The 137,945-nt window shown below is 56.2% G+C and overlaps 5 protein-coding genes across 10 annotated transcripts in view; 3 read left to right on the forward strand and 2 right to left on the reverse strand.

The window, feature by feature from the left end:
* The first annotated feature begins 7,000 nt into the window (after positions 1-7,000).
* On the forward strand, positions 7,001-18,777 carry IP6K3 (inositol hexakisphosphate kinase 3). Its single transcript, XM_028120575.1, has 5 exons — positions 7,001-7,199; positions 13,550-13,754; positions 14,929-15,104; positions 16,206-16,381; positions 18,307-18,777. Exons 1-5 carry the CDS (start codon positions 7,001-7,003, stop codon positions 18,775-18,777), a joined length of 1,227 nt encoding a protein of 408 aa, XP_027976376.1.
* Positions 18,778-27,377: 8,600 nt separating this feature from the next.
* UQCC2 (ubiquinol-cytochrome c reductase complex assembly factor 2) lies at positions 27,378-42,207 on the forward strand. Of its 3 annotated transcripts, XM_028120577.1 has the most exons (5): positions 27,378-27,562; positions 37,710-37,784; positions 38,637-38,733; positions 41,191-41,330; positions 41,656-42,207. In XM_028120577.1, the coding sequence occupies exons 1-4, from the start codon at positions 27,425-27,427 to the stop codon at positions 41,316-41,318; spliced, it is 438 nt and encodes a 145-aa protein (XP_027976378.1). In that variant the 5' UTR covers positions 27,378-27,424; the 3' UTR covers positions 41,319-41,330; positions 41,656-42,207. The 3 variants fall into 3 exon arrangements, with proteins under 3 accessions (XP_027976378.1, XP_027976377.1, XP_027976379.1); XM_028120576.1 differs by lacking the exon at positions 41,656-42,207 and having other exon boundaries at positions 27,379-27,562; positions 41,191-41,372; XM_028120578.2 differs by lacking the exon at positions 41,656-42,207 and having other exon boundaries at positions 27,380-27,562; positions 38,637-38,706; positions 41,191-41,372.
* A 155-nt stretch (positions 42,208-42,362) lies between these two features.
* ITPR3 (inositol 1,4,5-trisphosphate receptor type 3) lies at positions 42,363-108,294 on the reverse strand. 3 transcript variants are annotated; one of them, XM_028120548.2, is made up of 58 exons: positions 108,003-108,294; positions 93,956-94,026; positions 82,654-82,775; positions 80,716-80,802; positions 79,672-79,830; positions 79,379-79,477; positions 79,078-79,161; positions 76,597-76,743; positions 76,263-76,358; positions 75,641-75,691; positions 75,325-75,458; positions 74,245-74,344; positions 74,008-74,168; positions 73,293-73,434; positions 71,546-71,707; positions 70,803-70,975; positions 70,170-70,289; positions 69,645-69,827; positions 68,568-68,819; positions 68,337-68,481; positions 67,710-67,851; positions 66,940-67,139; positions 65,644-65,773; positions 65,104-65,161; positions 63,824-63,989; positions 62,536-62,700; positions 62,373-62,447; positions 61,808-61,933; positions 60,653-60,775; positions 60,362-60,562; positions 59,200-59,451; positions 58,841-58,966; positions 58,582-58,707; positions 57,269-57,389; positions 56,501-56,691; positions 55,746-55,894; positions 55,476-55,584; positions 55,256-55,346; positions 54,970-55,139; positions 53,513-53,687; positions 53,215-53,399; positions 52,851-53,051; positions 52,591-52,701; positions 52,005-52,100; positions 51,794-51,895; positions 51,616-51,702; positions 50,942-51,052; positions 50,650-50,842; positions 50,282-50,407; positions 49,621-49,793; positions 48,761-48,925; positions 47,878-48,070; positions 47,303-47,407; positions 47,089-47,216; positions 46,071-46,236; positions 45,275-45,435; positions 43,928-44,089; positions 42,363-43,246 (listed from the first exon to the last, which is right to left on the reverse strand). In XM_028120548.2, the coding sequence occupies exons 1-58, from the start codon at positions 108,089-108,091 to the stop codon at positions 43,178-43,180; spliced, it is 8,007 nt and encodes a 2,668-aa protein (XP_027976349.1). In that variant the 5' UTR covers positions 108,092-108,294; the 3' UTR covers positions 42,363-43,177. The 3 variants fall into 3 exon arrangements, with proteins under 3 accessions (XP_027976349.1, XP_027976348.1, XP_087880159.1); XM_028120547.2 differs by having other exon boundaries at positions 75,325-75,467; XM_088024033.1 differs by lacking the exon at positions 80,716-80,802 and having other exon boundaries at positions 75,325-75,467.
* Positions 108,295-127,038: 18,744 nt separating this feature from the next.
* LOC114222264 (gametogenetin-binding protein 1-like) lies at positions 127,039-132,302 on the reverse strand. Its single transcript, XM_088024034.1, has 6 exons — positions 131,836-132,302; positions 131,055-131,173; positions 130,517-130,611; positions 130,179-130,326; positions 129,145-129,284; positions 127,039-127,311 (listed from the first exon to the last, which is right to left on the reverse strand). Exons 1-6 carry the CDS (start codon positions 132,279-132,281, stop codon positions 127,261-127,263), a joined length of 999 nt encoding a protein of 332 aa, XP_087880160.1. The 5' UTR covers positions 132,282-132,302; the 3' UTR covers positions 127,039-127,260.
* A 975-nt stretch (positions 132,303-133,277) lies between these two features.
* The window catches only part of BAK1 (BCL2 antagonist/killer 1), a 6,658-nt gene continuing 1,990 nt past the window's right edge, over positions 133,278-137,945 (forward strand). Inside the window, exons 1-4 of one of the 2 annotated variants that reach the window (XM_028120587.1) lie at positions 133,278-133,518; positions 135,531-135,631; positions 136,609-136,744; positions 137,109-137,252. In XM_028120587.1, coding sequence (XP_027976388.1) covers positions 135,562-135,631; positions 136,609-136,744; positions 137,109-137,252 — 350 coding nt within the window. In that variant the 5' untranslated portion in view covers positions 133,278-133,518; positions 135,531-135,561. Of the gene's footprint in view, positions 133,519-134,523; positions 134,631-135,530; positions 135,632-136,608; positions 136,745-137,108; positions 137,253-137,945 lie in introns of those variants that run through there. The other variant, XM_028120588.2, reaches the window with a different exon arrangement.

A 137,945-nucleotide genomic window follows, 5' to 3' on the forward strand; every position in this document is an offset into this window, starting at 1 on the left:
GGAAGAGTGTCAGAGGTTGAGAAACGTGCACATCTGGGTGGTTAACGGTATCCAAGATCCTGGACACAGCTTCAAGGGCGTGAGGTCCTGAGGGAGTTGGGGGGTGCTGCTGGAGCCATTACTAGCCATGCCCAAGGTACCGGACGACCTGCGGTACTGTCACAAGGTCAAGAGACGGTAGGGGTCAGGGAGGGAGAAGCCTCCAGCTTCTGCCTCCCCCTAGAGCAGCCTTTCCAGAGGCACTGGGATCTGCAGTCATCTTTGCCCCACGCGTCTCCTACCCCGACAGCAAGCTCAGAACATTGCTTCTTCTGCTGAGGACATTTGTCAGTGGCTGAAGGGCTTCTAAACTAATGATCGCTGTATTAAAATCGCATTTGATCCTCAAACTGGAGGAACATTGGGAGATTTTAAATGTTAAAAGGAGAGAGGAAAAAATCTCTAAAAGGATAAAATCAGCCCCGAAATAAAGTTTGTGTGACAGAGGAATATGAAGCATTGCTCTGTGGTTCTGGGTATCAAGCCTTCCCTGGGGAACAGATGCTCAGCAAAGCCACATATTTCAGCCATGGCTGAGAAGTGAGGGTGAAGTCCCGCAGTGTTCGGTATTGAGCCCATTGGGCGGGGGGTGGGGCACACAGACGGAGGGCACACGATCTTGTGGCCCTTGAGTCATTTTTACAATGGATTTTAAAACATGGTTTTTTCCCCCCAGAAAATAATCTTGTGCTTTCCCAGCCTGGATGGCCCCAGATGATGCACAATCCTCTGCCACATGAGAAACTCCAAAATCCTCCTGCCCATTATGACCTAAGCAGTTTTAAATGGTTTTCGGGTCCTCTCCTCTCTAATAGATTAAAAAATGCTCCCTCGGGCATCACAAAGACATTGAATGGTACTTGTACCAAACCTCTGGCTCCAGCAGGCCTGCGAAATGTACGGTAGAGCTTCAGAGGCGAGAGGGCAGGCCATAAACCACGCTGCTTTTGTATCTGCAGCCGACACATCCTATACTGCGGGTTTCCTTTAATACAAGCTCCTTAATTATCTCCTCCCACCCTATCGGATTTACTGGGATGCGATCCTGAAGGCTTCCACACCTCACCCTCTCAGGCAACCCCCTCGTCCCTGGCCTGAGCAGGAGCCAGACAGGCACCCCCGGTCTGTGTGCCCAGGGCCCCCTGTAGACCAGCGAGGGAAGCAGGCCAGGCTTACCGCCACTCACAGCCCTCCCTGGGGTCTCCTGGCCGGTGCTGGCCACTTTCCTATTGCTCCCTGTGCCCCAGCCCTGAGACAGGCCCTCCTCAGCCTCCCCCAGACCCAGGCCCAGCTGGTATCTCTCCCCCCTCAGACTCCATCCAGGACTCGTGACACCACACCCGCCTTAGGAGACAGCAGTACCTCTCCTAACCTTTTCAACTAGGACCCAATTTCAACATAATTTGTTCCCTATGAGTCCCCCCTGCGATACTCATTATACTTTTAGTATCTGCTGATTGAGAAAATGGATGATGATAAAAACTACTAGGAACTCAATAATGCCTTTAAACGAATTTGTATTTTAGTAATCACAGAAGTGTTCATATACGCTTGAGAGGTTATCATGCTCTGAGGGTATTACTGTTCTGGTCTGAAGATGATGCTGTGGTGGTGTGGCTTCAGGAAGGTCTACATGGGCCCGCGGGTGGGAGCCCTTCACCCTTGGCCCTGCGAATCCATGCTGCTGAGTGCCCCTTTGGACCCTGTCCACCAGCAGCATGCTGCCCAGCTGGGTGCGAGCTCCTGGAAGGTTCCCGTTTCTGATGCAGGCCATGGAGGCACACATAGTGGAGAGGGCCTTGGACAGGACCCTGGCCCTGAGGCCTTTAGAGTAGACAGGCTTGCTGTGGCTGAACCCCAGCTAGAGGGTTCACCAGCTCCTAACTATGTGAACGGTCTTCAACATCTCAGACCCTCAGTTTTTCCATCTGAGAGTGATTTGCTTCAGAAACAGAGATGGTGATTATACAGCCAGTGATCCACAGGAGATTCATGGGAGTGGTTCCTGTTACATAGAATATATCTGTGCATGAAGTATTTGAGTGCCTGGTTCCAGGGAGGTCCCTTTCAACTTCTGGGCTCCGTGCTGGGGATCTGGCTGTGAGCTGGCGCATTGGTCAGGATGTATGAGGCCATGCTACATAACAAACCACCCCCAAATCGCAGGGGCCTCCTAGAGCAGAGATGTATTTCTCTGTCGGGCCACATATCCAACATGTACAGTTGCTCAGGGAGTGTGCTTCCAAGATGGGCCTGGGAGAGAGGACGTGGGCAATGGCTTGCCCTTAAAGCTCCCACCGGAAGTGACACAGGTCACTCCCATCCACATTATGTTGGTGGAAGCAAATCATGTGGCTTCACTTACCTTCAAAGGGCAAGGGAAGTGCAATCATACCACATTCCCCCAGGAAAAACCAGACTATTTGCGAACAGCGCCGACAATGACCACAGTCAGCCAGCTTGTTTCCAGATATAAGGAGCTGACAGGCTTTCGTAAGACACAGTTCATGACTAATTTAGTCTAAGTTTGAGCTGGTACAAGTCTGATTTGTGGTCTCACCTGCCATCCCTAAAATGGGAGTGAGAAGCTTGAACAGGGGCGTATCTTCGTAATTTCCAATGAACTGGGGTTCAGCACGTGGGGAGAGATTATATAAACACACACTCTCGGTAAATAAAAAATGCCAACTGCTAGTGATGAGCCACAAGGCCCTCACCCACCTCAGCCTGATGGTGGCCTCGGTCCCTGTGTCTGGCATCACTGGTATTGTCATCTGTCTCCACTCTGGAACCCAAATACAATTGCAGGCCCCGCTGTCCATGACCCTCCTTTCAGACCAGTGGCAGGCTGGCTGTCACTCGGGCCCCATGGGGCTACACGGACAAAGACGGCCCCACGGGGCCTCATTTAACAACCAGCTGCATAGTAGGGCCCATCAGAGATTTCTTGAATCTCCCGGAGTGAGCCCAGAGTTATTTCATTCAGGATACAACCCAGTGACAGGATAGGAGGACATGGGGATTGGGGTCATTTGTCCACGACTCCTGAGGAAGGGGGCTTCCAGCCCATGAGGCTGTCTGGCTGGGGGCATCTCACTCTCTTCCCTCCCTCCCCCTACCTCCTTCTTCTCCCTCCCCACGGAACACTAGGGCAGGGTGCTGGGTGACGGGGCAGCTGTGGGGCCACAGAAGGAAGTGTGGGCTGGAGAGAGGACATTTGTCTCCCTTTGACGCACTAAAGGGAGCCCAGTGTACTTAGCAAGTGTGTCAGAGGGGGCGTAAGGTCCTGTCTCAGGCAGGCGCCTCACCTGCCTTCCCAGCACTGGAGCTGAGTCAGTCCTGAGAATAACCCACGCAGTGACAAGCCTCGGGTGGTGGAGACGCTTGGGAAGAGGACTCCACAAAGGAATGCTGTGCATTCTGTCATCTGAGCATCGTGACAAGGCTATGGCAGTGGGTGGGAAACCAAGACTCAGAAGAACATTACGAGTTCATCCCAGGGGCCTCAGCAAGCTAGTGGGAATGCCTAGAACAGATCTGGGCTCCTGACTCCCTGCCCAGGGCTCTGAGGAAACAGGGCATTGATCAAAGGCCAAGGCCCACGCCAATGACAGATGTACCTGTGTGTGGCAAAAGGAAGGTCTGGGTTGAGAAAGATCTGTCAGCTTGAATTATTTATTTGAGACTTCTGAGGGAGGACTGGGAAGAATGGAGGTCTTCCCTAGCTAATTCCCATAGAGCAGGAGGCTGTAAACAGTGACAGAGAGACAACCTCAAGCTTCCTTGGGCATGGACGGTCAGCTTCAGGGGAAGCCAAGGGGAAGCCACAGAGTGCCTCCCTGAGCAGAAGCAGAGCCCACCTGCTTAGCTCAGGGGCTGATGCCACTGCCCTCCATCCTCCCTCTGCCCCTTCCCGCCAACCTGTGTCAGAACCACAGACCATACAAGCTCCGGAGCAGGATGACCCTCAGAGAGCACCTCTTCTATACCCTAAGGTGACCCTTGAGAGGAAGAGCCTCAGCTTCCCCACCTGTTGAGTCTAGATTTTTTTTTAAACTTTATTTTAAAGTAAGCTCTATGCCTAACATGGGACTCAAGCTCATGACCCCAAGATCAAGAGTCACATGCTCTACTGACTGAGCCAGCCAGGCGCCCCAAATGTAGATTTTTTTAGAAGTATAGGCTGACTACCCAGCAGACACCCCATCACTACCAACCCACCCTAAGTTTGCAGTGTTGTGCCTTGGAGGCCCAGGATCTTCCTGGCTCGGTCTGTGCTGAGAAGGTTCAGCTGGGGCTCCTGAGAATATCTGGGAATGACAGTGCCTCTTGGGTCTTGCTGACATCCCCAGCCAGAAAGTCCCAAGAAGGTCAATACCAAGCCCTGGCTCTAGGATGGCCTGCCCCGACACCTCATGATGCTGTCTGCAGAGGTGCAGACCCCCCCGCACCACCACCACCACCACTGGGACATGCACTCACTTCCCCAGGATGGAGGAGGGCAGGCCAGGGGTAGTCAGGAAGGGAGAGACCAGGCCTGGAGCACAAGAAGACCTGGGTCCTGTCCCAGCACAGCCAGTGACTTGCAGGTGACTTTGGCCAAGTCCCAGCCTCCTTGGGGCTCAATTTCCTGACTTTCAAAGTGGGTACACAGCAGCCCTCAGCCTCCCTGCTGCATGGCCGGTGAGCGCGCAATGGGGTGAAGGTGTCTGCTTCCTCCTTACTGGCAGGGTGCACACAGGCAAGTTACTTAACCTCTCATTTTCCCCATCTGTGAAACAGGCTGATAACACTACCTCGTCAGTAGTTGTGAAGCTTGCACAGGTCGGGTTGATCTATACCCCAACAGCTAGAACACTGCCTGCCTGGCCCTCAGCAAGCTCCCTGGCTTTACTATCACTTACTGTTATTTCCTCCCCATGCCACCACTGCGAGGCGACGCCGATGTCCTTAGAGCCCCTCTTAGAGTGTGGGGAAGAAGAGTGGCAGGCTGCCCCTCGTGGCAGCACAAGGGCTTGCCTGGGACACCCTCTGGATGTGTCCGCACAGCTGGGCTGGCTCGGCAAGGCCACGCCCGGTTGGTTGGTGCTGGGCCACCTTGGTTTTTCTCTTCTCCTTCCTTCTTGCCTTCACCGAACTGGCAAGTAGGACTGGGTTTGCCAAGCAATTGTGCTATCTTGTCACGTATCAACTTATCCCTGTGCCGATTTCGGATCGGCCTCTGCATCTAGATGCTTCCTACCAACTTCTCAGCTCGTGGAACAGGCTCCAAGTGGGGCTCCCTCCGTGCAGTCTGAGAGCAGGCCCGAGGTAAGGCCTAGGCTATTGCATCAGTACGGCCCCTTGCCATTAGGCCTCAGGTTCCCCCCGCCCCTGCTGCCTGGCCCGGCAACCCTAACCTCCCCGTTCATGCTCCAGCCACACAGGCAGCTCTCAGAAGCCTCGTCCTGCACCCGGCAAAGCAAATGCACATACCAGGCAAAACAACTCCCCCTTCCTAAAGGGGCACTCTGTGGCCTGAAAGACAGTAGACAACGTGAGAGACCCCTGGGGGGCTGGGGGGCGCGGGGGGAAAAATGGGTCAGGCTGAGGCTTTCAGTGCCACCTGGTGCCAGAGGTCCAGGTGGGTGGCAGAGGGTCTCTCTGAGCTGGGGTCGTGAACAAATTGACAGGCACTCCCTGCATGGAGCCAGCTGGCCATACGCATGCCATGGTCTGGACCGAGGTCGTTTAGAGCATTAATCATGCCCAGTGCTGCCTAGCTTGCTGACATCCTTGGCCAGGAGTCAGGGAGGAGAGAGTATTAATAACTCGGTGGTGATGGGCACCCCTGTAGGAATGTCCTCTCAGATGGGACAGGACGAATGTGGCCGGAAGAGTCTCCCCTCAGCGTCTCCTCGGGCACTCCCCTGAGACAAAGTCAGGATGTCTTCCGGGGCTGTATTTGCAGCCCAGAGTTCCAGCAAGCCTGCCCTTAGGGAGGAAAAGGGAGCGGCAGGTCGTAAAGAATGAGGCCCCCCTTTCCTCCTGCCTCGCCCCTGGCCTGCACCAGAGCCCGGTCTGGTCCCCACTTCCCTCGTGTGCAAAGCAACGGTGAGAAACACTGCCTTCCTTCCAACCCAGACCTGTTGGGAAGGTAGGACCACCACGGCAATAACGCTAGAAATAATTATGATAAATCACATTTATTGAGTACTTAGCTCTGGGCCCTCGGCTAACCTTTTCACAGGCTGTATCTCAATTTTGTCCTACGTGCATGAGGTAAGTATCCTTACTATTTCATTTTACAGATGGGGAAACTGAGGCCCAGAGAGGTTTGGTAACTTGTCAGAGTCACATGGCAATTATGTCATGGAGCCATGATGCAGACTCATGCGCACAGCTGTGAAGTTTTCCTGTACCCCTGAGCCCCTGCAAGAGGCCGAGCACCCCGACAGCAGGGACTCTGCTCTCCTCTTGGGCCTGCGACCAATGTTCCCAAAGGCAGGCAGGAAACAGGATATGAGGAGTTAAGACACAGTCTCTGCACTTTGGAAGCCTATGGTTGTATTATTTGATTTTTTAAAAAATGTCTTCATATTTAAATTCAAAAGGCACAGGACAGTATTTAGAGAAGTCTACCTCTCATCCTGGCTCCCCGGAGCAACCACCATTACCAGTTTCTTAATCTGACAGATTATTCTAGAAGTGACTGATGCCTGTTTACAGTCTTGTTCAACTACCCGTGGGTCGTGGCTAGGAACTGCGGGTCCTTCTGCTCCTCCCAGCACCCCATCTCCCTCACACCATTTCCACCTTCCTCCTGTGCTTTCCAGGGGCCCCCTCCCAGGCTGACAGACAGAGGGACAGCTGTGCTATGACGGTGATACCGGCCAAGAAAGCAAGAGCTGAGGACTACTGACAGCCCCGCCTCCTGTCTGGGAGCTGCCTCTTCTACCCCAGGCCTTCCTCCTGTGGACACATGGTCGTGCAGGACAGCACGGATGCTGGGGATGCCAGAGTGGGTGTGCGGCTAGAGCCCTTCCTGCACCAGGTCGGGGGGCACCTGAGCGTGATGAAGTACGACGAGCACACCGTGTGCAAGCCCCTCATCTTCCAGGAGCAGAGGTTCTACGAATCCCTGCCTCTGGCCATGAAGCGGTTCACTCCGCAGTATAAGGGTGAGTGTCCAGGCGGCAAGCCGCGGCTCTGTGCCCACCATACCGGGCCGGGCTCGTATGCGCGCCGCCCCCCCACCCCACCCCACCGTCACCTCCCCGGGCACTGTGCTGCAGGTGAGGGTTGACATGGAGACATGCCCCTCTCCCACAGCCCCGTTGGCTTTCGCTGTCCTAGTTTCTTTGAACTCTTCGAGCCTCCAGGCCTGGAGTCTGATGACATTTGGCATCCCTACAAATTAGCTCGAGCCACTAGGCTTCGAGGAACTGAGAATGGAATCAAATGATACCCCGGCCCCACGCTGCTCTGCTAGGGTATCTGCTCTGTACTTCAGGAGTGCCATGGCTGGGTCCTGTGACCAGGGCTGAGACAGACAGGGCAGGCCAAGGCCTCCTTTCCCTCCCTCTGGAGACCCAGGCGAGTGGGAGGGGCCTCAGGCCTGGGTCAGGGTGGGAAGGAGCTGGACCCGACATGGTTAGGAAACCAGAATTCCTCATCCTCTTCTAGTGGCCAAGCCAGGGCCACGGGCTGCCTTCCAGGTAGAGCTGGGGGAGTGGGGCACAGAGCGTGTGTGTTCTGATCTGAGTCCAGGGTGGGTTCTGGGGAGTGAAGGTTGGGTGGGCAGGGCCACCATTTGGGGGCTTGCAGGCAGGGGCACTCTGGGCAGCGGGCCAGCATCCAGGGGGCAGGCTTTTTGTCCACACCTGGCCTTCAGTAAATGTGGCTCACAGGGCTCAGGGCATGACTGCCAGCCGCCAGCCCCTCAATGGGATGAATGCCCAGAGAAAAGACCTCTTTTAAAGGTCTTTGAATGTTGTGACTACAAGCTTCTGCCCTCGAATAAGCATCTGTAGTAAAAGTGACGATAGCATCCAAATCAGTCAGCCAAAAACTCACTTGCATTTCAATGATCAAATAACTGGGAAGGATGGGGCCTAGCTCTATGGGTGTTCCTCAGAGTGGGCTCTGGGATTGACCAAGGCTGGGGTAGGGGTTCACATGCAGATTCCCAGGCTCCCTTCCACACTTGTGAACCAGAACCCCTGGGGTCAGGGCCCAGGAATCTGTATTCAGCATGTCCCAGATTGAGACTCACTGATAGGGGGGCCAAGGCCTTGAGCCCCAAGCACCGCTTCAGTCCCGCCTTGCCAAGACCTTCCGAGAGTCTGAGACGAGACCCATGAGCATCACACACTGCGAGAGAGGGGCGGGTGGCTATTATGCAGCCTGTGCAGGCCTCCCCTGGGGCCTCTGGGGCCGCAGGCCAGGGTTGCCCATCAGTTGTGGGTCACTGCCCAGCTCGTCCGAGCGCCCACTGGAATCAATGTCTGTCCTTTCGCAACTGAACTCAACCTAGCAAAGGGGTGGCAGGGTCTTGCGTGGGGTGGCCTCCCGCCCGCAGCATCTCACGCTTGTTGGACACAGCTCTGGAGCTGAGACAGACTGCCAAGGCAGCCACAGGCAGAGCAGGAAAGTGAAAGAGGCTGTGTGGTCTCCAGGACCCCATTCCAGTGCCTTCCCTGTGTCCTGTCTACACATGCCCATTCCTCTGGGCGGGTGAGAACGACACCCTTCTCGGGCACCCTCAGGCACTGGTCTACTGTCCAGACCCCTACTCTACTCTGCCTTGCAGGCCCGGTCGGGTCCATCCCTGGTACCGCCTGCCTCAGGGCTCTGCTAAAATTTGATAGATTAACTTAAGCCAAGGCACCAAAGCTACATGTACCAATGGCCACAGAGCATGCTCCAGTCTCTGCCTTGGGGCTTCACCCAGGAGACGGTGTTTCCACACAAGTCGGGAGGGGGCTAGGTCAGAGAACCACAGGACACCCCACAGGGGAGACCACACAGCCCTGCTGAGGGTGAGGGTGAGGTAGAGCCCACAGACTCAGGTGACACGCAAACACGAGGATTCCGTGGTGCAGAAATGCGGATTCACTCAACAGCCAGAAGGCGGTCTGCGGAGTGCCAAGGGCCAGGCACCACTTGAGGAAATGCACATCTAGGGAGACAGTAGAGAAAGGCCCAGAACCAGGACCGTCACACTCTCAGATCCCTGGAGCAGGGAGCTGAGGTCAGGTTTCAGACGAGAAACGGTCCCTCCAAGGGCTGCACAGGCTTCTTGCTTCACCGGATAAGAAAAGTGGTCTCAGCTAACCCTCAGCATTCACTCAGTGCCAAACACAACTGTAAATAGTTTCCCTGTATCAACTCAATCCTCGTTAACAACTTTCCGAGGCAGGCACTACTATTATCCCCATTTCACAGGTGAGGAGACCGAGGCCCAGAGTGGTGACATGACTTGCCTGAGGCCACACAGCCAGTGAGAGGCAGAGCCAGGATTAAAGGTCTGAGGTCTGGCTCCCAAGTGTGGGCTCTTGGCCACCCAGGCCCGCTCCACCAGCCACTGCTACCCACAAGATGGGTTCTTCGGATGCCGGTGCTCAGGGCGTCTGTAGCCCAATGAAGGAGGGGATATAACTTGCCCAGAGTCACTCAACAAGTGACCTCAGGTCAGGCTGCCACAGCAGGGTCTCCATTTTTCTCCCCCTGGGAAGGGCCCCAGAGAGAGGGGCTATTTCCATAGTGGCCACTGTGTGCCATGGAGCACACCCTCTCCCTTCTCACCGCCCTGCACTGTGATGGCATCAGGGAGCACCGGACAGGGAACGTCACTCCTAAGGGTAGCCTCCCCATGCCGGGAGCTCGCCCGGACCTTTTGCTGGGCTCCTCGGGCATGGAAACATCTTGGGGCTGCGTCCCTCTGCCTCCCAGTATACCTGTCAGCCTTGGGTGAGCAAGGACATACTCCTAAGTCTGGCTGGTTAACAGATGAGCCAGATTCATATTATAGACGCCAGTGAATAAATGCTCTCATGAGCTTAAAAATAAATACATGACAGAATATTCCCGGAGGCTGGGGAAACTGCTTGGCCAAACCGAAATTGCTGAGATGCTTTGGGCATGGCAGTTGTGGCTGTAAGCACTCTTGTCTGCCCAGCTGGCCTGACTGCAGGTTGAGGTGCCTGGGGAGGGCTGGGGAGCAGGCAGATGAAGCTCTGGCTGTCCCCTGCGCCTCCCCCCACCGCCCCGCTCCCGGCCAGGCAGAGTCGGCAGAGTGCTGGGAGCCCACGTCCCTTCAGGCCTAGCCCCATGGACACACAAAGCAAATTGGTCCCAGGCTGGGACCAACACAATTCTTGACTAAAAACCAATCCAAGCCCCAAGGGGGTCTTGATTCCACTGACAGGCTGCTGCAGTAAAGAGCTGGCAACTGGAAACCGTTTGCAGGGCGGCTATCTGCTATGGATCCCGGGCTTCAGAGCAAGGTCTGGGCTGCGCTGGAGAAGGATGTGGGAGAGAAGACAGATAGGTGGAGACACAGAGCCAGAGGCGTGCAGGAAGACGGAGCGAGAGGGCAGGGACAGGAAGTCTGGCTGGGTAGCTCTGACAATATGAGAAATAGAAATGATTTTTGGATCTTATTGGTTTTGGGTTATTTTGCACCCCTGCTCGCCTCCATTTATTTAGACACTCAAATCTGATGAGATCAGACAAGAGTTGGAGCCCAGAGAAGCGGGGGAAGGTCACATTTCTTGTCCTTCCAGGGAGGCCTCGTGGGGCGGGGGCTCCCTGAGACAGTGGTTTCTGGCGAGCATGTCACCACAGTCCCACAGCGGGAAAGGCCAGATGGTGAGCTGAACTTTACAAAAGACCCGAAAGGGCCTCGCCCTTGGCTGGCACACCGTCCTGGGCTCCCCAGCAGCCAGGAGGCTCCAAGCTCCCCAAGGACAAGCATGGAGGCCAGCGCGCTCTCCTTTCCCCACGGTGGGGGGCTGGGCTCTGGGGCCTGGTGCTGGCTTCCAGGTGGGCCCTCCTCCCCAGAACAAGCACAGCAGCCCTCCTGCCTGAGGAAATAGGAACGGAAAGGTAGACACCACGTCCTTGGGCTTCTTGGCACTCTCGACTCTTTGTACTGATGACCCTCCCAAAACAGGTTTCTCTGTTCGCTCCCACGGAACACAATGGCCAAAGCAAATGTGATAAGGACAGACAGGAGCGTGCCTCATCCCCACACAAGCAAACACTGCATGACCACACCAGAGTCTCCCGATGAAGCCCTCGGCTCCCTGTTACAGCTTGTTCCTTCTTCCATAGCCACGTCTGCTGTGGCCTTTCCCAGAGCTCCCCCACTTACTGTGTGACCTTGGGCACGTCATTCCATCTCCTGAGTCTTGGTGACTACAGGCAAGGGCCTTGCAGGCCTGCCATCACTCCATGGTAACAGACGAAAGGCCTGGAAGCTGGTACACGGCAGTGATTATGACCAACGCAGTTCTTTTCCTGACCTGCCATCAGCCCGCCGTTCTCATGGGCAGAGCCCCTCTGGTGGGCATGCGGGTTCAGGTAAACGACAAAATGCCAGGTTCGGGTACGGTATTAGCAGCAGTATCATTATTCATTCCCGGGATTCAGGGGCCTGAGATGAACTGAGGCAACACAGAATTTTTTTAAGGAGCTGGAAAAAACTGAATGTCACTCTCAGGCTGCGAAATTAGGGCACCAGGAATCTGAGATGACAGGACTAGCCCAGAGAGACCGCTGAGCTAGGCACAGATGGCCCTGAAGAGCGACTTGCTGAATTATAGAGCAGCCCTGAAAATGAGCGTCTGCACTGACCAGCCTGAGCAGGGACACAAGCAGGGAAATCAGCTGCCCTGAGTGCTGGTTCAGCAGAAATTACCACTTGCACTGAGAAAGTGACCAAGCGGCCGGGGGAGGAAATAAATATCTGAGGGGACCTGATCACATGCAGCCCACCTTCTCTCGGTCAGAGTCCCAGAAGGAAATGAGCGGTGTACTGAACGGGGTTTAAGTGAAGAGAGTTTTCAAAGGGACGGCTAGTACATAGAAGTGCTCGCAGGATTAAGGGAACTGGGGGTGATGAGGCACGCAGTGACCAGCACCCCTGAAAGGCTGGGTGACCACCCCTAGGCCTGAAGGGAATGGGGTCACAGACCCAGGGAGAGGGAGGCCACGTAGGGACAGGACCACGGCTGCAGCAGGGAGGGGGACCAGTGGGGTAAATACCTCGATCTTTCTCCTGCCTCACCCCATCTCCTGCCAACATCCTCTGTTGGCCCAACCCCCGGGAAACCAGGGCCGAGGAAGCCATTGGTGCACTCCACAGGGTCAACCTGGCAGGCACAAAGCAGGGTGGAGACAGGTGGAGGGTGGCTTGGTGGGAGAAGGAGCCACTAGAACAGTCATGGCGTCAGCTGCAGGAGGAACAGGGAACCAGGGACTCTAGAGAGCCAGTCCTCGCAAAGCCATCTGTGGGGCTGTCTCCTGCGCCACCAGCAAGAGTACAGCTCCATCTCCACCAGAACTCTATCGAGGCTGGGCACCCACGTAGCTCCGACGCTGAGCCCCATGGGGGGAGACCCACACTGTGCCGCCAGAGTGAGAAATCCAAAAGGGGTGACCACAGAGCCGGTGACACGCGTGCCAGACCTAATTGCCAGACCTGGCCCATGTCCCGGAGGAGAAGCCAATTAGCCCGTTTGTTCACTGGGCTTCCTCACACTCTCCACTCTCACAAGCCGCAAGTGGAGCAGGCTGCCATGCCTTGATCACAAACACTGATGGTCAGGAGTGACTGTAGCTGGAGAAATCCCACAAGTCTCCTGTTTTCTACCACAGAACCATGTTCCGTCAGTAATATTCATGTGCTGTGTGTCTAACTGAAGGAGATGGCAGGCATCCGTGTTAAAGCCAGAGATCGGGGTGCGGGAGAGGTCTAAATGAAGGAAACACAGAGGCCGAGCCCCGGAAGCCTCTCTGAGGCGGGCTTCCTGGAAGAAGCCGGTCAGACAGAGAGAAAGGGAAGGGAGAGGAAGGATGATGGAGGCAGAGGGAGGAATGGGATGGGCCCCCGCTTCCCTCAAGCCACCCTGAGGCAGGGGGCCTTCTTTGTGGAGGACCAGCTCCGATGACCCCAGGTTGGGCCCCACTGGAACAGCTCTGCTGTGACTGGGAAGGTGCCACTGTGCACCAGGGAACCAGAAGGTGAGAACAAAATGTACAGGGCTGGCTTTGTTCAAAGCATGAAAGGGCAGAGAGATGCAATGAAGCAGACCAGCCCAAGGCTATTGTCTGCAGGCTCCGTGGCCCTGGGCTCATTCTGGAACAGTCCCCATTGTTTCTCCTTGAGAGAGGAGTTAGGGAAGGGGGAGTGGGCAGGTTGATCAGTGCCATTAAACTACCATTCGAAAGGATGTCACCCCTTACAACGTGTCCACCAGGTAAATTCCGTCTGGTTTCCCCCCTCCCCCCCCCGTGTGCTCTGCAGGCACCATCACGGTGCACCTCCAAAGAGACAGCCGAGGCCATCTCAGCCTGGTGGCCACCCCGCTGAAGGAGAACCGGGGGCCCTTCAAGGTCTCCACGGAGTCGGCGGCAGTGGCCCTATGGCAGACTCTCCAGCAGACCACCGGCGGCACTGGTGGCGCCCACCCCCTCGCCCAGTGGCAGCTGGCTCACTCGCTCGAGGAGAGGTGAGGGCCACATGGCAGGATGACAGAAACCTAACAGGGACTAGCTCCACTCCCACCTGCGCCAAGGTCCACAGCTCCCCAAAAGGGCCAAGGAAGTGACAAATTCACAGGAAGGCTCCTTCTAGAAACACCAATGCAACCAAAGAAAGGAATGAATTTTCCTTCATGGAGTTTTTTAGAGGGAGGACTCCGATGTATTTATGTCAGAAGCTGCCACAAACGCAGAGTCCTATACAGAGCAGGCATTCGGTGCATATTTGTTTAATTACATACCGGTTTCACTGAGACCGTGCAATGTCTCCAGGTGGGGGTGGGGGGAATGCAGAAACCCAGAAGAGGTGACACAAAGGAAAAGTGGCTAATGGCAGTCCGAAATCACCTTTCCTCAGCGGCCAGAAAGGGACGAAGAGAGAGGTCAATGCAGCCCCCCGTGGGACTTCGGAGACCAGGCAGTTCGGGGCACCCAAGGTCCCAGAGAGGTCTCCAGAACCTCTGATAATGTTAGCTGACCTTTCTCGGATGAAAAGGACCCTCCAGGGACTTATAAAACATTTATGGGAAACAAAAGGGAGTTAATACAATGAAAGTACCTCCCTTCCCCAAGGAGCACAGCAGATCTAATTAAGCCTCTTGGCTCAGCGTCAGGAAGCAGTACGCATTATCTCCATTTCACAGATGGGGAGGCCAAGATGCAGGGGACAGGAGAGAGGGCGGACCGAAGACCCAGGATTCCCAGCCCTGAGGGCCTTTTGACGTCTCAAGGCCATAACGACCCGGCACGCTCGCGGCCTAAACTCCCAGCCTTCTGATTCCAGGCAGGGTCGCTTGTCCCCACACCGCATCGCCTCGATAGTGCAAGCGGAACCCAGATCGCTTACAAGTGAATTTAACCACCCCCACCCCCACCCCCGCCCTCTAAGGAGGCGACATGCTCTAATGAGTTCTTCTGGGGTTCGGAGAGCCGCCCTGCCAGGGCTGCAGTGTGGCCTGATCTGGTGCCCAGGGCCTGAATGGGGCAGGAGGGGCACTCCGAGGCCCTGCAGGCAGTGTGGAGAGCAGCCAGGGACAGTCCGTGTCAGAGCCCAGCCCAGGAGAGCCCCGCCCAAGGGACGGGCACCTTCCTCGGCCCTCCGGCCAGGCTGCCCTGACTGTGGTGCGCCTTCCTCTCCCACAGCCCCACCACGTCGCTCCTGAGGTCTGACTTCCACCTCAACGCCCCGGTCTCCTCACTGGTGGAAGACGCTAAAGGGAACCAGGCCGAGAGGAGGAGCTTCAACCCGTGGGGCCTGCAGTGCCACCAGGCCCACCTGACCCGCCTGTGCACCGAGTACCCGGAGAACCAGCGGCACCGTATCCCCGTCAGAGGGCGGGGGACCAGAGGGGGGTGACAGAGACAGACGGGGGCACAGGGGCGGGAGGGAAAGACACAGACACGGGGCCAGGGGAGGGGTGGGCGGGGAGAGACTGATAGGAGGGAGACGTTGAGGCACAGGCCCTCAAACCTAGGACCTAGAAGAAATCTGATCTCTCCAAAAGAAAAAGCAAAGAATATGGGGGAAGTCAGACTGGGAACTAAGTTGAACACAGTGCCCGTGGCCAGGCCACTGGCTGTGTCGCTGCCACCTGGGCAGAGAGGCTGGGCTGGGGGTCTCTGTGGGCAGAGAGGAATGACGACAGCCATGCTGGGTGGGGGTGGCAGGGGGCTCAGAGGGCTGGGTGGGTTCCCCACACCCCAGCCTCCCTTCTAGCCCTCCAAATTCTCCCCACAGATGTCTTCCTATGGAGCTGATGGGGTGAGGGGGTGTGGTGCTCCCCTCAGGGAAGTGCCCAAGCGGGAGACTTTTAGGGGAGGTGCTCCCCGCCCATCCTCAGGCTGCCATGTTCTCAGTGAGTACATTTAGGCTTGAAATACCCCTTTGTCAGTGCTGGGCTCCTTCCCGCAAACGGGTGACTGGTTTCACAGTATTTACTAAGACACATCTGCAACCCTAATCCCTAAGAAGCTTTTGCAGCATAATTACTCCACTAAAATTAATATTCCTGCAACTCATCTCCAAAGCTAACATCAACCCACTTCTCCCAAAAGGTATTGGCCCATTCAGTGACTCGAGGTTTTAGCCTTATGATTTTCTGCCATAAAATGTAAATTGGGCACAGCCTGCCAGGGATTTCACGCCTGCATTTAAATTCCAACCTCAGAGCAAAAAGGAAAAGGAAAAGAAGCTCACATAGTCATAAAGTCCCCCTAAATAAATGGACTTATTAAAGCAGCCTGCAAAGCTAATACTTTGAATTCTCAAGAGGGGCAATGGGCTTGTCTGTGAGGAGCTGGGAGAGAAGGAACGACGCTCAGAGGAGGGGGTCCCAGGCAGCCGCCAAGGCGCGCTAACTGCCTCCATAGGGGCCTCAGTCTTCGTGTCCACAGAGCCTTCCTGAACTCAGCGTGACCAGGGTTTCTGTTGCTGGAAAATGTCGTGTCACGGTACAAGCACCCCTGTATCCTGGACCTGAAGATGGGGACCCGGCAGCACGGAGATGACGCGTCCGAAGAGAAGAAGGCCCGCCACATGAGGAAGTGTGCGCAGAGCACCTCGGCCTGCCTGGGCGTGCGCATCTGTGGCATGCAGGTAGGTGGCAGAGGGCCCGCCGCAGGGCTGGGCATCCTGGCATGTCCACTGCAGGGCAGGGGTGTCTCCCAAGCAGACACCACTGCCCACAGAGCCAGCCACACAGGAGGCCGGCGGGCACAGCCCTCCCACACGGGAAAGGCAGATCCCACTCTAGGACACACTGGGATTTCTGTAAGAGCCCCTTTCACGACCATGGTGCCAAAAAGCTGCCATTTTTTTTTTTTTTTAACTCGGGTCTCAGGGTCTCCGGCAGCTGAAACTTCCCAGTGGCCACGTGGGGCCTGTCCATGTTGAGAGCAGACCTCTGGTGACAGTGTGTGAGCAGGGGCTGGGGAGAGAACTGAAAAAGAGCTTCTCTGTGCACTCCATGGCTTCTTCAGTCTCTTGAAGGATGCAGCTGAATCCTCTCCTTCTCAGGTGCCATAAGGCACTCTGCTCTTTGAATTCTTATTAGCCATTCCTTCTTCCTACGCCACGTCTTCTGCTTCTTCTTGCTATCTGTTCTGGTTAATGAAGTGGGAAGGTCGTAGCCTGCTCAGCTGAGGCAAAGGAATGGTTAATTTTTTTATTGCCCAGACTCTACCCCATTTTTGCAGCTCTGATGTGGCTCGTGGCAGGGGCTGCAGAATGGGAAGAGATAAAGTTTCCCCACTCGTTCGCTCTTAGCATCTATCTCCTCAAAGCAAAACCAGACACTGGTTTGACGGTACACATTAAAGCTTTCCTTAATTGAAACTGCCACCCCTTGAAGCTGGGAGTGGAGTCTATAAATTTGTTGCACAGATGTCCCCTGGAAGGCTGGGAATGCAGTCCTCAAGAGAATGGAGTGTGATGGTTTGGGGTGTAAATGGAATCTCTCTCCGGACCTCCAATCTTCTGAAAATGATCTGATTTATTTAGACAGTGACGCCTGTCATGTATTTATGACGGCTAATTTAACAGCCCATCTCCAGCCCTCCAAAGCAAGTCTATGATAGCTTTCTGATTTTTTTTTCCCCACACTGGTTTTCTACAAACATGCCACATAATCGGAAGGCAGGAAAGACCTGAGAAACTGTCTTGGCCAGGTATGGGCTGCCCTTCCCAGGTATGCCAGACAGAAGTGAGCCAAGTCATGGCCATGCCAGCCACTGGCCTCAGTACAGCCTCTGCCTCTGCCTGTGCCATCTGAATGAAACGGGAGCGGCTGCCACTGTCCCCCCAGCAGCATTTCCTCCATCTGCTCCCTTCTGGTGGCCAAGACATGACAGGGGAGGGGGAGAGGAGCTGGTGCCAAGGAGAAGCCACCAGCCCCACAGAGCTGCTGCGAACCTCCCCGTTCCATCCAGGCTCCCCTCAGCTGCACTGGCTGCCTGAAAACCCCGTCCCTACCTCATCCAGCCTTTTTATCTTTTTATCTTCAGCCAAACCTGCTTTACCCCAAGAGCCATTTCCTTAGAATCTGCAGAGAAAGGACTTTATAAACTTCACTGGGGAAAATTGAATCTAGTTGGCTTTCCAAGGCCATTGGCTGTGATCTCAGATTCCTACTAAAGCGTTCTAGCTTGTGTTTGCTAATATTTGAATTGAAGAAGGCCAGGAGCCAGAGTTTAAAATCATGATTTGGAGGATGACACTGGGAATTCATAAGAAAGGCGATCCAAAGCTTTTCCTTATGGGCGGAGGGTCACCTTTGTGGGGTGAGGGATATGTAGAGCTTGGATTCCTATTAAGGGCTTGCACAGAAAGCATTTTAAAATGTGAAAGTTCCCCAGGTGCTTGATGAAAGATCATCCTTCCATTCATTTCAGCCATTCTTGCCCTGCATCTCCTGGAAATCTGTTTATATATCATGTTAGCTTATAACACTGCAACCATAGCAGTTGCCAAGTTTCTTCTTGAGTTGGCAATTCTTCACGTCTTCTTTCTCTTTTTATTACCAGGTTTATCAAGTTGATAAGAAGCACTTTCTCTGCAAAGACAAGTACTATGGAAGAAAACTCTCCATCGAGGGCTTCCGACAAGCCCTCCATCAGTTCCTGCATGACGGAACCCGCTTCCGGACAGAGCTCCTGGAGCCCATACAGCGCCAGCTCCAGGCCCTCCTCTCAGTCATTAGGAGCCAGAGTTCGTACCGGTTCTACTCCAGCTCTCTCCTCATCATCTATGATGGGCAGGAGCTGCCAGAAAGGACCCCGGGGGGCCTGCATCCTCAGGAGGAGGCTCCACAGACGGCCCACAGCAGCTCTTCCGGAAGTCTCACCAAAGTTGACATCCGGATGATCGACTTTGCTCATACAACATACAAAGGCTCCTGGAATGAGCACACCACTTATGATGGACCAGATCCAGGCTATATTTTTGGCCTAGAAAACCTCATCCAGATCCTGCAGGATATTCAAGAGGGAGAATGAGGCTTGTTGGGCCTATCCAGATTTTTCTGGACTATAATTCTCAAAAGGGACCTACTGGTAGCCAGGGTACTCCAGACACTGTTAGATGTCTTTGTCATAATTATATCCACATTCAAAAGCCACACATGGCAGGGTATATTAATGGCGGTTACGGAAACCAGCTCTGGAGGTAATTCCCGTACTCTGGCATCTTCTGCTAATGCCGGTCTTTGGAGGCTGGACAGTCGGTGTGAAACGGCACCATCGTGGAGTACACTGGAGGGCTGCGGCACGAGGGAGAAGCCAGCATTACAGTGAGATTCTGGAGAATTTGCATTTAAAAATGCTTTTTTGTTGTCACGCTGAAGTCTTGGCAAGCTGTGAGGCAAAAAACTCTACTTGAAGACGACTAGAAGAGTGAGTTCACAAGTGTATGGTTTTTCTGCTCGCATGGGCTGCCCACCCCAAGAGCAGACAGAGCTCATGAATGACTTTCTCTTATCTTCCTAAGAGGCATTTAGGTGGGGCAAGAAGTGGGACAGATCTGCCCATCTCACCAGCTTCCTACCCAGGGTCTGAATGGGCAAGGGCAGTCCAGACACAGCCCTGGCAAATCGAGCCCGTGGAGGCGAGGGTCTCTTTCTAGACGTCCAAGTACCTATTGGAAGTGATGCCTCTGCCCGGATCTGGCCACAAAGCAGCTCTAACCATGAACTGCAGCTTCCGGTGGGGGTGGACTGCGCAAAAGGATGAGCCACTGTTGTTAAATTACACTATCCACTTTCTATTTATTTATTTTGGGGGTGGGGTGGGGGAGTCGGGAGAGAGAGAAGCCTGAAGGGCCGAGGAAACCAGGTGCAATGTTTACAAGACTGGTGGACAAGTGTAAATATGGAACAAAGAGCAAACAGTTCTAATTAATTCCTTCTTCTGCAGTGTGGAAACCTATTACAATGCCCTTGAGTCGAGCATGAAGATACGTTACCCAATTAGGGAAATGAATTTGTTAATAAAATTGCTGAGGTCACCAGTGATTACTTGGTGCGCCTTATTACCCTTTCTGTTTGTTTATTCTGATCATCACACTGTACGGCAATTCCAAATTATGGGTGACTAGAGTGTACAGCAGGAACAGTTCACCGATTTCCTGCAATCCTTTGGGGATCCCGGGAGAGAAATGGTGGCTAATCAAATATTTGCATGTATCTACAAGGCAGGTACCAGACCTCATAAGTGGTGCTTTTATCTGAACTTTCTATAATGCAAAGTAAAATAATTTTATTCTCATGGCTAATTACCATCAACCTTCCAAAAATCCACACTTACAGAAGGAAAGAGGCCTGGACTAAAAAAAAAAAGAAAAAAAATTTTTTTGTTTAATTTTAGGATACATTATATGGATTTCAAAGCAAGTTAACTTCCCTAATTATGTTTGGCTGAGGTAACGATGTGATTAATTTGCATGTTCTGCATCCATGGTGGGAGAATTGAGTCAAAGTATGTTGGGTGGCAAAAAGGAAGTAAGCTGAAAACTAAATATTTGCTAATGACAAAGTGGAGCCCTAACTACTGCTTTTTCTAGGCCACTTCCTTGCTTAAAAATCTGGTTCTACCAAGTCTGAGGCTCCCCGCCTCAGCTTCCAATTCCTGGCCCTGTTCTTAGCCCTAGGTGCTATGGGACCTGCCTGAGGATTTGGGGAGGAGGGTCAGCTAGAATATAAGTCTTTTAGGGCTGGCCACCCATGTCGCTAACTGTGCTACAATCACTCTCCTGGCCCCTGTCTATGTGACCCATCTTCCCTCAGCCCCTCCCTTATTCAACAATGCTCTTCACAGGCGGCCTTCTTCCTGCTCTGCCAAACCCTTGAGGCCCAGACCAACTCCCCACATGCCCCTGAAGATGTCACCAACAAAAGTGCGCTTTGTTGCAAGGGGCAAAGCTGGCTACTGGTTTCAGACTGTGCTTCCCAGACTCCTGGGCTCAGAGGGGTCACCGCCGTCTGGAAATTTGCACATGGCTTTGCTGACCCAGCTGAATGAGTCCACCCAAGCATTGCAAACCTAGGCAGAGGGAGAAGAACAGAGAGGTATGGGAAGAAAAGAAGATGGCAGCATGTATGTATTTGATCTCCAACGGGAGTTTACTTTAAAACGGCAAAAGAGGTGAGGGGGCCCTGAATATCCGGTACCCAGCAAGTGTACACTGAACTAAGCAGCTCTTCCCTGCCGATCTTTTTGCTAAGCACTGGGGAAGATCCAGCTCTTGGGAGCTTAGATTCTAGTTGAGGAGGCAAGAATCACACACAGGAACTGACAACGAACTGCACAAAGACAGTACCCAGGGACACAGAGGATTCATCTGTGTGGTGCAGAGGATCAATCCTCTAAGTTGAAGAGGTCGGTCCACAGCCAAAAGAGAAACACACATCATGTGACAGCCGACACACATCATAGAAACTGCTGGAGGAGGTGAGACCTCACTTAGGCCCCGAACAGTGACAAGAATGGGGAAGGGGCTGGCCGAGCGGAGGGAAGGAAAAGCCCAGCATGCTCATGAGTCTATGGACAGACCAACCCATCCAGAATGGGGATTTGGTGCTCGGGAGTGGTAAAGTGAAGAGGAGAGAAATGGAGTGAGCCCAGATGGTGGAGACACTTCAAAATCTGGCCAAGGAGCTTATTCATTTGTGATTACATTAATCTGTCCTTCTTTCCCTCCATTCACCCAACCAACGAATATTTTCCGAGTGCCTGGTACAGACGGCACAGTGCTAGGACCTACGCAAGAAACACGAAGTACGAGGATCATGCCATTGTCCTTAAGAACCTTATGACTTAATGAGAAGGTGAAAACCCTCAGGTGAAAATATAAGGGGTGCTTCAACAAGGCCTGGGGGCCATTTGTGCAGCCATCCAGAGTGCTGCCCAGGAGAGGAGAGGCAGCGAGGGCTCAACGCCACGTGGGGTGATCATGGAGGTGGTGTCTGAGCTGTGCCTTGAAAGGGAGGCAAGTCTGAGAGGTGATCAAGAAGGCAGGTACTACGGACAAGCACAGCAATAGGAATCAAGCATTTTGCTCAGGGAACAGCGGGGTGAGGGCTGGCCACAGGGGTTGATGTGAAGAGGCACCAGGAGAGACTAAGATGAAAATGGAGAAAACCCAGCACTTGAGGACTGTCAGCAGCCTCCGAACCTTCCACCTCTCCGACTTCCTCTTGTCTGGAAGCCTGGAAGGGCCTCCCCTCCCACAGGCTGGGGAGCTCTCTTCTGAACTGAGAAACGCACAGGTATTAGTCAGGGTGGGCTAAATGTTATAACAAACAATCGCCAAGCAACAGTAGCTTAACATTCCCATCAGGTTTGGTCAGCAGAGAGAGAGCCTCCACTCCGCACAGTCACCCAGGGACCACCCAACTTGTGACTCCACCACCTTCAAGCGACCACGAGGCCTAAAAGTTAGACAGCACGGAGGAGGCACACCCACATTCCAGAGACAAGAACCAGCCATGGGCCCTGCCCAGATGCCAGCAGACTGAGATGTCGTTTAACTGTGTGCCTGGAAAAGGAAATGGGTTTGATGAGACCCTAGCCAGTCTCTATTATAACCTCCAAAATCCTCATGTCAAATTGATACCTGATTTAAGGAGGGAGAGGAGACATAAAGAGCGAGTGGGGGCGTGGGGGGCAGCAGGGGCCTGCCGGTGCCAGAGCTGTGGGCTCTGATGCAATGCAGACCCTTCCCCCCGGCTGTGTCCTCAGAGAGGGAGTGTGAGCCCAGGGTGCTGGCAGACTGGCTTCCCGTCTCCCCGCCTCAGCTGCCCCATCTGCCCCCCAGGAACTCTCACTTGGTCCTCAAGACAGGTGCTGTAGAGGAGCAACCCACTCCCGAACTCCCCAGCAGGGAGACCAAGGACAGCCGGGGACAGTCACCCAGCCCTGCCTCCTCCCGCTGGTGTTCCTGGTGCAATTGAAGAGGAAACTGAAGAGCGGAATGTTATTACAGCTTTTCCATGACGCAGTGTCATCAGGAAGCCCTGGGCCTCTGGGCAGCACCCTGGCAGGTCCCATCACTCTTCCCAGCTGCACGGAGCCTTGTAGCCCGTTCTGGAAAGGGCAGGAAGCAGTCTCATAAAATAAATGGCAAGGCAGGACCACTCATCAGCAGCTCTTCAAAATGATCTAAACTTCTGACTTTTGATTTAAATCTGCATCCACTGTGGCCGAAAACATAAAACAGAAGACGAGGGAAAGAACTAAAATGAAGGCGTGGGTGCCAAGAACTAGAGGGGAAGGGAGGGAGGGAAAAGCAGCTCTGGGACAAAACCAAGTGGAGCACCGGCCAGGCGGGCTGACTTGCAGCCAGGTTGGGTCCTTTTCATTATGCACCGCTCAGAACTTTCTCCCTTCTGTTACTAGGCTGCCCTGAAATGGGACAGGAGCTTCGAGAGCTAATCCAAGTACCAAATCCGGAAATCTACCCGCTCCTGATTTTGCCCTTCACCTTTCTCCCTCAGACCTCTAGAGAGCAGTGTCTCACAGAGGCAGGTGTTTGATGGGGGGGCGGGGGGGGGGGGATGGGAATGGGTAGGTGAGGAAACCCGGGTCCAGACTCTGATGTGGTCTGTTCTCCTCAGATTCATTGAGTGAGAGATGACTCTCTGTCAGGGCCTGCTGTCAGATAGTGACTAGTGTTTTGCAGGGATCCAGAATGGCAGGGCCACTCCTGAAATGGGGGCCAGGGAAGGCCTCTCTGAGGTGACATCAACTAGAGTGAAGGGAGGGAGGCAGGGCCCAGGGCAGACGACAGATGTCTCCACAGAGTGGAGGGGCTTTGGGTACACTGGGCTGCACTTTAGGACCCCATTAGCCTATCCCAGCACACCTTAAACACCTATGAGTCTTGAAAAGCAGCTCACCTCCAGAGAAAGACAGCAACCTGCTACCAGCCTGCCCCTTCCAGTTCACCTTTACGCAGGGCACGAACTGACTGACTTCTCCCTTGCAAGTCCAGACCCGCTTTTTATGGTAACATATCTGGGTATGGCAGCCAATCATTTCCTCCGGTTGAATAAGTTGAAAGAAGAAAAATCAGGCAATCGTGCCCCAAAATACAGCTAAGTATTTAATTCGTTTTTAATGTTTACATTATTAACACCAGCATTACAAAACAATATTTTTACTTTCAAGCAATTTAAATGTACAATTAGGTATCTCAATTACTGGGATCGTTATAACTTGAAAAACTGAAGCAGCGCTCCCTCCCTCCTCTCCTCCCGCTCTGGTGCCGGTTTCTATAAAGAGCTACCAGGACTCCACGGAGCCCAAATACCCATTCCAAATGGTTCAGGAGGTACAGCCCTGGTGGGGGCTTGCAAGGAGCCAGAGGAGCCTGCATTCAGTGTGGAATGAGTGACAGTCAGCAGGTGGGTATTAAAATGGTCATCAACTCCCTGAGGACTGGCACTGCCAAGTCACATTCCAGGCGGTACCTATCAATGTGTCCAGAATGGCGCTGGATGACTGACAAGCCAACGGGCCCAGACTCTGGCTCTGACCACGCACAGGCATGAGAAGGTGTGGGGCACAGGTAACACAAGACTGGAGAGGATCCTAGACCCCCTTGGGAACTATAATGCATCCCAAAAGACCCACGCATGCAGCTCCTGATAACGCCGAAGGAGCATCCTGATGGGGAGTGGAGCGGGGACAGCGTGGGCTCTGGAGTCAGTCAGCTGGGGTTCAAGTCCAGGTTCCGCCACTTACCAGCTAGTGACCTTGGCAAGTTCTCATCCTCTCTGTACCTGAGTCTCCACCTCTGTAAAATGGGGATAATAGCAGTACTTATCTCTGAAAGCCATTAGGAGCACTGAATGAGTCACTATTGTATAAGGCATTTAGACCAGTGCCTGACACAGAGCAAACAGTCAGTTAGGTGTTACTTTATCATTAGAATTCCCATTTTAAGATGAAGAACTGAAGCTCAGAGAGATTAAATAACCCACCCAAGGTAGGCTGCTCTGAGGACTTCTGGTGGTCCCCCTGCCGGGAAGCCACTCTTGCCCCTTGTGTGACTCAGGTCGCTCTCCTACACAGGCTTCCTCGACACCACCCAGACCCACCCCTGCCCCAATTGCTGCGGACCCAGCACCCTGCCTTGAATCTCTCCCTAGCACTTACTATATCTGAAATTATCTTGTTCACTTACTACACGACTTAATATATATAAAGCACTATTATTAGCATCATCGTATGTCTATTCGGTTGTTGTCCGTCTCCACTCAATTAAATGTAAAACCCACAGGATCAGGGCCCTCGCCTGTCCTGTCCACCACCGGGAAGGAGCTCAGGGCTGCTTCGTGGGTGTGTGACCTCTGAGGTCACACAGAGCCCTGCACTCCAAAGAGCCTCATACTTGGTTTAATGCTCTGCTGTTACTGTCTTGAAATTCCTTTTTTTTTTTCAAAGATTTTATTTGAGAAAGAGAGAGCACTCAAGCAAGCACGAGTCGGGGGGAGGGGCAGAGGGAGAGGGAGAAGCAGACTCCCCACTGATCAGAGAAGCCGACGTGGGGCGCTATCCCAGGACACCGAGATCATGACCTGAGCTGAAGGCAGGTGCTTGACCGAGCAACCGGGCCATCCAGGCGCCCCTGTCTTGAAATTCTTAGTATTTTAACAAGGAACTTTCTATTTGACCTTGCACTGGGCCTCCACAAATTACACAGATAGTCCTAAATGAATGAATGAATAAATGAAAGAGCAAGCCCACGTTACAACCCAGGTCTGTATGACTCCAAGCCTCACTACTGAACCACCAAACCAAACAAGCCTCCAGTGGGGGTAAGAGAGGTGGGCAAGGCAGCCTGAACGAGGGACAACCACAACCCACCTAGAAGACGTTGTGTTGGGGAAGGGAGAGCCTTAGGAGACACTGGTTTGAGTTCTCTGGATGTCTAGTTGTTCTTCTCAACCTCTCACTCCACTTGTGCCTCAAGTGGGGTGAAAACCATTTGCTGCCACCTCATGCTACTAGTCCTCTCACTGAAGACAGAGGGACCTCAGTCCCTGCGTCCTAGGAACACTGTCAGCCAGCCAGGTGCTCGCAAAAGCCACAGCTGTGGTCAGGCCTCAGGCAGAATGACAAGGCCTCTAGGCACCCAGCACAGCCCTAGGCGCCTGGGACTTGACAGAAAACAGATACAATCCTTGACCTTTAGGCCTCATGGCAGCCATCAAAACTATGTGGCTATAAATACAGCTGATGAGGAGGACAGAGCTGGGAGGTACTGTTGGACTGGGAACAAGATGGGGGTGCCCCTGAAAGCCTCATTTTCCACTCCTCCTGAGCTCTCCTAACCTCAGGCAGGCACTCCCTGAACTCACTTACCTCAAGTGGACACCGCACACCCCAGGTCCCCAGAGGTTCTCATTCAATAGGTCTCTTAAGGCCTTCAGAACAGTTCAAAGCTGTTCCTTGTTAAAACCACCCATTGATCTTTCCTCAGATTAAACCCCTCCCCCCTCTTCTCGCTCCCATTCCTGCCCCAGGCCTGGCTCTTGCGGCTCAGGAACATTGCATTCCCACTTATCCAAATCCTAACCATCCTTCAAGGTCCAGCCCAAATGCCATCTCCTTCAGAAGCCATCTCTGATCTTTCTCCCCTTATTCCCCTGAACAGCTAGAAGTAGTATTTCTTTCTCCAAACTCCCCAGCATTCTCTAACATTTCAATTAAAGCCCCCGTCACTTTGAACTTGTGTTCGGGTTGTGTATCCACTACTCAACCGTCTACTCCTTGAAGGCAACAGTCTCCCGGATTTACCTTTACAAAGTAGGCGAGGGAGAAGGAAGAGGCTTGGGGGAAGCTGGGTGTTGTATGCATGGGATGGTCCTGGCTAAATGCAGGACCGTGAAGACAAGAGCCCGGCTCAGCAAAGGCAGGCTGAGAATTTCTTAAGGAAACTGGTGGGGGTATCTTGAAAAGAAAAATTATGACAGTCCACATGATGCTACAGCTGGAGATGTATAAGAAAAGACTTGGTAAAACAAGTTTCCCAGGCTGAATCAACCCAGCTGACTTTGCTCAAGCTGGGAAATCTGTGCCGCCCAGGGACACGTGCCCCGTTTGGGGAGGGGAGCTCTGAAGGGATACAAACAGGGGCTGGGGAGAGAGCAACAAGAGCTAAAGAGCACTACCAAGTGGTAGTGGCAAGGACAGGGGCTGTGAAAGGAGAGAAGGGGAGGCGAACAACCTGCGCGCGCGTGCTATGTGATTAAATTCATACACATCTTCACCGAATAACCACCTGAATTTACATGCAAATGTATTCGTTTATGCAAATTAGCAGAGGTCTCCGAGGAAGTCTGCTAGTCTGGAGCTTGTGCAGTCATTGAAGAGAAGCAAACCTGTCCCTCGAGTACTCCGCGTCTGACTGGCCCCTGGGAGCTGGGTCCGGTCCAGGAGGAGGACACTGAATTAACCTCGCTCCCAGAGACAGGAGAGCAGCGCCCCTACCTGGAGAGCGCCGGGCCGCCCGCGAACTCGCGCACGCTCATTCCTCCCTCCCTCCCCCCCTGCCACCTCCCCGGGAAGCTGGAGAGCCTAAGTGCGCAAGCGCCCTCTGTCGCGCCGACTCCTCCCTCAAGGGCGCGGACAAACGGGGCCCAAAATGGCGGCCAGCCGCTACCGGCGTTTCCTTAAGCTGTGTGAGGAATGGCCAGTGGACGAGACCAAACGGGGCCGGGACTTGGGCGCTTACCTGCGGCAGCGGGTGGCACAGGCCTTTCGGGAGGGAGAGAACACCCAGGTGACCGGATTGTGGGGTCCGCCTGCAGCGGGGTGGCGGTTGGGGCGAGGGGCGGAAAGGACGAGGCACGGGTGGGGCCCACGAGCGGGCGAGCCGTGGGGTCCACGCATGCGCGAGCCTTGCCTCCCTGGCCGCACGTGCGCGCGGACCCTCCTGTACCCCCACCCCTCCCGGAACTGCAGAGAACGACGACCCCAACTTCGCCTTAGTGCTCTCATCTGGCTGCACTTTGGAATTACTGAAGAAACTTTTTGAAAAAATCTAGGTGTCCGGAACCATTCAGCCTTAATTGAATCAGAACCTCTGGGGTTGGGGCCTTGGCCTCGGTATTTTGTAAATTTCACCAGACGATTCTAGGTGCAGCCGGGGTTGAGACGCACAGCAGTCGTAGATGGTGACAGTCTCAGGCTTATAGCTTCCCTGACACGGTGCTGTTACCTCGCAGTGACTGAGCTGAACCTCAAGGACCTCTGCAGGGCCCCAGCTAAGCCTTTGCTACCTGGGCCCCTGTAAGCCCGTGCAGCAGGTTTGGGACCTCAACCCCTGCCCCTGTGTGAGTAGTAGACCTACGTTCTTGCTTTCCTCCAGGTTGGTGCTAGGGCGGCTCTGGGACTCACTCATACACAGCATATATTCACTGAGCATCCACCATGTGCTGGGAACTGTGCTAGGTGCTGGGGAGACAGTAGTGAATTAGACAGCAGAAGTCCTGTCCACCTGAAGTTGAAGTTTACATTCTCGTCTGGGACACAGTAAGCAAGTAGGCGTATGTAAGGTAGTCCAGATCAGTCCTGTGCTGGGTGTAAAATAGTAGCATGATACAAGGGTAATACTAGTTCTGAGAAGGCCTGGCTCAGGAGGTGACACATAGACGAGACATAAGGGAAGAAGATGAGCTGACTGTATACTTGGTGGGAAGGGCATTCCAGGCAGAGGTCCTACACAGGAAACAGATTGGCGTGTTGGGGAACAGAAAGGAAGCCAGAGTGGCTGAAGGGGAGTGAGTGAGATGGAGTTTGCTAAGAGTTGAGGTCAGAGGACGACAAGGGCCAGGTGCAGTAGGGTCTTACAGGCTCTGGTTGGGAGTTGGATTTTATCATAAGGCCAGCAAGAAGCCATTGGGGAATTTGTGAAGACTGACGTGACCTATTTTATTTGTCTTATTTATTTTTATTTTATTTACTTATTTGACAGCGAGGGAGAGACAGTGAGAGAGGGAACACAAGCAGGGAGAGTGGGAGAGGGGAGAAGCAGGCTTTTGCTGAGCAGGGAGCCCAGCGCGGGCCTCGATCCCAGGACCCTGGGATGATGGATAACCTCAGCCAAAGGCAGACGCTTAACGACTGAGCCACCCAGGCGCCCCCAATTTATTTGTTTTAAAAGATCATTCTGATTGCATGTGGTGAATGGATTATAGGGGCGAGGATAGGAACAAGGAGGCTGGAGAAAAGGCTACTCTGGCAGGAAATAATGGTGGTTTGGATGAGGGAGGCAGCACAGGAGACGGAGTGGCTAGATTCGGGTTGCACTGTGAAGGTTGCTTCAACGGGACTTGCTAATATAGTGGATGTGACGTAAAGGGAAAAAAAGAAACCAATGAGAACACCTAGATTTTTTTGGCCTGAGCAACTGGGTGGGAGGAGGTGCCGTTTACTGAGATGGGAAAGACTAGATGAGGAGCAGGTGGGGTGTGGGAAGAACATCTTGAGTTCAGTGTTAGACGTGTTAAATTTGAGATGCCAAGTGGACTTACCTCCAAGTGGAAATGTCAAGTAGGCAGTGAGATATTTGAGCCTGGGGCTCAGGCAAGAGGTCAGAGATAGGAAATTGATACATAAACACACAACCTGAAGAAATGACTTTTGCCAGACTTGGCCATGACCCTGTCAAAGCAGGAACATATTTTTTTTTGCAACCTAGCCCAACAAAGAGCCAAGCCAGCCCACCTAATGGAGCAAGAACATGCCCAGGGGTGTCCTGGAAACCAGATTTCAGATGGGGTGGCAGGCATGGATGAAGTGTCTGGCTCGGGGCTTGGGGGATGCAGGGGCTGGGGTGCCACACGTACGCACCTCTTACAGTGGTCTTCACTGGTCCAGCATACCAAGATCTCGAAGGCAGGAATTGCATCTAGTCCCAACTCTACAAACTCCGTAGACTTTTCTAGGGCTCTGCTCCCTACGTATTTTTAGTGTGAGCCTCCTGAGAATAGAGAGGGTGCCATTTATTTTCTCCCCCCAGTGTCTAGCATAGTTCTTGGCACATAAAGGACAACCAGTAAATGTCTGGATGAAGCGATTAAATGATCGGTTATGACTCATGAGACAAAAATCATTTGAATACAGTTGCAGGTGTGGCAGAAGTAGGTGGCGAGAAGTAGCGAAGAGTGAGAAGGAATATTTCTGTGTCCTGAGTGGTGAGAATTTGAGAGCTTGCAGTGTGGGGGGAACCTTAGGAACTCCAGAAGAGGGACATAGCCTTGTCCTTACTGTCAAGAAACTTAACAGTCGGGTAGACGTGCAGTTTAGTCTACTGAAATTCAGGTGGTGAAAGCAGCCAGCGAGGAGGCTGACAGAGGCTGGAGCCTTGGGGAGGTGAGAGAGTGTGACATTCGCCTACTTGGCTTAGCGTAAGAGGGCCCAGAAAAGGAGGGTATAGCTTTCTCTTTTGGAGTTGTCATCCTTTGTCGTCACCTGGGGAGATAGTTCTAATCAGTCGAAGGCCCGCACAGATTTGAGTCGTGGTTTTAGATGCAAGTCATGGCTCTGATGATGGTTCTGGAGCTGCTGATGAATGCATCCCTGGTAGAGTGAACCAGTATATCATGGTGGCAGCAAGCACATTACTCAGGACCACTGTCATGGTGCCTCATCCTGATGGCACCTGAGAATGCCCCTGGGCTTAGTAAATCTTGGTGATAATTTTTAGAGGGAGCATCCCCTTGCTAGAATTGAGAACAGCACTGTGAGTCACTCCCACTGACACCCTGGATCATTTATAAACCTTGAGAAAGGTGGTTCCGGTAGACTCTTCATTAAGCCGGCAGCAGGCAGCGAGCATTAGACCCAGTTGGGTGATGGGTGGGGAGCTCCCCCTTGGTTACGTCAGTGGCCAGAAAGACCTGACTAGACGGAGAGGCAGTTCGGCTCCACAGCCTCCTTGTTCCTGTAGAGGAGAGAGGCAGGCAGTCTTGGCCTCTTGACCTCCTGGATCTTAACAATAACACTGAACAGTGCTCCGGCACGCTTTTGCATGCATACTCTCGTTTAGTTTAGTCCTTAGCGCAGCTGAGGAAGGTGGCCATCACTTATTCCCATTTTACAGATGAGGAAACAGAAACCTAAAACAACTTACTTGGGGTCCCCTGGGGAGTCAGTGGTAAGACAAGTAAGCAACAGGCCCAGCTGTCCTGGTCCTGATCTGGCGTTGCCTCCTTGGTGCCTCATCTCTCCTCAGCTGCCATTTCTTCCACGTTCTTTCTTGCTAAAGGCCTCTTGTTCCATGAACATCAAGCCACCCCTTTTCCCTCTTGCCCTGCTCAAACGAGTGACAGTTTTGCCAAAGAAGTAAATGTGTGTTTACCCACCTGCTTTTCTTTGCCCCAGCCATGACCCCCTAGTACAGATCGGAAGAAAGATGACCCTCAGGTGGGATACCAGTGCAGAAGGGCCGTACTCACTAGAAAGCAAATCAGGCATTCAGACTTCAAGGCGGAGTACAGAAACCTCTGCCTCCATTGATTCCACTTCAGATTGCCCTTTGGGGAGTCTCATGGTCCACCCAGAACCCACTAAGAGGGAGGTGATGGTGGGAAGCAGGAGCACACTTACCACCTCTTCTACCCTCCATCCTTTTGTGCAGTTTTTTGCAAGTTAATGGTTATGGGTTTTGCCCCCGCTGAATACAGTCTCTTCAAGAAAACACATCTGCAGCACCAAGAGCTTAATAAAAGAATCACATCATGGGGGAAGGTGGCAAAACAACTCTAATTGTTGACTTAAGTACAGGGAAAGGGGCCAGTCCTTCTATTGAGTTCTCTAGGTGCACGAGCAGCTTCCTGAAAGATCCCTGACTGCACACCGGCACCTACTAATCTAGCACAGTCACAGCTCTGAGGAGCAGCCTGGAAACGCGGCCACCCAGGAAGGGGCTCACCCACCAGTGAGTTCTTGCATTATACCCGGGTTTAAATCCTCTCAGCCTCGTTTGAAAAAAAGTTGAACTGCATCTTGGGTTTGCAGTAATGTAAATGATATTTCCAGTTCTCAGGGGAGAATGTAAGGGTTGTATATAATTCTGTTTTCTCGGTCATCTGGCGGAGCTCCGGTCTTTAGGCTTCCTCACTGTGGCAGGGAGCCACACTGCCTGGCCTGTGCTGATTGCGGGGACACCACCTCAGCGGTGCCCACCACCATATGCGGGCCCCTAGAAGGCCAGTTTCTGAGGCACGGCCTAAGGACAGATTATGCTATTTTTAGCTATAATATTGAACCCGCTGCGAAACAGGAGTTGTGAGGAGAATCATCTCTGAGAGGGAATCTTTCTTTTTTCTTTTTTCTCGTCTCCCAGTTCCAGGCGGACCTAGAGCGAGTTAAGGTAGTGTTTAGACCACGGGATGGCAGCTTTCTGTGCTTGGTTAAAGATTGAAGTGCTCATCCTGCTAGAGCGATAAATTATGGACCACTTTCAGTGGGTCTTCACTTTACTCGGAGCCCTGTGGGTCTGCCTGTTGCCTCCTGGAAGAGTGGCAGGCAGGTGTGTGACCGCCCTCCGATCCTTGGTGCCAGCCTGTTTTGCCTCTCACCACACCGCAGCACGTGCCCTGGCCCCTCATTGCCTCCTAAATTGGCCATAATTAAGTGGTTCTTAACCTTTGAGAATCTAGTGCACTGTGGACACCACCCCACAGACACACATGGCTTGCCAAGATTTGCTGCCTTCCCAGGCCCTTGAAGCACTCCTCGGCTCAGCTTAAGACCCTGCTTTGCCTAAAACATCCTTGTCCCCTGCTTTTTCATGCATGCTTGCAGCTACTCTGATCCCCATTCTACCCAGGCCCAGCTCCTTGCGGCCGAACTCCCGCAGTGCGGGACTCTGGCTCCCCCTCTCTGTGAACTGTCACTGCAGTGAAACTCAAGACCCCTGCCACGTCTGCCCTGTCAGCCAGGCCTGGTGACCCACTCCCACCCCTGATTTCCTGTAATCTGGCACTCAGTTACACACTGCCCCAGGGCTGTGTTTGATTTTTAATACGCGCCTGTCTTGTCCCCTCGGCTTGATTACCATTTTCTCCAAGGCCGAGGCTGGGTCTTTATGTCCCCTCACAGCCCACTCACAGAGCACTCTGCATAGTAGGTGCTCAAGAAATAGATTTGCAATAGAATTGAAGGGAACAGGCTCCCGTAACGGAATGAACTCATTTCAGAAGTTCATTACCAAGCATGAAAACCTTTTCTCATAGATCCTCCTGGACCGAATCCAGCTCTACCTTAATTAGCAAAGCAATTTGCAACACCCTTCCCCAAAAGTGCTTATGCGTCCCCTTGTGTCCCTTTGTGTGACTAGAATCAGGGCCGCTGTGTGTACCAATTGCAGTCACCACCCAAAATTCAATTTTGAAAATCAAAATCAGTGCCTGCGGCACTGATGTAGATTTGTATGTTTAAAAGTTTAATATGGTAAAGAGAAATTTACTGACGACTGAGCAGGGGAAATGCAAAAGGAGCAAAAATAGGGCCATAAAGGACACTATGTCAGTTGAACATCTATTTTATTCACATTTAGGGAGCAGAGCTGAATTTTTCATAATGTCCTACTGCTGCCTTTTTCAAACCCAGAGCTGCTGTTAGTCCTAAAATGCCTGTAATCTCATTAGGTGTGAATGCAAAATCAGGTAATTTAAAGCTTGTGTATAAGAATATTTCTAAAAGTGCACAGTACGTTTCATCAGGAGAACTGTGTTTTTCCAAATTCAGACACATTTGTGCTGGAATCTGTGAATAAAGTATAGGATATAGGAGTGTGGCAAGGCTTCTGGAATCAGACAGATTTTTTTTTTTAAGATTTTATTTATTTATTTGACAGAGATAGAGAGAGCACAAGTAGGCAGAGAGGCAGGCAGAGGAAGAGGGAGAAGCAGGCTCTCTGCCGAGCAGGGAGCCCGATGCGGGACTCGATCCCAGTACCCTGGGATCATGACCTGAGCTGAAGGCAGCTGCCCAACCGAGCCACCCAGGCGCCCCAGACAGATACTTCTATTGATAATCCTTTTAAGTGGTAAGTAAGACTTTTTTCCTTGCGGAGCTTAGGTTGGATGTGCCCCGGACCCAGAATTGGCCGGGACTGCTTCTGCTCTTCGGCAGTCACAACTGGCTAGAAGTTGGCATGCCTGCTTCTCATCACCTCCTCCGAGCTGCTCTTACAGCCTCATACACACACCTTCTGGCCTCAAATAAGAAGTTGGGTGACAAGTTCATTTTTGGGGGATTGGTTCTTGTTAGGTGTTTGGTTCCTTCTCGGATTGTTAGTGGAGCACCGGGCATTATGTAAAATATCTAGGAGGCTGTGTCATTAATACTGGAGGAATTTTAAGAGGTTGAGGGAGCTCGGATGATCCCATTGTTTTTGCATTCAGACCCTATGCTCTTTGCCCTCCTGGGGGCAGTGCTCTGCAAGGTGACCCCGGCCTCGCTCTGGGCCCATCCTCTGCCCTGCTGCCCCTGCAGAGACGGTAAAGACAGGAAGAAAGAGGACTATACCTCGAGGGTAGAGTAGGAGGTGGCTGAGTAGCCCCATGGCAAAGTCTCACCGTTAGAGAAGTCGGAGGAGAGGCAGGAGGGGAACCCGCGTGGGCAAGATTTCCAAGGGTGAGGACCAGGTCACATTGGGGGTTTGGTCAGGAAGCGCCGTTGTCGGTGACCTTCAGCAGCGGTGGGAGCCCAGGAGAGCTGTGAGGAGGGCGTGAACGCCTTTGCTAAGGGCTCAGTTGGGAAGGTGGCCGGATGGTGGGAGGAGGGGAAGGTCCAGATGAGCGGCCATCGGGCAAAGAGGTGCCGCAGATGAGTGCTCACTGGGCGGAGACCAGGGGTCAGTGTCTCATCCCCGCCGAGCTGACCGTGGGGTGCCTGGTGGCCACTGGGAGCCAACAGCGTCAGAGGCGGTGGCGTGGTCAGGTGGGGCGATCCTGTCCGCCTTCGATACTTCCATCCCTGGCCACACCCCGGCAGTCACACGGGCAACACTGATCCACTCAGAATGCCCTCACTCGCTGCCTCTTCCCCGGGCATGTACTTTAGCTGGCCCTGTGCCTGGAGAGCCCCCACTTCCTTCTGGTAGCCGCTGCTCGTCCTCAGCCATGGCCCTCCGGCTGGCCGGTCTCCCCAGCCAGGGTCCACGGCAGCCCTCGTTGTGCTGTCGCCAGGATTACCCATCTCGGGGGTTGTCCTGAACGCTCTGCTCTTTTCCCTTGTAGTTTGTGAGGTGGAGGCCTGCGTTTCCTGCTACAACTGTTCACTACCAATAATACTAAGAAAAGCAAATCACTCACATTGATCAGTGTTCCAGGCCCCAACTTCAGAGCAATGTCGGCATTACCTCATTTTTCCTCACACCGCCCTCAGAAATAGGGACTATTATTATCTTTTCTTTTTAAAAGAAAGGTTAAGTTGGCGGGTACGCTTCAAAAATGTCAGTGCTTGAAAGACAAAGAAAGGCCAGGGAACTGTCCCAGCTGAAAGGAGAAAGCTACACGACAGATAAATGCCGTAAGTGATCCCAGGCCAAAAGGATTTTTTTTTTTTTAATATAAGGATTATAACTGAGACAATTGACAGAATTGGAATATGGATGATGAACTAGATAAAAGTGTTGCATCAATGTCAGGTGTCCTGAATTTGATCACTGAACCATGGTTATATAAGAGAATGCCCTTATTCTTAGGAAACATACTGAAATATTAAGGCATGAAGGAGCATCACGCTCCAACTTACTCTCAAATGGATCAGAAGGAAAATATGTATATATAGAGAGAGTGATAAAGCAAATGTGGCAAATTTTTTCTAAAGTGTGGGGGACAGGGGGAGATTGCATGATTTGCCCAGCATCCCGTGTCTGATAAGTGAAGGAGCCAGGATTCCGAGCCAGGCAGTGTGACTCCGCCGCTCTCCACAGCCACAGACACCTGCTCACACACAGGGCCAAGCACACTGCAGGTTCTCGGTGCGTGACTTTTTTTTAAAAGGGTTTTATTTATTTATTTGAGAGACAGAGAGAGAACAAGTAGGGGAAGGGGCAGAGGGAGAAGCAGGCTTCCCACTGAGCAGGAAGCCCAATGCGGAGCTTGATCCCAGGACCCCGGGATCGTGACCTGAGCTGAAGGCAGATTCTTCACCAACTGAGCCACTCTGGCGCCCCTCACCCCTTGGTGTGTGATTTTTAAATTTGTAAGTGAACCCATCCACACAAGAATGAAGACCGCAAGCAAAAGATGAAATAGACGATTTTCTTTTGATAATCGACATAATATTTAAAACTTGGTGCTGGTGTTATTCTGTTTCCTTTTGTGTCTCTTAGCCTCTGTTCTCCTACCTTCCATGTTGGCTCGTGGTTATGCATGCTCCGCTGAAGCCATAATGTTGGAAATGCTTTCCTCCGAAGCGCATGCTGCAGAATTCGGTTCCAGCTGGACTTCCCCACCCGCCCCTAGAATGCTGCCCTACAGGGGTCAGAACCCAGTCCTGGTCTTACATTTTTCCATCCCTTCTTTCTGTTCAGCCCTCAGTGCCAGTCCACCCAAGTAATGCCTTTGATTATTATTCAGCGAACACTGGCTACCTCCTCAGCCCAGAATCCTCTCTCTTCTGATGTGGCTACCTGAGCATTCTCGTGATGAGTGGCCTGAACCCAGGGACAGATCAAGTAAGACTACATGACAGGTCGTATTTTTTTTGTTGGCTGTGAAGTGGGGATCTCATTTGACACGCACAGAGGCAGAAGCAGAGCTGCCTTATTAAAACACTTAACTACTGATTTATTTATGCTTTGCCTCCTTCGAGAAAGGATTTAAGTTGGAAAAATCCATCATTTGAATTCTGGGGAAAACATAAAAGAAAGTTTTTTTTCTGGAGAGCTTTCAGAATTCTTGACAGAATCACGCAAGGAACCGTAGACAAATGATAGCAAGAGCAGAAGGAAGGCATAACTAAAAAGAGGGATGAACGGGGACAAACCACCTCGCATCTGCATGTGTCCAACTTTCCAACAGTTTCCAGCAAGGACACCAGGGTGTGTCTTGATGTCCACCCCCTCTATTCGCAAGACCTCAGTGTTCAGGCCCTGTCCTTTCTAGCAGGACTTAATTGGACTCTTCCCTCTGGATTCTCCCCAAGTCAACCATCTCATCTTAAACCACTGCCTTCTTCATGTTGCTTTCCTTGTGAAATTGTAACTGCTCACCACAGATGAAAGCTCAGCCAATTTATTTTTTGCCTTTCATAAAAGAGTATTTAATACATTTCATATTGAAGGTTTAACTCAAAAGCTCTTGTTCTTTCTCCCACCCAGGCTCTTCCCTGCATATTCAGGCCCTCGGCCAGACTGGTCTGGTCTGAAACATAGACAGCGTCCATGCCTCCTCCTGCTCGCACCGTACCCTGACCGAGAAGGCCTCTCCACTCTCCCTTCTGCTCCCCAACTCCTGCGCATCCTTCAGCACCCAGCTTAGGCTCACTTGCGCCGTATGCTGAGCACGGGAATCCCCCCTCCCCGGTTTCTTGCAGCCCACCCTGCCCTGAGGTTCACCCCTCTGATACTATATTTTCATTGTGGTGGCTTCCACTGCAGCTGGCGTGGTGGTCCACAAGTCACAGATGCTCAGCAAATGTTTGTTTGCCAGTTGATTGATGGAGTTTTTCTGCAGGTTGAGGAGTTAATGAGGTGGAACCATTACAGAAAGGTGATTTTCTAGTAGCTTTCTAATAACTGGAGCTGTAGGCCAAGTTTGCTTCCCACGGAGTGGAGAGGCTAGTGCTAAGCTGCAGGCTGCTTCATTTGGATGCCTTGTGTAAGTGGGGTCCTTCCTGGCGGTACAGACAGGCGTGGGAGACGGGGCTTGTTTGCTTACTTCCTTGGGGGGTTCTTTGTTTTTCAGATTGCAGAGCCTGAGGCCTGTGATCAGATGTATGAGAGCCTAGCACGACTCCATTCAAACTATTACAAACACAAGGTGAGTGGGCCAGTCTTTTTTATATCCCCAGCCCTTCGACTGGAAATGACCAATGAGAGTGAGTGAAAATCTGATTATACAGTGCTTTGTAAAGAATTGTGGTTTTGCTACTTTCAAATGTAACCAGTAATTTCAACCAAGCCAACAAAGGCTCCTGGTAGAGGCTTTTAGGTCACCTAAATAAAAGCTATTTATGATTTTGAATAAAAGCCATGTGTTTTATAGACCAGTGTGTGCTCGGGGTGTATCTGACAACTCTTGGGCCTTACATGTATTTTCCCATCTACTCTGATGGAGCTGGCATTTCCCCACACTCCGGTGATAAAGATGGGTGCTTTGGGAAAGTCCTGCCAGACAAAGTTGGGCTTTTCCTCAGCCCTGATGTGATTACTGTCAAATTCCATTTAGTGTGGTTTTCCCCAAGTTTGAACAATGTGTTCAATGTGTTCAGTAACTCCAGAGATACAGCCAAATGCCTAGCCTACAGGGAAAAGGGATTTCTTCTAAATCCTCGCAACCCAAAGTGGGGTCCCTGAGCAGCTGAGCGGCCATCCCCCTGGGAGCTGGTTAGAAATGCAGAATGGGGGAGGGGGGGCACACCCAGACATCCTGAATCACACAGCCTACTTTTTGGGAGTATTCCTGGGTCCCGTCAAGCAAGGCCAAGTCTTTGGCCTCTAGGTGGCACTGCTCTTCTAGCCGGGCCTCTGGCTTGAAGAGCCCCCCCCTCCCCGCAACTGGTGAACTGTGCGGGGAGAGCAAGCCTTCTCCAGGATCGTCAGGTGTCTGATGTTATGCTGCAGAACTAATCCCTCCCCATCCTCTCTTGTCCTCTCTGCCCCGTGTGACCAGTACCCTCGCCCCAGAGACACGAGCTTCAGTGGCCTGTCCGTGGAAGAATACAAGCTGATCCTGTCCACAGGTATTGACAGCCCAGCTGCCCTTTCCGGTCAGTTTGCAAATGATTCTTTGAGTTTGAGCAGCCAAGGGGAATTGTCTGCTAACACCGCTCTGCTTGATGGAAAGTCTTGTGGAATAGCCCAGAGGAAATTCTGAAGCTTCGGGGCTCATGCTTTTTGGCCATAGAATATGGAGAAAGTCAAAGGCATTATTTAAAAAAAGAAAATCCATCTTTAGAGCTTTTAAATTCAAGGCTGGGCAGCAGGGAACAGGGGAATACATATTTGCCAAATGGAAGTAGTTGAAATCAGGATGGAAGGAAAATAATTTTATTTTTATGGTCCTAAGGGGGCTTTATAAACAATAAGGGTTTTAAATAAAACAAAAAGCCATTCAATAAACTTGTATGGGGATATCCATCGAAGAGTTATCTGACCCAGGGGACATGGTTTGTGGGTTAGATATCGGTTTAACTAGGTACGTTTGGGAGTTGTTGATGGACCTCAATTAACAGGAAAGGAAATACCCTGCCTAGCCATCCCCTGCCTACTTCCCCATCTCCATTGTCACCAAAGGGGGAGTTGGGGGTACTGGCAAGGGGAGCCTGGGTTGAAGTAGGCAAGTTCTGGAAAATTACTATTTTTATTGCCAAGGATATGGTATACAAAAATAGGCTAACCTTTTCTGCAAGGGCATGGCCCTGAAACATTCGCCTTCTGGTACTCTAGAAATTTCTCTTTCCTATTCCTCTGGCAGCCTTTCAGCAACTAAGTTTTGGAGATTTGGAATCCAGAGAATTCTTACCTTCTGAACAGATTAAAACCTGGTGGTGTCACCGCTATTGTATGTCAACTCTGAACCTATTTTTGTTACAGTACTCTGGAAAACTGGGGTAACGATATTTTGGCGAGGCAGAATTACTTTATCAACAGTTTTTAAAAATATGTATCGAAATGTATTCCCCTGTCCCTAGGCCCATGCAATTACCAGCATTGATGTACCGTGTCACTCTGAGGGCCCCAGAGGGTTTGAACAAAGTTTGAACTTGAAATTAGAATGGAAATACGTTCCAGGGGCCCAGCTTCCACCCTCTTTGTTAGCCCCTGGACACCTCTGCAAGTTGCGGGGGGCGGTGTGTGTGACAGACTGCAGCAAAGCACGGGGAGTTGGAAGACTTCCCACAACTGGCCTGTGGCTGTAGCTTGTTCTGGCCGGGAGCTCAGCTCTGGGAAATTTGCTGATAATTTGTTTTCACAATAAGCCTTGTGTTTTTATTGCAACTCTGTGGCACAAGCTTACGGACTGTTTCCTCTGACAAGGCAAGAATACACACCTTACAGTGTTTGAGGGCCTGGCGAGTCTGACATGTGGCCAAGGTCTGGGGCCCAAGTGTGTTCCCCTGGGCTTAGGGTCATAGGAGACTCTGAAGGAGGCGTCGTGGCTTGCAAGTGGGCGGGGACCCCTCAGCATCCCACTTTGGGGCCCACAAGAAAACCTAGACTTCTGGAAAGGTTTCAGGGTGGGATGTTGGGCTCATGGCTGAAGTAGAGTGTGTGTCCTCATTTAGTCGAGCCCACTGATGATAAATAGAAGTTGCCTTTTTGTTCAGAAAAGCTCTTCTTTTTCTCTAGAAGTTTTGTTAACCAAGGAAAATCTAGGCTATGAAATTTAAACAATACTATGTGAAAATCTAAATTTAAAATACGATAAAATTAGGCAGCATAGAACTCTAGCCCTGGAGAGCCTTTAGACCGGTGGTTCTCCACGCGGAGTGGGGGTGGGGGGGGACTGCCACATTGCCCTGTGACAACGTCTGGAGACATGTTTAGATGTCACAGCTAGGAGCCGGGTAGGAGGGCTGCTACTGACATCTAGTGGGTAGAGGCCAAGTTGCTGCTAAACATCCTACAGTGAGCAGGTCAGCCTCACAACAAGGATTATCTGGCCCAAAATGTCAAGAGTGCCGAGACTGAGGAAGCTGGGTTTGGTTCCTGTGGGGCGTGCGCATGTGTGCGCGTGTGTTCTTAAACAAGGGCCCCACTGGCTCTCACCAGCCGACCCCCTGCTGCCTTCATAGCTACGAAGGTGGCTTTTCTTGAGTGCCAGCCGGGTGCCAAGCAGATTCTTCTATTATTTCCTTTAGTCCACAACTTTGGAGGCAGGCGTTTTGATCTCCACCTTACAGATGAGGAACCTGAGGCTAACAGAGTTAAATCATTTGTTTCCCAGTGAGGAGATTGGTAGGGATCCCAGGTCCCACCGCCGTAAGGCACAGGGTGCTGAGCGTGGGGCATGCTGCACAGGTGCTCCCTCCACGCGAGCAGTTATTTTTCTGCAAGTGCATCTGATTTGCTCATCAGAAGTTGGGGCCACGCTTCCCTCTCTCAGGCCCACACTGTGTAAAAGTCAAGGTGTGCTCGGATGGCAAAAGCCTGTGGGGCCAATTTACATAGTCAAATTGCCGACTTCAGTCTCTTTATTTATTTATTGTCCTCCCCTCTCGCAGACACCTTGGAAGAGTTTAAGGAAATGAATAAAGGCATGTGGAAGAAGCTGCAGGAGAAGTTTGCCCCCAGGAATCCCGAGGAGAAGCAGAAGGCCTGGGCTCGGTCCTTATCTCGCCCGCGCACCTAAGAGTGGAGTCTTGTACGTTGCCATCATAAATAAAACCGCCCTGATTTCCCCATCCTCACGGTTTGGGAATCTCCTCCAGCCTTCGCAAAAAGGAAGCCCTTGCTTCTCTAAAGGAAGCTTCTGCCTGAGAAAGGGTGCCATCGAGCGTCCACCCCGCCCACCAGTCAGGGTGGGGAAGTGTCCAGAGGAGAGGAAATGCGGGTCTCCATCTGGACCTGGGAAGGGAAGGTGATGGGGCCTCTGGGCAAGGTGCTTCCTGCATAGCCACAGGAGCCCCACCTGCCAGTGGGGGTCTGGCTGGCTCCTGGCAAGATTCTGAGGCTCCCTTTTGTTGTAGGAGCTCCTGGGGGAGAGCCAAAAATAGCAGTAAATATTGAAGAAGGCATCCTGTTGCAAACAGAGAGCAGCAGGAGGTGGTGTGGCGGAGAGATGAGAAGAGACTGCTTGGCCCTCATTCCCACTGACTCAGAAGGACGGAGCCCAGTCCTCTGCCCCTGACCTTGCAGAAAACCCGTGTTCCAGGTTGGCTTAAGGTCCTGAGTAGAGCTACGGACGGGCCTTGGCCAGGCGGGGCCTCGGGTTGCAGTCGGCTTCAGCACGCTGCGCGGGTTGTGTGGGAGGTCACGGGACGAAAGCCCCCTGGCCAGGGCCACACACAGGGTCACCTTCTTATTCCCTGGAACCTTAGCTCTTTTGTAAATGTTCATGTTCCCCACTTCAGCTTTCTTCCAGCAAGTGCAGAACCGAGAGAAGGGGTAGGTAGGGCAGGGGCTGACGGCACCCCTTGTGGGGAAGAAGCGAATGTGAGCTCTTAACCTCATCTGTACCTGGACTCCTCAGTATGTGTTGAAGTACATACAATAAAACAGAAACCACTTCTGTCCAGGCATCGCTGTGAGATGGGACGCACTCAGCCATCTACCAAGAGCCCGAAGCAAGGCCGGGCTGGTGGGCAAGGGCTTGAATTCTGTCCCCCATCCGTGTGCCACAGGAACCCCCACAGCCCCTGGGGAGCATAGGAAACAGCATCCCTTTCTCACGGACTAGAGTTCTATTAATTTATTTAAGGCAATTAACATATTAGTTCTCAGGCCAAAGGATTTGTAAAATGTTACACCAAGAGATAAAACAAGCAGTCAAAAACCAGCCACTCGAACACACCCGGGCCCTGTCATCTGGGCCAGCGACTGTTGTCAGCAGGCCTGCTAGGAAGGGGCAGGTCCCAGGAGCAAGGCTCTTTGTCCTCGGGTCACAGTCTCCCTGGGGCCGAGCCAGAGGGGTGGCCTGGACAGTGAGGTCTCCGTGCTGTCCACAGCAGATCCAAGGCCCGGCGGCGGAGGGGGGTCCGTGCAGCCATGGCCAGGGCTGGGCACGGCACCCTTGAATAAGTTAAGTAACAGAGCACTAAAATCACTAGTAACAACAGCATTACTGCACCTTCCCCGGGCGCGGGCGGAGGCCAAATTGTAGTGCTTAGAAGAGAGAGGCGACCCCACTCCTAACGACCCGCGAGGAGGAACACAGGGGAATGTCAGTTACTGCTGAAGGACAAAGCAATTGTCCTTCAAGATGACGTTTCCTCCTCTAAGGCATTAAGGTAAGCTGAGTCCCAGTGACTTTCTGAGTCCTCGATAACGGCTCTAGGCAGGACTGTCAGCTCTGTGGGTCCCCACGCCACGCTGGCCAGAACCTGGGACGGCTCCGGGGTGTCCGGCAGAGTGGGGGCTGGAGGCCAAGCGGGCCCCTGGCCTAGAGAGGCTGGCGGGCTGGCTGGGCCACCTGACCCACGGGAAGGGGCAGCCTTCCAGTCACAGCTGTCCGTGGTGACCATCCCCTGTTGGGGCCTCCAGTGGCTCTCCTCAGCGGCTCATGCAGTTCTGGACATCCACAAAGCCCAGGCGTTGCCTGCGTTTCCGCTGCTCTGTCATCTAGGATTAAATGGGGGCCCACACGTCCGGTCAGGCCGCCCGGCACCCTCCCTCCGTGGGCACTGGGGAGGGGCTGGTGCCCGCCCCCGGCCCCCTGCCCCATGGGCCCAGCTGCTGTTTAGCGCTGGCAGCAGGCCAAGGCCCCCCAGGGTGCATTGAGGATGTCAGCCCCAAACCCTTGTCCTCGATTAGTGCGTCACAAACCCCTGATGCGGTGCAGCTGGGGAACCACCCCACCTAAAAGAGGGGCTGCCTAACCTCATTTGGCCACTGCCAGATGGCAGAGGATGCTCTGGGCAACAGGGGGACTTGAGAAGTGGAAGGATGCCTTGACCTCCCCTAACACCACTGAACCCCTCAGACAGCCTCCCTAGCAGCTGCTGGGGGGGGGGAGCGAGGGGGAGGACCCCTCACACCTCCACCAAGGGTCCACTTGGCCCTGTCTTTCGGGGGGCTCACAGACAGGGGCTGCCAACCTCTGTCTAGCTTTCCATGGCAGGGGGAGAGTGTCTCCAGAACCTGTCTTCCACCCCAGACCCAAGAAGGAAAGGAAGGAGCATGAAGGCCCCAGCACCCTCCCCAACTCCCCCGTGGCAGGCTGGGCTGTGACCTCTAGTGACGGTCTGAAGCTGCCCAGTACAGGACCCCAAGGGTGAGGCCAGGATAGGCCTGGGTACACACCTGCTCCTTGAGCTCATTGAGCTGGGCAGTGAGGTGGGACACCAGCTTCATGGTGGAGTTGAGCTTGTCCTGAAGAATCCGGATCTCATTCTGCTCCCCTTCCCCCTCGTTGCTCACTAGGGACATGGCTCTCATCCGGGGGAACCAATCCAGGTTCTTGTTCTGAAAAAGATCCCCGGCGGGATGAGCAAGCTGGGGCCCAGCCTAGGAAGGCCTCATTTAGAAAAGCAGTAAAGGATGGGGAGCCTGCTGTCACAGCCTGGACAGATTACTCCCCAAGGATGTGTCAGGGAAAATCTGAACCGACTGGGGTCCTCCTGGAGCGAGAGGGCGGGCAGTGAACCCTCGGCAGGGCGTCAAGAGGCCAGTGCCCTGGGACAGGCTAACTTCCGTTAGACGGCCTTAAGTCTCACTGATACCAGCACCATCTGTTTACTGTCCTGACACCCTGCGAGAGGTGGAGGGCCTCTGCACCAGACCCTGAAGCTCCTTCCTTCCTTCCTTCTGCCCCGCCCCACACACCCTGCACCCCAGGAAGATGCGAGTCAGACACATGGCGTGTTGGGGGAGGGGAGGCTCTGCTGAGGACGGCTGGGAGCTGATGTGTGTCTGAGAGGCAAGGCCACGTTGCCCGGGACGGGGGCGGGGGGGATCGGGAGGGGGCCACCAGGTTTCTAGCTCCTCGTCACAAGCTGTGAGTTCTCAGACCAACAGATAAACCTGTACTCAAAGATCAGTTCAAATTATAGACTTAAGAAACCAATAGAACTCCCCCCCCCCCACTAAATAGGTCTTTCCTTTATCCTGCAATTTATCCGTTGTGCAGTAATCTGAAGATGCACTACATTTGATGGAACGGATGGGCTTCTTTTTCCCGAAACACTACAAGACCTTTTTTTTTTTTATTACTATTCACTGCCTTCACTCCCTTCACACTACAGAAATTGGACAGATTAACTCTGATTCCTCCTAAGTCTGACAGTTGCAAGCTTTTCCAGGCCCCCTCTCAGCCTGGGCCATCCAAAGCTTTGGGAAGCTGCCCTTCCTCTTGCCGAGCTGGACAAGGCTCCCTCCGAATGGTCCACTGAGCAGCCACCAGGGGCAGCATCTGCCCTGCTCTCCCAATTCCTCAGTGTCGTGCGCCCGCAGGCCCCGGGGACACCACGCACGTCCTTGGCTTTTCCTGACAACAGAGCCCACGCAGAAGAGCTCAGAGGCCCCTCCGCAGCTCGGGCAGCTGGCAGGGCTCCGGTGAGGCCGCCCTTTCCACAGGTGTCCACGGGTGTCCCCAGCTGTCCCCCGCTGTCCCTCCCCGGCAGCCGCGGCCGCTCCTCCCTGGGGCCACACCTTGATCATCTGGGCCACGTAGCTCTCGGGCCCCGTGTAGTCCGTCTTGTTTTTCACACGGACCAGCACAATGAAGTACAGGTAGTTCCACATGTTGTGTTCGAACTTGATGTGCTCCTCAAAGGACACTGTCTTGTTATCAAACTTGTCCCTCTCCAGACCTGCGGGTGCGGGGGTGAGGACGAAACCGTCAGCCTCCCAGAGCCACCGTGGGGCCACCTGGCCGAGCAGACACGGCCTCTCAGTGCAGTGGGGGCATCTGGTCTCAGGCTGATGGGCCTGGTGAACACGTGTGACAGCCCACCCCGGCCCATTTAGGTCAGTTCTATTTAAGGCGCCCCGCCCCTTGGCCGTGGAGGCCCCGGCTGCCCGAGCTGCAGCCCTGCACCACGGAGGCTGGGGACCGGCAGCTGGGGACCGCGGCAGCGGCCGGCCTTCCGAGCCTGGGGGAAGCAGGAATCGTTGAGAAGGGTTTTGTCCTGCAGGTGCTGCCTGCTGCTTAGCCTGTGGCGAGGGGACTAGCACCTCATACCGGGAGTGGGAAGAGCTCTGGACGGAGACCGAGAGTTTGGTCTCTCCCCTGTAAACCGAGAGGGTTTGGAGGAATGGTTCTGAGGCTCTTTCCCACTCCCTTCTATTACCCCAAGCTCAGGCAGAGTCCTGTTCTCCCCAAGTGTAGGATGAGCAAACAGCCACAGAGCCGTCAGCCCCAGGGGCCATGGGGACCAGGGAAGGGCCAAATGGCAGCTGCCCCGGCCCCGCCTCGGCCCCTGAGGGGCAAGAATGGTGGCCTCACCGCAGATGAAGCATGTGGTCTTGAGAATCTCTTCCTTCTTCTGCTTCTCGCTGCGCAGGTCGGCAAAGGTGTCGATGATCACCCCAAAGATGAGGTTCAGCACGATGATGATGACAATGAAGAAGAACAGGAGGTCGTAGACCACACGGGCTGGGAAGAGAGACTCCTGCAGGGGTGAGGCAGGGGTGGTGAGGCAGGGAGGCTGGGCCCAGTTCACCCAGGCAGGCCAGACTCAGGCAGGGGTCAGGGCCATGACTGAGGAGGCCTGGCCCTCAGCACAGGGGAAGGATGGCGTCTGGCTCCTAGGGCCCTGAGGGCAGCAAAGCCGACCCAGCCTCACTCCGGGCAGGGCAGGCCCTGACTGGGGGTGAGGAAAAGAGCGGACTCAGGACACCAGCTGGGCCTGAGCCCTGTGGGAGGAGTTTGGCGTGGGGCACTAAAGCTGCAGGTGGAGGCTTGTCTCTGCCCGACTTTTGGTTGGGGGCACAGCCAGCTCTGCACTCCTCTGCCCTGCCCTGGGGATGCCGGGCCTCACACATCCTAGAAACTTTGGCCAGGAAGCGGCTCCTCGCCCCCATGTGACTGAGAACAGACCGACTACTGGGAACGCCTGGCTGCCTGAGTCAAATCCCAAGGCCTCCTCATGGAGCCGACTCAGCTTCCGCACCCTGCGCACCCTTACTGTGGGCGAGGGCTCTGCCTCCCAGATGAAGCCGGTGTAGCCGGGGATCCGCCCAACGTCTGACTCACGCCTTCCCTAGCCTGGACAAAGCTTGGTTGCCAAAGTCTTTCCTTAGAGCAACTTACGGTGAGCTGGTGGGGATGTGTGAGCGGAGTGCGGTGGGAAACTCAACAACCACATGACTGCGCGTTGACTTGTGGGAGAGCAGGGGAAGGGGGTGCAGAGTGGGGGCTTGCGACACTGAAGACTGGGTGGGGGGGGCAAGCCGCTCTGCCAGGCGGGACCTCACAGTGGCTGACTCGGCCAGGGCCGGGGAGCGAGGCAGGCGATGCTCACGTCTTTGGAGGGCTTGCGGAGAATGTCGCCCACGCCACCACCGTTGCGCAGCCCGTGGTTCATGACAGTGACAATGCACATCAGCAGAGTGTCACAGGCCCGCTCCGTGCTCTCCAGTTCTTCGTTCCCTACACGCGGAGTGTGTGCTCAGACCCAGGCCAGGCCCCTGCCTCCACGCCCCCTCTCCCAGGTCCCCGAGACACACTGCCCTCACCTTCCAGGACCTCAGGCACCGAGACCCCTGAGACACAATTCAGCTTGTCCCCACTGCACGTGCCCACGAATGTGGCAGCTCCATGTGGCATCCCCAGGGGGCTGGCTAGAGAGGACACGGAGGAGGTCACCAGAATAAGGACATGGCAGGCCTTATCATTCCCCTGGTTGTGTCCCCAGCATCACATCCCCCACAAAGCCTTCCCCCATCCTGCGAGCTCCCGACTCTGCCGGGCTACAAGTGAGGGGTCTTCGTGCCCTTGCCCCCACCAGGCTGTGCAGGAAGGACAGGAAGGGGGGGTCTGCACCCCTGAGCCTAGCACACAGGCAGCCCCAGCAAATACCGAGTTTAACATGAATGCCGGGGTCTGCAAGCAAGAGGCTCCTTAGGGAGCCAAAGACCAAGGCTCTCCCACCCCCTCAGTCTGTGCCAGGGAAAAGGGAGGCAGATCGGTGTGAGCTGGACCTCCCCGGAACCCAAGAGGAGAAACTGAGGCAGGGAGCACTCCCAGGGCCTGGTCCAGACACAGGTCATCTGTTCAGCACCCCCTCAGCCAAGGAGAGGGGACGCCAGACCTCCAGAGTGATTGCCGGGCAGCCGGTCGACCTCAAGGATGAAGTCATCCTTGAGGAAGAGGAAGCCAACGATGGAGAAGAGGTAGACTAAGATGAGGGCCAGCAGGGCGGTCAGCAGGATGGAGCGGCCATTGCGAGTCACGCTCTTGATGACGTTGAACAGCGTCTCCTCACGGTAGATGAGGTCAAAGAGCTGCAGGGGAGGGACAGGGCCATGAGGGACCGCAGGTACCACTGGATCCTAGGGCTGCCCCGCTCCCAGTGGTTTCCCACAGGCTCCTCCAGAAGGGTCTGTGTTAGGCACATGGAACCAGCCTAGTGGGCCTGTCAGGGAGGCTGCTCAGAGGAAGCGGAGTTCTAAGGCCAAGAGAAGGGAGTGTGGCCCAGGAGAAGGTGTAAGGGTGAATGGGCAGGCAAATCCACACATGCGGGGGGAGAAAGATGACCAACTCTTAAAGTGTGCTTGCTACCTGCCAGGATGCATTCTACATGATTTTTGTGTATTAAGCTCATGTCAATCTCACAATTATTCTAGAAGGCAGGTGCTGTTAATTATCCTTGTTTCATAGATACAGAAATGGAGGCATGGGGCAGTCAAGAAAACTTGCCCAAAATTACAGAGCTAGTAGTGTCCGAGCTGGGACACAAACCCAGGTAGTCTGGTTCCAGGGGAGATGGGCCAGATGGGGGTCAGGAGTGGCTAGCAGGGCCCTGAAGGTCAGGCTGAGGTCAGGTAGAGGAGGACTCTGGAAATCCATCCCTCCAAGCCCAGCAGCAAGAGGACTGGACAGAGACTGGTGCTGGGAACCACTAGCAGCCTGAGGGGAGCCCCAGTCTTCCCCACACCCCTGCCAGCCCCAGCCCCAGCCCCCACCACGCTCACCAGAATGCTGTAGAAGAGCTCATGGACAAAGAGACCCAGGACACTAGTCAGGATGTAGCCCACATGGTAGAGGAACTCCATGTCCATGACCATGGCCTTATAGCCCCGGATGAAGGTGCCTCGGTTGCCCACGAAGCTCACCACAAAGACGATCTTGTTGGTCAGCTGGGGGCAAGTACAGGGCATGGGGATCAGGGTCCCACCACCCGCCCCGGATCTCCACTCCCTGTTGCTTTGCCTGCCCAGTGCCCAGCTCAGAGGTCAGCCCTTCTGTGGAGCGGATCTGAGCCGGTCCTGCTCAGCCTGGCAGGCTCGGCATTAATGAACATGCTTCCAGAAATGTATCTGAGCTCCTGGGATAGAACGGGGAAAAGCCCCTGGGGTCCCTGGCTCCAGGAAGAAAGTGAGATACAGGTAAAGGAGGATGGAGTGGGACAGACCAACCTTAGCCTTTACGGTGACTTGGTAAGTTAGGGAAAGGTGCCTGCCCCCCTCCCCCTTGCTCCAGATACATTTTATTTCCAGCTGTCAGGAACTGTCATAACATACAAATCCTTGACGTCTACAGTGTGGACAGTGCCTCTGGGCAATGCCCCACTACCGCGTACACAGCAGCCCCGAAGCTGGTGCCCCAAAGTGCCTCCTGGCTGGCTGGCTCTGAATGCCAGTTGCCCCAGGGTGTCTAGGGAGACAGAGGAGGCACAGAACAGCCCTGAGCGCTGGTCTTTAACAAGCTTTGCCCCATCACAAGGACAAGGGGGATAGGGCAGAGCAGTGGCTGCTGGGAGGTGGCCGGCCAGTGTGAGGTCCTACCGCGCCACAAGCGCAGGGGTGGCATGGGGGCTCCCTCCGGCACTCACGTTGAGGGCGCCCAGGATGTTGAGTGTGGGCCCAATGCCCAGGTAGTAGATGGAGCGCAGGATGAGTGCCACAATGAGGGGGCGGATGCTGTAGCGCTTGGTGAACAGGGCCGCAATGGAGAAGCAGATGAGGATCCAGAAGAGCAGGGAGATGAGTGGGGAGCCCAGCACGCCTGGGGGCCAGGGTGCAGGGGTGAGCACTGGTCAGCGAAGCCCACCACAGCCCCAGCCCCTACACACCCCAAGAAGCCACCCCCTCCTGGAAACCTTCCCTATAAAGTTCTCAGTCACCTGGTATTAGGGCCCCTCCTGCACCATCACACCTGCTGTCTAGGCTTAAGGCAGGAGGCCCTATTCAGCTGCTGCTACCATATCTGACCTCTGGCTCATGTTTGTGTGTGTGTGAGAGAGAGAGAGAGAGACAGAGAGGCAGAGCGAGAGACATGCACTGTCTCCAGAAGTCAAGGACATTGTCTGTCCCACGGGACCACATCTGTGTCTCCCCAGGATGAGGTGCAGAGCCCAAGAGCAGCGCAGGGGTGCTTTTCCCCATTCTGCATCTGGTCCCCGAAGAGCCTGGCTGGCCCCAAGGCTCTGCCCAAACCCAGGGAGGGGGCATGGTGGGCTCCAGGGCCTCAGTCTGCCAGTCTTGTGTCCCCACCTGTGGACGCGCCCTCCATGTAGGGATAGAAGAAGGCAATGATGATGTTGATAAAAACTGCCAGGTTGAAGGAAATACTGCCCCACAGGGTCATGCGGCGGGAGAACCAGTAGATCAGTGGCATGCCTGGGGGAGGAGGGTGATGGCAGGCTGGTGTGAGTGGGGCCTCTCGTTCACATCGTCCACCCACCCCGCACGGGCCCCCAGCGCCGGCACAAGCTCCAGGCCCCACTTCAGAAAACGTCACTGGAGCCCTCCTAGGGGTGTGGTGGGTGAGGCAACTACCAGCAGGTAAGGGGCGTCCCCAAGGGGCATCACCGAGCAGCTCCAGGCCTGGCCTTGCCCTCCCGCCCCGCTGGGGTCCTCACTGCGGAGCTTGCGCTGCCATTCCATTTCGTTGTGCAGGAAGGAGGACTGGTCGAAGAAGTCGCTCACTTTGCTGCCCTGCTCATCCTGCTCTGTGGTGGTGAAGAGCCGGTGCTTGGTCTCCTCTGTCAGGAACTGGCAGATGCCAGGCACCGGGAACACGATCTGCTCCATGCTGCGGTCCTGCCGCACGATCTGGGCGCACACAGGCACAGGGTCACACCTAGGCCACCACCACCAAGGACCAGGGTCACGGCCCTCACTCACGGCACCCCTACTGCCCTCCGGCCCCACCTCTATCTGGGACGTGTGGTTCTCGTAGTAGGCCAGGGGGTCCTCCTCCTCCTCCTGGGCGGGCGCTGAGGACTTGAGCATCTGGGACAGCTGCTTGTTGTTGAGGCTGAGCTGGGGGTAGAGGGGCCGCTGAGGTCAGGCCCCGCAATTCCCCACTGCTAGACCTGCCACCCAGCCCTACCTGCTCGAGGGTTCCCCAAACAGACCAGACCCAGCCCGGCCCAACTAGGATGCAGCCCCAAATTGAGAGGGTGTAGTGGGAGAGCCATGTCCAGACAATCCCAGAGGACAGGCACCACCCTCTGCTGTCCGGCTCCAGGCTTCCAGACCCGCCCCAGAGCTTCACTCCCATTTACACGTCTAGGTTTCACCCAGGCCACCAGTCTGGCTCTTCCCGCCCTGAGCCCCGCCCCCGACCCCCCAGCCCCCAGCCCCCAGTTCGAGCTCTTTACTCAGGTTCAGGCCCCGCCCCCGGTCCCGCTCCGCCCAGAGCTCCTGCCCCGCCCCCCCGGCCTCATCCCGATTCCCACCTGCCCTCGGATCTCCGCTCTGCCCTCTTCCCCGCCCTCAATCCCTAGCCCCACCCCCAGATACCAACCCATCCAGTCTCTCGCCCAGCCCCGCCCCTGCATCTAAGCCCCGCTCCACATCCAGCCTAGTCCCCGGGCCCCCACCATGGAAGAGATGCCCTCGGCCTCCTCCTCTTGGATGCGCTTCACCGGCTTCAGCAGGTGCTGCAGCTGTTTGTTGTGCCTGGAGAGCTGCGTGAGAGGGCGGTGCGGGGTCACGGGGCGGGGCCACGGGGGGGGGGGCAGGGCCGCCGGGGGCGGGGCCACGGGGCGAGGCTGGTACCTGCAGCGCCAGGATGTAGATGTTGTGGCCCACTTCCCGTGGGCTCACCTCCGAGTTCTCACGCTCCTCCTCCTGCAGGTAGGCCTTCTTGATGACGTCCACCTGGCGGGGCAGTGCCTGTCTGAACGCCGTCTTCCTGGGGCGTAGGGAATCCCCGCCCCTGCACCCCACCGACTCACGCCTTCCCACCTGACCCTTGGCCCAGCCTCACCAGCTCCTGGGGCCGCAGGCTGATGAGGATTCGCTCCGCGTTTTCACTGTCGTGCCGGCTCTCCATCAGAGCCAAGAGCAGCTTGGAGGCATTGTCCTGCGGAGAGGTGGGGAAAGGGGGACAGGCCACAGTCTGAGGGCCCCCACCATGCCCCCCAACAACCCCTTCCTCTGTCTACTCCACAGTAGCCTCTCCCAGCCCGGACGATGCGCCACCGCCTTCCCGTTCCCCGCTGTCCCCCAGGACTTGCTGAGAAGCGTCCTGCAAAGCCAGCCACCACCCCCACCCCCCTGCCTTCACCCCCACCCCGCGGCAGGTGCACACAATCCCCCAGAGAGCAGACACACACACACACACACACACACACACACACACACACACACACACACACACACATAAGGCCCTCAGGTAAACCCAGAACTCGTTTGCTCCCGGAGTGTACATGCAGTCCGTTTGCTCACACACTCATTTGTATGTGTGTATTAAACCCATCACCACACCCCAGTATGCACACTCAACACACATGTCGCATGGGTATGTGCACACCCATCGCATGCACACTCACATGGGCTGCCACGGGCCCCACCTTGAGCTGCAGCACCAGATCCATACGGTACTTGCACAGGGGACTGATGTCATTGAGAATCAGCGCCGTGATGATGTCTATGCCATTGGACTCGTGCGTCACGATGCAAGTCTGGCAGGAGGCAGAGGGGGGACACGGGGCCCGGGCCCCTCAGCACTCTGGCTGCTCCGGAGGCCTCCATCTCTCCCCTGCCCAGCCTGCCCCCTGCACCGGCGTGGCCACACGCCCTGTCGGCTGCTGGCGCCGCCGCGACAGCTCACCTGGTTCTCGTGGCAGGGGCCCTGGCAGTACTCAGTGAGGGTCTCCAGGGTCTGGATGACCAGGCCCACGTTGTCCTCGTTGATGTAAAGGCCCAGCAGCCCCAGGCCGCCGGTGGTGCTGCCGCACATGATGTCCAGAAACTGGAGCGTCTCGCACACCAGGTTGTAGTTGGTCTTGTTGTTCTGAGAGCGCAGGAAGTTCTGCAGGGCACAGGAGGGTGGGCATGGCACAGCTCTCGCAGGGGAGGAGAGGCCAGCCCTGGGGGACCGTGCCCTCTGCCACCAGCTGCAGAGCAGTGGCCCACGGGCAGAGGGCAGGGGGTCCACGTGCTGACCGGGTGGCGGGGCAGGGGCAGGCACTCACCTGCAGGTCCCGGTTGTGATTCTCACACAGCAGCTGCAGAAAGCGCAGGATGGGCTGCATGATGAGCACGGACGTGCCCATCTCGTTGCTCTGTACGCGCTCGCCTACCTCGTGGCCCCGGCGCAGGCTGGGGCCCAGCGAATAGCGGGATGGGGAGCCTGGCATCGAGAAGGAAGCTACGCGGCCTGCAGGGGGGGGGGCCTGGTGAGGCTGGGGCTGCTGGAAGGGACCGGACCCTCACCCTGCACCCTCTGACCCGGGCCCAGCACCCCCATCCTGTACTGCTGTGACCTCTGACCTTTGGTGGTGGGGTCTGCCGCCTCCCGGTCCTCGCGCGGCTGGCTGCCCAGGTCGTTCATGTTGACGGCCACCGTGGACTTGGTCTCCTGCTGGGCCCGCTTCATGCGGTCGTGCAACACTTTGAAGAAGCGCTCTGACTTCTTGTCACTTGTCATCAGGTTGTAGAAGGATTTCTGGGGGGTACGGTGACATGGGGGACAGCCTCAGCCCTGGGCCTGGTGCTAAGCAGCCCTTGGTGAGTCCCTGGAGCGCTCTCTCCATGCTGCTGGGACAAGGCTGGGCCGCAGACAGGTCCCTAGGTGTGCCCTGGGACTGCAGCTGGTGCAGGGGCGGTCAAGGCTATCAGAGGCAGTGGGGAAGGCTTGGTAACTGCCGTTGCTGCGATGCTGGGGGCCTGCACAAGCTTCCTCACACCATCTGCATCTGCCCACACAGCAGCGGAGCTGCCCCTCGGAAGTCTAAGCCTTGTCCCTCCTCTGCCTGACACCCTGCAGCGGCCCCGCCACCCAGCGCCCACGAGACCACCTGATGGCCTGCCACCTCTCTTGGCACTGCCGGTGCAGCCCGCCCCTCTTGTCCACAGGCTTACCTCTGGGCCCTCGCTGCACTGGTCCCTCTTCAGGGGCCTACCCCATCCCTGCCCCAGCACCCCCATGCCCCTCGCCTCCATTAGCACTGTCCAACACGCTCTCCAGGCCATGGAGAGATTATAGTCATTGGCTGTTGTCCCCACTAGGATACAGGACCAATTCATAGGATATATGGATTTTGTCTTTTCTGTTCATGGCTAAATCCTTAGTGCCTAGGCATTCGGGAGGCACTGAGCGCGGACTTATTAAAACAATGCATGAGGGGCACCTGGGTGGCTCAGTCGGTGAAGCGTCTGATTCTTGGTTCTGGCTCGGGTCATGATCTCAGGGTCGTGAGATCAAGCCTTGCACCAGGCTCTGCACCCAGCACGGAGTCTGCTTAAGACTCTCTCTCTTTCTCCCTCTGCCCTTTCCCGCCTCTCTCTCAAAAAAATAAATCTTAAAAAAAAAAAAAAAAAAAAGCCATGAATGAAGGAATGAATGGGGATAAGGCAATCATGGACTTTTCAGAGGAGGCAGTCCTTCGGTTGGGCACCAGAGGCCGAGGAGAGTGTGGAAGAGGAGGGAAGGAAGCCTGAGCAGAGACCAAGAGGCAGGAATGATGGACTTGACATGAGCAGCGTGGTGGGGAGTCAGGCTCAGGCCTGGCTTGAGGGGGACGGTCAGCGTGGGTAGGAAGAGGCCAGGGGACACGGGGGCAGTTATGGGAGGTGGAGCCGCCCCCGCATAGCCAGACTAGTGCAGGCCACCAGCACCTAGCCCTGCAGCCAAGCCCGGCAGCCTCAGCAACGTGTCGCACTGTGCTGAGCAGGAGGCACCACCCTCCCCAGGAGGTGAGCCCCCAGCACCCCCCACCACTCCACACCTGGATCTCAGTGTTGCCACCATCCAGCAGGCGGATGGCCAGGCCAATGCTCTCCTGGAAGATCTTCTCATTCTTGGTGCTGGTGATCAGGTCACATACCAGCTTGGTGGCCCCCTCCTTGTCCAGCCGGCACTGGGTGGCCGCAATTGCTGACCAGTCTTGGTCCAGGCCTGGAGTTGGGGAACCCATGTGAGGGGAGCTGGGGGGGCAGGGGAACAGAAGGGAGGGCCCAGGGCTTGGGCACGTGGGCCACGCAGAGGCACTGCGGCGGGGAGGCGGTACTGACCAATGCCCATGGGGTCTGGAAGGTCCCCCCTCGAGCTGGACTTCCGGTTCTGGAGGTAGTTTTGTAGCAGCATCTTGCGCAGCTGATTGCCCTGCGGGGGAGGAGCAAGGCCCCGCAGTGGCGCGTTTCACCCCTGGACCACTGGCCCACCCACGCTGGCCCCGAGCCCCTGGGCCTGCCGGCTGGGCTCCCAGGGCATCCAGCTCCCCCGGGTACTCACCCGGTCCCCGTACTTGGTCTTCTTGAGCAGCATCTGCTGCAGGGTCCGCAGCACCTTGACACACAGCTTCTCCTCCGACTCCATGAGGTCCTTGGTGTGCTGGATCAGCCTGGCCCGTGAGGAAGGAGGGCACGCTGGGGGCAGCCTCGGCTGCCTCCCTCCAGCCACTTCCCCTGCCCCAGCCCTCCGCCCTGTGGGCTGTCCGGTCCTGCCTTGTCCCCGGCGGCCTCGCCCCCGCCACCCCCCTCCCCGGCCCGGCGTCCGGCTCACTTGGACAGGAAGCCCCCACTCTCGCAGCGCTGGTAGGCCTCACTGCCCTCCAGGAAGAGCAGCTCGGGCCAGTGCAGGACGTCTACCAGCACCGACAGCTCGGCCTGTACCAGGGGCCTCAGTCGCTCCTCCAGGGCCGTGATGATGTCCTGGGGTGGGCACGGCACAGTCACTACCAGGCCAGGTGCAGGCCGCCCAGGCCCAAGAGATGAGTGGGGCTGGACTACCATTCCACCCACCCCAACACTGAATGGCCCCACCGATTTCTCCAAGCCTGTCTGAGGGGCCCTGCATCCACAGAACCACCCTGAACAGTGCAGGTCATCTGTCCACTCAGAGCCCCTGGCTGGGAGCCACAAGCCCTAGCTTTTCTCCCAGCCCCTCCTCCAGCTGTGTGACCTGGGGCAAACCGCTTCCCCTCTCTGGGCCTCGGCCTCCTGCCATGTGGGGATAGTGAGCCACCACAGCCCCTCAGAAGTGTGTAGACAGTGGCCAGGAGCGTGTCGCATAAACAAGAAGGCGCTGTCAGGACTGAGAGGTGTCCCACCCTACTTCATGAGCACCAAACCTACTAGCAGAGGCCTGGGTTCTCCTGGCTTCCCCTGGAACGATGCCCCTCGGTCCCCTTCCCGGGGCCTGCCCTTAGCAGGGGCCTCTTTCCCGGGGAGTGCGGGCAGCACAGGAAGGGACCACTTCCCCAGAACCACCCTTCCGAAGCAGCTCCCATGGCCGACACCGGGCAGCCCCGCACTCACCTGCAGCTTCTCGATGATGTTCTTGTAGTCCCACTGGTTGGCGGCAGGCGGGACGCGCGGGAAGGCCCGTGTGGTGGCCTTGTAGTTAGAAGCGCTGCGCTGGGCGGCGGCTAAACAGGTGGCACCACTGCTGAGCAGCGAGCTGATGTGCGCGTCCAGGTCCATGGGCAGTGAGATGGCCCGGCCTTTGGCTGGGGGGGGGGGGGGCGGAGACAAGGGGGTGCTGGAGGGCAGGTGGGGGGTGGGGAGGGCCCGGCCAGCCAGAGTGGCTAGGCTCTGGGCTGCCGTACTGGGGGACAGGGTGAACTCACCGAGATTCTGGGGTATGTGCTGGCCCCCACTTGGACTGGGGTGCCCTCTTCCCCTTTTGGGGTAAAAAGAGGGAGTTTCTGCCTCTCTGATTCTACCCTGGCTCCACCCTGAGCCCTCCCCTCCTCTCTCCCACCTTCTCTCTCCTCTTCCCCAGCGCTCCCTAACCACCTACAGGCCTCCCTTCTGCCTGAAACCATCTGCAAGCAAAAGAAACTTTGGTTGCGGGCTGTCACCCGGCATTCTCCTCTGGGGAAATGACTCAAAGCTCAAAGGAGAAAACAGCTTTTCTCGATTGCTAAGATGCCAGTTAGACACTGAGAAGAACTTGCTGAGAACTACTTGGGAGCAGATGATGGGCGAGCTTAGGAATAACGTGTTTATTTTGAGGGCAGGCGTTCCTGCAGTGAAGGGAGGGGAGGGGTGGTTGGAGCTAGCCAGTGCCCCTGGCACACTCACCCACCATGGCGAGGGTCCGGATGCAGGCCTCCACGGAGCCCTTGTGCTGCTGCTGCAGCCACGGACACTCAAGCAGCCGTGTGCTGGACTGCAGCAGCTGCACCACGATGGTCTGGTGTGTCTGCAAGAGGCAACAAGCCTACTGCTACAGCCTGGCCCACCCTCCACCCTGGGCAGCCCCAGGCCCAGGGGACCAGGCCCCACTGAGAATGGGCATGATGGAGGAACATGCTTCCAATAGTTACCATGTGTCTTTGTGCCAAAGGGAAAAGGCACCCCCTTTCCTCTCAGCAGTGCACAACCTGCCCAACTGTACGTGGCAGCCCTATGAGAATTCCCCAAGGTCCAGACCTGGGGCTTAGAGTCCTATTGCTGACCCCTTCCTTCCTTTAAAAACAATTTTTTAAATAAAGTACTATTGTGAAAAAGTGATACACTTCCATGGTTCAAAACCCAAAGTATGCTACAAAAAGGCTTACTTTGAGAAGTCTCACCCCAAGCTTGATCCCATCAGCCCATTTTCCCACCTCTGCCCTGGGACTGATGAGAGGTGGAAAAAGCTGATACAAATTACTCATAGTCCCAAAGAGATCCCAGGGCCCAAACGCATGTGTGTCAAAATGAGCCCACCCTTGCTGAGAGACCAGGACCTCAGTCCCTCTACCTATAAGTAACCCCTTTGTTGGGTTCTTGTGTCCATCCAGTGATTTATGGTATTATGATTTAGGTATTGTCGCTCCCCCCTCCAGGGAACCTGCCTCTTTTGCCTTCAAGGGGCCCTGGGCTAGGAAGTCTGGGAATCTGGGAATCGACTGAGGGGCCATGACTCTTCCAGTGATTTAAGACAAACTTCTGTTCCCTAGCCTAGAGCTTTTCTGCTGTTGCAGGTAAGACTTCAGTCCCAGGGGCACCAGACTGACTAAGCCGACAGCAAAGATCTCTGGGCATTGGGCCCTCTGGATTACCGCTCGGGCTCTGCTATCCACCATGGTAGGCATGACCATCTTGTCTTCGGGGGGTACGTGCTGCCAGCCGTCCCCTGCCACCCTGGGACCCATCACACCAAGTCAATTTAGGAATTCCCGTTCTAGGGTACTGTCCCCATGGTAATCCCTGGCCCACAGAAGTTATAGGAGATTAAACGTTTGTTGTTTTAAACCACTAACTTCGGGGGTAATTTGTTACATAGCATATGTGACTAACGCACTTGTCTATGTCCTTCTGCTACGTCTTTATGCGCCACAAGCAGACGTGAATATATATTCTCCTTCCCCCTTCCCAGCACAAGAGCTGTGCACGCAGGAGAGCCTCACCTGCAGGGAGGTGCTGTTCTCAGAGAACGGAGAGCTGAAGAACGCGTTGATGGTGTCCAGCACGACGGTCAGCACGTACTTCTCCAGCGTGGGGTCAGCCAGGCGCTTCTCCCGCTTACTGCACACCTGGGGCAGGAGAGAGAGATGCCCTGGGGGCCCCTCCACGCCCAGCCCCTGGAAGGCTGCCCAGGCTCCCAACCACACCCCTGCCCAGCACGAGGTGCCCACAAGCCCACGCCCCACCCCCCGGGGGACAGACCCGAGCCATGTCCAGGGTGAAGTTCTCAAAGAGTGTCCAGATGTGGTTGCTCGTGTAGATCTCCTTCATCTCCACCTCCGTGTCCACATAGCAGTGATTCACGAAGTTCACATAAGCCATTTTCACCTGCGCAGGCGGAAGCAAGGTCAGGGGCCTGAGCAGGGCCACCGGCCCAGGCTCTCCTCCTCTGTACTCCACCAATTCTCCCCTGACCTCCCCCTTGTTCCTCAGCCCACGTCCCTCCTACCCGCCCCCACTTTCCTTACCTCCCCCTTCCTGCCCTGCCATGCAAGACTGACGGCTGCCCAGGCCTGGCTCCACCACCCCTTCTCCCCCGCCAGCAGTCCCAGGGCCCAGACCTCGGTGATGCAGTCCTCATGTGTCACCACAGATACCACGTCCTCCAGGGGCAGCAGGGAGGTGCACTTGATCTCCGTGTAGACGTTCTTGCCCTCAGCGCAGGCAGCCAGTAAGTCCACCAGGGAGATGTGGTACATGAGGGGGCTGTGGTCCTCCACGCCATCCCGGGCGGCCTTCATCATGTCTAGCAGGTGGGCCAGTGAGGCCTTGTCATTGTAGAACACGACCACGTCGTCACCCGCATTGGTCAGCTGTGGGCAGGAGGGGTGTCCGATCAGATGCCCCAGTCCAGCAGGCCCCGGGGGTACCAGGGAGAGATTGGGACTCTGACCCCAGCCCTCACGTGACACTCAGGAAAACCCTCCCCTGCCTGGCCCTCGGGGCTGTAGGCTGATGTCTCGGGCCACCTGCCATCAGGGCCGAACCCTGGACCCAGAAAAAGTGCCCCCTCCTCCCCTAAGGAAAGAAACCCCACTCGGGCTTGTTTCGGAGGTGCCTCCTCCAGGAAGCCCTTTCTAATCCCATGCCCCCTCCCTCCCCTGGGCTCCCAGTGTGGAATTTAAAGCTCCCAGAGCACACGCTGCATCCTCTCGTGTCAGTGATTATGTTATTCACAGTAATAATAATAACAGCAATCAATAATCCGCACTGTACAGCACTTCCGGTGCAGGGCACCTCATTCATCAGGTCCCTCATCTCCCTTTACTGTGCTCCCCCCGCCCCCCCACCCCCATACCGCGCTGTAAGATGCTCCTGGGCAGAGACCACGTCTGTTCCAGATTTAGACTCGGCCCTTCCTACTTCATGCCTTCGGCCAACAGGTCTACCGGGCACCTGCAGGGTGCCAGACGCCGGGGCCCGTGCAGAAACACACAGGATGTGGTCCCCCGCCCCGAGTTTACACCCCACTGATGTCCCCCGGTACATCATGCTCCTTGGCCCACAGCAGGCGCCTCATGATTTTTAAATCCGTGAAAATACAAGGATAAATAGTGGAATGAGCGTGTGAGTTCTTTCAGGCCTGTTATCGGAGATCTCCTAGACCTGCTTCTGTGGCCTTAGTCCTCCCTCCACCGGCCAGGTCCCTCTCGTGACCCCCTGTCTGACTTAACTCTGGTCCCACCGCCTGAGCCCCCACATGTCCCCCGGCCCCATCCTCACCTCGGTCATGATCATGTCCTGGCACTTCTTGACATACTTGCCCTCGGCCTTGATGACGGTGTGCAGGAAGTCCAGGTACTGCACGTGCCGCCCGTGGGTGGCCAGCAGGTGCACGAAGTGCTGCAGCACGGGCTCACTGATTTCCGAGCACAGCTGGTAGTTGTTCAGGAAGATGTGCTGCATGGTCTCTGCCTCCAGGAGCTGGGGGCAGGCGGGCGGGTGGCTGTCACCAAGGGGGATCCGGGGCCCGCTCCCCACCGCCGCCACCACCCCCCCACCTCGTGCCCTTACCCCCGGCGTGAGGAAGAGGTGCAGGTGCTTATGCAGCAGGGCCTGGTTGCCCGGGTTCCCCGCGCAGAACTTCTGCAGGAACTGGTGCGTGTAGCGCAGGATCTCCATCATCTTGGCATCACCCTGGGCACCGGGACAGGAGGAGGAAGGTGAGGCTGGGCCTTGCGCCTGAGCTCCAGCAGCTGTGGCCGGGGGTCCGGGCTTGAGATTGGGACCACAAGGAGGCCAGGTTCAAGGTGAAAGCTGCGCCTCCAGGTCAGGAGAAGGAAGTGTGTGTTGGGCACTGGTGAAGCGTCTGCCTTCGGCTCAGGTCATGATCCCAGGGTCCTGAGATCAAGCCCCGCATCGGGCTCCCTGCTCCGCGGGAAGCCTGCTTCTCCCCCTCCCCCTCCCCCTGCTGTGCTCTCTCTCAAAAAAAAAAAAAAAAAAGGAAATGTGTGAAGGGCTGAGGGGCAGAGGCTGAGGTGAGGCCAGTGTGGGGGAGCAAGGTTGAGGGGTCGGGGTCAGGTGAATGGCTGGGTGTCAGGCTCAAGAGCCAGTGTGTCAGTTGAGGGGAGGCGTGGAGGGTCAAAGGTCGAAATGATGCTCAATTTGGAGTCCGGGACCAGGGTGTGCCCGGGGTTAGGTCAGTGTAAGAGGTCAGAGTGAGGCTAGGGTATGGAATCAAAGTCAGGGGTCAGTATGCGGTCTGAGTTGACATCATGAGTCAAAGAGAGGCTGGGGTCAGATAAGGCTCAACATGGATCAAGACAAGGAGGCGATGGGGCACCTGGGTGGCCTAGTCAGTTAAGCATCCGCCTTCGGCGCAGGTCATGATCCCAGGGCTCTAGGATGGAGCCCCACGTGGGGCTCCCTGCTCAGCAGGGAGCCTGCTTCTCCCTCTACCCCTCCCCCCTGCTCGTGATCTCTCTCTCTCTCAAGCTCTTTCTCTCTCAAATAAATAAATAAAATCTTTGGGGGAAAAAAAAAGATATACAATGAACCTGAAATGATCAGGAAGAGGTCAGAGAGGGAAATAGAAGCTAGGGTCAGGGTCAAGAATCAGGGGTGAGGCTGGGTTAGGTCAGCATTCGGGATTAGTGCGTGGTTTGGGTTAGGTCGGGGTTCAGAGGGGAAGCTGCCCCGGGGAGTCAGAGGTCAGAAGTCAAAGGCCACCTTATCATAGGGGATCTGCAGCAGGTCCAGCATGACCTTGTGGGCATCCATGTTCTTGAGCAGCCTCTGCTGCTTCTTCCTCATCTGCTCCCCCACGCCGCACATCTTGTTCAGCCGCTCCAGGATCTGGGGAGGGTGGGGGGTGAGCCCAGAACCCCTGCCCTCCTCCTCCAGCTTCCCCGCCACCCGGCTCCCCGCGCCCAACTCAGGCTGGTCGAAGTCCCCTGCCAAGTCTGGCCAAGCCCCAGCTCACATCCGGGACAGGAAGGGGGAAGGAGGCCACATTCACTGAGTCAGATCACCGCAACAAGGTAGGGAAGCACTTTTAAAAACCTAATTCCACCCATAAAAGTAAATAAAACAATATGACTGTGAAATGGAATTTCATTAAATTCCTTCAGCTTTAAAATAATTCCATCTGGACCTGGGCAGGGTTGTTTTTAATGTGCAGGCAAAGCAGAAGATGTGTATTTTGAGGGCCAGTGGCTGGTAGAGTGGGGAGGCAGGAGAGGCCAGGCCCCGGAGCCTCCGGGGCGGGGGGGCCTCAGGGCCCCAGGCCACTCACGCCCTTGACGATCTGGTAGTTCTCACTGCTCTTCTCCCCGGGTGGGTGCAGAAAACCCTCCTCGTCTGTGGGCCGCTGGGGACACAGGGAACCGAGCAGGGGTCAGCCGGGCCCAGCCCTCACTGGGAACCCTGGTCTTCCAGCTCCCTGCCACCCCACTCACCTCTTTCTTGTCTTTGGCAGCACCTGTGTCCACCTCCTCGCCCTTGCTGCTGCCCTTCTTGTCCACCCACAGCTCTGACTTCTCCACCATGGTCCGCAGCCGGTCCAGCTCTGACTTGATCACCTTGTAGTTCTCCACATCCTGAGCGGAGATCAGCAGCTGCACCTGAAGGTTGACCATGGGCATGCCTGGTGAGACGGGCACCTCAGGTCCACTGCCTCGTAGAGACCCCCCGGTGACTGCCCTCTTCCAGGCCTCTGCTCCTCCTCAATGCTGCTGCCGGCCACGGTCTGCCACCTCCAGGAAGCCTGCCCAGATGGCCGAAGGCCTCCCCGCACTGTTTGTCATGAGCTGCCCCATTGGCTGGCTTCAGTTGCTCATTGACTAGTGCCGCTAAGGCCTATCACTTGGCCACTCCAACCCCAAACAGGGCAGGGCAAAGAATACTGGCAGCACTGACCTGTAGCGCCTGCTGCAGGACAGCCACGTCCCTTGGCTCCCACTTCACTCGCTCTGGTCAGGGTAAGGGAGGAAAGCCCCCCAAGCCTCAATGCCCCCCTCCATAAAACGGGGATGAGAGGAGTAACCATGTTGCCAGGGGCCGCTGCGAGAAGTCCACTAATGCGAGGCCAAGGCTCAGTGCCTGGCACATGCTCGAAAAATGGCAGCGCCTTTCACAGAGAGCTGTCGAGATCACACGACATCACGGTCACAGAACCAGTCACCTTAGTGAAGGCTGACTGCGTGCCAGGAGTGATTTGAAGCACTTAGCAAAGGCGCACATGGTATCGTTTGTAAACTCTAAAGTGCTGTCTGCCTCATAAAAAGTGACAAGCCGGGGCACCTGGGTGGCTCAGCCAGTTAAGCGTCTGCCTTCGGCTCAGGTCATGATCCCAGGGTCCTGGGATCGAGCCCCGCATTGGGCTCCCTGCTCCGCGGCGAGCCTGCTTCTCCCTCTCCCTCTGCTGCTCCCCCTGCCTGAGCTCTCTGCCCCCCTCAAGTCAATAAATAAAAAATCTTAAAAAAAAAAAAGCGACAAGCCTTGAGTCAGACTAAGAGGTCATAAAGGTGACCAACACTTGGCCTTCACCTTTCAGGAGTTCAGCAAGGCCGAGAACCCCCAAAGAAGTATCTTGAGCTCCCCTGAGCTGCAAGCTCTCTGCTCATGGTTAACCCCCCAGTGCCCGGGCCAGGAGGTCCTCAGGGTAGTCCCCCCGCCCCGGGAAGCCCCCTGGGGCCTCCCTCCTGCTCCCCAAGGGCCGACCAGGGGCTCAGACAGGAGCAGCACCTGCTTGAAGGTGTGCACGGCCTCCTGGCGCTGGCTGAAGTGCTTGAAGAGCAACTGCAGGGCCCCCGAGACGAGCGGCGCGTAGTCGTGCATGGTGAGGTGGATAAGCACACGCAGGAACGTGCGGCCGCCCTCGTCGTCCACCTCCAGCATGCTGCTGGTCTTCCTGTGGCGCCAGGGGAGTGCACGCTGGGCACCGAGCTCCCCGCTGCCCAAAGGGAACGGCGCACGCCCAGCCACCCACTAGCGGATGCCGCACCAGGTGTCAGACTTGCTCCAAATAGTGAGGACTTCTCCCCAGGGTGTCACCAACCACTGCCCTGAGCTCCCCGAGGGATCCCGTGTTTCCTGAGGTCCCGCAGGACTCCCCTTGCTGATGCAGCTGAAGCAGGGACTCTTCACAGGGGACCCACACGCAAACCCCCCACCACCACCACCCCAAGAAATCGTAGAGATTCGTGGAGATTGGCTGGGGCCAGGAACGGGGGTGGGGAAAGTTCCCATCTTTGGCTGTACCAACCTCTAACTAGAATGCAGCATTTCCTTCAGTGAGGAGAAATTAGCGGTACCTGTGATTTTGTCACCAATACCAATCACAGATGTTCTCCCATCACCTTACCGTTGTTACAGAAATTGTGAATCCCGTTCACATGCGTCACGCCTTCGAAATCACGGTACTAATTACACCCCCGGCCCAGCTCATTACTTAATATGTTAATAAAGAGCCGCATAGCTAACTGTCACTTCAAATTTGTTTTCTTCAATATTTTGATAACTGCATCTCAAAGCTCTTGGTTTCCTTTGTAATTTACGTGCTTTATTTTATGAATTTAAAAATGCCCTTCTGAGCCCAGGTCCCAGGGCTTCACTAGATGCCAAGGGCGTGGCACAGAAATGGTGAAGAGCCCCCAGCTCCCAGGGCGACCCCTCCCCACCCTAGCCCTGTGTACAGCGGGCTCTCCCCCACACCTCCCCCTGCTCCCCTCCAGCCCAAGTCCAGATGCACAAATAGAGCCACAACTGCCCTGAGTGAGGGCAGGGGAATGACCAAGATGACACGAGGGCCCAAGTGGCCCCTATATCACCAGGGCAAGAGAGGGCAAAAGCACAGAGCCAAGGAGACCCCCGCCCCAGAGCCTGGTAAGGGTCCTGCAGACCCAGGAGGAGGGACCAGCCCCAGCCCAGCCGTGGAGACCCCAAGGAGGGGGGGTTCTCACACCTGCATCAGCATTGCCCACCCAACCCCACACACCACCCCCCCACCTCATCCCTGGCCTCACCCCACTCCGAACATGGCCTCCGCCTGCTCCCCGATGCGGTCCAGGTTCATGTTGGCAGCTGTGGGGAGCAAGAGTGGGTGGGTGGGGGCAGATGGCAGGTCCGTGCCCAGGAAAGATGAGGAGCACAGGGGTGAGGGAGCACTGGTTGGGTGGCAGCCCCGCTTGCACGCTCCTTCCCAGAGTGGGGGTGGAGCCAGCCAGGGCAGGGACCAGAGCAGCTCCACTGCCCCACGGGGGCGAGCAGAGTTCTGAGCTGGGCACCAGGGCACCTGGGTCCCGGTCTGGTTCAGCCTCTCATTGGCTGTGACCTCGGGCAAGTCCCCGCCCCTCTCTGGGCCTCAGTTTCTCCATTTAGGAGATGGAGAGAATGATGTCTGCCTTCGCCTCTTCCCCATGGCAATCAAATGGGCTGGGAAACAGAGGCAGGGCTGGGGAGCTGGCTCCGGGGCGTCCCCCAGCCTCCGCCCCACTAATGTGTACCCCTGACGAGTCACACAGCCTCAGCCTGAAGGCAGGGGAAGGCGGGGCGCGGGGGCTCACTGGTGGAGTCGAAGGCCGGGGCGGTGCCATCAGCCCCGCTGTCCTGCATGGGAAACACTTCCACAAACTCCTTCTTGAAGACGGACAGCAGGTAGGAGATGCGGTAGTCCAGGCGGACGTTAAGGATGAACTAGAGAAGCGGGGAGGGATGGGGTGAGGACTGGGCTGAGGTCGGAAGGCCAGTCGTGCCCCAGGAGAGGGGAGGGGGAACCCAGAATGAGCTCTAGCACTCAGGGGTGGGTCTATGGTAAAGACGTTCCAGCTACTACAGGACATCACAACCTAAAAAATCAAGACTCCTCTCCCCGGGGAGGTCCAGAGTGCCCTCTCCTCCACTCCTGCCCCAGTGATGAGGGATGACACCTCCTCTGCAAATGAGGCAGAGACCCTCAGTCCCTCCTTCCCAGGGAGGCCACTGACAGGAAAGAGAATGAAGCTCCCCAGGCCCAGAGGCCAACTCTTGTCCTCCCATCCTGCTCTGCCCGGGGCTGGAGGGCAGGGGCGTGTGGAACTGAAGACTGGGGGCAGCAGGAGAGGCCAGTGTGGGGGGCGGTGAGGACAGAGGGTTCCCAGAGACCCTTGACTGGCCTCTATCCTTATGGGGCACAGAGCTTCTGGCCACACCCCAGGATGCCGATCTGGAAGCCCGGAGCTCCTAGAATGAGTCAGAATGGTCTGACTCCCCTGACCAGGCCCTGCCCAGACTGGGTCCCCACGGAGGCCACTGCATTACCCTTCCCATCCTCTGGTGGCAGCTAAGCAAAAGCAAGCATTCTTACCACTCCCGGGGTCCTACCAGCCCCTTCTCCAAGTGTTGCTAGGGGGTCTCAGACAAGACCCGGAACAGGAAAGACCATGTCTGCCTCACCAGGAAATGGGCCCTCAAAGCTCTAGCTCTGCTCCAAAATCTCTGTAGGATGGCGGTACAGTGCCCTCCCCGCCTTCCCTTCCTCATCTGTACAATGGAGGGACGGAGCTAGGCTTTAGTGCACACCAGAATCACCTGGGAGGCTTGTCACAGCAGACTGTGGGCCTGCCTCGGGTGCCTCAGTTCCATACAGAGGTCTGGGGCGGGGCCCAAGAACATGCATTTCTGAGTTCCCTGGTGAGACCGATGCTGCTGGTCCAAGGACCACACTTCGGAAACCACTGGGCTACACAACCAATCACCGTGGAAGCCCTCCAGTACTGGATACTGTGATCTGAGCAGGGGTTCACCCCCCCAGCCTCCCTGCCCCAGGCCCCACTCTCCTGCCCTATTCCCAACACCTCTCAGCGCTGTCCTGGCCCAGCCACCTGCAAGATTTCCAGAATCTTCAGCTTGGTCTCCATCACCACAATGTCTTCATTGTCCTCGAACTTGCTTCTGTCCAGCGACTCGGTGGTACCAGCGCTGGCAGACAGGCTGGGGGCACCAAAGACAGACTGCTTGCGGCTCAGCACCATGGTGGACATCATGTGGCCCACGCCCTGGATGGACCGCCGCACGTTCTTGCCTGCAGAGTGCGAAGCACCAGGGGGTCATGGGGGTGCACAGCAGGACCCCTGGGTCTGACTCTGACTCTCTGTCTGTCAGAGGCAGGGCTCACCCAGAAAGGCTTCTGGGGGAGGTGAGCTTTAAGCCAAATCTGGGCAAAGAGGGGCTGGCCAGAGCAAAGGTAAACTGTGTGGGGAGATCAGTGAGAATTCTCCTGTGGGGCATCCTGAGATGCTGCTACAGAGCATGGGGGACAGAGGACACCGTGTGGGGAGCACTACACACCAGGTGTCAGACTATGCGCTTTTTGATTAGAGGAGTTTATGCCCACTCCTCTGTCTGACTGGGAGCTCCTCAGGCAGGGCCTGGGTCTCCCCTCCTCCCTCATTATCTCCCCTCAGGGCCAAGCTGTGTTGCAAGGCAACTCCCCCAGACCCCGGGGTCTCCACAGCGCCTGGACCTCTGGTCCAGCAGGGGCCAGGAGACAGGCTGCACAGGGGGTTGATCAGAGAGGACACTGGCACTAGGAGGAGACCGAGGAAGGCCAGGGCTGGGGCGGGGGGGAGTGGCCTTGGCCACTAAGCCTCACCGCCTGAGTCATCGTAGGCCTGCAGCATGGCCGAGGGGCCCTGCACGCAGTCGATGATGCCCAGCAGCGTGCGAGTGAGCCGCAGCAGCTCACTGAAGCTGTAGAAGCCGAAGTAGATGAGATTGTGCGCCAGGCTGACCACCTGCGGGGAGGGGGCGGGGCCGAGATGAGCAGGGCGGGGCCAAAAAGGGAAAGCAGGGCCAAGCGGGTGTTAGGAGGAGGTGACGAAGGCCCTTGGAAAACGCAGGGCCTCTGGGCGCGCAGGGCAGTGAGGACGCAGCCGCACCATTCAGCTAATGAGGAAGCAAGGCCGGCAAGGAAGGCTACTGGGGGGCGGGGGCGGGATAGGGCGGAAATGCAGGAAGGGGGGGGTGCTCCCCGCAGGGGTCTGCGACCCATGAGGGCCTGCAGCGGTGAGTGGACCAACGGGAGGCAACCCTCTCCCAGGAAGCAGGGGAAGAGCTTTCCACTTGGGGAGTCCCGGCAGTCTATGCGGGCTCCTTGAACTGGCGGGGGCACGGAGGGAAGTGAGGTCATGGAGCTCCCAAAGCGCCCCTGGGGGCAGCTGAGGGGGCCAATCACAGCTCCCCCAGCGCCAGCCCCTCGCTGCCCACCCTGCCCAGCAACCTCGAAGGTGAGCTTGTTCTTCTCCTCATTGGCAAAGGGCACGGCCTCGCTGACCACGTTGTTGAGGTAGTCCTCCACGAAGTCCATGGTGCTGGCAAACTTGTTCTTCTTGTCGTCGCGAGAGGCGTTTAGGTTGGAATCATAGCTGCGGGGGTAGGCAGTGAGGCGTGAGGGTCGCTGAGATCCTGCCACCCTGGCCTCGCCTGGCCCACCCTCTGCTCCCCATCTCACTCCTTGATGGTGATGGCTGTGGGGATCTCGGTCCAGAGGCGGGCGAACTTGACCGGCGTGACCAGCTCCTGGGGGTCCCTGTCCACGTGCACGTGCAGCATCAGGTGGCAGAAGGAGGCGCGCAGGTCAAAGGGCAGCATTTCGTCTGCCATGCACAGGAAGATGAGGTCAACGCCCAGCTGCTGGGAGATCTCGTCGATGGCCAGGTACTGGCGGTCCAGGCACATGCGGGCAAAGAGCTTCAGCTGGTACCTGCAAGGGCGCGGCGGAGGGTAAGCCCGCGGCAGGTGCAGGCCAGCGTGGGCCACCAGCACCTGGGCCTGGGCTGGCAGAGGCCTTGGGAAAGTGGCAAAGGGACTTAGGTCAAACCAGGCACCCGCCAGCGTAACAGAAAAGACGCAACTTTGAGTGAGCATCTGCAGCTCTCCCCTCCTTGCAAAGGAAGAAACCACTTCTGGCTCAGCCAGGACAGGTCTTCACGGGAGGAAGGCTGGCTGAGCATGAGGCTGGGAGAGTCAGGGGAGGGAAGTGTAGTAGGGGGACGGGCCTCTGCAGAGCAGCGGATGCAGGGGTGAGCCCGGATGGAAGAGCAGCTGAAAGGAGGCCCGCAGAGAGCCCTGCTCTGCATGGGGTGCTGGCCTACACTCGGCTTCCTGCTCAGAGCCCTGCCTTACCTGCCATGGCCCTGGCGCCAGACGGCCTGGGTTTGACCCGTGGCCCACCACTAAGGAGGTGTGACCTTGGGCAAGTCCTTTCACCTCCCTGTGCCTGTCTCCCCAGCTCTGAGGGTGACAGTAGTCACGAGGCTATGGTGAGGCGTCAGTGAGTGGCCAGGTGAAACACTTCGAACAGGGCCTGGTATATGGCCAGCATTGGATAAGTGTTATCTAGTAATCTTATTTTTTTTAAGTAACTATGTGTGGAGACAGGTTTGGGGTTCATTCAGGCCCGTCCCTGGGCTGAGCTCAGCCTCCCCGGTGAAGGCTGCATAGCCGCTGGGGACTGGCTGATGGCTTCTGAGGAGGCCCAAGGGCACCGGAAGCGCTAAGGATGGGAAGGAGCTGGGCCCAGAGGCACCTGTAGTAGCTGAGCACATTCTCGTCATGGGCATTGCCCGCCCGCGCCTCCTGGGCTAGCTGCCGCACGCTCTTCTCGTGGTGCTCATTATTCTTGTCGGTCCAAGTGAGCCACACCTCCTCCTCTGAGTACTCGATGCTCAGGTACTCGTGGGACTGGGCCATCTCCTTCACTGGCCGAAGCCTGTGAACCAGGGCCAGCCGTCATAGGGAGTGGGGGGCCGGGGCAGGACGCCATGCCCAGAGCCCTCCATGAGCATGTGCCACCACGAAGACCCCTCTGGGAGCTTGGCTGAGTGCCAGCTCAAACACACTCCTCAGACCACGAGCTTCTCAAGGACAGAGGTTCTGGCTCATTCCCCGAGGCCTCCTTGCTCACACGGAGCCAGCACAGAGCTGGGCATGCAGCAGGCAGGGGCGCCAGTTCCAGCCTGAACGCACACGGGGCCCAAGCTCTAAGGAGCCTGAGGAGGAGGGGAGCAGGGCGGAGGCCGGGCTGTGGCCAGGGGACAGCGCAATGGCTCACTCGGTCTGGATGAGAATGTCGCTGTTCTTGGGGTCCAGCACACACTTGCAGATGAGCTCCTGGGTGACGGGGATGGCGATGTGGTTGGACACACACAGGTCAGAGAGGTAGTCCAGGAACCTGGGGTGGTGGCCGCAGGGGTGGGGAGGGGACTCAGAGGCTGCTCCCTGGTGGGGATGAAGCCCACCCTCCCCCTTCCCCAGCTGGCAGACCCAGCTCCCCGGAACCAGTTACTGCTTGGGAGATGGGCCCCGCTGCCCAGGGACGGACAAGTCATGGGCGTCTCGCTGATCACCCCGGGGCAGGGGGAGGCTGCCTAGGGTTCCCGGGGATCAGGGTAAAGGGGGCACAAGGACAACTGGTTCAACACAGGCATCGACTTTGTCACCAGAGGAGGGTCTTGGGGCTTCTGCTGAACCGGGCATCAACCCCCTGGCTGCAAGATTGGGCCACATTTGGGAAGGGTCCCAGGGAGGGGCTGCAGAGGCCAGGCCCTCAGACACGTGACACTTTACCGCTGGAGGCAATGGTTTTTCACTATTTTAACCAGCAGTACCCGCCGCCTCTGTACCCTGGGAGGACCACCGGGAAGGAGAAAGGAGCGGGCACAGCAGGGGAGGCGGGCGGGCTCACCTGGGCTCCCGGTTCTTGCGCACAAGGCTGACGAAGGTCTCCACCTCGGTCTTGGTGATGTGCTTCTCTAGGAGCTTGCGGTTGTTGTGCAGTAGGGCGGTGATGGTGTCTTCCGCCAGGATGTCATAGCCGATCTGGGACTGCATCATCCCAAACTGCTTGGCAATGTGCTCCTGGAGAACAGACGAGCTGAGTGGTGGGGAGCCCGGCTCTGCTCCAGCACACCGCCCCAGACCTGGGGATGGGGACCCACATCCCAGGCAGGGGACTCCGACTAGCCGGGTGGAGGTCTGGGAGAGGAAACTCGCTCTGGGCAGCTGAGTGGGTTTCCACAACAGAGTTCTTCAGCTCATAGCCTGTCTCCCAACCAGAGTGAAGCCTCTGTGAGGGAGGATATTGTCTGGCTGGACCGGCTGCATAATTTGTGGGGCCCTGTGCAAAATGAGACAGCAGGACCCTTCTTCAAAAGCCAAGACTTTCAAGATGGCCACAGCAGAGCATCAAACCCAGCTCAAGGCCCTTCCGAGCACGGAGCCCGACTGCACACCCACGAAGCTGGCCCTACTGTCTGGTTCCCTGCTGTATCCGTGGGGCCAAAAACAGTGCCTGGCACACAGCGGCTGTGCACGTCCGAAACTACTTGCTGAGTGAACAAAAGCAGGAGTGAGGGGGTGAGCAAGCCGGTGAGCGGGTGAGTGGGGCCGCCAGGGCCTGGAAGGCTCCGGCGGGTTGAGGCAGCGCACCTGGTTCTTGCGGTAATCCTCCTGGGAATGCCTCAGCACCCGGTAGCACAGACGGAACATGTGCTGGTAGGGGGCGTTCTTCTGGTCTGACAGCTCCTCCAGCCGCACCAGGGGGCCCTCACCCCCCTTGTCACGGAAAGGGGCCTTCAGAATGCCAAAGATCTGGGGGAGAACACGAGGAGCGATCCCCCTATACCCGCCTGCACTCCTCATTATCCCAGGAACCCTCGGCCCCAAAGTCACCCTGCCCCAAAGCCACACCGACATGAACCCCAAGCTGATTCTAAGCTGGACTGAGACCCCAGCCCATCCACCATCGGCCCCACCTCCAGCCCCCACTCCCTTCTTTGGGCTGGGATCCCACCGTGGGCCTCAGCCACCCGTCCCCACATGACTAATCCCAGCTCAGATCCTGGGCCTGGCCCAGCGTCCGGGGGAAGAGCTCGGGGCTGCCACAGCTCAGGGGTCTGAAGTTAAGAGAAAAAAGGCAGGCCGGGCTGGTGTGGCCAGAGCCCGAGAGACCAGACACAAGCCTGCCTCATCAGAAAAACGTTAATGTGGGGCGCCTGGGTGGCTCAGTCAGTTAAGCGGCTGCCTTCCGCTAAGGTCATGATCCCGAGGTCCTGGGATGGAGTCCCGCATCGGGCTCCCTATTCCTCGGGGAGCCTGCTTCTCCCTCTCCCTCTGCCTGCCACTCCCCCTGCTTATGCTCTCTCTCTCTCTCTCGCTCTGTCAAATAAATAAATAAAATCGTAAAAAAAAAAAGTTTCACAATCAAAACTTAGAAAAAATATTTTTTTAAGTAATCTCCACACCCAGCACGGGGCTGAGATCAAGAGTCACACACCACAGACTGGCTCAGCCAGCCAGGCGCCCCAGAAAAAATATTTTTTTTAATTTTATTTATTTATTTGAGAGAGAGAGAGAGAGAGAGCAGGAACAGCGGGGAAGGGCAGAGGGAGAGGGAGAAGCAAACTCTCCGCTGAGCAGGGAGCAGGATGCAGGACTCAGTCCCAGGACCCTGAGATCATGACCTGAGCTAAAGGCAGACGCTTAACTGATTGGGCCACCCAGGTGCCCCCTATTTTTTTTTTAAGATTTTATTTATTTATTCAACAGATAGAGAGAGAGCACAAGTAGGCAGAGTGGCAGGCAGAGGGAGAGGGAGAAGCAGGCTCTCCGCTGAGCAGGGAGCCGGACGTGGGGCTCGATCCCAGGACCCCAGGATCATGACCAGAGCCGAAGGCAGCCGCTTAACCAACTGAGCCACCCAGGTGCCCCTACCCTATTTTAAAACTTAAAGCACAAGTTCTGGGGCACCTGGCTGGATCAATCTGTAGAGGATGCGACTCTTGGTCTCCAGGTTGGAGTTCAAGCCCCACATGGGCGTAAAGCTTACTTTAAAAAAAAAAAGGCATAACTTCTCAACCCGACATCCTGAGTTCAAATCCTGCCCTGGTGCTTCCTAGCTGCATACTCAGGGTCAAGTTACTCCAACCTCTATGCGTTAGTCCCCTCACAGGTAACATGGGGGTAATAACAGTACCTCCCCCAGTGGAGAGGATCCACCAAGCCAGTACGTGTAGGGCGCTTAGGGTAGTGCCTGGCATGTGGTCAGTGCTCAACAAATACTCATTTTCTAAAAAGGGGTGAAGAGAAGCTGCAGAGAGACGGAAGCTCCAGGGCAGATGGGAAAAGGCTCCTGTTCTGGACACCCGGCCCCTCCCCCACACATGTGCACACGCACCTGTTTGAGGATATTCTGCTCCCTCATCAACTTCTGCCGTTCCCGGTTGGGCTTGGTGACCATGATGTCCAGCACATTCTGCCCATTGTTTGGGACGTCGCTGACGAAGAACACCAGGTCCTCCAGCAGCTGGATGACAAACCTTCATGAAGGGACACCAGTGATGACAAGTGTGAGGCACCGACACTGGGAAACGCCCCCTCACGGGCAACCAGCCCTGCCCCAAACACGCTCTCATCAGGTCACTCACCCACCCTGCTATCCAAAGCACAGAGCCTGTCATCGGCCTTCAACTTCTCTCCTCAGCTTTACCCCAAAAGGCTCTCAAAACACACACCTCACCCCACCCACCCTGGATTCTAAAATGCCCCCGAGACAAAGATTCTCAGTATACTCCGATCTGGAAAGGAACAACAGGGCACAAGGTGTTCGGGGTGAAGGGCTCTGCATTTCCGTCCTGACCCTGCCACTTACTAGCCGTGTGACCATGGACAAGTCTCTTAACCTCTGTGAGCCTCAACCCATCATCACGGTGAGTTCTGGGAGTACATGAGCAATACATGAGGTAAGGGCCCCAGGGTCCACCAGAACCTGCCGGAACAAGTCCCCACCTCTGTCTCCCCGACCCCAGCCAGCCAAGCCTGCCCGGCTTCTGCTTTGTGACTCTTGGGTTCATGAAATGCAGACCCCTTGAGGACCCTGCCGTGCGGCCCACCTGCGGTCATTCTGGCTGATGAAGCCCTCGTTGAGTTTCTCCACGGCACTGGCCAGCATGGAGCTGGCATCGTTGGCAAAGTCCAGGTCTCGGATCTCGGACACTGGCACAGACACAATGGCAAAGGCCTCCTTGTCCTCCTTGGTGGGGCAGGTGCCCAGCTGCAGGGAAAAGAGGTCAGCAGGGCATCTGGGGACAAGCCAAGGCCCTAGCCCCGCAGCCCCGGCCGGCTCGCACCATGAGCCGAATGGGCCGCTCCTCCTCGATGTCGATGGGCACATTGGTGCTCTGGATCCACGTGTTGGTGCACAGGTGCCGCAGACGGACGTAGGAGTTCCTGCAGGTGGGACCGGGGGCAGGGCACAGGGGGCGGGCCTCAGAGCGCATCCCCGCTGTCGGCCTGCCCTGCCCCACACTGGCGCCACATCTCCACCCAACTCCACGGCCATGGGACAGGGGAACCGGTCCCCTCCGGGCGAGGAGCCCAAGCCCGAGGAGAGTGGCCAGCAAGCAGCCCTCAGGCTCTGTGCTGTTCCGACCCATGTGCCTCGCCTGCACTCCCAAACCCACAGCGCTCCGAAAGCCCAGGCTTGTTTGTAAACTTGAAACCAAGATTCATTTGGACAAATGAGACTATTTAGACTATTGATCCCACTTCGCGTCATGACGCATGCGTCTCAGAGCAGAAACACTCTTATCTCTGATTATGAAATGTAATTACCTTTCTGAAATGAAAAACAATCTGAATCTCAAAAGGCACCTGGCCCCAAGAGCTTCAGGTAAGGGCTGGTGGGCCTACACTGAATGACTCCATTACGTCTCCCATCAGCCCTGTTATGGGTAACTTGATATGCCCACTTGACAGATCAGGCAGTCAGGGCAAAGGGACTGAGGTCAGAGAGCTAGTAAATGCCAAAGCCCGACTGACACCCGGGAATCTTGATGTTACATCCTAGCATCTAGGGTTGGGGAGCCTTAAAGACCAGGGAGCCCAGGTCCCTCCCCTCTGCCCCGCCGTGTGCCGTGGACAAACTCATGCAGCCTGTGCTTGAGTGTGCAGAGAGACGGGGACAGGTGCCTGATAAAGAACGCTGGAGAGAAGGCGTTTTGAACCCAGGGCCTGGCACATGGCATGTGTTTGGTGGTGGTCAGCTGCCCACAGCTCTGAGAGCTCGGTCCCCAGAGGCGCGGGACAGGCAGGTCCTGAGGCCAGAGGAGCTCAGGAGGACGGAGGAGTGTGGGATGCAGGCAGCCCAGGGCTAGGACGGCACAGCCTGCACGCCCCCATCAGCCCCCGGGCACACGGCACCTACTCACCGGGGCACAAAGGAGTCGGTTTTCTGCAACGTGGTTGGGTCCAGCTCAAAGAGGGAGGCGATGTCGTTGCCGTGGGGCACAGCCACCAGGCGGTACTTGATCTTCTCCCCAGCGTTCCGGCGACCTACACGACTCTGAGCACCCTGGGATAAGGACCCCAGCTCAGGCAGAATCACCTCCCTCCTCTCGGGCCCCCCGAAACCAGCTGGGATCCCACCTGAGAGGCCTTCTCCCTCCAGCTCACTTCCCAGGGTTTCCTGGCCAACCCCCACCGCTCCCTCTTCCCCAGGCCCTGGAGCCCTGCTCTGGTCCTCACCATTCCTGCTGCCTTGGGATCACAGGCATCACCCTTGTAGCTGGGGTTCTCCTGGACAGAGACACAAGATGGGGGCAGCTACTGGACACTGAGCTATGCTCACATGACCCCCAGCCCAAAACAAGGTCCACATAGGGAGCCCCCACCCTCCCAGGGGTGCCCACCCCAGCACTAAAGCCCAAGTCGCTCCTGAAGAAGCCACCAATGAGAGCCCCCAGGCCCTGCCCTTCATGCCCCTCTTCATGGACCCACAGATCAACACACACACACACACACACACACACACACACAAAATATGCCCTAGTATACACAAGCCTGCATTCTGTGGACAGACAGACACGCGGAATGTAAGTTATACAAGGAGTGGGAACCTGGCTCGCTGGTGATTCCCCAGTGCCCAGAATAGCTCATGGCACATAGTAGGGGTACAGTAATGTTCATGAGGCTTATTTGCAGGCACGCGCTTATTTGATAGTATTTGTTTAATGCAAGAGTGCAGATAAGCCAGGGTCCACAGACACGTGTGTCTATGTGTGCAGACGTGCACCGGCTCACAGGCTCCTGTGCACCCACGTGCCCACGCAGCCCGAGCTCCCAGGGCACCCTCTACCTCCCCACTCACCTCGGCGGCCAGGTAGTTGCCTGTGGCCAGGTGCTTGAAGCGGTACAGGCCGTTCCAGTGGCCAGCTCCCCCACGGCAGGGGTCATGGTGGACCACCTGTGGGGTGCAGGGGTGAGGCAGGAAAGGGAGACTGGCCAGGGAGCGGTAGCTCGGGCCCTGGGGAGGCCTGGAGAGCTCTGGGTAAGAAGCACCCGGAACTCCCCGCCCCCCCCGCCCCCCACCCCCTGGCCCCGACTCTATACCTCCTACCCTCCAGGGTGACGGGAAAAGAAGAGGGGGCAGGGCCCAGGGCTGGTGAGGAGGGCTGGGTCCTGGGTAAGAAGCAAGCTCTGACCTCCACCTCCCAGAGGGCGTTGGAGCTGGTGGCCGAGGTGGCGGACTGGCGCAGCGTGGTGCGCAGGAACACCTGCAGCTTGCCCTTGTACTCGTCACACGTCAGGAACTTCTCCTGCTCCGCGTGGAACAGCCGCACCACATCTCCCTGCAGCCATGGGTCACGGGCTCAGGACGGGCCGGGACCTTACTGGGGGGCCAGTCCCCTGCCGCCGCCCCCGCCCCACCCCCCACGCCCCCAGCCCTCAGATGCAGGCACGGCTGGCGCGGCCCCTCCTGCTCCTTTCAGAGCAGCAAGCAGAGGGCAAGATGCGTGCTGAGCCCCACCAGAGGGTGGCCAGGGCCAGGGGCCAGCCCCTCAGCCAGGCGCTCTGCCCACACCCCAAATCCAGAGCCTCTAGACGACTGGGGCGGGACATGCTCTTATCCAGAACCTTCCCCAGCCTCCGATGTCAAGCCCACCCTTGGCTATCTCCTTCCCTGATTCGTACCTCTAGTAACCCCACCTGACCTCTGAAGGCCAATCTCAAGTCACCCCCTCTATGAACGCAGGAGGGGTATAACCTCCTGGGGTCCCCTCAGGGGCATGGCTGCACCTCCCTAGGGCCCCTTCTGCCTGAATATGGGTAATTCTTGCCCATTTCCTCTGCTCCCACAGGCCTGGAACAGCTGGAGTGCAGAGATTGTGGCCTATTCATCTCCGGAGCTTTGGACACAGAGATCAAGTTTGGACCCTGGTTCTGCTTCCCAAGCTGTGTGACCTTGGATAAGTCCCTTACCATCTCTGAGCCTCAGGCTCCTCTTGTGCAAAGTGGGGATACTTGCAGAAATTGCGAGGGCTATAATTTGTATAATGAAACACTGCACGTTTCCCACGTGCTAGCCGCTGCGTGAGCCCTTTACGTGGACTTCCTCACCTCATCCTCACACGACTGCCCGGGTACCTATATCACTATCCCCATTTTACAGGTGGAGAGACCCAGGCAGAGAAGCTAAGTGTCCTGCCGAGGGTCACACAGCTAGTGGCAAAGGGGACATGAATCCGTGGTGCAGCTCCGGAGCTCTCACCTTTCCACCACACTTCCTACCCTGTGCCCACCTGTGGAGTGAATGTGCGAGCGAGCGAGCAAGCGAAGATACATAGATTAAGCCAGTTACTTTGGCAGAACCTCATGACCTCTGTATCCACGCAGTACAGGGCAAGAGCCAAAAAAGGGGTGAGCTCTGCACACTCAAATCTCACTTCCAGGTTGCCTGGCCTCTAACATCAAAGCCATGACAGTCACCGAAACCAGTCCAGGCCGCACCATGGGGTTCGGCCCAATGATGGTTCATTTTCTAAGGTCCACACAGATTTGGGAGCGGGAATGTGTAATCAGAGAAGTCTTCCGGGAGGAGGTGGCACACAGGCTGAGGCTTGATTGCTATGTGGATGATGTGCAGGCTTCAGGGAGGGAGAGAAAGGCATTTGGACAGAGCATGGGCAGACGGAAATAGCCTGGGAGGTGGGAGGGGGCTGCGGCAGCCTGCGGGGGCAGTACAGTCTGACAGAGCAGCCCGCCTGGGAGCAGAGGGTAAGGGGGAACACTGCAGGCTTCTCGGCAGGGGAAGATGCAATGAACACAGGGCAGCCAGCCTCCTCAGGTGGCTGCTCTCAGACCTGTCACCTGTCCCTATATGTCCCTTTCATGGCCAGGTGCCTGCCAATTCCCCTAGCTGAGGAGCCCCACCCTCTCTGCTACCCCCCAAATCTGCCCTTCTATATACGACCTACCCCCCAATAGGCTCGTTCTACCCCCTGAAACCCCACTTAAACCTCTGAGCCCCCCTCTCTCCCCCACATCTTGTTTTAAGGGCTTGTCTAGCGGTCTCTCCAGCCCTCCTTGCCCCTCGCTCTGCTCCCTCCCTAAGTCATTACCATGGTATTTCCCCAGCAGTACTGTGTCCGGCAGGCTGAACCCCTCAGCGCCTGCCAACCCCTATGTCCTAGCACCCACGCCAGTGGGTCTGGAACCAGGGCGCAGGCCCTGACTCAGCAGCCTCAGGCCCTTGCCTAAGAGGCCACAGGGCAAAGGGCAGGGCACCTGGCCTGGGGCCACGGAGCCAGTGTGGGGGAAGGGACAGGGTGCTCAAAGGATCTTGGCCCCCAAGGTGAGGGGACGGGGACCCCTAGTCCACTGGCACACCCTTAGTAAGAGAAAAAAACGGAGGCTAGCCAGGACCCAGAAAGGATGGAGAGGGAGGCTATGAGTCCAGAGACAAGAGAAGGGGTAGTCCAGCTTGTGGGGGAGGGCGGGGGTCTGGGGTGCTGGGGGGTGGAGGGAGGCTGAAGAGGGTGCAGAGCCAGAGAAGGGGGCGCATGGAAGGGAGGGTCAGGCAAGGAGCAGAGCTGGGTACAGGGAGGTGGGGGAAGGGGGCCCTGCGGGGGAGGGGCTGGGCAGCCAGCAGACAGGTGGCAGCTGTGGGGGTGGGAGGTCCTTACCCCTTTCAACACCTCCTCCAGGTGGTCTCGGAACTGCATGAACAGGTTGATCTTCCAGCTGGTGTTGCAGTTCACGGAGTTGACCTGCGGAAGGGCCGAGAGAACCCTGATGCCTGCCAGACCCCCAAGCAGTTGGAGGCTGTGGGGAAAGGCCTGGGGTGAGGGGCGGACCAGCCCAGCTCCCGTCAGAGCACGAGGAGGCACGTCTGCATGGGGCAGAAGCAGAGCACCTGAGGACCGAGGACCGGAGCAGGGCGAGGAGGGGATGTCTGTGCCCTCAGGGGCCCCGGCGGCCACTCACCTCCTTGCAGCCCGCGTTGTCACTGAGCTCATAGTTGCTGGCGTGCAGAGGCTGCCCCGCGTTGACAGGATTCAGGATCACCTTGTCCCCCACCACCACCTACGGGCGTGGGCAGAACAGGGCACAGATGGGAAGGGCCAGACCTGCAGGCCTCTCTCTGATCTCAGTCTGCCCCTCTAAGAAATGGGCACAACCTCAGCCAGTCCCCACATCGGAGACCCTATAGAAGCCACTCTGGAGCTGCAGCCTGGTCCCCCCGGCAGCTGACCCCTCCAGCCCTGGCCGGTCCTTACATTGTCGCCGTTGCTCCGCAGCTTCCAGAAGGGCTGGATGAAGAGCCAGGAGCCCTCGTTGCCCGTTCCGTCCAGAGTCACCCGCATGGCGTTCTTCTCCAGCAGGGCCGGAAGCCGCTTGTTCACTGTCAGATACTTGTTGCTCTTCATGTGCAGGAGCTGTGGGCAGGGTGTGGGTGAGGGCGCCGGGCCCCCCGAGGCCAGCCCAGCAGGGAGGGGGGCTCTGGGGGATGGACGGGGTGCGGGTGAGGGTGCCGGGCCCCCCGAGGCCAGCCCAGCAGGGAAGGGGGCTCTGGGGGGCGGGCAGGGTGCGGGTGAGGGCACCGGGCCCTCCGAGGCAAGCCCAGCAGGGAGGGGGCCTCTGGGGGGCGGGTGGGGTGCAGGTGAGGGCCCTGGGCCCTCCAAGGCCAGCCCAGCAGGGAAGGGGACTCTGGGGGCGGGGCGGCAGGTGAGGGCGCCAGGCCCCCTGAGGCCAGCCCAGCAGAGAGGGGGGCTCTGGGGGGCGGGTGAAGGCTCCAGGCCCTCTGAGGCCAGCCCAGCAAAGAGGGGGGCTCTGGGGGGCCCACTGGACCTTGGTCACAACTGGACACACCTACAGTGTCAGATACACAGACATAAACACACAAATTGAGATGCGCGTAACCACACACACAAACACACGCCCCCAGTCAGGCACCCGGGTGATCACAAAAGAAGTAAACCAGCATTTCTAAATACTTTGTATTAATTCATGTCATCTTACAACGACCAAAAAGGAAGTACTATCACCAGCCTGATTTTACAGATGGGGAATCAGAGGCACCCGAGGTCCCAGAGCCAAAACTGGAACTCGGACTCCAGGATCTGTGCTGGTGACCAGTGTGCTGAGAACGTGCGCATGGGCACAACTACTCGGGGCAGGAGGCACACACAGAAGCAGTATACGGTCACGGAGACAGTCCCCAGGCCACCTGCTTGGGACACAAGCCCCAGAGGGCATGCCAACTGCCGCCCGCCCCCACACCAGCCCAGCGTCTCCAGGGGGCGATTGCCAGTGGGTCTCACCTGGATCACACTGCCGTACTTCACCACGTCCCCGTGCACCTTCTTGTTCTCCGTGTCGTTCTGCTTCTGCTCCATCTGGGCTGCATGCTGTGCAGACGCACGCAGACAGGTGGAAGGCAGGCTCGGAAGGAGCAGTCCTGCGGGGCCACGTCCCCTACCCCACACGTGCGTACGCATACACACACACACACACACACACACACACACACACACACACAGCTCTTGGCACTGTACCCAGGGTGACCCCCCCCCAGAGGCCATGTGGCCTATCCCCTCCCCGTCTGTTGATGAGGGACTTATACTCAAGAGTGTGGAGTACGCAGCCCAGGGGAACCCTGATCCCCTGCCCCTCCCCCCCCACCTCCTCGGGAGGGGACATGCCAGCAGGCCCTTGAGCTCCCTATGCCCTTTGACACCACCAGCCGACAACCTAAGCTGTGCCTCACTACCCCCATCATAGCAGAGTCCTGATGCCCCCAACACAGGACCCCTGCCCCAGCCCAAACCCTGACAGATGTGCCTGGTGCTCCTTCCTCCTCTTCCTCCTCCACCTCCTCCTCCCAAAACTGTATGGGCTCCTAGCCACTGCCTTCAGGGAGCCCTCACTGGTGGGCCACACCCAGATCTGACAGATCCTACCCTAGTGGCCCTCAGGGTTTGGTTGACTTCCCATTAAGGGCCCTTTTCAGGCATTTCTGTCACATTAGCCTGGAAGCTGCCTAAGGACAGACTGACTATCTCCTCCATCAGATTGGGAGTTCCTGGAAACAGGGTTCTGTCTCCTCCATCAGAATGGCACTCCCTGAAAGTACTGGCTCCTCTGCCCCATTACCCAGGTCTCATGACTGAGGCTGGGGCGAGGGTGGCTGTTGGGGAAACTCGCCCCATACCACGTGACTTCCCACAAATCTACAGTGTGTGACCATATGACCACATGTGTGTGTGTCTGCGCACATGGAAACACCCTACACCCAGGCCAGATCCCCAGTTCAGCCTTGGCCTATGTCGGCAGCAGGAAGGACGCCTGTGACAGCCCCAGCCCAGGAAGAAAGATGGGGTACTTATAACAGAGCTCAGGCGGTCCTCTCTTTCCAGCCCAGTTCACAGCTCTGGGGTTAGGCCTGCCCCTCCCCCATTTCACACCCACCTCCTCAGGGAAGGGAACACGAGGAAGCAAGGTTTACATGACAGGGAGAGGCGCACCAGGCCTGAGGGAGGGCCTCAGAAACAGGCTGCCAAGCTGTTGAGCACGGCCAAAGCCTCCTACTTTCTTTTCCATGGGGACTGGGCTTGAGGCCCTGAGGTCTGTCCAGAGAGGATTATCTAGGATGTCAAGTGAGCCACTGCCCCCAAGAGGCCCACGAGCAACCACCCAGGCCCTTACATTGTGCACTGTCCAGGTGTCCAACGAGCCCAAGGTGGATCAGAGACCGGGGGCCATTCAGGCCCTACCACAAACTCACTGGATAAGCATGGACAGCCCAGCCCCCTCTAAGGGCCCCAGGATCCAACTCTATAAAATGAGGGAGGAGGTTAAGACTGGTTCTCAAGTCAGGTTCCCTGGAACCACTGTCACCAGGAACTACTCGTAACTCCATGGACAGCTGTACAGGTTGTTCACTGCACCATGGTGCCCAGCTAAAGGGCTGGGTGGGAGCTGAAATCTAGTCCACATTTCACTCACTGAGCCATGTGCCCTGGGCAGAGGGCTACACCAGCCTGGAGGAAGGAGCACCTCCTTCTAATTGGCACAAAGGGTCATATAGACGAGTGGATCACTGGGAAGGCACTCTACTTCCCCTCTCTCATCTCATTCACAACCGCACACACCGATTTGGACTCAGCCACGGGGCCCCTTTGGCTCTGATAAGCAGAGATCCCTGACGCACCCAGATCCCTGACGCACATACACAGGTGCTCACCTGCACACATACCCACCTGCAACTTCTGGAGCAGCACCACATCGGCAATCTTCTCCTTGTCCTGCTTGGTCTGTTTGGCCTTCCAGTACTGCTTCTGGGCCGAGTAGCGGTTCATGGGACACACCTTGAAGAGGCAGTCTGTGGGAGGGCAGGCAAAGGAGGGGAGATCAGTTCGTGCGGCGCTCGGCCTGCCACCTGGCCCCCAAATCCCACCTCCGCTCTCTCCATCCCTCTCCACCCTCCTGCCCCACTTGGATGGAGAGGTAGTGGTTGGAAGAACCCCGAAGAACTTGGGAGAAGGCATGAGGGCAGGATCTCACCTGGGAGGCAGACACATGCCCTCTTCCCCATGAGAGATTTATCAGAGGCCTTTGGACCCCCACCCATGCCCCGTCTGTGCCCGCTTTTGTGGACATTGGTGGCTGACAGCTAATACCTGCATCCTTCTCTGACCCACTGCCATCTTGCCCACAGATGCCTGGGAAGTTACATCCCCCCCCCCCCCCCAGGAGCATCTCAGAATCGTCTGGCCTCTGGGGGTGACCTCTGCGAGGTGCTGGTCACTCCCCAGCTGCCGGCAGCATCGCCCTGAAACCACATCCTTGCTTGGCTCTTCCTCTGCCCTGAATGAGCAAGCCTCCCTCACTATGTCCTCCAGAGACCCCTCCTCCATAGGCTCTGCTTCCAGGGACCTTGACCTAAGACCGGGCCCCTCAAAATTCCACAAACAGGTTCACTATTCCGATTTTTATTTTGGAAAGCAGACAAAACACCTATGATTTTCGTAAGCCCAAACTCCAGAGAGGGTGCCGATGTTTCTACTTATCCGAAGGAAGCATGAGTTGGAAAACCCTATTCTGAAGTGTGGCGGCAGGGGATGGAGGATTCTGGGTCACGGTGAAGGGCTGGCTCAAGTGGCTGGGCCGGGTTACCAATGGCATGGGCTACGCTGCGAGGCAATGAGTTCCCCGTCACAGGAGGGAATCACAGCCTGGACAAGGGGTCGGGTTCGTGGCCTCTAAGACCCCCCTCATGCTGCAGGGCTGGGCCTCCACGCCTGCACAGGCTCCAGCCGCACGGCGCCCAGAAGGGCGGATGGCTATGCTGTGGCGCCCTTCCTTCTGGCCCTTTTCTTCTGCCCTCCAAAGGAAGGCTAGGTGCCTGCTCTGGTCAAAGCTGGTCATCCAGCCACCAGGAACTAAAAGCAAAGCTGGGGGCTCCTGGGTGGCTCCGTCGGTTAAGCGTCTGCCCTCAGCTCAGCTCAGCTCATGATCCCAGGGTCCCAGGATCGAGCCCCAGGTTGGGCTCCCTGCTCAGCAGGGAGTCTGCTTCTCCTTCTCCCTCTCCCTCTGACCCTCTTCCCCACTTGTGCCCTCTCTCTCTCTCTGTCTCAAACAAATTAATAAAATCTTTAAAAAAACAAAACAAAACAAAACAAAGGCAAAACTGGATTTTCTATCCAGCCCATGAGCACGCAGCCCCCTGGTGCCATCCGGAAAAGAGACTAAGTCAAGTTCAGAGAAACTTCCTTGAAGGGAGCGGGGGAAATAACAATTCCATAAGTGGATAGGGTAACCAAGGCCTGCCCTGCCTGGCCCACCTTGACACCACCAGCAGGAGCGGGCATTGATTCTGGAAATAAGCACTCATTTCGTTGGACAGAGTAGGTCTTCACAAGCATCTGCTTAGCCCTCAAGAAGAAGCTCAGGTGTCACCCCCTCCAAGAAGTCCTCCTGCTTCTTCAGGCTGGGCTGGCGCACCCAGGCCTCCCCAGGGCCCCCCAGGGCCCCCCACTTACCACCTCGAGGCCACCGGTTTCCAGCCGGTCAGAGCAGTGACCCACGCCAGGGATTGTTTGGCAAAGCGGGGAAGGGGGGTGGTCCCGAGAGAGGTAACAGCCAGCATTTAGTGGGCAGGACAGGGATGCTGGACACCGGCACCATAAAGATCATCCGGCACGACGCCTGCAGGAACATCCTGCCACACACTCACCGGTGGACCACTGCGGGCAGTGCTCTGGGCCCAAAGCGGCACACAGAAACACAAAGGATTTTTTGCCTGGTTTTAGCAAACAGGGAATTTTTCAGAAATGCAACTCAGATATAAGCTGAGGGAATCTGTGTTGTCCTTTGTGTTGTTCAAACTTTACCAGGAGTTGGTTTTTTCTTTTCCTTTCTTTTTTTTTTTTTTTTTCCTGTTTCGGAGAACGCATCACTGGTGGCCGTGCCAGATGCTTGTGTTTGTGGTTGCCCTAGTCATGATTCACAGGCAAGCTCCGACTGCGTCTTTGGGCCTTCTAGTTGTGCCTGACATCCACTTCTGAGACGCATATTACTTCATTAGAAATTGCCTTCCTTTTATGTCTCTTTTTTCTCGCCCTTAGGACATTATATTGGCCTCGCTCCCTCCCCCCAGCTCCAGGCTCCCTCAGACCCTGGTCCTGGACCCCCCCATTTTATTTGACATAAATATAGATATGCATCGGTTGTATTATTTTTGAATTCCACTTATTAATATTAAAGCACGCTCTGGTTCTGACAGGCTCATCTGCAGGTGGGCAGGGCCACGTGGGGCTCATCACCGTGTCCCCAGCGCCTAGCCTGGGGCTCAGCGAATTCCTGCTGGATGAACGCATGAATCTAGAAACGCCTCTCCTCCCGTGTGGATGAGATGGGACCTGAATTTATAGCCAAGGAGGGAGGAGAGGGATGAGGCACTGCAGGTGGAGGGAAGGGCAAGAGGGCGCCACGTGGAGGGGAGAGTGAAGTGAGAGCAGCAAGTCACACTGTGGGTCTGGCGAGCTGGGAAGGGAGGGGGCAGGCCAGGACCCTGGGTCTGCGTGAGCCTGGAGCCCACAGGCCTGGGGGATCGTGAGCTCCCTGGTCTCCCTGCACCCCCACCCAACCACTCCCAATCCAGAAAGGAGAACAGAAGAAAAGAGAGATGCTGCCCCAGGTCGCCCTAGAGCAGAAGTTCTCAAGCTTTTCTGAACTGACTCACCGAGGAAAGACATTTCTGGATCACCATTTCATGAAACAACATGGGGGCTTGCTTCTGTCCCTGGTAAGCAGGGCAGGCTCTGACGGGGCTGAGAACCGTGGTTATAATATCTTTGACCAATCCAACCAGAAAACAACTCACACAACCGGATTTTTCCAATGGATATTATTTTAAGACTTCTGAGAGAACTGAAAAATAGTGAAGAATTACTGGGCCCGAGCCGAAGATCAAAGGGAAGTTAGAAAGATGTAGAAACACCCAAGCTACTTTCACCCTGAGGATATTCACTGATTCCAGAAAACAGGCTTTTTTTTTTTTTTTTTTTAGATTTTATTTATTTATTCGACAGAGACAGACACAGTGAGAGAGGGAACACAAGCAGGGGGAGAGGGAGAAGGAGAAGCAGGCTTCCCGCTGAGCAAGGAGCCCAACGCGGGGCTCGATCCCAGGCCCCTGGGATCATGACCTGAGCCGAAGGCAGACGCTTAACGACTGAGCCACCCAGGCGCCCCAGAAAACAGACTTTTTATGTGGATGGCTTCATCAGGTGACAGGAGGCAGAAATCCAAGGCCAGGCCCATGGAAGGTAGGAGTCTATCAGGAGACCCTCCGTTCAGTAAGCTGGGACCCCAAAGGACTACACCCCCAAGTGAAGGCTGAACCCGAGGCAGAACACCTCCTTCCAGAAACTAGAACCCTGTTGGAATCCCCTGGATGGTGCAGGAAACCCCAAATCCAAGTCTGGCTTCGGGCAGTCTTGGACAGGTGGAGCCCCACGGGTCTGGTAACAGGATATGCACACCTTCTTCCGAGGAAGGTACCTTCCTCCTGGTCCACAACCACTCATACCAACTTTTTCATATGCAGTAGCAAGCATACAGTCAAAGCTAGCCAGGAAGTCTCGGGAACTAGCTGTCATGAGAGAGAACCAACCCACCAAACAGACAGTAGAAACAGACAGGAAGAGACTCCAGGCACAGACAACATCTGTAGAACAGTATGCCTACCCTGCTTAAATCCATGAAAGCTTGAGGATCCCTGCAGAGAAGAGGAAACTATAAAGAGTAACATCACAGACTGAAAAAGAACGAAATGGAATCTCTAGAAATAAGAAAGCTTCAATAACCACATTTAAAACTCACTGAACTCATTTAACAGGAAGGAAGGAGTTGAAGGAACAATGAATGAAACAGGAACGACCCCTACTATGGTGACGCATTCAAATTCTATTCTGGTCTTTAAAGGATGGTGGAGCCCCACTAAAGGGATTTCCCACAGCCACTAATGGGTCAGAGCCTGTGTTTGAATGAAACACACTGCTCTGGAGCATCCCAGGACTGGGAAGGAAGCTAGACGTGACCCCTCCCAGCTCCCAACTCTTCTATCTCTGTCTTGGAAACCGACTCCTTAGGACTTGTTGAATTTGTCTTTTTCTCTCTCACACAGATCCTCCCTTAGAGCCTGGCCCATAGTACGTGTCAGGAAATGTTTGTTGAATGAATAAATGACTTGAGTCCTCTACAATGTTTGTGGCACACCTCCATACTTCTATGGTGCTTTTGGCCCAAAGGCAGCCCTGTCAGAACCCCAGAAGGGGCTGGAAACTTTCTTCTCACCAAACCCCAGGGCAGGAGGGCAGAGAGGAAGAAGGATGGGAGGGTGGCCAGGAGACCGGGCCCAGGGAGGTTTCCAACAGTCAGGGCTATGTGTGCTGGGTGACATGCACTCTGCTGAGGGGGCACAAGGCTTGTGGGGTTGCAGACAAGAAGATATTCACGTTGTAAACAAAGTCCAGTGACCTTCCCTGAAACTAAAGTTCCCTAACACTTCAAAAGCCACTGCCACTGCGGGAGCTTTAAAAAACACAAACTCCTAGGGCACCTGGGTGGCTCAGTCGGCTGTGCGTCCAGCTGTTGGTTTCAGCTCAGGTCATGATCTCAGGGTCATGAGGTGGAGCTCCGTGCCTGGCTCTGCGCTCAGCGGGGAGTCTGCTTGAGATTCTCTCTCCGTCTCCCTTTGCCCCTCCCCCCACTGGTGCTCCTTCTCTTTAAAATAACAGGTCCCGCATCTATTCAGCAGGCTGGAGTGAGGGTGGGGGTGGGGGTGGGGGTGGGGGGCGGGGGAATATGAATCTATAAAGGCACCCCCAAATAGTTCCGCCGCTCCAACAAGGTTGAAAGGCACCAGTGCCGAAGACTGGAGGTGAGAACGGAGCCCAGGGAATAAAGTTCTACAGTCACAGTAAGGTCCAAGCTCTGTGTAAATCGTGTAAACATCTGCTTCTAATCATTTTCAACATTTATTTTTTTTTAAGATTTTTTATTTATTCATTTGACAAAGAGAGAGAGAGACAGCAAGAGAGGGAACAGAAGCGGGGGGAGTGGGAGAGGGAGAAGCAGGCTCCCCGCTGAGCAGGGAGCCCGATGCGGGGCTCAATCCCAGGGACCCGAGCCGAAGGCAGACACTTAACGACTGAGCCACCCTGGCGCCCCATCATTTTCAACATTTAGACCCAACCTACTGAACAAAACACAGAAGACTCCCTTGTGGTTCCAGAAGAGAAGGCAAGGATATTGGGTCTTGATGTAAACCTGAAAGTGCGTCTGGCAGCAGAGGGAGGGGCGCGGGGGCTGCCGGCTGCTGAGAAACCAAGGTGGAACCATGCGTGACACCCGGGTTTATGCAGGTGACAATGGAGAATCGCGACCGCGCCCTGGGGAGGATGGGGCAGAGGAAGTGGAGGAGTGGCCCAGGGGAGCTACATTCTCCTGGAATAAGCAACACGCGGTGAGACCTGGGAGCGCTGAAGAAACAATGAAGAGCTCAAAGGGACCGCATTCTCCTAGGACATTGATCTCAGCCACCCCCGCCCCCTCCACTCAGCGACCTTGCCGCTGGTCCGACCTTCCAGAGAGCACACCAGCGTTTGTACAAAATGTCAAGGGACAAGGGTCTTCGCTGCAGCAGCCTCGGGAAAGAGGGAGATTAGGAAGAGCCCAAGCGCCCATCAGAGGGGACTGGTGAAATACATTCCAAGCGAGTCGCATAACGGAACGCTCTGCAGCCCTAAGAGAGACACACGCTACATGTGAGTCAACCTTGAGGCCATTATGCTAAGTGAAAGAAGCCAGTTGCAAAAGGACAAGTACTGGATGATTCCACTCGTGTGGGTACTTAGAATAGTCAAATTGATGGAGATGGAAAGTAGCATGGTGGTTGGGGAGGGGCCGGCGGGGGTGATTATTTAACCGGCTTAGAGTTTCAGTGTTACAGGAAGACAAAATTCTACGGCTGGATGGTGGCGGCGGCTGTCTATCGGTGACAAGGTGCTTAATGCCACTGAACTGTACACCTAAAAATGGTTAAAGATGGGAAACTTTCTGTTAGAGATCTTTACCACAGTTTAAAGATAAATAAATACTTTACTGGGGCGCCTGGGTGGCTCAGTTGGTAAGCGACTGCCTTCCGCTCAGGTCATGATCCTGGAGTCCCGGGATCGAGTCCCGCACCGGGCTTCCTGCTCAGCAGGGAGCCTGCTTCTCCCTCTAACTCTCCCCCCTCTCATGTACTCTCTCTCTCTCTCTCTCTCATTCTTGCTCTCTCAAATAAATAAATTAATTAAAAAAATAAAGATAAATAAATACTTTCTAAATGTTTCAAACCCGCTAAGTTGTAGAAACACTATTTTCACACAGTTGTCCGGGATACGGAACAAAAATGGGTGTCTAAATGAAAGAAAAAACAGAGAGAGCACAAGATCTCTATATGCTAATATGAAAAGGTCTCCAGTAGGATCCGTAGTAAGACTTATAAAGTAAAAACAACAAAAAACAGAAGAGCGTATATAGAATGCTACCTTTGTGTAAGAAAAGTGGGGGGAAGCCCTGAATATACGTTCGTATTTGCAAACCCTGGGGGATGCATAAGGAACTCAGGAAAGTGGTCACCTGAAGGGATGACCAAAGAGCAGGGGAGCGGGGGGGGGGGGGACCAGGCAGGTGGGAGCAGACCCTCTCCACCTATTTGTACAATGTTTTGATGTTTTAATCATATGAATAAATTACCTAGTCTGTTTTTCTATATGGTTGCCCCTGGAAAGGGGGGAGAGAAGGTGCCAGAGGGTGAGGTGGGCCACCACGGCTTTCACCTTGAACCTGGAGTCTGTATTTGCATTACTTTTATAAAACGGGGTGGGGGGTGGGGGGGTGGGGGGAATGAGAACAAAATTTTAAGGGGCCAGTAAACACACGGAAAGAAGCTCCATTTCACTAGTCGTCAGAGGAATGCAAATTAAAACCACAGTGAGATGCCATTTCACACCCAGCAGGCTGGAAGAAATTTAAGTGGGACAGACCCAAGTGTGGCAAGAATGTGGAGGCAGGGGGGACGCACCCACAGGCTGTGGGGGTTGGGCTCGCACAGCCCTGGAGGAAAGCTCAGAAGAGCTTCCTCGCACCAGGACTCCCCCTCCCTCGGAACACGCCCGGGAGCCCAAGGAGACGTGGATGGGAACGCTCAGCTCAGCCCAGCATGGCCGGCAACTGCCAGAGGCTGGAGAAGAGCTAAGGGTCCATCAACAGGAGAACCGATAAATGGCTTGCAGTTTATTCACCCAATGGAATATTACATAGCAATTAACCAGATGAACTAGAGGCACATGTGTCAATGTGGAGAAATCTCAAAAATGGTGCAGAACGAAAACTGTGCAGAAAGATTTTAATATACGGGGTTATAAAAACAGGAGTAATACCCTGTATTGTTCGTGACTATGGCCCTATGGATTAACAGCAAAAGTATAAAAACAGGCTCCTGAAATACACACCAATTTCTGATGAGCATTTGCCTCTGGAGAGGAAAGGGATCAGGGAGAAGACCCAGAGGGCTTCAGCTACAGGCATAAGAGGCTTTAAAAATGACAAGGTCTGGGGGTGCCTGGGTGACTCGGTCGGTTGATCATCCAACTCTTGGTTTTGGCTCAGGTCATGATCTCAGGGTGGTGGGATGTGGGATTGAGCCCCACATCAGGCTCTGTGCTCTGGGCAGAGTCTGCTGGAGATTGTCTCCCTCTCCCTCTCCCTCCCCCTCTGCTCCTCCCCCTGCCTGCACGGGAGCTCTTTCTCTCTCTCTCTCATTAAGGTAAATGAATAAAATATTTTTAAAAAAATGACAAGTTCTGAAATGAACATGACAAAAAGGATTTGACAGAGCTCTCTTTACTTCTGTGTAGAGCTGAAATATGTCTTAATAATAACAACAACAACAACAAAAACCCAAACCAATAAACTGGGCTTGGAAGGCGGGACAGGTAGAGCAGAAGCATAGGCTTGGGGGAGTTGGGGGGCACCCAGACATATAAACACAGGGAGGCCACTTGATCGGCCTCCTCCCCCGGCACCACCCCCCCACACACCAGTCTGGGTGGGTAAGTGGCCCCTACGTACATTCCTGGGGTCACTATAGCTGGGGGTATGGGCTCTGAGCTTCCCTAAGGTAGACTGGGAGGTGAGAGCTGTCCAAGCCCTTCACTGGGTCTCCCCATGCCCCGCATGGAAGAGGAGATAGAGAAAGGGCTCATGGGAGGGAATATGCCCAGACCCTGGGGCCTGGTCAGCAGCGCATAACCCCAAGATTCCTACAGTGAAGCAGAGGTCAGAGATGGTGGGCTGGAAAGGAGTGCCCCACACATTGGGGGCCCACCCAGGCCCTGCAGACTCAGGAAAGAATTCCCAGAACATATCAGGGCTTGGAATGGCCTCAGAAGATGGCTAAAGCTGAAACCACAAATGAGTACCCAGTCAGGGGCTGATAGGCAGGCTGGGCGCTTCACTGGGCTTTGCCAGCTCAGCCTGGGGGCCTCCAGGGTCAGCATGTGAGGACACCCAAGCTACAGCGGGAGAGAGGGACAAGCCAAAGTTCCCAGCAATGGCTGGGCCCACCCCAGGATGGCAGGACAGCCCTCGGGGGGCCTCGGGACATGGCCATCTCTGACAACATCTAGCCCACTTCTAACATGCTGCCATGGCCCCCACGCCTTTGCTGGGCCCTCCTTCCGGTGCCAGGGTATTTACAGGAGAGAACCAGGACTCCCAGGCAGGAGGCCAAGCTCCGCTTTTCTTTTCTCTTGTCTCAAAATGAAGAAGTTGGAGGCCATGTCTCTTGTCCCAAGTTCTAACACTCCAACTGTACCCACCAGCCGCTGGGCGGCACAGAGACCTGGTCCTGTCCCAGAAGGTCAACTCTTCTCAGGTCCAAATAGGGCCCCAGGGAGTTCAGAGGGGCCTCTGCCTGCCTCATCAAGACACCACAGGCCAGGATCTGGGGCGGAGAGGGCAGGGAGGAGGCTGGAGGCTGAGTCCCCTCCTCCACATCTCTGAGCCGGCTGAGAGCTCTCAGAGAGGGACCACAGGTCAACCCCCCGATCTTGGGGAGGGCCTCACTCACAGGCTTTGGGAAAATGGAGAGGAAGAGAAAGAAGAGAGTGGGAAGGAGCAATGCGAGAGGAGGATGAGAAGTCAAAGGAGCATTTGTTCTACTAAGTGGCTTTTCTGTTGTCAAAAATTGGCCCCAAACTCTGTCCACTGGAACTCTAGGGCAAATCTTCCTCTGCCACACTCACCTCCCTGTCACCACCTGTCACACCACAAAGCTGACCGCACACACTTTGACACATGCACACACCTTCCCTTTTCAGCCCCAGTCCACTGTCTGCCCTGACTCAGCCCACCCTGGGGACCCTCACCCTTACTAACTTCCTCCCAAGAATGTACCTAAATCCCCTGGCTAGAGTGGAAATCTGCCCCTCCATCAGCGGCTTCAAAGCTCTCCTACTTCGAAAGAGGCCCATGCTTGGTCTCCGCCTTCAGGACCCAGGGGGCAGGCATGGTCAGAGCTGGACCTCCAAGCAGGAGGCCCGCACGAGCACCCTGAAACCCCTGAAGCCCGGGCCCAATGCCTTGGAGGCTGGATTCAACTGAGGGACTCTGGATGGGTCACATCAATGGGAACTAGAGCAGCTAGGCCTGAGAGGGGCGGCAGGGGCGGGAGGAAGCCTGAGGAGGGGCTGACGCCTGCGTTTATTCCTCAGATGTGTACCAGGCCCCCACTACGTGGCAGACACTGCAAATAAAACAGTGAACAAAGCAACCAGAATCCCTGCCCCGGTGGAGGCAGGGGTAGGGGATGAGGTGAGAGAGGCAGCGAGGCCCGACGGTGCAGGGCTGAGGGGTCTACGGAGGTGAGGGAAGTCCAGTGCCAGAGGCTGTTCCCACAGATCCGGGCACAGCCCGACCTAAGACCCCACACAAAGCCCCACACAGAGGCCCATGACAGAAGCAGAACAGCCAGCCTGGGGCCCCTCTGCGGGCTGGGAGGGCCCCCCCCGTCTCCTCCACCCTCCCATGGACGGGGCAAGGCCCCTGCAGACAGACGGCCAGGGATGCCACAGGATTATCTTAAACCCCGCTTCCCTCCCAGCATCCCCCTCGAGCACAATCCCAGCTAATCCCTCCCCAGACGAGCAGCCACGTGGGCAGACAAGGTGGAAGCAGCCCGGCATGTTCCTGCCTGCTCCCACCCTGCCCACCGCACCCAGGATCTGTCTGATTGTCTGCCTCAGCCTCCAGGTCATCACAACAATAACACCTTACCCCGGCTGGGCACAGTGACAGCAGGACAGCATTTAATTCCCTCAGCACCCCGGGGCCTGTGGGAAGGGGCTGAGGAGCCCACTGACCACAGAGCACACGGAGGCCCTGCGAGCCAAGGCCCTTGCCCAAAGTCACTCAGCAGAGCCAGGTTGGGGCTCCACAAACTCCCCTAGGGCCGGAGTCATCCACACAGCCCGGCCCAGGGCTGGGAACACAGTGGGGGTCAGGAGAAGGGACCCGGGGATCATGGGTTCCAATCCCCTCACCACGCAGATGAAGAGACAGAAGCATAAGGAAGAGCCCTCACCCCGGGCCTCCTAAAGCCTGAGGAAATTCTCTTTCCCTCCCCTGCTCCCTCAGAAAATGCCCCGTCATGCAGACAAAGAAGGCCTTGTGGCTGGCGGGGAGTTGCGGGGAGAACGGCTCCCAGCCAGGAGTGGGTGCGCCCCTGAGAAATGGGGTGCGGTCCCCCAGAAAATGAACGCAGGGGCCATCTGTGCCAAGATGGTAGTGCAAGCCTATGGGGGGTTCCACAGAAAGCAGTGCGAGGGCTGCAGGGCGGCGCCTCGTCTAACCCGGCCCGTGGGCGCTGGACGGGGTTGAATGAGTTCTGTCCCAGTCCCAGGACCCAGCAGCCTGGGAGGAAGGCTGGTGTGGGGATGGAGGTCTCACCTCGGAACTTCTTGGGCGGGTTGTCCAGGTCCCCCGCCGCGGGCTCCACCACACAGCGGTCATCCACCAACCTGAGGGACAAGGCAGCCCAGTCAGTGCGAGAGAAGAGACCATCTCCCCAGGCGTCCCTCCCTTGGGGCAGGGGGTTCGGGGCACCAGGGAGGCCTCCAAAAAACCCCTCTCCATTGCTGTCAAACTGCCCCCAACCCATCAAGTCTTTCCCTTTCCTGGCACCACCGTTTAAAGGGATGGGGGGGGCCCCAGGAAAAGTGCAGAGATACATGAAGGCAGGACAATGAACCTTGCACCTTCTCAACCTCAGTCAGGCCCCATTCCGTACCCTCCTTTTTGGCCTACCCTAGGGCCCCAAATCCCCCCTCTTAAGCCACAACTGGAATTAATCCTGAATCTCTGGAGGACATCCACCCACCCACCCACCCACCCACCCATTCATCCATCCATCCACCCACCCACCCAGCCACCAATCCATCCATCCACCCACCGAGCCATGAATCCATCCACCCACCCACCCAGCCACCTACCCATCCACCCATCCATCTACCCACCATCCACCCACCCACCAATCCATCCATCCATCCACTCCCACATTTAAGTCTTCAATGCCATCCCAGCCTCTAGGATACAGTGATGATGATGCTCCACCATTTCAGAGGCCAAGTCTATCTCAGCACTTCACAGCTGTTCCCTCTGAATTCTCACCAACTTCCCCACAGGGGCTAGTCATTAACACCATTTTACAGAGGAGGAAACTGAGTTTGAAGGTGAGATAATTTGCCTGAAGTCACAGAGCTGATTCCAAAACCTCCACCTCCCCTCCTTGGGTTCGCTAAGAAGGTCTTTTGTGGTCTGACCTCTACCCACCCCCTAACTAGCCTCACAACTCCCTGCTCCAACCATGATAAGCCCCCAGTTGATCCCAAGGTCCCTGGAGCTCTCCTCTCTACAGAGCTGACCACCTCTGCAGCAGCAGTCTGCTGCCCTTCATGCCCAGCCCACCCTGGCTCCCCACCAGGACCCAAGCTAGCAGACCTCATTTATTCTTCGGCCCTCAGCCCCTCTCTCTACTCTGTGAAACCTTCCTTGGCCAGTGCCCTCCCTCCCACTGGGCCTCCTGCCCCCATGTTCCCGCAGCACCTGGTGCTGGCCTCTCCTGCTGCCATGTCTCTTCCTACTGCCACTAGTTGCCATGCCTATACTATGAGTTCCTTGAGGACAGGCCGCTGTTTTTCCCTTTGGCATCACCAGCACTTTGCTCAATGTGATCCGTAAGAATAAGAAAGCCAGCAGGATTTTGTGTCTAATGTTTTCATATATTGTTATTTAACTTTCTAAATCTATTTTGTTATTATTTCCATTTGGCGGGCAGAGAAGCCAGAGTACAGAGAGGTAAACCATCTGGCCAGAGACACACAGCCAGCAAGCAGAAGGGCTGGGTTCTGACTCTGATGCTGAGCAGCATCAAAGCGGATGCTGTGCAGGACCTCTCAATGATGGGGAGGGGAGAGGCAGCTTGCTCTCCGGGGACACCCCCCTTGGCCTCCTTCTCTTTCCCTGGCCCCCAGCACTGGCTCAGCACTTGGCGCTCTCCCTCTTCCATCTGCTGGTGCTCCCTTGGGCATCTCAGCCACACCCATGGGTTCAAAGGACCACTTCGTCGCTCACCAATGACTCCCATATCCACCTCCCCTGCAAATTCCAGATCGTAGCTCTAAACACCTCCACTTGGATGTCCATAGGCACCTCAGACTCAGCAGGTTCAAAACTGAGCTCCTGGTCTGCACCTAACTGTGCTCCTCTGAAAGTCCTCCCTATCTCAGTTGATGGCAACTCCATCCTTCTCACTGCTTGGGCTGAAAACCTGGGGCCAATCTCTGGCTCCTCTTCCACCCGCCTATCACACCCCATCTGTGAGGGAACCCTATGGGCTCTAGCTTCACGATACGTGCAGAATCCAACCACTTCTCATCTTTGCCACCACCCCCTGGCCTGAGCCCCCACCAGCTGTCACCTGGATGTGGGTAACCGCCTCCTCAGCCATCTCCTGATGTCCCCTCTCATCTCCCTGAGACCTGTTCCCCACACAGCAGACACACACCTTTACTTTAAAAGGTGGGTAAATCAGGGCAGTCCCCTGCTCAGAACCCTCCAGAACTACTCATCTCCGTGTAAAAGCCAAAAATTCACAATGGCCTGAACCCACACGATCCAGCCCTCACCTCTCTGACCTCATCTCCTCCCCCTGCCCCTTGCCCACTCTGCTCCAGCCCACAGCCCCCCTCCAGGCTCCTCAAGCCTTCCAGGAGACTTGGCGCTGGTTCCTTCATCTGCCCCCAGACACCCTCCTAGCTCCCTCCCTCACCTCCTTCAGATCCCCGCTCAAATGGCCCATTCCCCTGAACACCCTCCCTTCCTATCCTTTTTAAAACTTGGAACTGCTCCTTCTCAAACTCCTTATCATCCTCCCTGCGTCACTGTTCCCACAGTACTTCTCACCACCTGGCCTACTGTGTATTTTACTTATTTATTTTGGTTACAAGCCCCCCACTTGGGATGGAAGAGCCGTGAGGACAGGGATACATCTGTTTTGCTTCCTGCTGTATCCCCAGCATCTAGACCACTGCCTGGCACAGAGCACGCACACACGGAATACACCGTGAGTAAATTAATTCATTTTACTAGCTTCTAAGGAAAGTATATGAGAAGCAAAAGGTAAGGTCCTTGCCTCAGGGAGTTCAGAATCTCATTGGGAAGACAAGTCACACATTCAGAAGACTTAATGATACAAAGAATATGTATTAGTGGTACTGGTGGTACCAGCTGTGGATTTTGTCCAAGTTCAGGGAAGGAACAGGTCAGAGCCTGGCCAATCAGAGAAGGTGTGAAAGAAGAGCCAGGGGCTGTACAGAGCCTTGAATAATTCATAGAATTTCCTGTAAGACATTAGTAAATCAGATTAGCTGCTTGTCTCTCAGCAAAGCCCTGAAGGGAGGGAACACTGGATGGATGTGTTTTGATGGGGGAGGGGAGGAAGCACCGGCCAGGGCCTGTGACCCCGCACTGCTCAGGCTGCTGGACAGCCATAGGGCATCATGGAAGTCAGTGTGGTTGAGGACAGGCTGGGGTAGCCCCCAACAGCCCCTATCTTGTCCAGCGCTCAAGGCCTTGGGGAGGCCACCTCCTCAGAGACTCTCTGTCTGAGGGAAAACCCATCCTCACCCTGACACCACCAAGCTCCCCTGGGAACTCCTTGTCTGGGCTGCACGTGCAGGAAAAACACACGCAAATTCGGGTGCCTGGCATGCTTTTCCTAATCCCCCTGGCACAAATCTGTCTGGTCATTATGCGGATGTCCATCTGTCCCCTCCCACTCTGGCACAGCTTCTGAAGCCCTGATGTCTCCAACTCAGCCCCTCCCCAGTGCCCCGTGGTGTACAAGCAGGGCATATTCTGGGAGTGCGAGTTGAAACCACATAGGGAAAGGGAGGGATTGATCAGGAGGGGAGCATGGCCTCCAGGAGAACTGTAAACAAGGTTGGGAAGGAAAACATCCCGGACCTGCAGCTGAGAGAGATAGGAACGGTCTGTAGGAGAGACCAGAGCAAAGAAGCCAGCCAGGTGGGAGGAGAAAAGAGGCAGGGGTGTTCCCCGAAGGTATCAGGGAAACAAGATCAGGAGATGGGTCTTTCAGAGGTTCCTCCTGGCTCTAACATTCCACACCCTTGTCCTCCAAGTGTGGGTCCCCGACTAGCAGAATCAACATCGCCTGGGAACGCTGGGCTACATTCCGTACACCCTCCCAGGAACGTCTGAGGGGTGGCACCTTGCCCTACTCATCGTTTTACTTCCCATCTGGTGCTTAGGACAGCTCCCCACCTAACCTGTAAGCAAAGAAGCCATCGGCCGGATGTTTAGAGTCCCAACTGTCCCCATGCGCCCCCGCGAAAGCCTCCCTCCATTCCTCTGTGTGTACTCATTAGGACTGTGGCAACCCACGAAGGTGCTATCGGACGGGAGGGACGGGAGGGGCGGGAGGGGTGCCGCGAGAAACCATGAATAGATAAGCAGGGAAGCTCTTATCAGATGGGCTGCAGGGACACCTGAGGCCAGAAGGAGGCTCGAGGGCCGGGACCCACGACAGGTTAAGTTCTGATGGAGGGCGCCCCTCAGGTGGCAGCCCGGGTCGGGGTAGCGGCCGAGCGCGAGCCCGCTGGAGCCGGCCGACTGCGGGTCCGCAGTGCGCTCTCAGCCACCCGGCCCCGGCCCCGCCCCCGGCCCCGCCCCCTGCCCCACTGCCCAGCGAAACTCGCCGCCCCACGTGCAGCCGCCCCGCCGCCGCGCCCCGGCCTGTCTCGACTGCAGGCCCGCGCGGGGGCGGGAGGGTGACGTGCGCCGCGTCCGTGCTTTCTTCCCCTCCGCCACTCGACCTCTCTCCCCGCCCCGTGGCACCCATGTCCCGGGCCGTATTCCCCCCACCCTCCCTCACGGGGGGCATCTGTGTTTATTAAACTAGCCGGACATGGGTCACAGGTGCCTGGCTTCGGGTGCGCCCCTGGCGGTGTAACCAGAGCCGGGCCACCCGGACCCCTCCCGGGCGCCTCTGTCTCCTCCCAAGGTCCCGGGAAGGGCCGACTCCCACCCTCTGCCAGCCTGCTGATCTCATCGTTCCACCTCCAGGCGTTTGCACACCAGAAGCCCTGTCTGAGTCCTGCCAAGTCCTGCCATCTTCAAGGCCGTGCTTAGGCTTCTGCAGAGTTCCCTGCCTGGTCCCACCACGGACATCTCCCCCTCCTCTGAAAGCAGGTAGCACCCCAGCCACGACCACAGTAGAAAAACCAACTTTCCAAAGTGCTGAACATATTTTAATTTATAAGCTGTTTTTACATCCAATACCTAATTCTATTCTCACTACAGTTCAGCATGAGGTTCACTGAGTAAAATTAAACGCGGCCCCCCACCTCAGCCCACAGAGCTGGTCAGCGGATGGCACGTGTACAAGCTAGGTCTCCATCTATTCAACAAAACCTTACAGCGAAGCCATTATGTGCTGGGTGGGATCAGGAAGCTCATACCCACCACGCTGAGTGCCCTGAGGACAGGAGCCATGTCCTAGACCCTTGCATCTCGCCACCCCAGGGCCAGCCTAGAGGACACTCCCGGCTAGGAGCCGTCCATCTGCTGGGAGGCACAAAGCCAGTTTGAGCCTGGACTATGCAGGGCCCAACAGGGAATCAGCAAAGTAGGCAGTCGGATAAGGATAAGTGGCAAGGGGTCTAGCAGGAGGCCTGTGGGCAGGGCTGCCCTGGGCCCTTTGAAGAGGCAATGGTTGACAACTCGGCTCTACAAAGTTGAGGAGAAGGGTGCTGTCCCCGAAATGCTCACGGGGTCTGCATCCCAAGCCCTTGATCTGAGGGAAAAGAGGAAGGCAAATGCATCCAGGGTCCTGCATTGGCCCCATTCTGCCCTGGCTGGACTTTGAGATCCGGGTGGGCATGATAGAAAAGGCAGTGGGGCGGGTCAATGCTGTCTGGAAAGATTAGATAAGGAAGAGGAAGAAGGGAGCTGGAAGTGGGGCAAGTGACCCTCAGAAGAGCCTGAATCAAAGCCTGCACCCACCACCAGAGCAGCCACAGAACAGGGAACCACAAACTGGGAAATGCCTGAGGGACTCTAGACAGCCCCCCTCCCCAATCTAGCTTGGAAACTGAGGCATGGAGGGGAAACTGACCAGCTCAGCTCACACAACAAGTTAAAGGAACAGCCAGTTCCAGACCCCAGACCTCTGACTCCCAGCCCAGGACACTGGCTACCACCCCATAAATCTAGGCCAGACCCAAGGACGGCCACTCCCAATGTGGGCACTGTTAGAATACTGGGATTGGCTGGTGGTGGGTGCAGGCCCTGGAGTCCCTTTCTCCAAATACCCAAAGTCACACCCATCAGATGGGGGTGGGGAGGGGTGTTGGGACAGGAACCCTGGCTCACTGGCTGGGATCCCTGGCTCATCAGAGAAAAAGAAATTCATTTCTGCATCCCTGCAGAAACATCCGTTTCCTTAACCTCTACATATCTTTCTGTACCAAAGATCCACCATTTGCCACCAGAGGGACCAGTATATGGAACTTAAATGAGCATGGATCAATAAATGTTTGTTGAATGACTTCATGAAGTCTGATGAAGGCTAAGAGATAGACTCTCTGGACCAAGGGGCAGGCAGGCAGGCTTCCTCTTCAGAGAGCTTATGCCTAAAAAGGGCAGTAAGCCACACACTCAGAGAACTCTGAGAATCTCTCCTGTGAGGCACGGAGGTGGCAAAAATGAATTTTTGGCCCAATAGAAATAAGGATCCCTGGCTAATGGGCGAGCCTTCAGGGTGCTGCCTCTGCCCACAGGCCTCGGGATTTTGGCTCTCGGGATCGGTGGGCTCTGGCAAGCTCTGGGGTCTCAACAGTGCTGCTGGGAGGATGCACCTGTTAGGCTAAGAAGAGGGACAAGGAGCTGGAGAGACAAGAGGAAAAGCCGAGAAGGGACAGAGAAGGTGCGAGCAGGGGCCGGCCAGCTGGCCGGCCCTCACCTCACCCACTGGCCCTGCCCGGCTCGGGCCTTTCTCCTGCTCTCCATAACCCGGAGCCGGATTCAGCCTGTCCTGCTCGACGGATTAACTGAGGCCTCAGGACTCAGCAGGGCAGGCCCTGAGGCCCGGCCCACCCAGCTGGACTCTCTGGAAGCAGAGCTCTCTGGAAAACAGCAGCAAAAGCAGCCCCGACAAATCCAGAAAGTGAGACAGTCGATAGCATAACCAGCCCTGTCTTGTCAGGAACTCAGTATCACCGTGGGAAAGAAAGAGGTGGGGGACGAAGAATCAAATGTAACATGTGGACCTTGAGTAGACCTGAGTCTCAGTCTCTCAAGACAGACCGAGAGGGGCACCTGGGTGGCTCAGTCGGTTAAGCGTCTGCCTTCCGCTCAGGTCACGATCCCAGGGTCCTGGGATCGAGCCCCACATCGGGCTCCCTGCTCGGCGGGAAGCCTGCTTCTCCCTCTCCCGCTCCCCCTGCTTGTGTTCCCTCTCGCTGTCTCTCTCTCTGTCAAAAAAATAAAAAATCTTAAAAACAAACAAAAAAGTTAAAAGCAAACACAAAGAAAGACTGAGGACAATGGGGCACATCTGAGTGCAGACAGGGCATCAGATGCCATTGGGAAGTTACTAAAGGGTCTGATGGCGGTACTATGGTTACACAGGAACATATCCTTATTCCTTACAGCTGTGTAATGATTTAGAGGTGAAAATATGTAATGTACCGTAAAATACTTCAGCAAAAATATAGATGCATCATATATGGCGAAATGGGGACACTTATTAAAGCCAGGTAGTGGGCATATGGCTGTTTTAAACGGTTCTTTCTACTTTCCTTGGGTTATACGTATGCCTCAGGCTGGTGGTGAGGGGCCAAAGTGACAGGTAAAGGCCAGAGCCACCAACCATAAAATCTCAGTGAAGTCTACCCGTTGCCATCTGCCTTCCCTGACCTAGATCACCCCCGTCACCCATTTCTAAGCTCAGAGCCTGGACAGGACGGAAGGGGGTGCTGGCTGGCTGGCTGAGGGAAGGGAGGCATTTGCGAACCAAATACACACAGGTGTCTGCCCCAGCACCTGCAGCTGCCTCCCCAACCCTCCCCCCCGGGGGGGGCGGAGATTTACGTTCACTACCTCTTCTGGCTCTGCCCACCTGCCAGCCCCCAAATACCTACGTTTATCCAGCACCACTGGGATCATTTTACTCCCCTGCAGAGTCCCTCCTGCCTGTCTCCCCAAGTGTCCCCACCCATACCCTGGGCTCGCTGTGTTGTCAAGGCCTAGACTCTTCTCTGAGCCCACCATCCCTGGTGTGAAAGACCCTGCAGCCTCCTCTCCAGGGGCCCCTGCTATGTGACCCTGGGCAAGTCCTTTAGTCTCGCTACGCCAGCTGTCTCCACTGCAGGGAACCGTGACTGCGGATGCAAACGCTGGGTGCCATGGTCAGCACGACCAACGTGACATACTCAGGGCAGCTCAGGGCTCACACTTGGAGGCCTGTGATGAACTTACTGGAGATCTGGGCTCTGCCCTCCTCCCCTCTCCCAGACCTCCTCCTCTCTCGCAGCCCCCACTTCCAGGGAGGAGCCCCCTAGCTCCACATGGGGGGGCAACATGGACCACAGGTCCGAGGTAGACTATAGGGCAATCGAAACCCAGACACCTCCCCCCAAGCTGAGAGCAGAAAGCTGGTGTGGCCCCACCCGAAAATCCAGCACAACACCCCACCCCCAACCCAAGCCACTGCCCCACCCACCCCACAGCCCCCCTGGGGCCCAGTCAGGGAGGGGACATGGGGTCAGGAATGTAGGGCAGGGCAGAATGTGAGCAAGTGGCTACAGCAAGGTTCTTTGGGGCCAGGGAGCTGGATGCAGCCTGGGGCTCCTGGGTCCCATGGTGGAAGCCTGGGGCTGACTGTGTCCTCAGGCAACCCCCACCCAGCTCCTCTCCCCAAGTCACCCCCTCTCCGTCACAGCCACCACGCCCAGCTTCGAGGGTGGAGGCTGGTGTTTCCCCCCACACCCCCTAGTACAACACTCTCAAACTCAGGATGTGAAACGGGGTCAGGCCCCCTGGGGCGCAGGGTCACCTTGGCAGCACCTCTACCACCACAGAACACAGAAACCAGCAGAGCTAGAGCCCGTGAGGGGAACAGGCTCCCACTTCTGGGAATTTAGCCTGAGAGGGTAACTGGACAAGCGTTCGGCCATGTATAGACTAGGATGCTCTGTGCAGATTGTTTATAATGCAAAAATTTAGAAACACCCTGAATGCCCAATACTAGAGTCGCTTGAATAAATTAGGATACGTCATACCGTGGGATGCCATGCGGCCGTAACAATGGTGTGTTGGCATAGGAAAATACAGCCTAAGGTAACCCCCCAAAATGACAGGATACAAAGCTGTATGTGCAGTTTGACATCGTTTTCTAAATGTTTATTTGTGCAGATAAAGGCTAAAAAAAAAAAAAAAAGGCTAGAAGATCCACATACAGAATGTTCACATAAGTCACAAAAGTATCACACATAATTTTTTATTTGAGGTTTTTCAGTTTTCTCTGTGGGACATACATTATTTTTGAACCAAAATATATATATATATTTTTTTTTAAGATTTTATTTATTTTTTGACAGAGAGAGAGAGAGACACAGCGAGAGAGGGAACACAAGCAGGGAGAGTGAGAGAGGGAGAAGCAGGCCTCCCGCGGAGCAGGGAGCCCGACGCGGGGCTCGATCCCAGGACCCTGGGATCATGACCTGAGCCGAAGGCAGACGCTTAACGACTGAGCCACCCAGGTGCCCCCAAATATATATATATATATATTTTTTTAAGTGTGTGTTTTTTGTTTTTGTGTTTTAAGTAGGGTCCACGCCCCACATGGAGCCCAACACAGGGCTTGAACTCACGACCCTGAGATCAAGACCTGAGCTGAGATGAAGAGTCAGACGCCCCCCAAAAAGACGTATTTTTAAAAAGCAAGTTGCATGAATTGGCCTAGCTGAGGCCAAGACCCTGCCTTGGGGCACAGGACGGGGGAGTTCCAGCATCTCCAAGGAAATCACAATTAAATGAAAGCCAAGGGCAGGTCTGAAATCTGCCCCAGGAATGCAGTCTGCATGGGAGGGACAGTGCCCTCCCCCCTGGAATTACATGTGTCTCAGAGGCTTAAGGCTGCAAGGGCCCTTACAGACCACCTCACGCAGCTCCCCTGTGTAAAGACTAGAATGGGCTGGAATTCTATCTTGGTTACCATGGATTCCCTAGTGACTAGAACAGTGCCTGGCACAAAGTAGGTGCTCAATTAGTGTTTGTTGAATGACTTACTAAAGTCTGATGAGGGCAAAGAGATGGGCTCTCTGGACCAAAGGGGCTGGTGGATCCAACAGGTAGGCCTCCTCACAGCTTGTCAGCCAAGGAGGACCCTTAGATCAGGGATCCCGACCCCAGGTAAAATCACTGGGGAGCTTTTAAAAAACCCAACCCTCAGACCACAGCCCTAGAAATATTGATACAGTTGGTCAGACCTGGGACTCAGACGCTGAAATTTTTTTTTAAAGATCCCAGGGGAATTCTCAGGTGCAAACAGAGCACCTCTAGAGGACATCCAGGCTGACAGAAACACACTCTGAGAAGGCAGGGCCTTGCCAAAATCACCCAGCGAGTTAGTGACAAAGCAGGAGAAAGCCGTGCCCCTGGGGCTACTGACCCAAGGGTCCTGACCCTGGGGACCTGAGGCTTCCTCCACATTTACGTCCATGTTTCTTGGGTGCTGACCTCCAGTGCCCATCCTCCTGGGACGTGAATCAGGCTGGAAGGTGGACGGGGAACCCCAAGGGGGGGCCCCTTCTGACCCTACACCCTATGATCACCCAGCCCTGGGTGATACAGGCCCAGCGGCCCTGAGAGCCCCCAAATGGTGCTCCAAGGCACTTTGACAAATGTTGGGAGCTCAGCCTCAAGACCCAGGTCACCTACACTCCCCAACTTACACCCTGTGGGCTGGGGCCTACCCCTCTGGCCACTCAGAGAAAGTGGGCTTGAAGAGACATCTTCAAGGAACTGGATCTCAGACTCTGAGGAGCCCAGCCTGCCCACTCAGGGCCGGTTCCCCACAGCCACTGGCCAGAAGCCACATTAAATCCTCCACCTTTCACTGGCCCTGATCAGTCCCTCCAGCCTGGGCTTCCGCTGCCTTCCACCCAGGGTGAGGTGCGAGGTAGTGGCCCTGGCCACACTCTCCTGCCAAGGACAGGTGTGGGCCTGCTTTCCCTTCCCTGCCGGGGTCTTGACCTGCTCCAGGATCTACTGCCCAGACCCCTCCCATCCTCCCAACCCAGAGTTAATGTACAGTCTTCACCGGGAGCTCTAATTATTCAGGCTGTCCTAATAGGCCTCCTCCACTTTGCCCGTAGAGTCCGGCCAGAATCTGAAGGCTGCCCGAGACTCCCTGCTCCACCAACCCTCCCCTCCCTATCTCCCAGCTGACCGGCCCCTCTGCCCACCAAGGCCACCCCTGTCTTCAACAAATTCATTGCATCCAGCCCCTACTGGGCACCTCTTGGACAGCAAGTATTGGGCTAGTCTGGGAACTCAATCAAATCAGCCTCTAGGGTTCACAGACATGGGCACCAAGGGCCAGGGTGAAGGCCGAAGGGGACCAGAGTTAAGGATAGAGGCAGAAAGATTCTGGCGAGAGGCCACCTGGGTGGCTCCGTCAGTTAAGCGTTTGACTTCGGCTCAGGTCATGATTCCAGGGTCCTGGGATCCAGCCCCGCAGGAGCAGGGAGCCTGCTTCTCCCTCTCCCTCTGCCTCTCTCCCTCCTGTGCTCTCTCTCTCAAATAAATAAATAAAATCTTTAAAAAAAGAAAGAAAGAAAGAAAGAAAGAAAGAAAGAAAGAAAGAAAGAAAGAAAGAAAGAAAGAAAGAAAGAGAAAGAAAGAAATGCTGGCAGGGATGGGGCAGAGTTTGACTTAGAGCAAAGCAGCTCACACTTTAAGACACCAAATCCCACAGGGATCAGCATGCAGATTCTGAGGGACAGGCAGAGGTCTGAGATCCTGTACTTCTAGCAAGCTTCTAGGTGATGCTGATGCTGCTGAGGGGATGAATGGTGTAATTAATTAGTTAATCCTGGCAAATTGCCCAGCATTAGATGGCCCTACAGAGAAACCTCCAACTAACCGTGAAACCACACAATACCAGGGAGGAATCTGTGCAAAGCCGGGCAAAGCACAGAGGAAGAAGGGTTAATTCTGCCCGGATGTGGGAGGAGGAGGTGGATCTCTCAGAAGAGGTCACTTCGCACTAGGTCTTAGAGGGTGGGTCAGATTTACCCAGGTGGAGGCTGGCTGAAGGGCGGGGGCAACGCAGGAGCAAAGGTAAAATGACCTAGAGCGTGGGTTAGGTTCCAGGAATCAGAGCAGTGTCATGCACCTTAGAGCTTCAGAGGCTGTGAAAGGGGAGGTGCGGGGGGGGGGGGGGGGAAGAAAAAGAAAAAAAATTAAGTTAGGGTGCTAGACCGCCAAGCTGGGGGGTGGGCATCCATTGGTGGAAAGTTGGGAGCTGCTGGAGGTGTTTGTTTGCACAGGGAAGAGGCGCCCCGGAGAGAAGCCCCATCAGAGGTCACCAGGTCCTGCCCCAGGGTCAAAATGGACTGGAGGAAGCAGCTTCCGGGGGCAGGAAGGGCCAAGGCAGGAGGAAGCTATATTGGGAGGCGACAGAATCTCTTGTTCGGGGATGAGGCCCGTGTGGAGGGCAGAAGAGGATGCTTCTCCTGATGCTGACAGGTCTCACAGGTACTTAAAAACCACCCACTTTGTGCTCGGCCCTGACCCAGGCACTAAGCAACAGAGAAGCCGATCATTTCCCCAAAGCCCCCAATGCTGTTCAGACATTGGGGGGGGAGGGGGGCTTCCATCATCTGCCCCCATTTCCCCCACAGCTCCTCCCCCCAACTCTCTCCTGCTTCCCTCAGTATTGCCAGAAGGGTTTACTGTGTGCCTACTATGTGCAGGCTAGCCTCGAGCACAGCCCTGGCCAGAGGGGCAGCTGGGACCCCCTGGTCAGTGCTCTGTGGGAGGCCTGCACAGATGCTGGCCCAGATGTGGCTCCACCCCCATCCTCTGGGGAAATGAGCAGTATCAGTCAAATCCAGTAGGGGTAGGACCTGTGGCTGGGGATTCCACATCCCAATGGGGAGGGGAAGGAGAGAGTAGCAAGGATGCTGAGATAAAGGAGAGCAGGTATGAATCTCCCCAGGCAGAATCCCCTGCTGACAGAGCCGGGCCTCCAACCCCCACAGGCCTGCTGGATTCCCCTTCCAACAGGACCAGCCAAACTCCCAACAACCCTGGGAGACACCGAGAGAGCCAGGTGACTGACTCCCACTTCCCAGGCTCGGGGTGAGGCCAAGGCCAGGTCCAGAGTCAGACCTGGGTTGAGGGTTCCAGGGCTGTCTTCCAAAGCCAAACAGGAGGCACCTTGTGGCTGGCTGGTGTCCTGATGAGTGGGGGGGGGGGGGCACAGAAGAGGATGGGTTTATCCTAAAGGACAGCTGGGTGTGGTGGAGAGGATGAGACAACACAAGTCCCCAGACTGAAAATGGGACAAAGGCAGCAGGCCCTGCCCTGGAGCCTGGCTGGAGAGGTGGAGAAACCACTCTACCCCCACCCCCAGGGACTCACCCAACTGCTCCTTTGAAGATAAACCTATTCGCTCTGCCTAATTCCTTTCCTGCCCTACGCCTGCTTCAGGCCTAGCCCTCTCCAGGGACTTGAATAGATTCCCTGCTATCCAGACCCTGGGGGGTGACGGCCAGAATTAATTAATGTTTGTAAAGTGCTCAGGAGATCCTGGGACCGGGGACCCAGGGGCGCCAGATGAGCCGCGCAGGAAATTGACAGGGAGAGGCGGGGAGAGGGGGCAGCCAGCCAGGACCTGGGACTCCTGGAAGGGGAGGGCTGGAGAACGCACGGGGCAGGGCAGGAGAGAGCTAGAAGGAAAGGTGCGACCGGACCCGACCGTAACTAGAGGAGCCGGGCTCCCGGCTGCCTTCCCCCACAGCTCCGCCCCACCGCCAGAGCCACTCACGTCCAGGCCCGGATGCCTTTCCCCAACTCAGGCCCCAGCCACCCACCTGCCCCGCCCCGGGACCACCTGCAGAGGAAGTCTCGGCCTCTCCTCCCGCTCGGAGGAAAGGCATTGCGCGCGAGGGTGGAGGCTTCGCCGAGGGGGCGCCTCCTACCAACTCCCACAGGGTCCCCGACTTCTACCTGGGCAAACATTTAACTTCCTTTCTCTAAAAGAAGGAGGCGAGCCGTTACCCCGCTCCTTGAAGCTGGGGACTTTCAGGTTCTCCGTCCGGGGGCGGCGGCAAGACGCACGCAAGTGGCACCAGGGCCCACGGCGCCCCCTCCCTGCCCGCGCCCACCTCCAACTCGGCTCACTCACCCCAAAGTGCTGATGAAGCCATTGACGGAGCCCTCGGCGTACAGGGAGACGATGTCCCCGATGTGGAGAAAGCTGGACATCTCGCTCATGGCTGCGGCCCGCCGGGGACCCGGGGCGGGGCGGGGGGGGGAGCGCCAAGGGGCGCGCGGTCACGCTCGGTGCAGAGGACGGAGATGACCGCGGAGGCCGGAGGGGCGCGCCCCCACCCGCGAGCAGGGAGGGCTAGCGGCCACCGGAGCGGAAGGCGGCGCGGCCCGGGAGCCGCTGCTGGCGTCCGGGTGAGGAGGTGCCCGCGTCTCGGCGCGCCCGCCCTGCCCGGCCCGGCCCGCGCGTACCTGCAGCGTAGAAGGAGCAGGAAGTCTGGGGCCGCCACACACACATGCAAATCCCGCCCGGGAGGCGGGGAAGCCACACCCCGCCCCCCCCCCGCACCCCGCCGCCGCCGGCCGGCCGGCACCCATGTGCGCTTGCCCGCCTCCCCGCGCCCTGCGCCCCTCGCGCGTCCGGGGCCAGGCCTCCCGGGCACAAACGAGCAGCCTGCCCCGCGCGACTCCGAGGAGTCCTGGGGCTCCAGCGAGCTCCCCGGTTCCGAGTTCCAGCTCCAGCGAGTTCCCAGACTCGAGGAACCGCCATCCGTGGGAGGCCCAGCCGTAGCGGGGGCTCTCTGCCCTCGGGGTTCCCCGGGCTTTCTACTCCTCTGCCCTCGGGTCGGCGAGAGCCAGTGCGGGCGCGCGCGGGAGGGGGTCCAGCCCCCCCGCAGGCGCTACCTTGAGCCGCGCGCGGAGGACCCGGGAGCGTCCCAGCTGAGAGCCGCCTCGCACGGAGAGGCGCGCTCATTCCTTCGCAGCGCAAATCGGGATTCATTTTTCTCAACGTGAAAAGCCTTTTCATTGCACAATAGAAAGCGCTTGGGCTTGGAGGGGAAATGAAGCAATGGGGTGGGTTTTGTTTTTTTCTCTCCGCATTCCTGTGTACAAAGAGATCCAACTTCCGAATCAGTTCAGCCGCTCCCTCTCCAGGAGTTGGCTCCAAAACTCTTGGCTCCTTCTATCTTTCTTTTTAAAGGGGGGGTGGGGAGGTGGCGAAAGAGAAAGCTACCTTCGCTAGTTAATAGTGCACCGAGTGCCAACAATGACAAGGTCGGTACTGGCCCTCTGGGAGTGACCCGCTGCCGTGTCGCCGCGGAGCTCAGGCTCACGAAGTCCTGCCCTCAAACCCACGTCCCCAGCTCGCCTACTTTCTCTTCTGTTCCCTGGGTGCTTGGGTGTTTGCTTCTTGGTCCTTTTCTCCTAACTCCTGGGACGGAGTGCCCACGGCCACCCCCGCCGGATCACATTTAGTCTCTTCTGAAACCCCCACCCGGACTTCCTGGGAAGGGGGGGGCGGTTTGTCCCTGGGAGAAAGGGAGGAGGGGACTGGATTGAAGCAGGAAGAAGAGAGACCCAGGGAGGGATGGAGGCAGCTAAGAGCAAAGAGCAAAGAGACAGCTGCTGACCCAAGGGAATGAAAATGTGTGGCTTTTTCACAGAGACCCCTAGAAGGTGTGAGGGGGGCCACCTCCAGGATTGCTGAGCTCAGTGTTTTACAGTTACTTACCAGGACCCACAGTAATAAATACATTTTACATCTGAGCAGTCCACACCATCATCTATATATAATTGAAACAATAGTTGCACAAAACAATACTTACCCTTATGACCTGCGATGCACTCTGATATCGTGTTCTATTTCTGTATTTTGCTTGGTTTTTCAATACTGATTGTGACCCATTTAATTGCTTTTTTAAACATAGCAAACATTTAACTGCAGTTCAGAAAACCTCATCCAGATTTCTCTGCCAAAAAGAAATGACAAAAGCCCAGAGAAAACACACCAAACCTCAAGGTCACACCATATATTCATGGCAACTGGAGCCAGGGGCCCAGCCCCTGACTAGCAGCCCAGTACTCCCACACTGCCCTGGAGCTGGTGCCGTCCATCCCTGGAGCCCTGTGGGAACAGCTGTCTCTTGCTCCCAGAAGTCAAGCCTCCACTGATAGAAGGGAGACATCTGAATCCATTCCATAAGCATTTGTTGAGGGCCTACTATGTCAGCCCTCTGCTGAGCACCAGGCTCTGATGGAGCTGGAGCCCCGGCCCAGTTGCCTTTTCCCCTCCCCACACAGCAGGAATGAAGAGGAATGTGCTAGAAGAACCCTCTCTGGTGGCCACACTCAGGACATGTGCCTTTCTTGGCCCAGCCGCATCCAGGAATCCATGTCTTTCCACTCCTGAGATTCAGATAGATGGTTCCTTAGCTTAGCCAAAGTCTGAGAGCCAGGAAATGGGGGTCAGGCCTATCTCCCCCAGAAGCACATGCCACTGTTTCTCCCTCCACGCCCAGCCTGGGAGTACTCTGAACCTCTGCCCCTCCACCAACCAGGAGGACTTGGGGGAAGAGGGAGGAGAGCACAGTGCTCATGCAACTGAGGAGGGTTGCCACTGCCAGCCTCCTGCTATACACACTGCTTCTAGGTATTTTTCTGGAACATGGCATCTATGCTGTGTTCCCAGAGGAGCCGTCTCTGGGCTGTAGGCCCCCGTCACCTGCTTCTGCCAAATCAACTCCACTGTAAGCTCTTTTATTTTTTAAATGTTTTTTTCTTAAGCTTTTATTTATTTATTTGAGAGTGAGCACAAGTGGGGAGAGGGGCGGAGGGAGAGGGAGAAGCAGACTCCCCGCTGAGCAAGGAACCCAAAGCAGGACTCCACCCCAGGACCCCAGGATCATGATCTGAGCCGAAGGCAGACGCCCAACCAACTGAGCCACCCAGGTGCCCGGCACTATAAGCTCTTTTAGATTCTGGGTTCTGAGTTAGAGTTTGTTTAAAGAGAGGTTCAGATGCTACAGCTGCAATGAGTTCACTCCACCGCTGCGCTGCTTGAAATCCTCCTGAACCTCCTCATCACTGACAGAATCCGGTTACACATCTTAGCTCAGCACACCAGACCCTGTCTGTCTCCACCCCTCCCCACCCCTGCACCCTGGGCAGACACAAAGTTTGCTCCTTGAGGAGGAACCATGCTGCAGACTGCTCAAGAACACAAGCTCTGACTCACAGGCCTGGGTTCGAGTCCCAGCCTCTGTTTCCATCTGTTAAATAGGGAAGGTGTGGTGCCAACACGGGAGGGGAGTGGGATAAAGCCATCAGCACCATGTTCCCAGTTAGGAAGGACGAGGCGTTCATTCTCATTACCCAGGACCTCATCCACTCCTACCCCTGTGCCTGGACTCATGGGCTTCCCTCTACACTCCTCCCACTCTATTCCCACAGTCAGAAGAAAGTCTTCTTCCCTGAGGTTCTGGAACATCAGTCCCCTAAGTATTATTATGGAATATTTTAAGAAATAATAGAATTAAATAAAATATTAAAAATATAGTGAGGGCCTGGTACCTTTCCTCCAGCTTTGTTAAATGTTAATATTTTGCAAAAATGTGGTTCCAATATATATTTTTTAAGAACTGAACCTTGGGCGCCTGGGTGGCTCAGTTGGTTGAGCGACTGCCTTCGGCTCAGGTCATGATCCTGGAGTCCCGGGATTGAGTCCCGCATCGGACTCCCTGCTCGGCGGGGAGCCTGCTTCTTCCTCTGACCCTCTTCCCTCTCGTGCTCTCTATCTCTCATTCTCTCTCTCTCAAATAAATAAATAAAATCTTTAAAAAAAAAAAAAAAGAACTGAATCTTAAGGGGCACCTGGGTGGCTCAGTCAGCTAAGCGTCTGCCTTCAGCTCAGGTTGTGATCTCAGGATCCTGGGATGGAGCCACATTGCTCAGCTGGGCGTCTGCTTCTTCCGCCCCCTCTGCCCCTCCTCCTCTGCCCTGCCCCCACCCGTCCTCAAGCTCTCTCTCTCTCACAAATAAATGACGAGAATCTTAAAAAAAAAAAGGACCAAAACTTAAAACTCGAGTTGAAGTTCCTTATGCTACGCCCCCCCAACTCCATTCTCCTCCCTCTCCCTCCGGAGATAACCACTATCCTGATGTGGGTATCATTTTGTGCAGTTTTTATGCTTATGCCACATAGGGATGTATTCATAAACAATATGGATGTATCATAACCATAATCATAATATGCCACCATTCTGCAGGGCTTTCCATTCTAAATGGCTTTAGATGGTTTCACCCTGTGTGCATCCTTTAATACATGAGGCAGTGGTGTGACAGTGTGATAGTCCACTTCCTGACCATGTCACAATTTCTTTATCCACCTTGTTGGTAATCATGAAAGCCCCATTTCAGTTTTTGCTATGACAACAATGTTGCAGTAAGCCTTCTTGTCTCCTGGGCCTACACGTGGCCGCATTGTTCCAACTATGGCTTGAGACCTATCAGCGGGTCAAATCAATTTAGCGGGTGAAGGTCAGCGTTTTTAAAACTCAAAACTGATTAAAAAATAGCACGCATCACACGTAAAGGGTAACTATCAGGGTGAGAGTTGCATCAGTCGTGAGCATGCGGTGTATGCTTATTAATACTGTCAAAGTTTTTGAAAAACTCTATTTTAGAGTGAGAACTTAGAAAGTGGAATTGCTGGGTCACAGGGAAGGTCCTTCCTAGAATTGCCAAATTACTCTCCAAAGTGGCTGTTCTAACTCACCCTCTCATCAGCCACTAGCAGTGTGCCCACTGAACCACGCCCTCCCCATCACTTGGCATTGTCAGACTCTTTAATGTGGAATTTAGAATTCCCCCACTCCTACCAAGGCACATATCATGGGCTATCTGGAACTGGAATGATCTCTCTCCTTTCTTTTTTTTTTTTTTTTTAAGATTTTATTTATTTATTTGAGAGAGAGAGAGAAAGCATGAGAGGAGAGAGTGTCCGAGGGAGAAGCAGACTCCCCACTGAGCCGGGAGCCTGATGCGGGACTCGATCCTGAGACTCCAGGATCATGACCTGAGCGGAAGGCAGTCGCTTAACCAACTGAGCCATCCAGGCACCCAGATCTCTCTCCTTTCTGGCCTCCTCTAGGCGACTGTGAGTCCTTCACTGGAGCGGGCTGTGTCCACTTCACTTTGTGTTTCCAGGCCAGCTCAGGCACATAGTAAGTGCTTAACAAGTCCGTGTGGATTTTTTTTTTTTAAGTAAATTCTACACCCAGTGTGGGGCTCGAACTCACGACCCCGAGATCAAGAGTCCCATGCTCTGCCAACTGAGCCAGCCAGGCGCCCCAAGTCTGTGTAGATTTGAACTGTCAAGGAGAAAAAGGGTGGCAAAAGTATATAAATTCCATCAAGAGATAAAAGGATACCGCAGGAGCCCCAGCTCAGGGTGTCAGGTGCCTGGGTCCCCTAGGTGGAGGGTAGGAAGCTTCCAGGGATGCTGCTGTAAGCAGTTGAAAAGGAGAAGCAATGGGCCCCACCTGTCCTGAGCGTCTCGAGCAGGATGCTGTTAAGCTGGGGCCAAGTTCAGACCCAGGAGGGAGGTCACCACCATCCCCAGGGCAAATGGGTGCCTGGTCCAGGCCCCAACATCAATGGTGGGGTATCTCCCTGTACCCACCTCCCATGGGAGCCTCTCCTAGAGGGAAAACAGGGGATGGGAAGCTCTGGTCAGAAATCCCAAACTCAGGATTCACAGGGAGCCAGTGACTGCAAGGGCCTCTAGAAGGGGGAGTGGAGGGGGTAGGGGCTACCCTGGGGGGAAATTACCTTTTGCCATCTCTTTTCTTAACTTCTGAATTTTGGACTATGTGAATATATGGCCTATAACCCAAAATAAATAAAAATGAAGATGTTCAAAGCATCACCCCCAAGTTCCAAGAGCCAGCAGGAAGACTTCCAGGAAACCCACCTCCATTCTCTGTCTGACTTGGGCCTGAAGAGGCGAGAGAAGAAAGGGTGCTGGTACTCAGACCCTCTCCCGGGGGGACTCAGAGGGAACACTACGGAGTTGGGGGACAGCAAGACAATTGGACATAGGAGGGGCTACCAGCTGTGACTCCTAGGTCTCCTTCACCAGTATGCCCCCACCCACACCTTAACTGCCTCCTGGCGACTCATTCCCAGCTCTGCTGTGTGACTTTGCACAGAGTATAGAGCTCTCTGGACCTCAGGTTACTTCTTGTAATCAGAGTTTGCATCCCCTTCCCAGATCTCACTCTTGGCTCTGACTGTTCTTTAACCTTTTCCTTTCTAGATGGCTTTAGATGGTTTCACCCTGTGTGTATCCTTTAATACATGAGGCAGTGGTGTGACAGTGTGATAGTCCACTTCCTGACCATGTCACAATTTCTTTATCCATCTTGTTGGTAATCACAAAAGCCCCATTTCAGTTTTTGCTATGACAACATTGTTGCAGTAAGCCTTCCTGGCCCTCCATGACTGCAGTTGGAAGAGGTAGGAACACCACCCCATGCTAGCTGTGCCATCTTGTGGTTTGAAGCAAATAACAGGTAGTTGTGAAGGGCTTCCTCAGCCCCTCACTCCTGATAGGGCAGCAGGGCCGGGAGGGGTGGAGTTGGGCCAGAAGGGCTGACTCAGTGCAGCAACCACCCAGCCGGGTCACCGGCCGTGGGTGGGGTGCCAGGCCAGGCCCTCTGGGGGTTCCCAGAGAATTCCTTCCCCATGCCATAAGCGGCCCTGGGCGGGCACCCCAGCCCACAGTAACCACTTAGCCACCACCAGCACTGCCACCTCAGGAGCCTCCGCTCACACTTGCACTCTCCCACACTCACACCAACACTCTCCTCACATACTCACACGTGCCACAGTCACACGCTCTCCCTCACACACCCACACCAACGCTCTCCCTCATATACTCATGTGCCCTCCCTCACACATGTTCCCTCACACACTTATACACTCTCCCGCACACACTTCCCCTCACACACTGTCTCACACACTCACTCTCTCACACACACACACGCACTCACACCAACTCTTTCCTACACATTCACATACTCTACCTCACACACTCTCTCCCTCACATTCTCACACACTCACACCAACCCTCCCTCACACTCTCCCTCACACACTCACACACTCTCCCTCACACATTCACGCTCTCACTCCTACACTCTCATCCACACCCTCACACCCACTCACCCTCTCAGGAAGCCTGAAAGGAAACAATACTCGTTCTGTTTGCCTTCACCCCACCCCCGCGCCCCAGTCATCGATGCCATATCTATTTATTTCAGACATGGCTAACCACCTTCACATGCAAGGGACCAAAGAGGAAACAGACTGTAAGAATGTGGCCAGCTAACTTTAACACGCACTCCTGGGCTGGTGAAGAGAGAGAGAAAAGAATTCCCTCTGGCCACAGAAGGAAGCGTGATTCCTTCTAATTTTGACCTCTTGAGAAAAAAGCACCCTGGTTCTGGAGTCCTGAAACAGGGGGGACCTACCCCAGGTCTTCCCTCCCCCTGTGCCCTGAGGTGTATGGGCAGGTAAGGTGTGAGCCCTCCACAGGCAGCTTCACAAACAGAAGTGGAAAGCAGATGTCCTGGAGCAGGACCACTGGAGTCCTGGTTCTGGACTGGAGACCACTAGCCAGCTGTACGGAGAAGCTGCCCAGCCCCTCTGGCCCTCCGTGTTCCTGTGTGTAAAATAAGGATCCAGCCCTGTGTTAGTGAGATCCTGGCAGGAAACTGCCAGCACACCTCCAACGAGGGTCTAAAGAGAGGTTAACGAGTGGGTCCACCCACAGAGGTGCAGGCAGGGTCAAGGGACCCCGAGAAGGGATGATGGTACAGCGCCCTGGAGCTAACAGCTGCGGAGAGCTGGTACCGCTCCAAGCCTAAAAAGTGGCCAATGGAACAAACCCCCGGACCTCTCTCTCCTCCTGCCCTCCAGTCTTACCAGGGCTTCTCCTTGCTCAGAGGGCAAGGGAGCCAAGGACTTCAGGCCACAGAGGTCAGCTCCCCAGGGCCCAGAGCAAGCCCAGAAGAGTAGACAATGGACCTGGAAGGGTGAGTGGAGAATGTCTAGCATCAGGAACTACTCTGTAAAGCCCTTAATTCATTCAGCAAATATTCTCTGTGATTGTCTTTATTTGCATAGTCCTGACGGGTCTGAATAAAGAGAAGTGCTTGTGGATCCAAAGAAATGACAATCTAATGGTGGATTTTGTTTTTACAGGATGACAAAGGAGGGCACACTGATAAGGCAGAAGGTTTTATCAAGCTCTCCACAAATCATGCCTGAGTCCCCTCCCCAGCTGAAGTTGTTCAGTGCCCATTACACCCACTGGCCAGAAGGAGGAAGTACAGGAGGCTGGACTGAGCTGCCAAACCCCCTGAATTCTGAGTCAGAGTCGGGAATGATGGAGGTTACAGTGGAGGCTGACTACAGTTCCCAGTCACTCTGGGAGGTCACCCCATCCTTTTATCCAGGTCAGCATGTTGGAGCCCCCAAGCTCCAGGGGCAGGCCTCTGGCAATTCTGCCTCTTTCCAGATTTGGGGAAAGGGCCTTGCACCATGAGGGGAAGCTGCCCAGGCCTCTGCACTTCACCTGCCAACAAGGGAGGCCTGTTAGAAGGAGAGGGGACATCATCCCAGTGGTCCTCTTGGGAAAGGGGACCAGCATGGGAAACCTCCCTGGGGCCAGGGCCTTTGTCTGGCAGAAGACCAAGACGATGACATCAAGTCCACCTGGGCTGGGTCCTGGCCTCCTGCCATGCCCCACACCCACCTTGGCAGGACTGAGGCCCTGTGAGCCGGCCCTTGCCTGGGCTGTCTGGCCAAAGCTGGGAATGGCTAAAATATAGGGGTCTCCCCACCAAACAGGACCTGCTCCTGTGCCAGCTTTGCCAGCCTCTGTTTGTGGATCATTCAGAAGGAAGAAGTCCTGCAGCAAGGGGTGTGCCATGCCCTTCCGAGGGGGCAGGGAAGGGTCACAGCTGAGGCACTCTGGAGAGGAGAGGGAGAGAAAAGGCCTGCTGTTTGCCCAGGAGCCGACAGACACTAGGGCCCTTGTCCTGGGGCAGTGGGGGAGGCTGCGGCCAGATGGAGAGCAGGGGAGGGGGGCGGGGAGGGACTCCCGGGCTGAGCAATCAGCCTCTTCCTCCCACACCCCCACCGAGCTCCTGGGGCTCTCTTCCTCTCCAGCCCAAGACGAAGAGAGGAGCCTTACTGAGGCCTGGTGAGGCCTAACCCCCAATCCCACCCCGACATCAGAAGCTCTGGAGGCAATCCCAGGGTACTCAGAAACACCCCCAAGTTGTTGAGCAAGGCGCTGCCTTCCTGAGGCCCCAGTGCCGTAAAGCCCTCTGGGTCTGGGCTGTCAAAGCTGGACAGGCTTTTCTCTGGAAGGGGCCCTCCTGGTCTGCAGTGAACAAACCCAGCCTCAGACCTTCAGGCCATTCTGGTGAGGAGGGCTGCGCTCAGCCATTTGACAGACACCTACTGAGTCTGTGCTGTGAGCTGGCCACTCTGCAGGGGCAGCAGGATGAGAGCTCCCCGAGGGCCTCAGCCTCCTGGTGGCCAGGGCACCCAGCTCCTGCCCAGCCCCTGACCCAGAGCAGACCTTTGACAAACATGGGTTGGGCCAAGCTGGACCTTAGCAGCTCCTTCTTTGGCCGGCCCTGCTGTCATTCTCTGCCCTCTTTCTCAACTTAGCCACACCCAGGAGCGGCCCCCAGCACATCAGCCAGCCCTCAGTATGGTCCGGGGTTCGCCAGGCGGCGGGGGTGGGGGTGGGGGGGTAGTACTAAGAGGAAGGCCCTCCAAGCCCTTGGAGCAGGAGCCCAGAAGGGGAAACTATTAATGACCGGCCACTGCCAATACCTGTTGCCCACCCCTAGGTGGTGCTGTGGCTGCATTAGCGCACTCAGTCTGGCCTCATCCCGGCCCCATTTTACAGAGGAGAAAACTAAGGCTTGCACCGCAGAGGAGACTTGAAAGCAATCAAATAGCTAATGGATCATTCCCATGCTACAGACGGAGTGGAACTCAGCTATCTAACAGGGTGGTGAAGATCGCACAGGTAGTACAGTGTCCCCAATTTTGCAGATAAGGAAAGCTCAGACAGGTGAAGGAACTTGTTCAGTGCCACACAGCTAATAAGTGACAGAGCTGGGACCCAAACTCAGACCTGCCTGACCCCCAGAGCCTGCTGGCTTAACCTTCCCTCTGCAGAAGGGTCGCAGACAGGGAATCTGGGAGGGGAATGTGTTCACCCATGAGTTACGCCCACCAGAGGGCAGTTCCTTTGCCTTCCCAGAACCTGCCTAGAACTCCTCTGTCAGTGGTGGCTGGGAGGAGCCTCTCGCCCTTGGGACAGGGCCTGTGCCTCCAGCCTCCATCTAGATCTTTCCTCTGACTTCAACTTCAGTGGGCCTGGCCTGGCTCCCTCCATCCTGAGCCAGGTAGGCCTCCACGCCCAGGATGGGTTCTTCTCTGGGTACCACAGTCTGTGGGCCACAAGCACGCTGCCCCTGCCTTGATTCCTGCAGACTCCAGCGCCAACCACCATGATCCATTAGCTCTCCCTTGGTCCCTACAGACAAAATGCACAGCAGGAGGAAAAGAAGTTGGACAGCAGGGAGGACTTCCAGGTTGTCAGGGATGGAAGACGCTGGGATGGGATGACAGAGGTTGTGGAGATCTTTAAGAGAGGAATACGCCAGGCCGCCCGAGTAAAAATCCAAATTCAGGGGTTCCAAACTAATTAGCTTCCTTTGGCTTCTCCAGCTCCCTCCCCTCGGGGCCTGAGTGCTGGGAGTGGGAGCTGGAAGGCTGCCTCCAGAACCTGTTCAGATCTCCAACCAGGACACACCCAGCAGCTCACACTGTTCCCATTCAGAGCCAAGAAGAATAGCACTTCCTGAGCCTTACTACAGTCCTTCCACATCTCTATCAACGCACCGAATCTTCAAACGGTCCTATGGCAGGGGCACTGCTATTATGTCCACCAAAACGTGAGGAAACCAAGACCCAAGGCCTTTCCCAGGACTCTCCATCAGTGTTTGGGGCCTTGGACGTGAGTCAGTGCTAGAACTGACTGGTGTGGGGAGGGTGCATCAGAGATGTCTGTCATCTCGTTGAATACTCAGCACCATCCCCTAGGGCTGGTAGTTCATTATCCCCAACTGACAGATACGGGAAGTGGGGTTTAGGGAAGTTATTTATTCAAGGGGAAGAGCTAGGAAGTGGCAAAATAAAAAACCATTTTATTTTGCTCAGAGTTTTAGGAGTCAGGAATTTGGGAAGGGCCTGCTAGGCAGCTCTCACCTGGGGTCCCATATGAGTGCTGTCAGATGTCACCTGGGGCTGGAGGCATCTGAAAGGCTTGACAGGCTGAATGCCCAAGACAGCTCCCTCCCATGGCTGGGAGCTCAGCTGAGGCTGTTTGGTGAGACCACCTCCACGTGGCCTCTCCAGCTTCGCAATCTTAGGGTAGTCTGACTTCTCACGTGGTGGCTGGCTTATCCCAGAGCAACTGTCCTAAGGGAAGCAAGAGGAGGCTATGTGGCCTTTTATAACTTAGCTGCCACAGTCTCATAGCATCACTTCCACTGTATATTACTGATGGAAGCAGCCACGGCCCTCCCAGATTCAAGGTGAGAAGGACATAGATCCTACCCCTCCCTGGAAAGAGTGCCAAAGGATATCGGGACCATGCTTTAGAACTACCACAGGTAACATCGTGGAACAGGTCTCTCCCCGTGCTAACTGGGACCTCACAGGTTATAGGCCCAAGGGATACCAAGAGACCTTAAGCCAGCACCCATCCTACAGATTTGAAGACAGGGGCCCTGAGAGTGCAGAGCTTGGTTCTCAGCACCTGCCCCTCCCCATCCTGCCTGTCCATGACAGTGAAGGCCAAGGAGTCCTCAGGCCCTGAGGCCCAGGGCCAGTCAGCGACTTGGAGAGGTATGTGGGGGGATGCGTATGCCAAAGGGGTAATCAAGTGTGTGCACGCATGTGTACAAGCACTGGCGTGTGTGGATGAACAGGGGAGGGTTACTCCACTCACTAGAAGATCCTGTGCCCCGTTGCCACACTCCCCTCTTGTAGGGCACAGATTTTGCAGCGTAGTAGGAAAGTTGAGGCAGGGCCATGGGGAGGATAGGGCTTCAAGAGGAAGGGGCTGAGTCAAGAGCGTGTGCTGAGCCAGAAAAAGGCCTATGGGTGTCGGAGGGGCTAGGACCCTGGGCCTGGGGTCTCGGGGTTCAGGGCTCCCAAGAAGCAACATCATCAGAATTAGCAACAGCTCATCATCAGAAACCGTTGACATTTCCCTGGCAGCACAGAGAAACCCCTGCAGAGGAGGGGTGGAGACTTGAGGGGTCAGGGAGGCCTGCAGAAAAGCAGGGTCCTCAGTCCCCGCCCTGAGGCCAAGAGGTGAGACACCTCTTCAGCACCCCGCCTGCCCCTGCAGCTGCCCTAGGCCTCCAGCCCAACCTCATAGCTCAGCAGCCACGGCAAGGCAGGCGAGGCAGGCCAGTGTCCCAGTGTGTGGCAGCCTTCACCTGGCTTCCCTCATCCCCTCCAGGGGCAGAGACCCGTTCCCAGCCATATTCCGGACAGGCTCTCAGTAGCGCTTTGTTGAATGAATGAGGAGTGGGTGCGGGCTAGAGTGGGTGCTGGGCTGGAGTCAGCCCTGGCCCCAGCCCCCTGCTCCTCTGCTCAGCCTCCAGGCCGGCCCCCTGCCCTCTCCAGAGGCCCACCCAGGCCCTCAGGCACTTCCTGAGCAGCAGGACATGTCCTGCCCTGCGTGCCCCTGGAAGGAGGCAGCTTATCAGAGGGGAAAGGACACTTTGTTCAGGCCTGGCCATCTGCCTGGGCTGGGGGTGCCCTGCTCAGGGCCTGGCAGGCAAAGCAGGCTGCTGCCTGCAGGAAGATCCCAGAGAGCCAATAGGGATGGAAAGCCTGGGCAGGGCAGATGAGCAAGGCTCTGTGCCCCGGGCCATGCCAGGACCTCCAGCCCCTCTCAGAGGTCCACTCGGACCCTCCGTTCCCCTCCACCATTCTACTGTCTCTCCATTTGTCTCCTACCTCTCTGACTCCTGATGGGGTTTTTTGGTCACTCACTCCATTCATTCATTTAAGCAATATTTAAGGAACACTTGGAATGTGCTATAAGGTTCTAGGCCCTGGGGACACAGCAGCAAGCAAAACAGGCAACAGTGCCTGCCCTCATGAAGCTTAAGTTCCAGTTGAGAGAAAATAAGCACATAAAAAATGAAACAGGGGGCGCCTGGGTGGCTCAGTGGGTTAAGCGTCTGCCTTCAGCTCAGGTCATGATCCATCAGGCTCCCTGCTCAGCAGGGAGTCTGCTCCTCCCTCTTCCTTTTCTTCTGCCCCTTCCCCGGCTTGTGCTCTCTCACTCACTCTCTCTCGCTCAAATAAATAAAATCTTTTAAAAAAATGAAATAGGTGCTATGTTAGATGATGAAGGTGCTCTGAAGAAAATAAAGCAGGTCAGGGGCACAGGGATAGAGCCATTTGCAGGGGATGAAGGAGAATAGATGCTTTCCCCCCCCCAACATATACAGTGGTTAAGAAACACCCCCTGAGAAGGTGACAGCTAAGCAAAGACCTCAAGGGTGTAAGGAAGTGATTCACACAAATTCCTAGAGGCAGAGCCTCCAAGGCAGAGGGAACAGCAAGTGCAAAGGCCCTGAGGCAGGAGTGGGCGAAGTGTGTGCAAGGAACAGCAAAGAGGCTAGTGAGGCCCGAGCACACAGAGCAAGAAGGAGGGCAGGGGATGGGGTCAAAGATGGAGAGGCAACTGGATAAGGAGGGGCCTTGTCAGCTCTTGGAAGGACTTTGGCCCACATTTAGGTGATGGGGAGCCAGTGCAGGGCTCTGAACAGAGGATTTATGCTTTAAAAAATAACAAGCTCATGTTACATAGTGTTTAATATGTATCAGCCACTTTTCTAAACACCAAACATGTATTAACCCTTTTAATCGTCCTAATAACCTTTATCAAAGATGACGAAACTGAGCTAGAGAGGTCTCCAAGTACTAGATGTTAGTAGCAACCTCCCCTAACTTGTGACAAACCAAAAATGTCTTCAGACATTGCCAAATGGCTCCTGGCAGACAGAATAGCCCCCAGTTAAGAAAGACTACCCAAGGGGCACCTGGGTGGCTCAGCTGGTTAAGCGACTGCCTTCGGCTCAGGTGATTCTGGAGTCCCAGGATCGAGTCCCGCATCGGGCTCCCTGCTGAGCGGGGAGTCTGCTTCTCCCTCTGACCCTCCCCCCTCTCATGCTCTCTCTCTTTCATTCTCTCTCAAATAAATAAAATAAAAAAGAATTTAAGAAAGACTACCCAAGTGTCCTCCTGTCCACCCCATCTGCCACTGTCCCAGCTTGGGCCCACAACCCTCTCACTATGACAGTTGTGACAGCCTCCTAATTGACCAATCGGCCCCCTGTCCTCTCCACTCCACCCTCCATGGTACACCTTACCACGCCACTCTCCTAGCTTTTAGCCCGCCCTCTATGGCTCCCAGGGCCCTGAGAATAAACACCAAGCCATTTAGGACGGTCTGAGTGGTCTTACACAATGTGGCCCCTGCCTATTTCTCCAGCAATATCCTTGCCCACCCCCCCCCCCCAGTCTAGCATGTGTCGAGCCTACTATGTGGCAGCCACCACGGTGGACACAGCCGACAGGGAGACCAATCCCCCCCAGGGCCTGTCCTCACTATATCGTGTATCGGTCCAGGGCAGGGGAGAGCAGGTGAACTCGCAGATCCTGTTCATCTGGAGCCAGCGAGATGTGAGCGCTCCAGGAGGATAGGGGCTGGAGCTGAGATGTACAGGTTGGGCAGGAGTTATCCAGGGGGAGCGGGGAAGACCTGCAGTGGTGGGGTAGCATCTCTGAGAGGCCCGGGAAGCTGTGGCTCTGATTTCCGGCCCCAGGAAAGGCACGTGTGAAGAGGGATGGAGGGCAGGGAGCATAGGGCTACACGTGAACAGGTGGACTGAGTAGGAGGCCCAGGAGAGGAGTCCGGGGTGGTTCAGGGAGCTGGACCGTGGGGTTGCAGTGCCGACTGGACACTGTCCCATCACCACAGGGTTCTCCTGGCAGGCAGGCCCTACCCCCCTTTCTTCATCTGTCGAACTCCTCCTCCCCCCGCAAGCCCAAATCACAGATGGTGCCTCCTCCTTGAAGCCTTCTGGATTCCTCCCTGCTGGAATGACTGGCTCGGTCCAGTCCCCTACCAGTTTGGCGGGAACATCATCATCTGCTTTCATTGCAGGGGTGTGCTGTTACCCCACACCCCGACCGTGAATTTCCTGTGGGCAGGGAGGTGTCTTTTACCCTCGGTCTGCTCACAAACTAAATCAGAGCGCCTCCAGCAGATGTAACCCCGACGGACCTCGAGGCCTCAGGGAGCGGAAACGGCCTGCGTCCGGCCCGCTCCCCTGCTCGCCCAGGTGTGCACGCTCTGCCGCCGCGGGGCCTGGCGGCGGGGGGCGGGGGGGGGGGGTGTCGCGGCCAGGCCGCATTTGCCTCCCCTCGGTGCGCACGCGCCCGGGCCGGTGGCAGCTGCCTCCTCCCGCCCTCGCGCTGCAGTCGCCCACGCGCGCCCCTGCCACCCGCTGGCCTCCCCTCGCCCCGCACCCCCTCTGCCCTTCCCGGGGCCGCCCCTCTCCGCGCCCGGGGGCGAGGCTGGGAGGTTCCACTGGGGGAGGGGCGGGACTGGCTGACCACTGCACGGAGGTGCGGGGTCAGGGGGCGCTCCCTGGTGGGACAGATCCCCCCCAGGAACCCCTCCCCCGGGTACCCTTGTACTAAATACAGCAGCCAGTGAGGCCCCTGCCTCGCCACCCCAGTAGCCTCCCTGCTCCCGTCCCTGCCCCTTCAGTCTCTTCGCCCCTCAGCAGCCAAGAAAGACTTTTGAACCGTAAACGACATCATGTCTCTCCTCCCTCGGATCAAATTAGCCTTAGAAAAAAACCAGCTGGGCGAAATACATGGCCTCTTCCTTCCCTCCTGACCTCACCTCCTATTCTTCCCCCTCCCACTCACTCCTCTCCCGCTGAGCCACGAGGGGGGGGGGGTCGTCTTCCGGTTCCTCACACAAGCGGTGCCTCAGGGCACTTGCCCTTGCTATTCCCTCTGCCACGATGCCCTTTCCGCGACACCCCCATGGCCCCCTCCCTCACTTCCTCCCATCCCTGCTTACACGTTATCTCCTCAGAGCTGCCTTCCCACCCCCATGGCTCTGTCTAAAACAGCATCCTGTTACCCAGCTTCATCTTTCATCACAGTACTTGTCACTCCCTGATGTATTACTGTTTATTGTCTATCCTTCTAGCAATATAATAAAATGCTAAAAAAAAAATAAAAATAAAGTTCTGTACATCTTGTTCTCGGCTCTATTCCCCAGTGCCTAGAATAAGAACGGGATGTAGTCGATGCTTGATAAGTATTTGTTTGATGCCAAATAGCACTTCATTCAGCCCACATGAGAGGCCCCATGAGTTGCCCATTTCACGGATGTGGAAATTGAGATTCAGAGAGGTATGGGACCTGTCTGTGGTCACATGAGCTTGTTAGCGTTGGAGGTGGGGCTCCAACCCAATGAGTCTCTGCCCTTTGCCTCTCTGTTCTCCATTTCACTGCCCACCTGGAAAAGAATACAGGTGTTTTCACCCTTCCCTTGTCCCGGGATAGGAAAGACTGACAACTAATGACTCTACACCTGGCCCGAGGCAGCATCTTCCTCAAAGGTCCTGCCGAGGAGCGTGCAGGGAAAGAGACCCCACCAGCTCCCCTGGTGGGCACACCCAGCTTTCACCCTGACCCCTTTTCCTTGGGACCATCTGCCCCCCACCCCCAGCCATTCCCCTTCCACTTCCTTTCAGCCACCTCTAGGTCCCAAAATGCCCGCAGAATAATCTGGGGGCTGCTTTTCTTACCTCTATCCCACCAGAGATACAGTGAGAAAGAGACAAAGACACAGAAAGAGAAGCATGGTGAGGGGTGGGGCAGCACGAAACAGAGACACACACATGAAGGGACAACACGGAAAGACAGAAGATGGAAGAGACAAGAAACCCAGAAAGGAGCCGAGACCTGGAAGTAATGGACACCGAGAAAGGAGCCGAGTTCCGGAAGTAATGGCTCCCCTCAAACCCGCAGGCCAGCCCAGGGCCACTGCCAACCCAACTGGCCCTTTGGAGTGAATTAGAGAAAGGCACCCTGGCTGGGTTCCAGAGCCCTCTGGCCTTTGAGCTAAGCGCACTGGTGCAGGGCCCAACCCAAGGGCAGCGACTGGCAGCCCTCCCCCGCTGTGTGCGCCCGGAGGAGGAGGGCCACTTTCAACGCCACCTGGTCCTCAGGTCTGACCCACAGATGCACCAACAGTGGTCCCTGGAAGCCTCTGGGAAATGCCCGGCTCTCTCCCTGAGGGCTGTGAGCCTGAGCCCAGCCCTCTTCACTCATGCATTGGGTCTTCCCCCACAGTAGGTCCTTGGGCCGTGTCACCCCTGCCTTCGTCACCCATGAGTGTCAAACCGGGCCCATGCACAGAAACCCACCGAGGACTCCAAGGGGCTGGGACGAGGCCCTCATGCCTGCACCAGTGCGCAGACCCCCTTCCTGCTCTTCCTGCTCCCACAGGCTACGTCCCGGCCTCCCAGACCTTCTTCTCTGTGGTTTACAGGCAATGCTGGGGGCATGGAGGGGGCAGGGAGGGACAAAGAGGTGGCATGACCCTCACTCTACAGAAAGAGAGAAGCAAAGAGGGGAGTGATCACCTCAGAGTCTCCGGTCCGAAATCCAGGGTCCTGCCCCCTCCCTCCCCAGCAGCCACACCCCACCCTCCTGGGGGCTGAGGATGAGGTGCTCCTTCCGCAGTGGCCACTTGGCTCACACAGGTTAGCCAAGGAGCCCAAGCTGCCAGCGGGGGCCCAGCCTACCCCAAGCCAATGTGGGACTGCCTGTGCACTCCACTGGCTGGCCCCACTCAGAGGGCAATGGGGGAGGGCAGAAGCTCTGTCCTGCAGTGCTCTGGGCCCTGGGATTTCCCACTCAAGCCTGGGCATGGCCTGGCCCAAGGTCATAGGCTTATTAGGATGCGGGAGAGAGAGCAGGTGTCCTCTCCACGGGGTCCATGGGCAGTGCTACATCTGTGCTGGGGGAGATCAAAGGGCCCAGGTGGAACCAGGGAACCCCCACAGGCCACTATCTGAGGCCCCCGCCCTTTCCAACAGCCAACACTGTGGGAGGAAATAATCAGGGCACAGGTGAGTCACAGTGTCACAAGGCTGCTTCCTGGCTGACTCAGGGGACAGTCAGATGGCCCTTCCACCAGCCCCTAGCCCAGAGCCTGAGTCAAGGATTCCAGGCAAACAACACCTCCTGGTGTCCAAACTGGGCCTGGCCTGCCCTCCCACCGGATCCCCGAAAAGTCAGGTATGAGGGTGCCCCCTTCAGTACAGGCATGGCATTGTGCTCCCCCCAGCCTCAAGCCTAACCTTGCTTCTGGGATTTAGAGTTGGGTCTTCTAGATGTCCGGACCTCCCTCTGACCAGGATCCCCCGAGGCACCTGGCATGGAGCAGTGCACAGAGGGCCTGTGACCAAGGGCAGCAGGATGGGGCCCTGCCCCCGTCCCTGTAAGCGGGGGCCCTCCTGCATCACCCTCCGGGGACCCTTTACCTGCCCGCAGCCCAGCCTTCCAAGCAGGTCCCCGCGGCCCCAAGGCCGCTTTCCTGGCTTTGTCCCTGTGCTGGCTGGGCAGGGACTTCCTGCTGGAGAATTCCCGGATCCTCCCCATGAGGTCCCGAGCCTGGCCTGGGAACTTAGGAGGGAGGGAAGTCAGGGATGCTCCCACTAACGCGGTCTGGTCTTGTGGTAGCAGGGGCTTTCCTGGCACTCTGACCCCAGCCCTTCCCCACCCCCGGGTCAGGTGCACCAAACCTCTTGTCCTCCAGCTCAGATGCTCCGCTGTGGCCCCTCTACTGGAACTCGGGCTCTGCCATTGGGGCTGCCACTCTGGGGGCTAGACTGAGGCCCCGGATAAACTGAGCTTGCTCCTAGCTTGAGGCCGAGGGGTGGGGTCCAGAGAGAGCCAAGGAGGCCGAAGTCAAAGTGGGCTTTATTAATAACAGCACAGGCCTGAGTCTGATGAGTGGGGACATTCTGCTGGGCAGGCCCATCCTGCAGACACATGGATACCATTGATCTCAAGACCCCTTGGGCCCAGGGGCGCCTTGGATGTGCCCTCCTGAGAGGGAGGCTAAACCCCTACTCGGGCTGAAGGGATGCGGGAGCAGGGCAGACTCAGGGCCAGCACCAGCTTCACTCTGGAGGCCAGTTCCCCATCTCATCCATCTCCTCCAGGAGCAAGTGCTGAGGGCAGAAATGGGTGAAGAAAGAGGCCTCAGCACCTTTGGTCTCTCCCTTCCTGCTCTGTACCCCTAGAAGCGTCCCACCTACCCCACAGAGATAAGCACCCTGAGGCCATTCCAGACCCTCCCCCATGTCCCCACAGCCGGCCTAGTCCACCAACCCTGAGCCACCTCCCTCCTGCTAAATGAGGGACCCTTCTCCCTCCAACTTGGTCGGGGGGGGGGTCCAGGTAAAGGGTCCCCGGGGGGTGATGCAGGAGGGCCCCCGCTACAGGGATGGGGGCAGGGCCCCATCCTGCTGCCCTTGGTCACAGGCCCTCTGTGCACTGCTCCGTGCCAGGTGCCTCGGGGGATCCTGGTCAGAGGGAGGTCCAGACATCTAGAAGACCCAACTCTAAATCCCAGAAGCAAGGTTAGGCTTGAGTCAGGGGGAGCACAATGCCAAGCCCCAGGAGTCAGGTACCCAAGCCAAGCCCTCCCCTCCCTCACCTCTGTCCTGGACACCATATCAAGGGGGCTCTGCACCCTTCCCTCCAGCCTAGGGTGGTGCTTCAGCTGCCTCAGCGCCCCTCCCTTAGGTCCCCAGCATTCCCCAAAGGCTGGGGGGCGGCTACCTTCCCCCTCAGCTTGGTGTCCCTGAGGGCAGACAAGGAGAAAGTAGGGGGTAGTGATGAGATTAGGACCCTCGAAACACCCACAGCAGGAAGATATTCCCGAGGCAGCTCTGTCCCCCACGTGAGGCCTGAGCTGGGCCCCGACCTGCCACTACCCAGAAACTCTCTAGAGACCCCCGATGCTGCTCAGGCTACCCCAGGACTGTGACCCCTACCCCTGGGACAGGGGCAGACTGGCTCAGGGGTGGCTCTGGAGGGGAGGCGGGGAGAAGAGGGTGGAAGGGTAACGAGAGATCCCTTTAGTGTGAAAAGGCAAAAGCCAGGGCCCCTCCAGAGCTGGGGCCACCCCTGTGGTTTAGGATGCGGTGCACAGCCTTGTTCCCTAGGGCACAGAGGGGCCCAGTGACTCAGGCCTGTGGGCTCAGGACAATGAGAGGGCTGCCCCTCAGTGCCCAGGGGGCAGGCGATTCTGGTATTCACTCCCCCAGAGGGGTAAGTCCCATCCCTAACACTACAGTGCCCTTGACAGCTGGTGGGCATCCCCCTTCTTGTCTGATCCTTCAGTCACTTTGGCCTTTTGGCTAGGATCAAGTGCTGTCTGATCCTCCCACCAGGCTCCCTTTACAGGTAAAGAAGCCAAGGCCCGCATCCAAAGCCACAGAGCAAATCCAGGCCAGGGCAGGGCTTCAACGAAAGCCTTTGGCCTCTGAACCCTACGCTCTTTCCTTTACTTTACTACAAAAGGAAACTACATAGGCTGTCAGGGCCAAATGTCCACGGAAGGAAAGCATGAGTTGATGAATGAATGCAAAGTAACTTAAAAGGACATCGACACATTTTCCAACAACAGATCCATCCATGTGCGCTCAGAGAAGCTGGGACAGGCCTGACCTTGAAGGCCAATGTCAAGGAGGGTGGGCAGTGGGTGGTCTGTGGGGTGACACAGACGGGTAGCCTACGAGTGTTTGTGGGAGTAAGTGTGGCCAAGAATGGCAGAGAAAGGAGAAAAAGAGCAACATTATGGGGTCAAGTAAGAGATGGAGAGGCGGATGGACAAGTGTGTGGGCGCAGGGTGTCAGGCTCCCACTTTCAGAAATACCACCGTGAAGAAGGGATTCTGCCTTCCCTAGCCAGGGCCAGGGGCCTATGGAGGCAGGAGGCCCCACTTTCTCCAGTGCCCTCAGGCAGGGGGTGGTGGTCTGGGACAGGCCGGGGCATACCTGGCCGTCCACAATGCCCGCCTCCTCCAGGGTGATCTCTGGCTGGGTCAGCAGCTCCCGGCCCTCATGGCTGCCCATCTTCCAGAGGCGGGACTCCCGTTGTACTGCCAGAAGCTTCTTTAACTCCGACTCCACGAAACCTGAGAGTCAGAGAGATGGGCATGGGGCAGGCAGGAGAGGGTGGAGCAACTTGCTGGGGATGGAAGGGAGATGAGGGGGCTCCGGCTCTCCGGGCTTCATCCCAGCCCTGGGCAGTCCCTGGTCACCCCCAGCCCCGGCCCCTACATTGCCATTACCTGGAGCCAGCCACAAACCACCTCCCTACCTCCCTGAATTCCCCAGGAAACTCACTGGCCAGTGGGCTCCCTCCTGCATGCTTGAGTGTGAGTTTCCTCACCTCCTGGGGAGAGCATGCAAGAGGCAGACATCGCCCCCCACCTTCCACCAGCCACGGACTCAAGAGCAAGGATCTGGGACTACCCCAGCTGCCAAGGTTCAAGTCACAGCTGTGCCACGTACTAGCTGTGTGACCCTGGACAAGTTACTTAACCTCTCTGTGCCTCTGCTTCCTCACTATGAGGTAGAGATTATAATAGAGGACCTACCTCAGAGTTGTGATATGGCATTTCATGAAAAATGCTCAGAAGAGGGTCTGGCCCATAGTTATGGCTACACAAATGTCAACAGGGATCACGCTTGTGTGATCACGTTAGGCTATTACCGTCCTTGCTCACCATGTCTGGGCAGCACAGGGGCACCGAACAAGTTAGAAGTCTGGGCTGGGAAAGGGTGATGTTCCTGGAGCGCAAGCCCTAGTCACCATCCCCACCTCATGGCCTCCCAAACCTGGAGAAAGGAGGACTAGCTAGTAGACTTCACCAGCCCAGCCACCCACGGGTCCCCCGCCCCCCCACCCATTCAGTGGTCATCTTAGGTCCTCTGGTCCCACCTGGTGGTAAGAACTGGTATCACACCCATGAGCCGTAGCCAAGGGGAGCCCCCTGGTCTGAGGGCAGGTTGTGCCCCGCACTTACCCACTGTATCTGTTGACCTAAAAGTCTTATGCAGCGGTGACTGCAGGGTGACAATGCCTGGGACGCAGAGATTGAATGAGCTGTTCTCTTCCTCCATTTCCTGTTCCTTGCCTTTCTCCTCATCAGGCAAGCCTTCCTTGAGAGGAAACTGAGGGCATGCCCCATCGCTGATCAGGTGAGGAGGACAGGGACCCAAGCCTGCAGCCCCACTCCCACCCCCAGATAAAACAAAAAGCAGGAGGGTACAGCTCCCCAAAGGTTAAGAGGCCCAGCCAAATGTGGGGAGGAGCCCCACCCAGGCTTCACCCCTGCCTACAGGCCAGCCTGGTTCCACAGACCTTGGCCGTGGCTGATTTCTGAAGCTGCTTGTACAAGGTGAGGAGGCGGTTCCAAGGAGTTGCCCCCACCTTCGCAGAGGCCAGCCTGAGGTCTCCTGTGAAAGGGCAGTGTCAGTGACAGGCTGATAGGAACAAGGGACAGCCCAGGCCTAACTAGGCCCAGCAGGGCAGGGGCACTGGGTGGGCTGAAGTGAGGGCGAGGTCCCTCGTTTCCTCAGCAAACAACTCCTATGTGCCAGGCACAGTACTAGGCACTCTACAAAGAGCATCTCATTGACTCCTTGCAACTGCACCTCTGAGGTAGATACAGTTCCATTCTCATTCTATCGATAAGGAAACAGAGATGCAGAATGGTTGAGCAACTTGCCCCCCTCCCACAGCTTGGCATAGTGCAATGGAATGGATTCACGTCCAGCCAGCCTGCCCCCAGCATTCCCTCAAACCCTTCTGTGTCCTTCCAGGCCCCACACCCCTGAGGAGTCTGAGGAAGAGGGCCTATTTCTGGCACTGCCCCAATGCCTGTGGCCGCCACACTCACCGTCAAGCAGACAATCCTTCTCCTCCTCCCTGGTGAAGTTCTTGGGGCTGACCTCCAGCGGCCCCATGGCCCTCTGTGGGCATCTTTGTTCCACCTCCAAGGCTTGGGCAAAGTGGTCCCTGACCCCAAAACATAGTCAGATGGGGGTGGCAGGTGGAGCCAGAGATGTGGCAAAGGCTCCCTAAATGCCCCTAGACCCCTCAAGGCCCACCCACAGGCCCTGTTCAGACCCCTCCCCCCTCCTGCCTCCAACAGTTCCCCGCTTGGTCCTCTGGGGTCTTCATCAGACAGGGGTGGGTGGGCCCCCGTCCTCACAAGGAGTGGCGCCAGGTCCAAATGGGACTGGGAGCCAGGAGGGAGAGAGTGGGGAGGGAAGGCAGGGTGGAGAGGGGACCAGGAAGGAGCTGGGAAGCAACGCAGTCTGGTTCGCTCTGGCGCCCCCCCCCCCACCCAGTGCCCAGCCTGACCCTCTCTCATCTCTGGTGCCTCCACCCACAACTCCTGACTTGTGGGAAGACCCACCCCATCTCTGGTTCCCTCCCCCCAAACCCACCCCCACCCCCCCAGCCCACCGACGGCCCACAGGCTCCTTCCCACCCTTGATGCATCTGTCCCTTCCCGACCCAGGTAGGGAGGGGCCTTATTCCCATCCTCTACCCATCTGAAGACCCACATTCCTGGGCCCTCCTCAATTTGGGTCCTCCCATCTCAGCCCCATATCCTTGCCCCAGTACCCCCATCCCAGGCCCCTGCCCGCCACCCACACAGCCCAGTCCCTTACCTGTCTGAGATCCTCATATCCCCGGAGGCCTCCCCTACTGCCTCCTCCTTCTCAGACGGGCTGCCCAGCACCTCCTGGCTCCCCCTGGACAGGATGGGCTTCACCTCTCCACCCTGGGCCCCCACCCTCAGGACCTCCATGGGCGTGGGGGTCTGGGCCCCCACGTCCCCCATCCCTAGCCCTGAGGGATCGTGCTGTGGCAAGGCCACAGACAGCGTGTAGGGCAGTGTGGTGGGCAGCCTTGGCTCCTTCTTCCCCGCTCCTCCCTGGCGGTTCATCATCAGGGGGGTGGCATCTTGCTGTTGTGAGGAGCATGCCCGCCTCCGCAGCCGGGCCTTGTCAGAGCTCTTTGGGCTGCCCCTGCTCCCCACCAGGCTACGGAAAAAGCGGAACATGGAGGAGCGGCCCAAAATTCGGGACTGAGGGGTTGGAGCTGGGGCCTCCATCCTGAGAGAGACCCTGACTCAGAGGGAGGGGCCGCAGCAGCCACCCCCACCAACTGCTTAAGAACAGGAGGAGTTGGAAACTTCCAGGAGTTCTAGAAGGCAAAGGTCAGGTGGGGGGGGTGGTGATGGGGAGGCTGGGAGGAAGACATGGTACGGGGGTTAGCTGGGGGCAGAGAGGGCAGCGGGTCGATGAGGTAGGGGAAGGAGGTATGGGAGGCAGATTTGGGGTAGCTGATGAGGCTTCAGGAGGCATGGGGGCTGGGGGGCAGGCAGAGGAAGCTGGGGGGGTCCCCGGACTGAGAAGGGGGCAGGGGCTCTTGGGGCCTCTGCACACACCTCTCTCCAGCTGGCTTGTCCTTCCCTGGTCCCGGGGGCTGCCTCTGCCCTGGAGAACCATTCCCCACAGCCAGATAGTATCTGTCTTCCCTCTTTTCTCTCCTCTCGGCATCCACTGGCACATGCCCAGGTGGTACCCAGACACCCCTGTTTTCATCTCTGTTTACCTGCCTATCACCTTCAGGATTTTGAATCTCCACCAAGGTGCCTTGTGCACGTCTTAATTGCATGTTGAGTCTCAATGTAGTATTATTATTCCCCATGGCATCTAGAGACTTGATTATATACCCAGCTTAGTGACCTTGGGAGTTTCTTAAACCCACTGAGCCTCAGTTTGTTCATCTGTAAAACAGGTGTAGTGGACAGCACCCACTTCCAAGGGTTACTGAAAAAATTCAACGGGACAACAGCCCATCGCCCAAGTGCAAGCCACACTGTAGTGCTTAAGACACTCTGCCATCCTGGCTTTTTTATTGGTTTTGACTGATGAAAGGGAGTGAAGATCAAATACCAGGAGTGGGAGAAGGGGAGCCATGCCACCTGACTGGGGCCTGACTGGGGCCAAGTGTGGGGGGTGGAGCGTCTCCTCTGCGGATGAGCCCAGACCGACCCTCAGGCTGCAGGCCCTGCATCCGCATCCGGCGGCTACACAGCAACTTCCTCTAGAGGGAGCTGATTGAAGCCGGGAGCTGCCGGCACCTCTAGGATCACCACAGCCTCGCGGGTCCCTAGGGCCCCGTGGGGACAAGCGGCGGCTGCATCCAGACGCCAGGACTGCGCTGACGCCTGTTCCTGGAAGCCGCGCCTGGGCACCCGACCCCCCCGGGAGCAGCCGCTGGCCTCTCAGGATCTCTGGCCTCGGCCCTGTGAGCCATCCGGGCCTGGGCTAGGGTCCCGGCAGGTAAGGTGGGAGGGTCTGGCCCATCCTCCCAGCTTTCGGCGGCCCCAGGCCCAAGGGGATACAGGGAGCCCGCAGGCAGCCGGGTGGGGAGGGGGAGGTCTGGAGGCTTGCCTGGGCAGCTTCGCCAACCCCTGCTGGGGGATTGATCCAGCCAGGGCTCCCTCTGATTGTCCCTCACACAGCTCCCCCAGCACCCCGTCCCCGGCCCTGCCCTGGCCCTGGGCGCCAAAGAATTGGGTGCCAAAGAACCAGGTCCTTTAGCAGTCTGGGGGCTTGGGAGTGGAGGTCAGAGCCAAGGTCAAGGGCAGGGAGAGAACTTTCATCGTGCTTCCTGTGCCCCAGGAGCCTTAGACTGGCTCTGCTGCCCAACCAGGCATCTCCCCCTTGGGGAACATCCTAGGCCCAGCAAGTGGAGAGCAGGGGGCTCCCCTTACCAGGAAGTCTGGCCACTTGGATGAGGGCAGGGGTAGGCCCAGGGCGGCATAGGCCTCTGGCCCCGGGGGCCGCCCCACTTAATCCCCCGCAGCGAGCCCCTGAGGCAGCGGTGGTTGGAGCTGGTGGTGCAGTCCTGCCCTGCTGTCCTGGGGGTGCTGGTTTTGCTCGGGGACCAGGGGAGAGGGAAGGGCATCTTGTTCCGGAAGGAGCAGGAGGGATGGGGGGGTGCCAAGCAAAGGTCTCTTTCATGCTGGCACCCAGGGCTGGAGGAGGGGAGGGTCTGCCTTCCCCCTTATCCCTGCCCCCAGGAGGTGGAGGGGTGGAGAGCTCTCCCTCACCCCTTCCCTGAGAGCTCTCGCCTTGGGACACTTTCGAAAATGGCCCCGGGCCAGAGAGGCAGGAGGAAGGCAGGGAGGGTACTGAGGTCCTCCCTGGGAGAAGGCGGTGGCTGTGCTGGCCCGGGGTAGGACGGCACCTTCCACAGGGGCAGGAGGGGGGGCACTTCCCCAAAAGGCTGATGGAGGCAGCTTTCGGGGGGGTGGGTATGAAGAGGTGCAAATTGAAAGTGAAACAGCTCACGTCCAGGAAATACTCCCTGTGACGAGGGTTCACAGAGCAGATGAGGGCTGTGGCCAGGACTGAGCAAAGAGGAAAACAGGCTGGGGACAGGAGAGCAGGTATGTGGCGGGGTACATGTGTGAGGTGGGGGGGCAGGGGAGCTGTGGAGACGGCTTCCTCAGCTCACTGCAAGGCAGGAATGGGTAGAGCACAGGTGGCATGTCGACAGGTAACCACAAACTGAGAATAAATCTTAAATGAGTATTGAGGGTATGAACTGATGAAAATTCAGATCGCCAACCTGACTCCTGATTAGCTATGTGGCCCTCAGGCCCTAACTTCTTGGTACCTCACTTCCCCCCCACCCCCCCGTAAAATGGGTATGATGATGCTTGCCTTGCTGGGGTAATGTAACATTTCCAGTGTCTGACACCCCTGGAGGAGTGATCGAAGTAAGTAAGGCATAGATGCTCAGGAAACGTTTGTGGCTAACAAGCCTGAGTTGGAAAACAGGCATGCTCTGACCAGCCAAGGGGAAGTGGGACCTTCGAGCACAGCTTTCATGGGTCATTGGCTAGAAGGTGGCAATCCTGTGGTAAGCGCGTGCTAGGTAGAGTGCAGGAGGCCCCAGGAGCAGCGGAAAGAACCCCCAGCATCTAAAACTCACCTCATTTGCCCAGGAGTGAGGTGAATTATGACTTGAGATCCCCTGGGCCACTGCGGCCGTCACCCCTCCCCAGGGCCCTGGCTGCAGGCTCCAGGTCCCTAGGTATGAATCCCGACTGCCCTGCCTTTCTCCCCATCTCTTGAAGGATTGCTAGTGAAATGCTCAGGAAGTTCTGATTCTGCCAGTAGGCGCCACAGGGACCCAAGGTGGTGAAATGAGAGGCGGCTGGGGCTAGGACCACGGGGTCTTTGGGGAGTGGGGGACCCCCTCCTCTCTCTGTGGCTGTGGGACACTCTCCTCAACAGCCCCTGCCCGTCCCCATCTCTGCTCTTTCTCACCTATCGCCCCACAGGCTAACCCTGTCCTCCACTGGGACCTGAGAAATGGCATCTGGGCAAGGCCCAGGTCCTCCCAGGCAGGGGTGTGGAGAGCCGGCCCCATCTTCTACTTCCGGTAAGGGTCTCTCTGCTCCTCGCCCATCCCGTAACGACCAGGGCTGTCTGAGAGGGTGGTGAGAGCAGAAGTGGACAGGGCCAGGCAGGACTTACAGGCAGGCTCTCCTGTCCCCGTTCACTTACCTTGGATAAAGGAGAAAAGCATCTCCCCACCTGGTGCAGGTGGGTGCAAGTGGCCTCAGAAGCTGGAGTGCAGTCCAGGTTAAGCCCTGGGAGTAGGGAGGAGGTTGGGCCTGGGGGGCAGGAGCAGAGGCTGGGAGAGGCCCGGGAGGGAGTGTGAGGTGGGCACAGCGCCATCCCAAGGAAGAAGAGCAGGAAGGGGTGAGGAGAGGCCAGAAGAGTGGGGTGTGGCTATTCTATTCCTACAGTAGGAGAAAGAAGGAAGTTCCTAGGCTTATCACCCCGTCAGGCCTGCTAACTGGCAAAAGCGATTGTTAAGACTTTGGGGAGGAAGTAAGATGGCTGCCCTTCTTTCCTATTCCCAGGGGACCATCAGGGACGCCTGCAGTCCCCAGCCCACTACAGACTGCTCCCTGGGCTTTGGGTTCAGTGCCCCGTCTGTCACTATGTCCCTTTGTGACTTTTCTGGGCCCAAAGCTACAATTTCAAATTCTGTTTCCCACATTCCCTGAGCCATAAGGGCTGGGTACCTGTACACACTAAAACTCACACTAAAAATCCCACATGCCTGGCTTATGTCCTGGTTCTTTCTAACCGTGTGACCTCATACAAGTTATGTAAACACCCCGTGCCTTGGCTTCCCCATCTGTAAACTGGGGTTCACCTACTCCACAAGGCTGTTGTGAGGATGATCCTGTACCCAGTAAGCACTAACTGTTAACCAAGGGCTAGAGTTAGGGACACTTCTGTCCGGGGGGCAGGACGGCTGAGGCCTTGAGGAAGAGTGACCCATCCACAAAGCATGGGGCTGCCTGGTCCAGCCCTTCCTCCCTGACTCCTGGCTTTGATCCTCAGAGGAGCAGGTAGCCCGGGACACCGAGGAGGTTTTTCGCAGCTATGTTTTTTACCGCCATCGGCAGGAGCAGGAGGCTGAGGGGGCAGCTGCACCTGCTGACCCAGAAATGGTCTCCTTGTCCCTAGAACCTAGCAGGTGAGCAAGAGGCCCCTGGGCCCACAGGGCCATCTTCAGGGAAGTGGAGGCTCACATGGAGTCACTGCCCTGCAGGTCCGGGGAACTGGGGAGGCCTGGGGGGTGGGTGGGGGGGTCTTGTCCTTCTCCCATCATTGCCTTTTTCATTTTGGGCTTCCACCCGCATCTGGGACCTTGCACCCTTTATAGTGCATGCCTGTCCCGTGACCCTGGGCTCGGCCCTCATGTCTGAACACTGTCAGGAACCTCCAGGGAGGGGTCCACAGGGCTGGGGGCATCTTAGGCGGAACCCCTTCTCCGTGAGCCCAGGTCCCAGCCCTGCCTGCCCTGGGCCTGCTCACCTACCCGGCTCCCGTTCCTCCAGCACCATGGGGCAGGTGGGTCGCCAGCTCGCCATCATCGGGGACGACATCAACCAGCGCTACGACTCCGAGTTCCAGACCATGCTGCAGCACCTACAGCCGACAGTAGAGAACGCCTACGAGTATTTCACCAAGATTGCCTCGAGGTAGTCCTGGCCCCGGCCTCTCTGCTGTGCTCTCGCCCTCACACTGTGTCCTGCCCGCGGGATGGGAGAGCCACGCTTCTCTGTCAGCGTCAAGAGACGTGTGTGCCGTTCCCGTATCTGCTGTTAGCTCACGCGTGGTCTCGGGCCCCTGTCTTTCTCTCTTGGGCCCCAGACTCCTCCACTTCAGTGTAGAAGCTCACAGCTCCTGTGAGCTGGAGCACTGAGGACTTGACCGGGTAGATCGGGGACTAGAGAGGCGCCCAGGATGGGGCTGGCCCCAGAGCTCCCCAGCCCCGCTGACACACAGTTGTCCTTCCAATTCGGAATCCTATTCCTACCAAAGACGGTCAGGTTGCTCATGTCCTGGAAATGGCTTCCCTTTGCTACGATCTGGTGTCAGAGCGGCAGTCGGGTGTGGTGAGAGAGACCACGTGCCTGGGTCAAATCTTAGCTTTGCCGCTTACGGGCTTTGTGAAGCCCTCTGGCCCTCAGGCCCCGTGTCTATAAAATAGAGGAAGTGGGCTCAGAACAGTGGCCGTACTGATGGTGTTGTCTGCTGTTAAATCTGGGTCAGGAGTCGGCCTCAAGGTGACTGACACTGGGGTGAGGATGGGGGTTAGGTGACAGATTTAGGGTTAGCGTTCAGAGCCCAAACGGCCCGCCCCTGTCCTTCGAAGCCGCCCCCGCCCCACT

This window comes from Eumetopias jubatus, unplaced genomic scaffold (assembly GCF_037043125.1).
Source record: "Eumetopias jubatus isolate StellerSeaLion01/CBP00866 unplaced genomic scaffold, mEumJub1_p1.0 scaffold_6, whole genome shotgun sequence".
Classification (NCBI taxonomy): domain Eukaryota; kingdom Metazoa; phylum Chordata; class Mammalia; order Carnivora; family Otariidae; genus Eumetopias; species Eumetopias jubatus.

What these genes read in the sequence shown, in the direction of transcription:
- UQCC2 (XM_028120577.1), top strand. Translation starts at nt 27,425, where the DNA reads ATGGCGGCCAGCCGCTACCGGCGTTTCCTTAAGCTGTGTGAGGAATGG. An exon ending in GGGAGGGAGAGAACACCCAG is followed by an intron (nt 27,563 to 37,709) that starts GTGACCGGATTG and finishes TTTGTTTTTCAG; the next exon opens with ATTGCAGAGCCTGAGGCCTG. An exon ending in CAAACTATTACAAACACAAG is followed by an intron (nt 37,785 to 38,636) that starts GTGAGTGGGCCA and finishes CCGTGTGACCAG; the next exon opens with TACCCTCGCCCCAGAGACAC.
- ITPR3 (XM_028120547.2), bottom strand. Translation starts at nt 108,091, where the DNA reads ATGAGCGAGATGTCCAGCTTTCTCCACATCGGGGACATCGTCTCCCTG. An exon ending in CCCGGCCTTCGACTCCACCA is followed by an intron (nt 65,162 to 65,643) that starts GTGAGCCCCCGC and finishes TGCTCCCCACAG; the next exon opens with CTGCCAACATGAACCTGGAC. An exon ending in AGCTCTTCTACAGCATTCTG is followed by an intron (nt 48,071 to 48,760) that starts GTGAGCGTGGTG and finishes CCTCCCCTGCAG; the next exon opens with CTCTTTGACCTCATCTACCG.
- LOC114222264 (XM_088024034.1), bottom strand. Translation starts at nt 132,281, where the DNA reads ATGGAGGCCCCAGCTCCAACCCCTCAGTCCCGAATTTTGGGCCGCTCC. An exon ending in AGAAATCAGCCACGGCCAAG is followed by an intron (nt 130,327 to 130,516) that starts GTCTGTGGAACC and finishes GCATGCCCTCAG; the next exon opens with TTTCCTCTCAAGGAAGGCTT. An exon ending in TAGGTCAACAGATACAGTGG is followed by an intron (nt 129,285 to 130,178) that starts GTAAGTGCGGGG and finishes TCTGACTCTCAG; the next exon opens with GTTTCGTGGAGTCGGAGTTA.
- IP6K3 (XM_028120575.1), top strand. Translation starts at nt 7,001, where the DNA reads ATGGTCGTGCAGGACAGCACGGATGCTGGGGATGCCAGAGTGGGTGTG. An exon ending in GTTCACTCCGCAGTATAAGG is followed by an intron (nt 7,200 to 13,549) that starts GTGAGTGTCCAG and finishes TGTGCTCTGCAG; the next exon opens with GCACCATCACGGTGCACCTC. An exon ending in TGCGCATCTGTGGCATGCAG is followed by an intron (nt 16,382 to 18,306) that starts GTAGGTGGCAGA and finishes TTTTATTACCAG; the next exon opens with GTTTATCAAGTTGATAAGAA.